Genomic DNA, 122,784 nt, shown 5'->3' with positions numbered 1-122,784 from the left:
CAGCCAGCATTGCCTTCTCAACCCTTTGTGTCTAGACAGAAATGGGCAGAGGAGAGAAGAGCAGGGAAATTGGGAAAGTGCAAACAAGAGTTCAAAAGATGACTCAGTTGTCATAGCATGTACCATGTTGAAGCAATGGCTTGGGCAAAACTACATGGTGAATCAGTGGTGGAAGTGGGCGTTGAACCCGAGTCTTGGGGCACAAACTCCACTGTCCAGTCTGCTCAGGAATCTGGAGCTGAAATCTGGAAATGTTTTATCTTTCCTGCTGCTTACCTCCCCTTCCCTTAAAAAGATATGAACAAACTGCCAGCATCTTGCTTGGAGCACTTTAAAAAGCCAACAAATGCAGTGTTTAGTGTGTGCAAAGAATTCAGGTTAGAGGTGCTGAGGCAGATAGGCTTGAAACTGCAATGGAGAGGGCATATTTGCATAGCATCAATTTAGTCATTCTCATCTCAGTGTAGCTCAAAGCAGATAGCAGTCTGATAAGACAGTGAACATGATCAGCATCTTCATCTTGTCCATCCTCCTCAGACAAAACCCAATCATACCATCTGAGACTTCTGACAAAGAAATCAAAGAAACAGAGGGCTCCAGTTCTGCCTTGGGCATACAGAGCCTTGAAAAGGCTCCAGCTGATAACAACATAGAATTTGTCAGAGCCACTTCCTCCTCAGGAACTGTGAAGGGCTAGGTTTTTCAGACAAGTTTCTGCCCCTGCCATGCACACATTAGAAGTTTAGAGCTAAGAGCCCGGAGGCTTTTTTCCAAGTCTGGATATGGAATTCATGATCCAGATGACATCAGTCATTCTGGGCTTTACAAAAGGGATCTCTCTTCTCTGCAGAGGAGGACAGAGACTTATTTCTAAATAATGAATAATAAAACATGATGAAATAGTTAACTAATCTTTTGCTACAGCCTTGTTCTTATGAGCTAAGAGGACCATCCAGTTGCAGAAAGCTTTGGTAAAGTGCGTTTCTTAAGTTCTCCAGCTCAGCATCCAGGTTTTATTTTTGCTTCTTGATGGAGGAGCCCTCAAAGTACAGTACATAACAGCCAGGGGGTTCTTGGAAGGAGATAGGAAAACAGACCCCACCCAAACTAATGCTGCTAAGCATCTAATATCTTATCTTAACAGCACTCATCACATTTTATGTTAGGGTCACTTGTTCTGGTTGCTGGCCACACCTGCATTTATCTTGTTCAATCTCCAGCTCCTCTGGAAAGCCTTTTTGGGAGGGGGTAGAGGGTAGAAGGGAACTTTGCCTTAAAGAACCAGGGTCATCCTCAGAGTAGTTAAATGCTGCACTAACTATCCTGTCACTTCACAACCTGGTGAGTGCAGAGGGAGACTGCATGTACAGACTAGACTGTATGCATTTCTGCTTGCCCTGTTACCTGCTTTATTGAGAAAAACCTAGGAAGGGGAAAACCATTACTGAATTAGACAGCAATGTTGCATGGACATAATCATCTGCTGTGAGTAACCGTGACCTGTCTGCAAAAGCTTTATTTAAAGGGGACCATGGCTTTATTTGGAAATTCAAGTTGAAAGGAGATTTAGTCATTCTGCTTCATTTGGACTGAGATTTAGGCACAATGAGGACAAAAATGGTGCCAGTTTTGCTGTCTTTTCAGTGCTGAGCTGGAAACTACTTTCCTGTTGTCAGCAGAGAGCTTAGTATTGGTAAGGAGAAGAGGGCAGAGGCTGAGCTATCCATGCTTGGCTCCCTGAAATAAAACTCCAGGGATGCAGAAGAAAGAGGCCTATGATTTAATCCTTTTCACTAGCCTTAGCTCTTATTTAGATAGTATTCACTGTACCTTGCCTGGTAGCCTCTTGGATTATAAGACATGTTTTGGTATTGGAATTGACCTCTCCTTTTCTGTCTGTCTTTGGAGATGTAACTAATCATACCATGCATGAGCCTGACTCCCACCCAGGTGAAATCCCACCTCTTATCCAAAATTCTGCCAACCAGCTGGTGATGTTGCTGGTTGAAAAGTTCAAAGGCACCATGAGAAAGCTTGAATTATTGATGCCACTTTCCTTCCATATGCCTGTAATCATCTGCTGTTTGGGCACAGCCCAGCCAGAATTGATGTTAGTCTCCACAGCTGGGCAGGCTTGCAAGGACGCTGGAACAGACTCCAGGCTGCATGGAAACAAGGCACAGGAGCGTGAATATGTTACCATATACATGAATATGACCTATGATACATGGAACTGAGAAGCTTGCTGGAATCAGGACGCACAGCGTAGGTATGTTGAAAAAGTTACTGTGCAGAGTGATAAAGAAGGAGCTTGAGCAATTTGTATATGTGAATGAAAATAGAAACTGTTAAGAATTAAGTTCCAAATATTTCCCTTTAATGACTGTACTTTTTTCTCTGAGTTGGAAGAAACCACTGTGTTCAGGGAAGATGAGACTCACTTCTCCACTGGTCTTAAAATAACAGCATGATCTGTCTGCTCTTCTCTTTGTCTGTAGGTGCATGCTGTGTTTCTTAATAGCACTGAGGTTCTCCTTTCTGTGATATAAAGTATTCTTATTTCTTCTAAAAAGGAAGAACAAAATTGAATTGTTCTTTTTCCTGTAGTGATTTAGATGAAGTTGATGTAGTGAGAGGAGTTGAAAAACTGATGAGCAGGATCTTTCACCTGCTCCAGTGTGTCCAGGAAGCAGATGGTCCAGGGCAATTAATCAAAGCAGGTCTGATGTCAAAGGAATTGTTTATATAAGCAGTGATTCATCTTACTATTCCCAGTAATAACAGTGGTGTTACAAAACAATCTGCTCTAAAACCCTGTCTCAGAAGAATTGTGAACTCTAGTTTTTCACATTCTAACTTAGATTCAGAGTCTGGGGTCCTGTCTTTACAATGAGTCAAAGTGAAGTCCTGTGTCTAAGCTCCCTACAAAATTGGGCACTGTTCCTGGTCTTCCTCATCCAAGTATTGCTGTGGTTTTGTTCTGCAGAAGGCTTTAGCTTTCCAGACACATTACTATATAGCAGTAGTGCATAAATGCAGACTTTGAAATTTTTCTTTTTTCTACTGCATTTGGCATTGTAGAGAAGTAGTATCAACTTTAAGCCCCCAGGAGGATAGAATATTAACAACTATTCTGTACTGGGGATTTAGGGTCTAATTCAGCTACCATTAATCTCAGTAACAAAAGTCTTGTTGCAGGATTTAGAGATCTAGGCCACTAGTATTGGTGAACTAAGCGGGGAGGAGGGGATTGAAATAAGGTGACCAGACACCTACATATTATAGAGAGTACTGTTTAAAGAGAGGAATAAAAGAGGAGGCTTTGATGTTAAGAGATAAACTCTGTACTACGCAACATACGTATCCAAGATGTTTTGAATAGTGTCAACTCTAGACCAGAGCAAAAAAGCAAGTTCAGAGGGAACACTAAAGACACTGATTGTTGAGGAACCCTAAACTGTATGTCACAGTGCTTTCAGGGCAGCAACTTTCTGCAGAGTGTCATTGCAACTGGGGAAAATGGAGATAGTTTTTTCCAGTTGCAGAAGATTTTTCTGTCATGCAGAAGAGTAGAAAATCGGTATTACACAAAAGAACATTTGCAATAAACCCATGTGCTTTTCATATGCCTAGTGTGCTTTTTTTAGAGCATCAGCCCTCCTGGACTGTGTAAATCTCAAATACGGTTTTGCTGCCCTCCTTGGGGTGATTGAGGTGAGGCAAGCTTTGATTCACTGAGTTGTTCTTTGCTAGTTTGTTCCCAGAGCACTGGAATGTATTTTTTAATGGCCTTTTTTTTTTTTTTTTTTTTTTTTTTTAAACTTGTAAGGATGCTTGAACATGTTTTAGTCTGCAAACATGTCATAAGGTATTCTGGAGAGTGGATGGATTTCCATCCAGCAGAGTAGGCTGCCTTCTTGAGGTATTGAATGTTAAAAATTCTCATTCCTTGTCATACTTTATAGTAGCGTCGAAGATTTAAAGCTTTATGCTGAATTGCAATCTTGACTGTGTACTCTTCCCCCATGCCCCTACCCTAGGGCAAGAAGAGGCCTGTGGATGGAAGCAAGCTTCAACAAAGCTTGTCCAGAACTCTTTTGGGCTCGCAGTGTGTGTACAATAACCAGCAAGGGTTAACTTTTCATTATGGGGAAGAAAACATTTGTACCATATAGTATAGCTAATCCTTCCAGCTCAATCCCATCTCTTGAGAATTCCCCACCAGCCCTTGTGTGTCTTTGCAGTTCCCATTGCTGTGGGGTATGGCTGTTGGAGCTTGTATGCTGCAACCATGATCACTGAGATACAGGGTTCAGAGCTGTAAGACAGGTAAGTATGTTGCCAGCATCCCATAATAGTCCAACATCTGACTGAAGGCTTCCAGACACTGTGTTTCAGCCTTTAAATAAATAAGTGAACACTTTGGGAGTTATGATGATGGTAGAAATTAGTAACAAAATCTTGACTGCTAGATCATCTGCTATCTATTGAGAGAAATTGATGGGTGAAAGCTTCTCATCTGCCTATAGAGAATCTATGGAGTTGGTTGAAAAACAAAGAGAGAGAGAAAGAAGGAACAAAGGGAGAGAAGAATTTTTACAGAGAAAGAGGTGAAAGAAAAAAATATGAAATGAAATTTCCCTGTGTCCTGGTTTGTTCCTCGCCCATCACTGGCTAATGCAATATCTAAGATAGTTACAAATGCTCCTAACAGGAGGCTTTTTACCTTTTTTCCTATGGAAAGATGCTGCATACTGTTTGGTTTCCTTGCTATAAGATTTTTTTTCCTTAGTCCCATTCTCCTCTTCTATTCACCTCCAAGTTTTCCTTTCTCCTGTCCATCATTTCCTTTGAGTTATGCCTTTACTGTTTTCTGGTTTGGACCTTTGCCTTGAAGTGTTTAGCGACTGGGGAATCAAAACCAGGCTCTGCCATTAGCACTTCATTCAGACAAATGGGTAGAAGTGGAGTCTGGAGCCCAAGTGGTATTTTGGTCTGTCTGAAGCAGCAAGAGTTTGACTCATAAAATAAAGGATCTTTATGACTGGAAAGGATAGAAGTGATATTTTCCAGCAGGCTGAAAGGTCAGGACTAATCCTTTGGGCACTTTTGCATCCTTTATTTCCTGCTTATGATTAGAGGAAAGGTAAAGAGATAAGCAGTGATGATTAGCACTTAGAATACTGGACATTTCCTAGACTGTCAGCTAATAGCAGTGCACTCAGGAGGAGATGTGTGGCAATGCCATTACATGCATTTGCCTCTGACTTCTTGCTTAGTTTAGCCAGATCCTGGAAGGCATTGAACACTTGTTCATGGAACAGAGCATTCAAATCCAGCCCCATCATGCTAAAAGAAAAGATGGCATCAGGCAATTTCATGCACAGGTCTGTATTAAGAGTTTTCTTTGGCGTACAAACACTTGCCAGGATTTATGCAGAGTGTTTTTGCAGTAAACTTATGTATCAACAAAAATCCTGATGAAGAATCAGTTATATTGATTTGAAAATCTTTTTGCTGTGGGCAACTAATGTACACTAGCCTTAAAAAAAAAAAAAAAAAAAGAGAGAGAGAGAGAAAAGGCAATCTTCTGTCAGTATTTTATGTCTTCAGAAGCAATTCTGAAGTGTAGACTTATGTTATAAACTAACCTGCTTAGTTTCAACTGCCTTTTCCTGCAGACATTATCAGTTTACATAATTGGATTATTGTTGTTGTCCACTCTATTATATTTATTTTTCTACCACTTTATTGCTTCTCTCTTTTTCCCATTCCTCATTAATTCCCTTATTTATTTAGCCTTCTCTCCAATAGGATTGCAAGAGAGCTGTTCAGGGACAGACATGATTTGCTACGAGAGGTGGTTTCCAATAAATTTTGCTATTTGGGCTAAACCGTTTTCATGACAGGTCAAATCTTGAGTACGATCTGTTCATTAATGTCATTCTCTTGCACTGCAGAAAATTTAAAATGTTTTCCCCTGGAAAACCAGATGCTATTTAACTGTAGTTAGTATATATATTTAAATTTACCGAGTACTTATTTGCTTGTTAAGAGACAAGTGCTGAAATAAAAGGGAGAAGAATAATAAACAAACACAAAATGTGGCTTATATTTTTGCATCCTTTCTACCTAATTTCGTATCAGCTCAGCTTGTACAGATTCTAGACCTGCAGTATCAATTCAGCTTGTATATTTGAGTCAATTTTTGTTGTGATTAACTATCAGTTGTGGTCTTTTCACTTCTACTCAGCAATATAGCATCTACCCAGTATTGTGTATTTTCAACCTGCAAGCCAGTGTTATTTATATAGGTCCAAATGTGATTCTAGATACGTAGGAAACTGAGTTAACTATTTACTGTTCATTCATTTGATGTAGATCATTAGATGTGTTCCTCTGTATCACAAAGAAGGTTATTGGAGAAGCAAAACCTGAAATAATATAATCATTATTTCTTAAACTACAGTGTGGCCAAACCTTTGTTAACTGGGGAAAACCAAGTACATTTGTTCAGTTGCCTGTAATGACTGGCCTCTGGCAAGAGTCCTAATAAAAAAATAAAATAAGAATGATGCATGACAAAATAAAACAGAGATTAACCTGGAACAGGACAGTTGGTTTGGCACTCCTCAGCTGCACAGGTATGGTTCTGCAAATGTTTGTTTGGCTCTACAGAAATGAGGTAAATTGCCACTTAGGAGGATCTAGCCTCTCTTTGTAGCTTATTTCACAGCAAAATGCACAATGTTTCCTTTCACAGGTGAATTGAGATAAGCCCTCACGTACTCCTAAACACTGGAGAAATGCCTCCTTCCCGATCTAAGACTCAGCACAGGAAGGCTGGAAAAGAGAAATTGTTGAATTGTGAGAAAAAGGCAAGCTCCCCAGGAAATTCAAAGATCCACTGTGAGAGACAGTGGGAAGGTAAGAGTAAAGGCCAGCTGAAGGGCAAAGAGTCATTGCCCGAACAAGATGACACCCTTGAAGAGGACCCCTTAAAAAGCCAGAGGCTGGTGAGGCTTCAGGGAAGCAAAGAAAATGGCCACAAAAAGTTATTCCGGGGGAAAAGAGCCTACAAGAGAAATGATAAAAGAGAATCTGGTTTGGGGAGAAAACACGGAGAACAATTAGTGTTCAAGGTGGAGGGGAAAAAAGGAAAGGCCTGCAAGAAACAGGAAATGACATCAGAACAAGAAAGTGAGGACAGTAGTGATAAGGAGGAAAAGACCACCACAAGCAGCAAGAAACACAGTTTTAAAAAGAAGTGTGGAAAGCATCCTGCTGTTAGTGAAAAAGTCACAGAGTCAGAGTCTGTAAAGTCAATTGCAATTCAAAGAGTTGAAGGCTCTTTTCAGAAACATGACTTGCTGCAGAAGGCACGCAATGCCAGGCGTAGGGAAAAGCACAGTGAGAATCATGGCTTTAAGAAAGCTTCTGAGCAGAAGTCAGGTTCTCAATCCCAAGGTAATATGGCACCAGGAAAAGGTGAGAGAACTGGGAAAAAGCAAGTTGGAAAACATACTAAGTTTATTGTCACCAAAAGTGCAGAAGAAAATATTCTGGAAACCTCAGATAACTCCTGTTCTGACTCCAGCAATGGAGGCCATTGGACCCAAAAAAGTACAAAAGAGACTGTAGTGGACAGCACTGCAAACAGTGAAGAGAAGAGCAGTGCTTCAGAGGAAGACGGTGTCAGTGAGAAAGAAGCCATGCTGGAAGATCCTTCTGTGGCTGAAGGAAAAGACTACAAGGAACTGCTTGATCAAAGCAATGAAGCATCTAATGAAACTGAAAGGGAGCAGGTGACCACAGATGGAAGGAAAGAATCTGAGGATGAAGGCACTGACTTTGCAGGATTGGAGGCAAAGGAGAAAATGAAGAAGCAAGATGACATGCCAAGACAACCAAAATCTATTCTAGCTGAGAGCAGTGAGGAAGATGATAATGTAAGCATTTCAGGATTCCAACTTAAAAATCTTAAGAACAGAGAAAATGGCAATAATGGAGGAGGACAGGTAAATATATTAGAAAATGACGAAGTTCAAGATATATCAAAAGATGCAAATGATAATTCTGACAGCAATGGGGACAACAGTACTGAAAAGAGCATTGACAAAGGAAAAGAAAATGCAACAAAACAACCACTGAGTAGTGCTGTGAAAACAAAACTCCATGCTCGCCTTGGCGAAGTACTTCAAGGAACTGGACAGGAAGAGAAGGTGAATGATGAAGGCATCGCACTGGAAGATAGCCCTTTGCTCTCCAAGCAGCAGATGACATTGAAAGACAAACCCAGCAGGTGTGAGATTACAGAACAAGGTAAAGTGGTAGGACATATACAGAGGGACAGTTCATCAGACTGCAACAAGCAGGAGTTAGCAGCAATGATGCTTACAAAGAAATGCTCTTCTCAATCTCAAATCCTTCTCAATCTGAAAAACAAACATAAAAATGCTGAGACCAAACTATTAACAAGCTGTAAACCAAATCCTGTCCAGATGGCTTTGGAAACCAATTCTGACCTGAAAAATGTTGAAAGCATCTGTTCAAAACCCACAACTCTAGAAACCCACAGTATACCAAAAAAACCCAACATAGCTCAGAGTTTTGGAGAGAAAAGATTAAATCTTTCAAATATTTCAAGTTGCTCCACTATTACAAAAAAATCATCTGATAAGCAGCTCCTTGGCAAGAAGAAAAAGGTTGGAAAAGTTATTGGAAAAGTTAAACTGAGTTCAGGCCACACTTTAGAGGCAAAAAAAGAGAAAACAGAAGAAGTGATTGCAGATGCACCTTCTGAAAAAGAAAATGTGCATGATGGGAAAGGATCCAAGTACTTGCATACGCATTCTGCTTTTAGAAAAGTCACCAGCTGGCTTGGTCAAAAACCTGCCAAGAAAGCAAGCCTGAAAGCTCGTCTTCTGAGCGTGGCACGTGCAATTGGTATTTCAAGATGGCTCTTGAAGAAATTTGGGAAGAGGAAGAGGAGCAGGAAACCTTTTGGATTCAGAAGTAGAGTGGCAATCCGGATTGTAAGCACTGCTGGGTGGGTTGGTCGATCAGGTAAAGCCTTCCCTGGTGCAGCCAGAGAGCTGGGGAGGGCTGAGTTGGGTGACAAAGAATCTTCTCCTCCATTAGTGGAGGGGAAGGATGGTCCTAAAATGGCAGAGGAAGTGGGGCAGATTGATTTGCCTTCTGGTCATTCCACTCTTCATGGAACCAGTTCCTTTCCGTACTTACTTAGCTTGGATGAGGAGAACAATGCTACTGATGCCAAGTTTGCTATAGTATTCCCCAGAGTTCACAGCATGGTTAAGACAAAGAGCTCCTTATCCAGGGGTTATTCCCTAGAGAAACTCAGATGTCTATCAGACAGAAAATCTGTGATGCCTGTGCAACAGGGTTGCAGATTCAAATGTCACCTTCCCAGACCTTTGATGGATCAAAGCCCTCAGAGAAACAGTGACCAGGGCTTCCTTTCACATCAAGAAGAGGATCCAATACATACATCAGATTATTCCAGTGAGGTAGATGTCAAAGAGGGTTCAGGTGTCCTCGAGACTACAGGATCCATAGTCACACCTTGTATTCACTGGTCTCAGCAGCAGGCTCAGGAATGTGATCCTGCAGCATGGCTGAACTCTGAATTGCTGCTGCCACGACTAACCATTGAGAACCTAAGCAAATGGGCCATCTACAAGGACCCACACCTGGCCAATAGCCATGTGATGAAGGTCTGCAAGGATCAGTGGGAGGCAGAAGACATCACTGACAGTATACTAGAGACGGAATTCATGCAGAAACAGGTACAGGTGTGGTCTCCAGTGTTGGAATGAAGCTGAACTGCTCCTGATTTTCAGTAATGTATCTGTGCATTTCAGGTGTACGTGTGTGAAGACCATTGTGTAGAAGTTGAGGAGACTGAAGATCTAACCAGACTGGAGTATGTGTTGTCAATGGTATTCTGCAGCTAATTCAAGGTCACAGGGGCTTGCTTGTTATCCTTTGAAACTACTGTTGGCTCAACAACAGAAAGCACATTATTGATCCTTGACTACCATTTGAGAAAATAGCCTTAATTTGAGCATATCATAGCTGAGTAACTGATGCTCCTCAGTAAAGCTAAGTAAAAGATTGAATTGCATTATTTAAGTTATGGACCTACACTGAATCACGTGCGGAGGAGCACAGCTGCAGAGGGAACTCCTGACTGTTGTGTATAGCATGTCCCCAAGCTCTGCTGCACAGAGTGCACACTGAATCTCTGCAGTCATGCAGCAGAGAGAGCAGCTCATCTTAGTTAGCAGACTTTTACAGATGCAACCAGGGAACTCTACCTCTCCTTTTAAATGGTTCCCAGTCCTGAAATGGGTTCTAAAAACCCCAAATATATTTTATGGGTAGGGGAAACAAGGTTTAGAGGCTGATGTGACTTTTGTGGTGTTGCAGAGGGACAGAACTGGGAGTTTGACATACCATTCTTGTTACATGAAGTGAGTGGTAAGTCAGGAAGACTTTCAGGATGAGAGGCACATTTCTGTGCTATTTGTCTACTGACACTGGTACCTGGCTTTAGTGACTCCCGTCGCCTTCAGCTATGGCAAACTGAGGCCCTACATCTTTAACAGTTTTTAAATCATGGGTTCACTGCTGCTGTTGAAAGAGAAGCACCTAACACTGCTTCTCACACATTGTCCTGCACCCTCTACCCTTGCCATCCTGTTGAGATAATAACTGTAAAGGCTGTGTGCAAGGAGGTGTGAGCACACAGAGATGGACAGGCTGGACATTCTGAGCTTTGGCTGCTCTATTCTCTGGTATGTTTAATCCTAGACATGTTGGAACCATGCGAAGGCAGTGAATAGTTTCAGATCCCAGCCTCCTACAAAATCCTTGGGAAGGCAGAAAGGTTAATATTAACACATGCAAGTGAAGCTTATGGCTGACAAGTCCTTTCCTCTGTTTGTAGGGAAGTCTGTGAGAGCTCAGTTCTGCTGTGTCTGAAGAAAAGGTTCCATCGCAATCTTATTTATGTATGGGTAGTGTTTTGTTTTGTTTTTTCTTCAGTGCTTATTCATTTTGACCTTTAAGAGAAAATAATTTATTTTATTCCATCAAGCTTTAATAATGCATCAAGTAGCTCAAGAGCTCACTCATTACAGGGAACAGTGATAAGAAGGATACTCACACTGCTTTTGCTCAGAAAATGGGTAGCATGAAATATTTGCGGTAAAATCTGAAAGTCCCAGAGTTTCTTTCTAATTTTGTTATTTGTTGTCAACCCATGAGTATACTTGGGTTCAGTTTTAGCCTCAGCTACTCCTAGTGGAATCCTCCTGTCTTAACAAAGCAGTTCTGACTAAAAATTGTGGATCTTGAGAAGAAACATCAGAGTTTCTGCAAACATTTCACAGTGTTGCAGTCCAGAGCTAGTTTTGGACGGCTAATTGTTCTCTTTTTCACTTACCGGCTCAGGTGTTCAAAACCTGTGCCTGTACTTTCCCATGAAGCTTGAAGAATAGACAGTGACCAGTGAAGATGACCATGGACTAGTGAGTACCCACTTGTCCAAAATATTAATGGCAGAGCTTTGAAAATGACCACTGAAAAATTATGCTATGCCCTGTATAAGCTGGCAGTATAGTCAGAATAGACAGTATTCCTTTAAAGGTAGTTTTAATCTTTGTATTAATCTATGTGTTCTGATGTATTCCTTATTCAGAAAATTCTAAGAAGCCACTAGCTTTTTTCCCCCTTTCTTATTTTTGTCCTAGACTTACATTGGGCACATTTTGATTTCTGTGAATCCTTTCAAAGACCTCAGTATCTACTCTGAAGATGTGGCTATCCAGTACCACCAAGGGACTCTCTCAAAAAATGCCCCGTATGTTTCTCTTTCTCAAATAACTCCCCAAACTCTGTTCCATTTGTGCTCCAGAAACTATCTGATTTCCCTCCAGTTGTCTGACAGATCAGGAAGTGAACAATCCATGTGGCAAAGTGGCAGTTGCTTGGACCTGTAATGCTACAGAGCTAAACTCTTCAGGTCGATTTTCTTAAGTATTGCTTGAAGCTCCTGAATTCAATGCCTGCTGGGACTGTTAGATGTGCCAATACAGGAGTTCTGGCAGTGTGTGCTCCCCACTGCTAACGCTGGTACAGCCCCACCAGAGCTAGCAATGTAGGCAGGTTCCTCTAGCGTAGGTAATACTGCTGGTGTCCCTTACATTAAACACCGTGGCAGAGCGTTACTGAGGTTAGGCTGAAGAGGTCTTGGAGGAACCTGAACTTTGCAATAGCTTGTAACAGTGATATTAATGTGATGTCAGCAAAGAACAAAGCTCTGATTTCCCTGCTTCCTCACATTTCTCAGACCAAAATACTGGCCAATCTCTAAAATAGATCACTGATGAGTAACCTTTTGGTGCTGTATTTGTGAGGTCAGTTAACCGAGGTTTTCTTTCTGTACATCTAGACACATCTTTGCCATAGCAGAAATGGCCTACACGCTATCCCAGTCATCAGAGCAAGACCAGTGTGTCATCATCAGGTAGGAAATAAGGGTACTTGTTCAAAGGCTTGTTCATTTATTTATGTATGACTTTTATCTTTATATTTCACTGTCCATGAGTTTATCATTCTGGCTCTTGTGTGAAGGCTGTCAGTAGAGAACATGAATAAGATGGATTTTTATTTCACTCTGTACAAATACAGTTTGAATCTAGCATCACATCAGTTTGGAGGAGTAGGCCTATTTTGTCAAATTGTCTCAAAGTTTCAAACAATATGTGACAGATCTTCATTTGTTGTAAATCAGTACAGCTCCACTTATTTACTGTAACGGGTCCTCTGATATGTCTAAATTAGGTAATTCTGTTTTGATGCCAGCTTCCTTACCTCTTGTTCCTCCAGTGGACACAGTGGATCAGGTAAAACAGAAGCTGCCAAAGCAATTGTGCAATACCTGACCATGCTGTACCAGAGAACAGACAGCCACAGGATCAGGCAGGTAAGAGGCACTGAGGTTGGCTTTATGCTGTGATGGTCAGGCAAGAAGTAGAAGCCAAAGATAGGGTAAAGAAGCCATATTATTTATGTTATTTCTTTGTTCCTGTTTAACTGACCTGGACTTTGGATGGCTTGTGGTTCAAGGTGAAGCTTCCATAAAGACAGGAGGACAGCTGATGTATTTGTTGTTCTGTATTTTAGTATCTGGGAGCCCTGATGCTGTATAGAGTGCTGTATCTGTTTGAACAGAGAGGTGATACCTGCCTTAGAGACCTTGTAGCAATGTCTGGGAGGTGAATCTGAACAAACACAGAGCAGAAGTGAAAGATCATAGCAGTGAAGGTAAAGAGCTCATAGAGCGACTCACCAATGGCAACTCACCAAGATAAATTTAAGAAGAGAGTCTTTAGCCAGGCAAGAATTATTTCAGTGAAGTCCCATTTTTCTTGGATTTTCAAGCTAACAGTTACTTAAGTCCTTTTGGGGTTTTAAAACCCATGATTGCTGCTGAAGTATTCTCTCCCTCTTTTCTTCAAGCCCTGCAATGTCCTACCCATCCTGGAGAGTTTTGGGAATGCCAGAACCATCCTGAATGACAACTCAAGCCGTTTTGGAAAGCTTCTGAATGTCCACCTGCGACAGTGAGTTAAAGGAACATCTTGGATTGCTCTCCTTCCCAGCTGTCAAGGGGTGCTTGGGTGAGAAAAGGTCTAGCAGTGCCTAAAGCTCATGCAATAGCCCTTCCTCTCCTACATTCTTGTTATCATCAGGATAGGCAGAGGGTGAGTTCACACCCCTATTTTGCTTTTTGGTTTCCTCCACAAAAGAATAGAACTTCACCTCTCAAGACGGGTGATAAATTAAGAACATAAGAATGGCTGAACTTGTTTATACCAAGGAACTATCTAATACAATGTTGTGTCTCCAACACTGGCCACAAGCATTCACTGAGGCAACAGTAAGAACAGGCCAAATACGTATAATGCTTTTCTCTAACACTCTGTTAGCTCTTAACCATTTGCAGCAGCTCAGGAGTTTTTCTGAGACTCTTGTGGTTTTCCAGTTTCCTCTTGGATTCATATAAGCTTCATGCCTCTGCAATAGTATTTGGCAGGTGGTCTACAGCTCTAACCAGTTCCGTGAAAAATACCTTTTTTGTTTTGATCCTGCCTCCTTTCTAACTTCTGTTTTTTTGGTGTTGTTTTGTTTGTTTGGGTTTGTTTACTGTTGCCAAGCACTGAGCTGATATTTTCATGGAACTGTCTATCGTAACCCCAAGGTCTCAGTCCTAAGCAGTAATGGTTAACTTGGAGCCTGTCAGTTTATGCGTGACGCTGGGATTGTTTCAGCCTGTATGCATCACTTTACGTTTATCTACAGTGAATTTCGTGTGCCATTTTCTTGCTCATTCCGTATTGTGAGGTCTGTCTGCTTTTATTCACAGTTGGCCTTCATCCTCACTGCCTTGAATAATTTCATAAAATCAGGAAGTTTTGTCACATTGCTGTTCAGCTCCTCTTTTAGGTCACTCATAAAACCTTGAGCAATGCTCACAGGTCAGAGGACAGACATTTTGTGGAACTCTAGTGGTTGCCTCCCACTGTTAAGAGGATTAGCCATTTACTCCTACGCACATCAGGACCTTCCATCTTATGCTGTGGTTTCTTGGTTTCCTTAAAACTCTCACAACTTTGTCAACACCTTTTTGAAATTCATGTAGACTATCCCTCAGATCATTCTTATCTGCAAAATTGTCATCCCCTTCAAATGACTCCAGGGGATTCATGAGGCAGGATCTCCTTTTACAGAAGCCATATTGACTCTTCTCAAATCATTGTATATATTCAGGTGCCCACTAACCCAGCCCTTTGTTACACACCTGCCTAATCTGCATGGGGGACAAAACAGGCTTAAAGGCCTATAGATCCTTGCACGCAGCTTAACTCCAGGCTGCTGGCTGCATGGTCCACTATGGCTGTAGTAGCTGGACATCCTGGTTTTGTTCCAGGATCACTTTGTGCAAGATACAATTAAATTGCAAAACAAAAAAGTGGTCCCTGTCCCCACAGGCTATCAACATGACATATGAAATGGGTGGGTAAGGTCAGATGGGGGAGTGATAATGCAACAGCAATCAGATATGGCTGAAGGGAAGGGGCATGGCATGTTCCCTGGACTGTTTTCAGGACATGTTCTGTGAGGATCATTCAAGTCCAAGCTCCTTTGTACTCCGGAGGCTGTTCAGAACCCAAACTTGAATCTGTGTGTCTTATAGCTGCTTTCTCTGTAACAGTCTGATACAAAACACTAGTGCTGGAAAGCTTCAAAATTCAGACCAAGTTGGTCAGGTCATATCCTTGTTTCCAAGCAACAATTCCCTCTGCTAAATCCTCAGAGAAATGGATCTACAGAAAACCCGTCACTAGCTTCTGACAGGATCTGTTATTGTCTTATGCTCAGTGGCGTCGTGGTGGGAACATCCATCTCCCAGTACCTGCTGGAGAAGTCTCGTGTGGTATTTCAGGTGAGGACCAATGAGATCCTCCCTCCTAGAGGGATCCCTCTCTCCATTATTTGTATTTAATCTTAAATTTACTGTTAAATAACAGGGATGGGAATAAGTATGAGAATTCTCTCCCATTTCTTCTGTTAGGAAGAAATACATTCCCTCTGTGTAGCACAAGGTGATCATTTATTTGGCTAAAATAGGAGGTCGCTCTGTCTCAAACAGGTTGAATTAAGCCACTTATTAGGGATTACTGGAAGTTAAATATTTCCTCAACTATTTTTTTCTTAATATCTGGAGTGTGGAAAAGGTTAGATATTAGAGCTGTGTGAAACAGACTGCTCTCAGATGGAATACTCTTAAGGTGTCAGTGAGAAATCCTGGAAACTGAAGCTTCTGGCCTCATCTTGCTGACCTGAGAGTTTCAGTGTCCTGCTCTTTGAGTGTTTGGTTCGTGGCAGCATGCATTCTGCAGGGTTTTGGAACTGGATATGAGTCAACTCTGTGAACTGTGTCCCCTGTCAGGCCCATGGTGAGAGGAACTACCATGTGTTTTATGAGCTACTGGCTGGGCTGCCTGTGGAGCAGAAAGAGGAGTTGTACTTGCAAGAGGCAGAGTCTTACTTTTACCTGAATCAGGTGAGTGAGGTGAGGATGCTCTGCAGCAACCGATAGCGTGAAACGGCCAAGACATCTCTTCTGTTTGCTTAGTAAGGCACCTGATAACTTTGTTTCCCTCCTGATGTGTCCCTCACCAGACTATGCTAAAGACTGCTCTGTTCCTTCTCACACCTGACCTATGAAGGACTGCCTTTGTCTCCTATGTGAGCCCCTTCTGCTCCTAAAGCAAGCCTTTCAAAAAAGAAGTCATCGCGTAGGCCTATGGCTCCACCCTGTGGTGAAGATATCCTTTTCTCGTTGCCTTTCCTTGGATTTGCAATTTATTTTGGGACTGAAAAGAGCAGGGGATATTTCTTTCTACCTTCGGCAAAACACTTGCTTCATTGACTGAGTCAGTGCGTGGGAATTTTAAACCGCTGAAATGTACTGCTGATTACAATCTATTTAAATTGGAAAATTGTTTGCCAGACTTATGGCAAGTCATCACCTTGGAGCATGGTTTCTTTTATTTAAGGATGTTTTCCGTACTCAAGGAATTCACAGCAATAGCAAGATATCTCTACCATTTCAGCTGTGTGGGTCAGCTTTCCCAGGTGGGCAAACTCTTTACAGCAGCTGAGGTCATGTGAGGAATGCTTGAGGAATGATTGCTGTCAGCTTTCCTTCAGGCAAGGAATGGACAAGTACTATTAATGACTCGAGGATGGAGGGCAATTAAGGGCCCATCCCTTAACGGGGTGACGTTCCTAGTTGGCAAAGGATCTGCATTGTAAACTAAACTCTTCAAGGTGGTAGCTAACAGGAGTGTCTCAGCCTGCTGCAGAGAAGAAAAGGGAAAAAGATCAGATCATGTGTAAAGAAGTTAGCAGAGATTGACAAAAATCTCTCTTGGATCTTGGTCCTAGCAAGAAGAAGCCCAAGGGCTGCCTGGACCTCATTCTTTTCCTCATCTGAATCTGGCGATCATATGGAAACTTTTGTCAAATAATGCCCTTGTACACAAACAGGTTCTACAGACCTCCTTGAACCAGGATTCCTGTGAACTTTAGGGTCACAGGCAGTTGTTAGGAGTGTCCTCTTGCAGAGAAAAGCACAAGAAGAAGGTATGATATGCTCATGTTGTAGTGAAGTTATGTGGCAGAGGTGAGTGAGACTATAATCCAGGATGGATCTGTAGGTGCACAGAAATCCATTTTCTTTGATACATTGGGTGCTGGTACCATTTGGGGTAGCAACTCTGACATTACTGACCTTGGAGTAAATTCTGTCACTCTTTTCTTCTCTCAAGCTGCACTCCAGCAGTTAGCAAGGGGTAGCTGGGGTTCCTCTATTGGAACCTTAATAAAAACTTAGCATGTGTGAGCAAAAGAGATCTTACTCTCAAAAACTCCAGAGAGAAAAGAGACTGGTCTGTCATGAATGCTGAGCTTCCACTAGTGGTGTCTTTGGTCTTTTTATTTCAGATTCCTCCAGTCCTTAAAACATTGAACTACTTCTCTGAAGACTGCTGCTGGTAGCTTAGCTCCAGCCTGGGGCAAAAGGGGCTGACCACTGTTATCTGTCCCTGTTCTCTCAGGGCAGAGCCTGTGACATCCTGGGGAAGGAGGACAGTCGGGACTTTCTGGTCTTGGCGCAAGCTCTGGAGGGAATCAGCCTCTCGGAGGATCAGCTGACCTCCACCTGGGCTGTCCTGGCCGCCATTCTGCAACTGGGGAATATCTGCTTTACCTCCTACGAGGTACACTGATCCTTGGCAGCCTGGGAATGGGCTATTTGTGCTGAACATTGCTGTTATCCCATGTAATGGGACTGGGGACATTATTCTTGACGGAAGATGATATCCTTTGAAGACTATTCTGTTCTTATGATATTAGGCTTTAGGCTGACCTAGGCAAGGACAGAAGATGGGAATCAAAGGTCATTAGAGCTTGGGTGGCTCTTTGAGGAGCAAAAATGAACCTAGATGCTGCTGTTTTGGCCAGGCTGTGACCAGCTATGTGCAGCTGAGGTGCTGTTGAGAACATTAATGCTAGTGGAACCTAGTATCCTATTCACAGTTGAATCTCTTGTTCTCCATTATTTAGAAAGAATGCTACGAACACGCAGCCATTGCCAGTGACACCGAGATTCAGATTGTGGCCAATTTGTTGCGTGTCTCAGCAGATTTCCTGCAAAGGGCTGTCACTCACCGTGTCACTGTGAGTACCTTTTTGGCGATTTCTCATTCATCCTGAAGCATGGAATACCCTAGCCCAGCACTCTGTCAGCAGAGGGTCCAAAATCTGGGAGGTAATAGCAGGAGTAAAATGGTTGCTGTGCTGGATCAGTAATGGGGATGGGCTGAACCCCTCAAGGCACCTCTCTAAAGATGGAAGAACTCACATTGAGGAGGGCTTTTTTCCGACACGAGGTGGCTTCAAGCCTAACGCTTTGGCCAGCTGACTCCCACCCTGAAATGTGGCAGCAAAATTCTGATTTTACTTTTTCCTTTCAGACTTGGGTAAATTCTCATGCCAAATAGAAAAAAATCCATTTATTAACCAAGCTGACTTCCTTGTGGATTTAAAAAAATGTTTATTTGTGAGATAATAACAGTAAATTCTAGCTCTTTATGTATCCAGGTGACTTCTTATGATCGGATCTTCACCCCTCTGTCTGTAGAAGGAGCCATCGATGCCAGGTGACTTCTGCTGTTGTTTGCATTGGTGAGATGCACCCAAGGGTGCTATCTTTGCTGTAACTTTGCTTTACTTTCCTCTCCTATTCAGGGACTCCATTGCCAAGACTCTGTATTACCTGCTTTTTGAGTGGCTGCTGTTGAGAATCAATGAGTGGTTGGCTCCCTGGGAATCAGACTGTGCTGTAGGCATTGTGGACATACATGGTTTTGAGGTTGCTTTTCCTATTCTTTTGAAATTTTCTGGGCTGAAAGTGCATGTGCTGATTCTCCTCAGACCCTGCTTTTCTGTTGTTCCCAATCTGAGTAGGGGCAAGTCCAGGATCCAGTGAAGTTTCTGAAGAGATTCTCCCTGATCCACTAGGCTTTGGATCTGGTCAGGGATAGGAGAAGTGCTGATAATTTTGTAAGCAAAGGCCCTGCAAGGTGTTACTTTTTGAAATTGGGGTTAGGGTAGCATCTAGAGTGCTGGGTCAGGAATGGCAGGTATACACCCATGCGTCTGCACCAATTTGCTCCTGGGGCTTCTCAGACTTGCAGTAAGTAAATAACAGGCAGAGCAGGGGCTTAGAGTGATATGTGCTCATCAAGGCCTCTGAGTTTTATACTTAGGATTTCTGTTCAAATCTGTGTGTTCTGATGAATGTTGAAAACAATGGAGCATATACAGGTGGGGGGGTGCATCCAAGAGTATATATCATCTTTGTGCTCCTTCACAGCTTGTCTTGCCTCTTGCTGTTCAGCCTAGTCAATAAACCAGGCTAAGAGCTTGTAAACCAGACATAAGATGATTTGAATTTCTCCGGATCATTCACACTTACTGATCAGAACAAGTTGGCTGAACCAGCAGCTCAGATCACACCATCTGGTGCTGTGCATTATTTGCAAGAAGACGCAGCCTCCTGGGAGGCTGTGGTTTGGAACTGATGATGCCTTTTTGTCTTTGCAGGATCTAGGGGTGAACAGCTTAGAGCAACTCTGCATTAACTTTGCCAATGAGCATCTCCAGCATTTTTTCAGCCAGACTGTCATTGCCCAGGAAGAGGTAAATGGAACTCACACCAGCAAGTGAAAGGCAGTACATGTGGAATGAGCTGAGGCAGCCTCAGCTGGAGAGTACCCTTTAGTGGGGAAGCAGGAAGCTGAATGGACCTGGCCCTCTTAAGCAGTACTCATGGAATCCTAGTCCAAAGAGCTGGCTATTTAATATCTTTTACTAATTCTGTAGTAAATGAAGGGAAGGGAAGTTTGTTAGTGCCTTGCACCCTTTTAGAGATTTTATAAGTGAGCTGGTCATGATCAAGGACCCCAGACCTCAGCTGATACTTCTAAAGCCTGGTTGGTAGATTCATTATGGCATTTCATGTACCACTCATGTCCTCCTTGAGATGAAAGTGTATTTATATCAGACTTGTTGTCTTTTACAGTTCACTATCATTCTGCTTAGCAGCCTTCCTCTTTTAAATTAGGAAAATCATTAGTGGCTTTAGAAGAAGTTTCGTAAGGCAAAACCAGATAATTCAAGGCAAGTTTCTAACAGCAGTGAAACACTAGCTTCCTGATGAATAAACCAAATCCCTGTATTAACTCTCTCCATTTGTTCTTGTTTGCATGGCTGGATTTGACTGGTTGGTCTTTAACAGGAGGAATATAGCCAAGAGCAGTTAGTTTGGATTCCTATTTCCAAGATGTACAGTGAGTCATGCCTAGATTTCATTGCTGCAAAACCCCATGGCATCTTGTGTATCCTGGATGACCAGACTTCACTGACTCAGGTAAGAAGCTCTTAACCTCTTATGTGATCCTTTCCACAGGACGGTTACGGCAAGGCAGTTACACAGATCAAACACGGAGACTGTGTTTGCACCAGATGTTTTTACCTTTGTTTTAAAAGTGGCTTTTTGGCTTACTGAATATGTTGCAACAGCAGGAAACATGTTTGTCGTCCCTTTTACAGGCCACTGACCACACTTTCCTCCAGAAGTGTCATTACCATCATGGAAACAGCCCTTGGTACACCAAGCCCAAGCTGCCTTTGCCAGTCTTCACGGTGAAGCACTATGCAGGCCCTGTCACCTATCAGGTGAGCTGGCAGGGGGCTCTGAGCAGCTGGATCAATAGGACGGCTGGGAAGCGTGCTGTGGATGTCCTGATGGAACTGCTCTGAGTGCTGTCAACAAAACCAAACCCTCTTTGTAACTGCACATCCCTCTAGAGCATCAGTTTATCAGAAACAAGGAGATTCTTATTAGGAGAGGCAACTAAGCTGCCTCTGGGCAGAAACAAAATAGGTAATGGCCTCAGCTACACAACAGCCCACCTTGCTTGTCTCAGAGCCCTGGAAATCCAGGAAAGCTGTTGCCACTGAAAGAAATGGAGAGGTCAAAGCCTGCTGAGCAATGTGAAGGGGAAAAGGAGCAATCCCTCCTAAAAGTGGAAGTCATTGTTTCCTCCACTCCTGGTGGCAGCAGGAACAGCAAGATTCATTCTCTAGGGCTTTACCCTTGTTCTACTTCTCCAGCTGCCTGCCCCAAGTAGAGGTGTGTGTAAGAGGGGTGTTTGCCCGTCTGGTTGGTGGTCTGAACAGTGCATTAAATCAGACTTTGCCTCTGCAGGTGCACAAGTTTCTTAATAAAAACCGTGACCATCTGCGTCCAGAGGTGTTGGATATCTTCTCTCAGAGCCGTCTCAAGGTACTGTAGTGGTTCAAGATGAAGAGATCTATTGCAGACACCTAACGAGCCACTCATTGCTTTCATGTGAGAAGCACAAAGATCTTGGTCAGGTGTCAGGAGAACCAGGAGGAACCATGAGGAGTTTTGTTCTACTGAAGGACACTTGGGAATTGAGCAGGTTGTCTTTGCCCACAATTGATGCATTTATAAATGCGTAGGCTGTCAGAGGATGCAGCTGGGTTCCCGGCACTGCTAGGGGCAAGGGAGAATGTCCCTCAGTTTCAGAGAGAAGAGATTGTTTTTACATGTAGTTGAGGGAGCTTTGGTCATTTCTTTGTTTTTGCAGGTGGTGTCTCACATTTTCCAGAAGGCTAAAGCTGCCTATAGTCAGCAAAGGGAGCTGGGGGTCAGAAGCAAAGGGCTCAAGCCTCAGGCCTCCACACTGGTGTCCAAATTCCAGCAGTCTTTGCAGGACCTCACAGCCAAGCTGAGAAGGTACGAGGTGCTGTTATGGTGCCATCCCTACACTGGGCTGATTTCACACCCTTCTGGGTGCAGCAGTCTTCCCAGGTCAGCAGAGAGAGGAGGATGATCAAAGATTCTTCCTCCTGTTTTGCAGGAGCCATGCCTTCTTCATCCGGTGCATCACCCCTAATCCCAAAAAGGTAGGGCAGCACCCTGAGCTCCTTATGGAGTCCCTCAGTTCCTTGAAGTCCAGTCCTTTCCAGCAGCTCTCCTTTTGCAGTTGGGGTTTGGACTACTTTGCTTCATTTGACAGCTTGAAACTTTTCTTCCCCTTTTCTCTGTCTCTCACCCTTTTCTGTGGCTGTCTGAGGTGACCACAGGCTGGAGGATAAAAAGCCAGTGTAAGTTGGACACCAAAGGATGTGTTGGGTTTTGTGTTCCATTGTCTATAGACCATGGCAAAATCTAACCCAAGGACAGGACAATAGAAGGAGACCCTTTCTAAGCTCTCCACCCTCTGTATCCTTTCTTTTTTTCTTTATTTCTTGTTTTACATTTTTCTTCTGCCTTATATTCACAGCTGTCAAATATCTTTGATGTGGAGTATGTCACTTGTCAGCTGCGGCATTCTGGGATACTGGAGGCCATCCACATTAGAAAGGAGGGATACCCAGTCCGTCTTCCATTCCAGAACTTCCTCGCCAGGTACAGTAGTGTACTGGCTTGGGATTCCCCAGCCACTCAAAGCCTGGATGAACTTGTCAGCACGTTGTGATTTGTTCTCCTCTGAGGACTACAGTTACAGCCCTGGCTTCCATCATATCAACAATTCCTCTCCCAGGTATGGCCTCCTGGCTGGACGAGGGCATGACTGCTTGGAGGAGAGAGAAGGCTGTGCAGCAGTGCTGTCTAGTGTGGTGGGGAACCCCTCAGATCTCTATCAGATTGGAGTAACAAAGGTGATGCCTATATTGAATCCCATCTTAATCACACAGGCCTAGCCATCTCTTCACTGGCTGTCAATGGACAGAGAGCAGCTTGGCGCTCTGCCCAAAGGAGGAGAACATTGCATGCCTTCACTTCCCTTTTGCTTTGCCTCTTGTCTCAAGTATGAAGGAGGGATTTCTAGCATTTCAGATAAAGAACAGGAGACTCTGGCTCCAGGCTGTAGTAGTAGCATGGCCAACTCCTTTGTCTACCCAGCATTCCTTGACAGAAATCTGGGTTTCTGCTTTTCCTGCCTACTAACCTTCATCACTACCTCATTCCCTGTCTTCCACAAATGCATCCATCTCTGTCACTTGCACCTGCACCTCCTGCCCTCCCCAATTAAGGGAGTGCAGTTTCCTTATTAGAGAGCCTTAAAGGCTACAAAGAGATAAAGCAGCAGCTTTTATTATCAACTCTTAAAGAAACTGGCTGCTTTCCTTGTGGGTCAGCAGCTATCCCCTTTGCTCAGGTCTTTCTGAAGGAGGCGGCCAGGCAGCTTCTGGAGAGACGATGGAAGCAGAGGCAGAGTTGGGCCATTGTTACCCTGCAAAGGAACTTCCGATGCCTCCTTCGCCGCAGACGCCTCCGTGTCCTCCAGGAGAAAGTCACAATCATTCAGGCTCACTTCCGAGGCTACCAGGCAAGGTCAGGAGTCAAAGGTCAGGCAAGGTACAGCCCTTTGTCCTTGCCTAGGACAGCAAGGTGGGGATGTGCCTGACCAAGACCCTCCTCATGTTGGCTCCTGGCCTGCTCTGCCAGGGGGAATCCTTTTACTGGAATGGTGGAGGAGGGACTTCCCAGCCTGGTTCCCAACACTGAGTGGAGGTTTCAGGGGAAATACAGTTGCTGTCAAAACTATTATAGTAACTTGCCTGTGCTAAGGCTGATGTTGTGATAGCTAGAGTAAAGGATGTAGGGAAAACATCTAAGACAGGACCAGGTTTAACACAGTAAGACCAAATCAGGGCTGGCCGATTGTATTAATGTTCTTTTTGGCCCATACCCTCGAACTGAGTTCACCGTCTGCCTAAATTTTGTTGATGTTTCCCTTGTTAGCAATTCTTCTCTTTTTACATCCCTCTAGGAAGCATTATAGGAGGCTGAAGAAGACTTTGGTGCAATTTAATACCATGATTTTAATCTCCAGACCTTTGATTCAAAGGAGGAAGCACTACCAGGTAACAACACTCTTCTCAGGACCAGGTATACTGCAGGAGCTATTTCTGCCCTAGCTAGAGAGAGCTGGTGACTGGGTGAGGCCAGGGCAGGGTTGGCTTTAGAAGGTTTGTTGGAAATGATCCAGTGAGGAGTCCTTCATTCTCTGGCTGACATAAAGGTAGTCGAAAGAAGGAACCACAGAGACTGGAGCCTTCTTTCCCTATATGAAGTTCAGAATTGGCAAAGGTATGATTTGTATGTCTGTGTACGTGAGCTTCTCCAGGTTGCCCCACTCAGGATGTGAGCTTATGCCATCTGTGGCCTTCAGAGTTTCTGTTCTGCTCAACCTATAAGGAGTCATTCATCTTGCTCTTTTAGTTGTCCAGTTCAATTTCCAGTGTTTTCTCAGATGTTGACTGAAATATAAGATTTTTTCACAGTTCACAGTGATACTTCCCTGACCCCTTACAGCTCCTTCAGGTTGCTGAAGTCCTTGGCCTTTTGGAAATCAGCTGGGCCCATAGTTGGGGTGAGAACAGGACAGCAATGTTTTGAGGAGATGGAAAATTGTGTGTGGGAGAGAGACGTGGTTCCATCAAATGAGTTGAATGTATTTTGCACAAGCTATTAAAAAGAAAATTGAAAATGGGAAACCAGACCACTCGTCCTTAGGGTAGCAACTAACATCCCTCTAGCTGTCAGCTTCAGGAGAGAGAGACACAGTACAGCTGGCATGACTAGCAAAGGATGGGGCAGAGGGTTAAGGTCAGAGTTGTTGGAAGACTGCTCAGGTTCCTTCTGCCATGCCATGCCATGCCCAGAACAGTGCATGTTTCTGTTCCTTTCCCTGCCCCTTTCTACCTGGACAGGATCCAGCTTTTCTTTCTCCCAGGTAACCACAACAGCACAGCTCTTTTGAATCTGTTTCTGTTCCTCTAGTGTTTGATTGCTGAGGTCTCTGTACATGCAGTAGAAACAATAAAGGTCTCAAAGTTCACCTGCTGCAAAGTTCCTCCTTTCCCCCCGCCCCACAGCCCTGCCCTTTGGACTTTAGCATGCCTACTGTCTTTCTCAGCCCAGCCCTCATAATCTCCCATCTAGTCACACCATTCTGCAACACAGACAAAAGGAGAGAGAGAGAGAGACCCTCCTTTTCCATCTCAGAGTGGGAGTCAGGTGAGTGGTGAGGCTGGGGGACAATAGAACGGATGGGAAAGGGCAGAGCTGCAAGGGAGTTTGGTTTTTGGTATCCCACCCCCTCTAAAGGGGTCCCTCTCTGTGGACAAGTTCATCCGTCCATGTTCAGGCTGCGTTATCATGTTCTTTGATGCTGGAGGAGGCAGGTGAAAATTTCTGACAGCTTCTGTGTGTGTTTCTCCTGAGACACATCAAATGCCAGGCAAGGGAGGCCAGGTGTGACAGGAATGCTGGTGGTGAAAGCTCTTGGTGTTGAATTGTGTTGTGCATGGCAGGTGGTGTTTCAGCAAAGCGAAGGGCTTTGCCTGGGCGTCTCCTCCTTAATGCATTGTGTTGAGTCCCAAGAAGGCTCCACAGCTGTTCTGTCATTTTATCTGCTGGAGCAGAACACCAGCTCCTGCCTACCCATGGCATCTGCCCCCAGAAGTAGCTGGAAGGGACTTCATATATATCTTTTCCCACCCCCCATCCCCCTTTCATCTCCTAACAGGAGTTAGAGGAAAGGAAACGAAGGAGGAGGTCCCTGGCCAGTGGTGACACGGAGGACAGTTCAAACCAAGGAATGGTAAGTTGTCAAACAGTCTGGGAGAGTCTGAGATAAAACAAGACAGGCTCTCAGGGTGTTCCCCCTCCTCTATGCCTCCTCAGCCCAGGTTTGCTGGGGAACAGCAAAACATCTGGAGAGGGTACAGACCCCACACATATGCTGGAAACCTAGCAGCAAGAATGCAGTTTAGCCTGGTATAGAGAGCCTTCTAATACATAACCATCTCACTAGTTCAGTGTTTCCCAGTCTCTGGGCATAGGCATCATAAAGTGGTCCTGAGGCAGAGTACTGTATATGTTCACAGCGCTGGCCCTGTTCTTTGGAGCTGGGAGGAAGACTATTTTTGATAATCATGTTCTGTTGTGATGAGTGGGAATGAGACAGTTCTGCACAAATATATTTGTGGAAGATGTTGTAGAGGAAGGGAGGTATTAAAGGCTTCGTAACACATTAGCTACACAGTCTACAGGGTATTTAACCTGTATCAACTACTATAAGTAATGCTGCTAACAGATGTCATTATTTGTATGTTTAGATGGGGCATATATTTTCTATGATGTGTGTAGTGAGGAAATCTGAATGGACATCATCCACAATTTTGCACAGATTTGTCATTAACAACAACAGGAATACTTAGCGCTAGGTACTCTCACGATATCACCTGCTTCCTCAGGTGTGGGTTCAGGACTGTGGAATTTCACAGTCCACTTCCCAAATACACCACTGAAAAGCTAGATTTAAAGTCAAGTATCTTATTATGAGCAAAATCAAACTGATCAAAAAAGCTGTGAATTTATCTGTAAGCATTGCCAAGAGTCTATGTGGAGAGAGATGTCAGAATAGTATGCTGGTGAGTAGAGGCTTTAGTATGCAGATCTTAAAAAAAACAAAAAACAAAAACCACAAAAAAAACCCCAACAAAAAACAAACCCCAAAAGCTCGTGCTTTGTGCCTTTGGCTTGGTTTCATAGTGCCTTAATCTGAGTAGTCCTGTCTGAAATACCCTGAACTGACATTATGTGCAGACATTGATGCTGATACACTGTGTTGCATTGGCCCATTTACTTCCTACCTTGCACAAATGCATGCATCATACAAGGTGCAAACCAGTGAAAAATCAAGGCTCTTGGCCAGACTCTTATCTGAATTACCCAGGTACAGATCTGAGCTTCCTTAGCAATCTCCAAAACAGTGGTGTGCATGAAAGATCAGAATCAGATCTCTTTGTTTATGCTGTAGCACTCTTGGATACTGAAAAATAAAAATGACTGAAAAAGGAGCAGGAGGAAATGGCCCTTACCCTTCAACTGCAGTCTCTTCTGTGCAATATGCCAAACCTGTTAGTAATGAGAGATGAGTCAAAGTCAACTTTCCTGTCACTTCCCCTGTGACAGCTGATTGTTTTTTTAGGAATTACTCATCTTTCCCTCCTTTGCTGACCCATGTCATATACCTGTGTTAATATGATACTTCCCTATTTGTAGGACTCAATCCTTGCTCTGGCTAGCTTTTCAAAGGTAATTTTCCCCACTCTCAACAGAACAGCTCAGGGTTTCAGTGCTGGTACCCCAGTGACTGACTGCTTGCTCTCTCCACAGGATGTGGGACTGCTGGAGATCCCGGCAGAGCTTGCTGCCCTCCTGCAGTTAGCTGAAGGTGAGAAATCCTCCCTTCTTCCCTCACTTTCCTGCGCTGTTTTACTGTTTATTTCCTTGTTTTCTAGCAGTTTAAGTATGTGCTTGTTCTACCTGCTGTCTGTCACCGGGGTTGTATTTGATTTATTATTATTGCAATGTAAATATGATAAGGGCAAGCAGTATCATGTATATTGTTTCCCAACATGACAGGGCGGACAAGTGACGGGCCAGAGGGCAGAACACCAGATTAAAATTCAGTGTCTTTGTTACCTTTTCAGCTCTTCTTTTGAACTGTGCTGATAGAACTGATGACAGTGATGGTGCAAACCTTTTTGGTCAAAGCTATGTGACAGCAAACTGTGTAATGAGCCCAGGTCTCTTGCAGAACTGCATATCTGGGGTGTGAGAATTTAAACCCATCTTTTTTCTGCTCAAAAATCTTCAAGGAAATTTAAGGTGAAGAAGTCAAAACTACAATTTTGGCACTTTCAAAGAAATATTTTTTTGTTTTCATTAAAAATTACTTCTTCAAAAGTAATTACCACTTTTAAAATGGAAATGGATAGAAACAATGTAACAACTCAAGGATGCAACAATGTAGCAATTAAAGCAACCGTTTTGCTTGGGATGGAAACTTTTTTGTTTTGTTTTCAAATCACCAAAATACCACTAACTGAAACAATTTCCCAAGTTGTTGACCTGATCTTGACATTAAATTATTTGCAATTTTGTTTCCTCTGTAACTCTCTGTACAATGTATATATCTAAATTGCAAATAGGTTGAGGCAGGATTTGCCTCTTTATGTTGGTATAGCACATAACAAAATGACAGCTGTGTCTTTGGCCTTCTGTACAGCACAGTAAAAGATACAATCAGGCAGAACAGTTTTGTGAATTGAAGCAGACTGTGCTGGATTCCCAAATACCTCATACTTCATGGCATACTCCTCCACGGACTATCAGCTGATCTAGTGAGCAATGCTACCTAGAGGAGCTCAGGGGACGAACCACACTGAAACTGCTTAAAATGAAAGCTGATGGGATGTAAAGAGGGAGGAGGAGGAGAGCATCAGGGGACGTATTGGTTTGGAGATAGAGGAATGCACAGAAGCTGTACTGCATTGAGAAATCTCTTAATTTAGGAAGATTTTTGGTCTTATATTATCTATGATAAATCCTTCATCCAGTGCTTCATCACAAAGACCTCTCATTTACTCGTTGACTGAACAGTTGTCAGCGGTATCTCTGGATAGGCTCAATGTGTCCTGCCTTGTAAACTCTGCATGACAGAATTGAAATTCCAGATGCTGGGTGTTATCCAGGGCTAAGAGTCCAAAAGATCAGAGTTGTAAAAGCTCTCTCCTGAAGTTCAGCCTTGTGGTCTCAAGGAAGTGAGGATGTGCCTGCTTGGGGGTTTGGGGCAGCAGGGGTGGAGTGGGTGTTCCTGGAGCCAGGGGGCTGGTACAGGTGCTCAGGCAAGGTTAGATGCCTGTTAGCCATGTGTTGCCCTGTGAGTCGGATGTGTTCTGGCTGCCTTTCCAACTGCTACAACACAAGACCTCTGTCTTTTGCAGGTCAGTACCGAGCACAGGACAACCAGATAACTGAGGCATTGTCTCCAGAAGTCAAGGTCAAAGATGACCTTTCCCTCCCACCCACGATCAACAGCTATCCTTTCTCCTCCTTCATTAAGTCACACTTCCAGGTGGGAACTCTTTTTATATCTCTTTGTTGCTTCCCCACTGGGGAGACACACTAGTTCTAGTAACACCAGGAACAAACTTTGTTTCTGTCCTTTTGTTTCTTTGTAGAAGACAGATTTCCCTGCCCCTGGTCAGCCTCTACAGCACCCCTTAACCCGTCTGGATGCTGAATACCAGGAGAGCGCGCTTGAGGTCAACAAACTGGTAAGAGATGTCTTTCTTGGTCAGGGCCTTGTTGAAGAACATATGGGCATAAGACGATGTCTTTATTCCTTTGTACAACAAGATGCTAGTGGTGGCTACTGTTATTACAATACAAGGTGTGTTAGGAGAGCAGAATAAATTGATCCTTCTAGGCAATTGGAGCAGTCTGGCAGAGATCACATGCAGCCCCTTATGGTTGCAGTGTTCTTGGTGAGGCATAGACCAGCCATAGACCAATGGGATCAAAGTGAATTGCCTGGTGATGTAGCCTCAGAATTTGGCAGGACATGTAGGAATTAGACTGCTAAGGGTTAGTTTTCCAATATTGCAGATTCAGTAGCAATGGCAGCATAAGGGAGATCTGTTATCTTAAGTACTTATTATTGTATGTCAGTCATAAAAAACTGTAATAAATCCCAGATCTTTTCCATGATGTGGTTTATAGTAAATATTTTGATTGTATCCCAGGCATACAGTTGCATCAGTACACAACAGGGGACAGTGAACTGTTATATAAAAGCTGGAAAAAGGCAGGGACTTCCTCATCAAGAAAAGTACACCTGGAACGACACCCAAATTCTGTAGTGTTTGCCTAAGGGGGATGGTGTTATTTCATCTCTGTGGATGTGAGACACATTTCTTCTTAAAAATGGTAACATTGACTCTCTGAAAACAGAATGAAACTTCAGATAATTTCTAAGTAGATCTAGTAATCCTTTTGATAATTACATGCAATTAAAATAAGTCCATTAGGAAAGGTGATACCTAAAACCAGTTTCTTTTGTCTCAGTGTTCCCAATTATAGAAAAGCATAAGCTTCAATAAAATCTCATGAATAGGATTGTGTTTAAGCAGGCTACTATTATTTTTCCTGAAGATCAAAGATAATTTTTCTCCATTGATGATAATAATAATAATAATAAAGGCTATTTCTTTGGCAAAGGCTGTAATACATAGTGATTACTGAATCATTGCTTAAGTGAGTTGGTTGAGATACCACTTCTCGTACTACTTGGTATAATATTAACTACACCAAAGTCTTTTTAACATTCAGTCGTTAGTGCTTCCTTGTGTTTGGCTCTCTGAGCTTTCCACAAAGATCAGTTAAGCATCAATTTCTTTTACAAATTTTTACAGCTAGGCAGCCTGTGGGCTCAGACACAGTGACAAACAGCCTATGGTAACTTGCTTGTGTATCTGAGCTCTGTCCAAAGAAGGAGAAGTATTTTGCGCAAGAACAAATTCTGAGTCAGAGGCATAACTAAGAGGAGACTGAAGTCATCCTGACTTTTACTCAGGGTCCAGTCTTTATGAACACTGCCTCCCAAATTCCCCAGAACTTAGGTGGTGCACAAAGCCTGAGTTCAGATCCCAGTCTCAGTGTTGACTACTTTTCTTAGGCTCACAAATACTCTGGTGTCTACAACCCAGGCTGTCACCTTAAACACAGTTTGGGACAGAGAGTTACAGCTAGACCTCTCTCTCTTTTTTCCCCTGGATGCTTCTAGATTTTGCGGTTCATTGGTGACAAGAATCTCCATGGCTGGCAGGAGGTACTTCTGGGCAACTACATTGCTGGGAGAGGTTTGAATAATGTGGCTCTGCGCAATGAAATCTTCAGTCAGGTGGTTGCCCAGACATGGAAGAACCCAGACACTGAGCATAGCCAGCGAGCTTGGGTCCTGATGGCAAATTTGCTGAGCTGCTTTGCCCCTTCACCAGCACTGGAAAAGCCATTGCTGAAGTAAGGAGGAGAAAAGACTTCGCGACACTTTCATTAAGGTTAAGAGAGATAAGCAGTGTGCTAAAGGCAGTTGCCTTTTCCTAGGTTTGTGTCAGACCATGGCATGGAGGGCTACAATGCTGTTTGCCAGCGCAAGATCTTGACAGCAGCACAGCACACAGAGGTAGACTCTACCTTCTCTCGGGCCTACCCTCCCACTCAGCTGGAGTGGACTGCAAACCAGAGGAGAGGGAAGATGGTGCTGGATGTTCATACCTTTAATGGTAACTCATGCTTCTTGCCCTTCTGCTATCTTCTAGTCCCTAAGGACTTTTCCAGTGCAGAAATCAGCATTCAGAAAGTACTGCCCTCAGCTTAGTAAAGAGGGATCAGAACACCAATTGCTTCTGGCTGGTACAACTATGGGGGATACAAGCATCTGAATTTAGACACAAAGCTCCCAAAATCTGGGCCTGATGAGACTTGCTACTCAGGCTGAAGGATGAGATTCTTATGGGTTTGGGCCCATTTCAACAGCGGGCTGTTCTGGTTATGCATGTCTATGGGTCTAGATTTCCTGTTATCCATTACTGCATAGCCCATGCAGCGGTAACTGCTGCCTTTGTTACAGGGACTTTCTGCCTTTCTTCCTTATCAAATATTGACTTATGCTGCCTCTTGAGTACTCAGAAGCTTTGCAAATTGAATGCAGAACATCCCTGCTCTGGTTCCTTGATGAGTGGAGTGGTGGCCCAAGAGAACCAGGACATTGTGAGAGTTTTCAGCTGTCAGGTTGGAAATACCAATCTGTGCCATCAAAGTTATTTTGGATGTAAATGTGTTCATGTGGAGCCCTCCATGTGCTTTCAGTTGTCCTCTGCCTGCCCTTCAAGAGTGTGTAAGACTTTCCAGCTGGGCTCTGCCTGTGTACTGTGTTACTTTGGATCCTGCCAGGGAGGCTGTGTATTCTGACTTTCTTTTCTGTGCTAGAGGAGAAGATCTCAGCTGAGGTGGAGTCCTGGATGACTGGGGAACAGTATGCAGGCTGGCTCCTGAGTGCAAGGTACTGCCAAGAGGATGGGAGAAGATCTGGGGATGTGAAAGAGGCTGTCACTAGTTCTAAAGTTCAGACTGGTCAGGGCTGCAAGCTAGAATTTATGTGGTCAGATGTGGAACAGCCACTCCTCCACTCCTTACCCACTCTGGCTCATGCTCTCTCCTTCACCCTTCCATCTGTGTGCATGAACTGCGGGCCTCTTTAGGAACAGAGGAATCAGTGGTGTGATCCATCAGAGCAGTTTTGGAGAAAAGATGAAAGAAAAAAAAGAAAAGGACAAATCTTTAGTGATTCTAGTTTTCTCCTGACCCTGGGCACTTAATAGTTGATTCACACCCTAAATCATAAGGACTTAAGCCAGGATAGACAAGGCAAGAAGAAACTAAATGCAATGTTTTCCTTTCTCTCTCTTTCCCCTGCCTACCTGGACACCTTTTGTCTCCTTCCTTTTCCTGTTACCAGGGGCTGTGATAAGAAGTCTCGAGGGTGGTCTATCTCCATGTTTACTGGAAACACATGGCAGGACCTGCTGGGATGTGACTTTGTGCTGGACCTCATTGGAGAGATGGAGGAGGCCAGCAACCTCAGCAGCTCCTGTCAGTCCTCAACTGAGTACCCCATCACTTCTGAAAGGGAGAGAAGCTTCCTCCAGAACTCTGACCTGGATTTGTAAGTTGCCTAATCCTCCTGCCCCACCACTTGTGGCCCTGTCACCCAGGGGCTCATATCTCTCTCTCTCCATATTCTGTGCTGTTGTCATCTCATTTTCCTCTTCAGTAGGATCCCTCCTGCTCCAGGCATCCGGGCCCCTGCCTTCCCACCACCTAGTCTGCCTCCAGAATACAATCATCTCCGTCAAGGTTAGCTCTTGCCCAGAAGTGTGGATGGCACTGGGAAGGGCCAGATGGGCCCCAGCCAGGGAATCAGAGCAGAGGGGGAGACAGGTGATTCTTCTTGATGTAGAGCAAGGAAGGGCCCCACTCAAAAACATGACTGTCTAACAGTGACTGGAAACAGGGGAATGTTCCTTATCTGCCTTGTTACCAGACTTCTCTCTGCTCTTAGATCCAAGATTCAGAGATGACCTGAGGACCCCTGTAGGCTTGGATCACTATGTGGATGATCTCTTCAGCACTGTGCTGCATCAAGGCTCCAGAGTACCAGTAAGTCCCTTGATGTTCCCTATTACTTTCTCTCTGCAGCTCTTCTGTCCCTGTGACTCCCTCAAGCATGCCTCTGCCTGTTTACTCTGCCTCTGCTCAGCTCAGATATGCCTTTAGATGGCTCTCCCTCCACGACGTCTATCTCTCTGAGCTCAGATAACTCGGTTTTCTCTTGATGCAGGATATGGAGAACAGGGAGAGTCTGAATGGACGCATGAAAGGAGGTGGGAAGATTGGACCCACACAGAGAGGAATCTTTCCTTCCACAGGTCTGTAAGGGGATGGGGTCAGCTGGGAACACCTGTGGGGCTACATAAGCTTCAGTGAGCATAAGTCAGGGAGTCCCTTAAATACTAATTATTGCATGGGCTCAACTGATTCATGAAGAGCATTGGTCTTTAGTGAAGGTTATCAGAAGTTGCACTCCTCACTCCCAGGTGCTGGGAGACAGATGCTTTGGGGAAGGTGCTAGATAAGGTACCACCTTTGTTCTGCTTTTAATTTCTCTCTCAAGTTGGTCTTGGGGTTAAGGCAACAGGTAGCTTGCTTCTGACTCAGGCTACCTCTTCCCTAGGCCCCAATACTCCTAAGTCCTGTATTCACCTTCTATTCACCTTGTGCTTTCACAAAATAGTTCCTGCTTTTCTCAGAGGGGGGTTTTAATCTTTATTATTGCTTCCTTACAGACTTTCCCATCATATCTAGCTATTCCTTGGGTTAGTAAGTATGAACCCTGCAGAGGTTCTGGTTTGTGTGTTTGGTTTCTTTACTTTTCCTCATTTCTGTGGAGCTAAGACTCAGGTATTTTCAGCAGAGTGGAGTCAAACACCAATATATTAATGGCACTGAGAAATCTGCATGTGTAGGAACACACTCATCTGTTTCAGAAAGGTGGGGAATGTCCTGTTCAGATCATGACTGAGACCAGGACTACTTTTGGCTATTGTAGAGGCTCTGGGGCATCACAAGCCCTATTACAGATCACTAGCCTGAGGCCAGTTTGTCACTCATGTGGCTACTTATATCAGTGAGGGATGTGAAGATCTCTCCATGGCATCCCTGTGCCATTCTCACTGGCAAGGACATCATGATTCAGCAGACCTGTGCTGTGTGCTGACTCACTTCTAGCTGAGACTGATCTCCATGCCCCTTGCTCTGCTGGCTTTTCCCTCAGTGGGATTTCCATTTTGTGGCCTCATGTGGGACTTGACTTCTGGGAGTCACTTGTCCCCACAGTTCCTTCATATGATACACAATGCCACCCAGGCCGGGGGTCATTGTTCATTCACCCTTGCTACCTGCTGCAAAGAGACCAATATGGATGTGGCAGTCCCAGAAATCTTTGCCCATCCCTCAAGAGAAACTCTTCTCTGTAATCATACACAGGCAGGAGTTATTTATATGCCGAGTCATGAAGGATGGTGGTGTCCTAAGCTACACTGCAGAAGCAGGGTCTGGATTCTGCTTTTGTAAAGTCTGGCAGGCCATGCATTTCTATTTGGTTTCCTTTTTCCACCTGAGTTTTGCAGTGTCCTGCTGTGTGTGAAGAGCTAAACCATTCACATGTCCCTATGGTTGGTGCATGTGGAGAGAACCAGAGGTACCCAGCCTATATGATGTGTTCTGTGGGGACTGATCACGGCTTTCTGATCTGTGATTTCCCCCAAAGCACTGTGCATGTGGCCTTTTGCCTCTAGGCTTCTCTGGAATGACTCAAGCACCAGTTTACCAGCCCATGCCTTCGATGATGGGAATGCCAGCAGCCATGCCTATGATGCCAGCGGCTGGTGGGATTGCACCTATGCCAGGTAATAACACAGTATTTCAGTAACTATACAGAGGAAGAGGATGGAAGGGCGGGTGTTGTAATGGAGCCTGCGCATTTGAATGTCAGGGTGCACAGTGAACACTCAGCCTGCACTGATCTCAGGCGTTGTGGGGAACGATTGATTGCCTGTGGGTGTTTGCAGCCATGTGTGTCTTCCACAGCCATGGTTATGCCCCAGCCTTTGGTTCCAGCTGTAGATCCCAATCAGTTAGCAGCACAACAGCAAGCCTTTATCAACCAGCAAGCAATGCTCATGGTGAGTGGAAGGGACTGGCTGGGAGGGGCCCAGGGACTGGGGAAGAACAACGCACTGGTGTACATGCTGTGAAGAGGTTAGCCGTGCTCCCCTCCTGCCTTAGGCCTGCTCTGTAACTCTCTGTGCTTGTGTGCTGGGGGTTAGCTATATAAAGTTGGGATTATTTAAGACTGCAAAACTGGGAACCCCCTTTTTGCCCCTTTGTGTACATGGGAACACTGAGGCACCATAGGTGAGTGAGTAACAGGGACAAAAGCAGGCCTCGAGAAGCCTCAGCTATAATTCCCATGTGTTTTTAAGCTGGGATTTGCTACAGATGCAGATCTGTACAAAGTACATGGAGGCCTCAGGCTATCTCACTGGTAGCTGAGTCTTTGGGGCATTGTTAGGAGCTCTGCATACTTGGCCAGGTGGGAGCAGACTCCCTGGGCATGCCTCATCCATAACACTGGGAAACTTGCAGTGGGCTGTGTAGATGTTCTGTGATTACCAGTGAAAGAATGGGACAGCCTGAGTGATGGCTGGTGTTTTTGTGTAGCCTAGAGCTCACGGGCATTGCAATTCCTTCCTCCAGGCCCAGCAGATGACCCTTCAAGCCATGAGCATTTCCCAGCAGCAGCAGCAGCAGCAGCAGCAGCAGCAGCAGTGGCAACAGTCTCTTGAGAAGTCAAGACCAAGAGTCTCAAGTCCACCACAAGCCCAAGCCCAGGCTCCAGCCTCAGCCCCACTCCCAGCTACTTCCCCAAAGCCCAAGAAGCCTCCTAGCAGCCAGAATGCTCCACCACCACCAAAGGCTCCAGAACCGCCAGCTAAGGCAGAAAAAACGGTATAAGAAACAAACAGTGGTGGTGAATTTTGTTTGAATTTCATTTGCTCTGCTTCCCTTCCAGTGTGGCAGTGGTTTGGCAGAGAGGAGAGCAGAGACCTATGCTTACCTATGACACTGAGGCCTTTCAAACTCTGCTTGCCGAGTCTTTAAGACACAGGATGAAACCTTGATGGTGTTAGCTCTGTGGAAGTTTGGCTGCAGTGTTGGACAATTAATTCCCAGCTGATCTGAATTTTTCCATAGGAAAATTCATCACTCTGAATTCTTTATCTTCCAGCAAGCTGTCTTCAGCCTCTAACGTACTCCTCCTTCTCTGAACTTGGTTTATGTTTCCTTGGGTCAGAGACTGATCTCTTTGGACACTCCCAGATGGGGAGAAGTTCTAGATGAGAACTTGCCAAGGGAAGATCACTTCTGAACATAAGGGAACTACAGAGGTATTTGCTGGCTAGTTCTATCTTGTGAACTGTTTGTAGGTTTATGACTACATGGAAGACCAGTCCTCCAACAGTGAAGACGATGACTATCCTCGGGAAACTTTCCAGCAGAAGAGACAATATTTTCAGAAGATGGGTGAGTGTCTACCACTTTGGCATCTACCACTTTCTGCAGCCTCCCTGGCATAACAAGGTGTTCTTGTCTCCTGTCTGGAACCCAGTTAATCCCTGCAGGAGCTGCTGGTGCTGTATAGCAGGAGTTTTGGGTGCCTGCTCAGCTGGCTACAGCTCAGATTGTGAGGTGTTGTGTTGCCAGTTTTCTAGAAATCTTTGAGTTTGTGACTGCCACACTCTCCTTTGCCTCTAGAAAGCGTAGGCTGCTGCTGACTGATGCAAGGGTGGGAACCATGCCACTAGTGTTTGGTTTTGGCTGTGGGTTTGAGTAACTCAGGCTCCCCTTTCTATGCAGGAGAGCAACAGATCCGAGTGAAAAAAGTCAGGCCTCCTTCCAAAACCTGGACCCCTCCAGCAAATCCAGAGCCAGAGCAAGAGGAGGAGAAAGAAGAGGAGAAGAGGAAAGAAGAGGAGAAAGAGAAGAGGAAAGAAGAGAAGCCCAGCCCTAAATCAGAGGCAGGTAAGATGCTGTGCAGTGGATACCCAGGCAAGCTGACAAGCAGGAACTTTCCAGGAGCATCAGGCCAGGATATAACCAGAGCAGGGAAGGATCTGGCTCTAACCAGAGGAGGGAAGGATCTGGCTCTTCCAGGAGCCTGAACTGGGAGGAGAGGGAGAGGAGAGGAAGTCCTGTGCTTTGGGAAGTGAGATCCCAAAGCAAGGCAGTGAAGGCCTTGGGCAATCAGCCTAGGGGTGAAAGACAGCAAGCTTCAAATGAGATAAAGGGATTTCCTCTGTGTCTTTGTTGGTCTGTTGATTAAAGCTGTCATCCCCAATAGCTCCTGCTCCCCCTGTGCCACCTCCTGAGCCAAAGCCAAAACAGCAGACACCAAAAGCGAAGAGGGAACCACCTGTAGTGAAGCCTTCAGGCCCCGAGTCACGGCCTGCACCCAGCCGTGAGATCCGCAACATCATCAAAATGTACCAAAGCAGGCCAGCCCCCGAGCCCCAGCCTATTGAGCCTGTCAGGTGAGACAGTGCGGTCCACCCAGGTGGGCAGGCAGGAGAAGAGCGGGACTATACCCCAGCACTGACACATGGCTCCATTGTGGCCACAACCCCTTTGCAGCTCCTGTAACTGTGTTCCCCATTTCCTTACAGGAGACTGTCCAAGCCATTTATCAAGAAGAATGACCCCAAAAATGAGGCTCTGGCCAAGCTGGGAATGATGAACCTCCCATCTCCCAAATCAGTGAGTTTTTTGCTATCTGGTCACCTAAGAGCTTAGCAGAGAGGGCCTGTATATCCATTCTCCAGCAGGTTGGGAGCTACCTGGTAGTGCAGTAACAGCCAGGTGATTTCTTGTTGGGTTACTAGAGGAGCTTCAATTTCAAATACTTAATTCTTTGCACCTGGGTTTGCTTGATCTTCATCTGTTTGTAGATCATGCACTGATTTAAAGGTCCTGCTATCCCTGGATCTTGCTTCTAGAGTTGGACTGCTGTTCTAGGGATGATTTATAACAGCAGTGTCAGGACAGAGCACAGTAATGCAGAGAATGACTGGGTCAAATGGTTTTGCTGTCTTGCAGCCATCCCCCTTGCCACCAGAGAAGAGAACACCTCCACCTCTTAAGCCCAAGCCAGGCTCAGCTTCCAGCTCTATCAAGGAGAAGCAGTTGCCTCTCCTGTCCGTCTTCAGCCAGGAGACTACCCCACCAGGTTCCCAGGCCCCTCCTGCTCCCCCTCCTCCCCCACCAATGCCTTCGCCTCTCCTGCCTGGGAACCAAGGCTGCCAGGAATCCACAGGGAAGGGTGAGTATTGACTTCACCCAAGTGGGATTTGGTAGTGGGGGGCGGGGAAGAGATGGGGTCAGAATCAGCCCAGTGGTCCAGGAGAGTTACAGCATGTGTTCTGTCATCAGCCAGCTGGCCAAAGAGTGAGTGAGCTCTGTGAAATCAGAGAGACTGTCATAGTTCCACTCTGGCCCAGCACTCAGCATGGCACTTCCCAGCTCTGACTCTTCCCTTTCTTCCCAGTGCAGGATGTCAGGCACAAATGATGGAGGAGGGGGCTGGGTTTCTCTGAAAAATGCAGCTAAAACCAGAAAGGACCTTTGGGCTACAGCTTTATCAAGGTCCAGTCCATAATATGTTTTATTGCCTACCTGAAGCATAATTACTTTATCAAAGCTGCAATTCAATGGATAGACTTTAGACCAGGGAGGAATGGGAAGCTGAGTGTTTTACCTTCTGGAGCCTCTGGAGGGTCCTTAGAGACAGGCTGAGGAATGAGGGAATGTTTCTCAGGGGGAGAATGAGAACCTGGGAGACCTTGGACATTTGCCACGTAAAGAGTGTCTGGATGCTGCCCACCTAAAAAATAGCATAGCTAATGCTTCTCAGCAGTAGTTTGGAAGTGTTATTCAGTCTTAGGTTTTGCCTCTGAATTTCATGGGGGGCCTGGAGCTGTAGTTAATTTTATACTTTGCTGCTATTTTGGACATGTGTACCAATGTATTTCAAGCTGTTTAAAACTCTCATAGCATCACATTTTATAACATCCAAGGAACAGTCAGCCAAATACATTACTGAAGGGCTCCATCCTGCAGCAGCTTCCCTGGTATAAAAGAATTTCCCTGTTTCATTCCCCCTCTCTTAAAAAATGTTTCTTTAGGAAGTCCTGTGAAAGTAAATTGAAGTAACTGGATTAGCCTGAAAAATCCCTAAATGCTTTTGAATAGGGATATAGAAACAGCTGAACTGTGGGATCTACTACATTTCTTGTCTATGAACTCTGAAGTTTTGAAAGTTGGGAGTGCTTAAATGAAGACATTCCTACCTCATAAAGCAATGCCTTTGAATGATTGCCTTCAAACTAAGCCTGTGTTTCATAGATCTCCTGCAGAGAGAAAATCCAGTGCAAGTACTGGGTACTTGCGCCAGAACCTTGCAATCTGCAAGCTCAAGGGAGAACTTTTATGTCCCTTTGAAACCTTTAGCAGCCTTTTTATAATGACATAAAGTGAAACTTGTGTCTTCAACCTTAAGCACAGGAGTGGTATTTTGCCTGGGATACTGTGTGCTTCCTATCTCTGGAGTATTTATATTAAGAGCACTGAACTTTGTGGCTAATACAGCAAGTACAAATGCTATCAGAAATGCTGGTACTCACATGATGACTGGTGCATTCACATTAGCTGATCACTGACCTTCAAGAGGGTTCCTGACAGTAATCTCCAGTCAGGCATGTGGCACTGTCCCCTCTTCTTGGTAGGTCTTTGGCAGGTGGAAAGGTCACCCTGTATTCAGCAAATCCCATCTTCACTGCTCTTTCTCTCTGCATAGACTCTACTGTAACAGTAGCTGAAGATGAAGGTATCAAGACCCAGCTGTACAAGCTCACTGCCAGTGTCAGCTTTTCCTATGTCAAGCCTGCCTGGAAAATCTTCCTGCGCAAAGAGGTACAGCTCATTAGCTGAGGGCTGGCTATAGGGTGAAGGAACTTATCCCACATTTGGTTAAAATTATTTTTGTCATAGGCACCTGGTGTGATATAAGAGCAGAGACAGATCTGGGAGGAGGTCCCATGACACAGAGCCAGGGGATCATCTCACAAGGGATGTGGGCCCTACTCTGCCTTACTGACTCTGGTGTCTCCATTTCCCTACCTGTCCTTTCCTTCCTCTGTAAAGCACTGAGAAATTTACAGATAAAGACAATTTGTTGTTACCTGGTGCTTTCCTGTTAAAATAGTACAAATGTGTTTAAAATCAAATATTGGAGAGTACACTGAACTGACCATGGTTCATCCCTGGTCTCACCACTTTTGGTCCTTTGCTCCTGGTCCTTCTGTTCACATTCACAGTGTCTTTTCCCTGCCTGTCCTTGGAGATGGCCTCACCCCTCTCTGGTGGTAGGGCATACGGATTACAAAACATCCCTGGGGAGCTATTTCTGCAATATCTGTAACATTGTTATTGTTTTTATCCTCCTCTTGCAGGTGTTTTACCCCAAAGAAAATTTCAGTAACCCTTATTGTCTGAACTTGCTGTGTGAACAGGTATGTAGTGGTGTATAACTCAAGGCCTGTTGTCTCTATGTTTGGGGACAAAACACTCCATAATTACATTGCATAAGTTGCCTTCACTTCTGCATCCCTAGCGGTGTTAGTCTCTTCTCCAGGACCATCCAGTCAATCCCCTGCAAACTCCTCTCTGATACTCAGTCTAACAGCCTCAGATGCTCCAACACAATCAGATGTGGCCTCTTCAATGGAAGCCTCTGTTTCCTTCCTCTGCAGATCATGCGTGACACCTTCTCCGATTCCTGCCTTCGGATCTCCAGGGAGGAGAAGCGCAAGATGAAAGACCTGCTGAGTAATTAACAGCCCCATCATCCCTTCCTCCCTGCGCCCATCCCAGCTTTTGGTTTGAAATGAGAAACCGGCCTCCAAGCTCTTTCAGGCAGGACTTAGGGCAGAGGAGAGATGTTTGTCACGGCAGCAAGAAAGCACGTTTGTGTGTGCTGTGTAGAGCAGTGTAGGAGTGTTTGTTTACTCCAAATGGCCAGAAAATGGCCCTGAAGTTTCTTTGAGTAAAAAAAAACTTAATTCTGGTATGTTTATTGTGCGGAGAGGAAACTGAGGCCCAAGGATAGGATTCTGAGTTATTTAAAAATCCAACTGTTGTCTTTCACAGGAGCTACATGAAATCTACTAGTAGTAGACTGGTGTGTGGAAGTCTGTGGTATCCTTTTGTCTCTGCAGCTGTTTGCTGCACTGTAATCACTGAGGGGGACTGGTGGGAATGAGTCCCTGGGCAGAGGGAGACTTGGCCATCTTTGTCTTACTAAGAAAGTATCTGCTTTGTATCCCTGCTAGCGGAGTTCCGGGTTGGCAACAACGTCCAGTCCATTCAGGAGGATGGGATAAAGAAAAGGATTATATTGGCTGCTCGGGATAACTGGGCTAACTATTTCTCCCGCCTTTTCCCAGTTCATGTGAGTCTTAATCTTCTCACCAGACCCTGGGCTTGCTTTAGCTGCGTGGCTCTAGTTCACCAAGGATCTTTTTCTGTCCTGGCTGTCTCTCCCCCTGCCTGGCCCCTCATTATTCTGTGCCTTCTGTACTTTTCTCCTTACTTGTATGTTTGCATCACTCTGATGCCCTAATAATTTCCCTGTTTGTGCAGGCTGCCTACTTGGCAGCTGTCACTTGAGTCCTTGTCCCCATAGTTCTCCCATTTGCCTCTCTGCACCCTCAGAGTCCTGCTCCTCTGTCTTCCTTTACTTGCTCTCTCCATTTTCTAAGCTTCTGTGAAAATGTTGCTGGATTTGACACTTCTGTCTGCCCAGAGCCTCCTTCATGGTACATGTGGTAGCATCTTCTTCCCCTGCTGCATCTTATCCAGGTAGGATGGAGCCTTTGATGCTCTCCCCTGCACTTCCCTTACAGGGTGAAAATGGAAGTGATGTCCAGATCCTGGGTGTTTCTCACCGAGGCATGAGGCTGCTGAAGGTGGTGAAAGCAGCTGGCTATAATCCTGAGCACCTGAAGATTCTTCACAGCTACAGGTGAGCAAAAGGGCATTGGTTGCTGCAGGATGATAATTTGTCCCTTGCAGGATGCTTTCAGAGCGTTAGGAGGCAATGGGGGGAGCTGAAAATTCCCTGGTTGTGCTGTGCTCTCTAGGAAAATTCCCTAGGTTGTGCTGTGCTCTGTCCTAGGCCAGTTGTGACTCACTGACCCTCCTTCTAATGAATTTGGCTTTTCCCTTTCCTTCCTACATTGTCCTTTGCTTACAATAAGTGAGTGCTAGGTGTGAGGCAGCTCCATGCCTGTCATCACAAGGGAGGTCCTCAGAGTGATACAGTGAAAGCCATGAGGAGCCTATGGTGCTATTACTGTTGTAATCCAGTGCTGGTGAAAGGCCACCCTCTGGAGCATGTTGAGGCCTGTCTGCATTCTCAGTCCTTGGAATGAGCTCCCATCCCCGTGATCTGCATCCCTGTATCTGGCAGAAGGAGCCTGAGCATGCTGGCTGTGTTCTCAGCTTTGCAGATGTGCTGTCAGTGGAACTGAAGGGCAGAAATGCCCTGGAGTTCTCTCTGAAGACAGAGCAGCTCTTCCTGCACTCTCCGAAGGCTCCGTGCATCAAGGCCATGGTGGAACTCTTCATCCAGGAGCTGAGGCAGGTGAGGGAGTGGCTGTAGTGCAGTAGGGAACATGGGCCTAAGAGGGTCCGTGGTCTGACATGGTCTGAGTCCTTCACATCCTGGGGATGAGATTTGACCTCCCCATCACTTTTTCCCCAGGATACCAACTACGTCATTGCTCTGCGCAGCTACATCACGGATGACAAGAGCCTTCTTAGCTTCAAGAAGGGTGACCTCATTGAGTTACTGCCCATGCAAGGCGTGGAGCCAGGTGAGGGGGTTTGTCGAGATTGGCAGGAAAGGTGGGGACTGGGTTCAAGGGCCTGCTGGACCTGTGGTGCCCAGAAGCTCTACATGCTGCTGTTGAGTAAAGCAGAGGAAAGCAGACTGTTAATGGATGGCATAGTCAGCCTTCAGCTCTGCCATTCTCTGACCACAACCCATCATGTTCTTGTTGCCATAGTTATAGGGGATGTCATCTTCGGATGCAGGAAACCCTGGTCAGTCTGGTGCTCTCCTTTGCCAGTAGGATGCCTCAATGCTCATTTCTCTTCGTAGCTGCCATGGTTCCTGACTCTTTCTCCCCTGTTTCTGCAGGCTGGCAGTTCGGCTCCACTGGTGGCCGCTGTGGTATTTTTCCCATTAACCTGGTGCAATTGGCTGCAGCCCCTGATTACCTCAGCACTGGCATGGACAGACGTGGAGGGCTGCGGAAGAGCATGAAAGCCTCCCCAGAGAGCAGGAACACCAGCAGGGAGGTGAATTGTCCTTGGGGAACTGCTAGGGGACATGGCCAGGTTCTGTGGGAGCTACCAGGGTGGGTCTGTGGCCCTGGTAGTGTCTGATCCCCAAGGCTAGAGGGAAGATGGTGACTGCTTAATCCTTGCAGATGGAGACACTCAAACACAATCATAGTGAGGGGGGGAGGCACCACACACAGATGAGGCTTTCCCAGGTCTGGCTGGTGAAGAGAATACACTCTGCAGTTGCTCAGTTGACCTTTCAGGGTGGATTTGGTGTCTGTCCCTGCAGAGTTCTGTTCCCAGCCTGATATCAGAACCTGACAGCATCTTGTCAGTCCCTGCTGGTGATCATTATACCATGATGGACTTCGCCACAGCCTACTTCCGAGAGGCTCAGTCTGTGTGAGTAGGCTGTGGTCCTTCCTGAACAGGCATACACAGGACCTGTGTAGTCTGACCTATACCAAGCCATTTTTGGGGATATTTCTTAGATCGCATGTTCTCTCTTGTCTGTCTAGGCAGGGACTGAAGCGGATGTCTGCTGAAAAGAAGAATGCAGCTAACCTGGTCCAGCACACCAAGGTGAGTCCAGTCTCTCCCCATAGCTACAGCCAGAATCCCAGCTCCAGCATTGCCTCTAGCTTTGTCCCCACATGGCAAAAACACAGAGGGCAGATCCTTGGCTGCAGTCTCTGGAGAAGTGTTAGATGTCCTCAACTCTTCAGTGCTGCCTGCAAGATACTGGGAGCTTGTGTCTTTTGGGAAGCCTGCAGCACAGCTCTGTGCGATCTGCCTCCCCAGCTTACCCTTGTATTCTGGCCCTGCAGGTCCCAATCCAGGAGTCTTTGCTCTGGTACTCTGACAGTGAGCTGAATGAGCTTGCTACAAAGAACTTCAAGAGTAAGTACTTCCCTAGGACACAACACGCAGAGGCTGGAGCGTGGCCTTGGTGGCCACATATAGGCATGATGGGACCCAGAGCAGGAATGAAAACTCTTTGAGGAGGGCCTCTCCTAAGGCACTTCTGCAGTTAATAACCACCTGTGGCCTTGCTGAAAGTGTCTAGCAAAATGCACTTTGCTTTGAGTGCAAAGCATCTAAGAACACACACTGCCTGTGCTGATGCCCCAACCAGTACACACATCCAATGCAAGCCTAGTAATAGCCTGTGGAGCAGAAAAGCTTTCAGGATATTTTCTAGCCTACTACCTTCCCCATGGCAGGATCACCTCTGCTTAGATCTAAATGCTAGCCTTTGCTTTGCAGCTTTGATGCAGTTCATGGGAGATCAATCAAAACTCAAGAACCAGAATGAGGTTGAATGCATCTATGAAATCCTTCAGGTTTGTGACCTTCTCCTGGGCAAGCTGCTGAAGCATCAGTGGGAATGAAGGCCCAAGACCTTGCTGGGAGGGGAGAGAGCAGGGAGACCCGTAATGCAACTTCCTATGTAAGAAAAGGAGCTGAAACAGAGAGGCTGATTAAAAAACATAGAGGGGAGGGGTTGCATGTAAATGGTTTCCCTGGACATCACTGTCTGGATGAGAGCACAACCTGTGTCTTCTTATTTGGGCCTAGATTGCACTAGAGACCAGAGGCTGCAAAGTCCAAGTTTTAAGTCACATTGGCAGAGCTCTGAAGCTGGGAGAGGAAGGGCACACAGTTGGCCTGTGGCCTCTCTGATGCTCTCATCCCCTCTCTGATGTTGTCTTCTCCTCTGTGAGCAGCTGTGCAAGGAGAAGGAGAGTTTGCATGATGAGGTCTACTGCCAGGTCATCAAACAGGTCACCCAGAACCCTAACCAGTGAGTACCAGCACTGTCAGCTCCTGTGCGTGCGCAGCAGGAGGAGAACTGTCTGTCTTGCTGCATAGACAGCAGGGCTGGGGAGAGGCTGCTCACCAATGATGTACCGTCCCCAGCTGCTCAATTGCTGGGGCTTTTGCTGAGCACTCAGGAAATTTTGCCAGTCATTGAATTTGGTTTTTTTACTTCAATGGATGTTCATCCTTGTATCTCTGGCTGCTGATATATCTGGGCACTGATAAACAAACATTCCTGGTAGCTCCCGGTAGTAGTGATGCTCAGAGCCCTGATTTCCACTTCACAGCCCTGGGGAATTGGTACAACACCTAGGACTGGCTTGACTCCACACTGTCCTGCAATATGCCAGCAGTGGCATCAGAGTGGCCTTGACTGTTCACTTTCTTTGTTTTCCGTTAGAATATCTGAATCAATCCTTTCCTCAGCATAAGAAATCTCTGACCAAGGGCCACCACCTCATTTTCTGCCACTGGCCATAGGTGTTCAGAAGGGCAGAGGTTCACTGTGAGCTGCTTGGAGCAGGAATTGTCTTGTTCCAAGGTGCCCATAGTTTTTTTCTGTCTCGCAGGGAGAGTGTGCTGCGTGGTTGGTTGCTCCTAAACCTGCTAACTGGGTACTTCCTCCCTTCTAACATTCTGATGCCCTATGCCACCAAGTTTCTGCAGCTAGCCAGCAGTGATCCATCCAGCACCCACCAAGGTATGACTGTTTCTGTGTCCTATAAAATAAATGGCTCCCCCCTTGTTACTAAGGCCCAGTGGTCAAGGAAAGAAGACAGGGTCCAGGTGGGGACATGGTCCAATGGGAAATTCTCCCTTATCCTGTTAGGCAAGAGAATGTGGGAGCTGAGCCTACAGGCAAAAGTCTGCTTTGTATCTCTAGTCCTTCTGTTTGCAGAGGTCATTTCCCACTGCATCTTCACTCAGGCAAGGAGAAATTGTGTCTCTGAGGCTTAGCTTAGCCTTGTGGCTTAGGCCCAGTTTGACAGCTAGACCTTGGGGGGAAAGGCAGGCTGTGGTCTTCCAGAGTCATCAGCTGTGAGGTATTTGGGTTGGAATTCTGCCAGAGAAGAGGGTTCTAGTTCTCCCATCCTGTCATTCCTCTGGACTCCCACTGCCCTGGACACTGTCTGGGACCAACCCTTCGTGATTTGGATATGTCCTGGCAGAGTGGGAGATGAGGTCAAGTCTCTTTCCTCTCCTAGCAGCGGCCTTGAGTTGAATTCAACACAGCCAGGATGACCCAACACCATAGGAGACAATGCAAAGTCCTCTGTTTGGCTCAGCACATGAAGTTTTTTCCTTTTCCTGCAGATATAGCCAAGATCTGTCAGAGCAACCTGCGGAAAAATGTCATGTATGGGGGCCGTCGCCACCTTCCTTTCCCTGTGGAGACAGAGGCATTGCTGGTATTGAGGGGCAGAGGAGTGGGGATGCTGGGAAGAGAGGGAGGGCAGAGGCTTTGCCAGGAGGTGCCATGTGCAGTGTTGCAGGGGTGGTTAGTGTTCTGAGAGAGGAAACGAGCATGTGTCTGTAAGGGAATTGGGAAATGCAATGCCATGGAGTAGGCAGGGATATGGGCAGGGAAGAGGCAGGTACTATGGGAAAGTAGTGGAATGTGAAGAGGAGGAGGAAGGAAGAAGGAGGAAGAATTGTGGAGCTGATGGGATCCTGTATGTCTTGCTGCCTAAAGACTGTTCTTTGCAGAAGGGGCGCAGTACCCGCCAGCTAGTGATCCTGATGCCTGGAGGCGTAGAATACCTCACCAGGATAAAGACATTCACTGTGAGTTTTCTGCTTTGAATTTCTTCATTGATTTGGGCTCTGAGCCACACCAGGGAACTCCCTTATTTGTCAAAACCTTGGACTTGATCTGTGTTTCCCACAGTGCTGTGACAGTTTCCCACTCACTTCCTAGGAATCCTTGTAGCAGCGTATCTCTGCAGGGCCTGCACAACACTGGCATGCCTCACCCAGCTTCTGCTTTGCGCAATGGCCAGAGCCATACTGCTGTCCTCTAACAAGCCCAGTGTGTCTAACTGCTCTGGGGCTGCTTTGGGCTTGTGTGGCCAGGGTACTTATTTGCTTCTTTCTTCACTTCAGGTGGCCAAGGAGCTCTTGCAGGAGATCTGTGAGCAGATGGGGGCAGGCGAACAGGAAGAGATACAGGAATTCGTTCTTTTTGCCATCAGGAGTGACAGCAATAATATCGGCAAGTAGAGACTAGCATCTAGATTCTTTCTTAAAGCAGTTTCTCCAACAGGGAGTACCATGACTATTGTTTCGAATAGTTCCCCCACCCTTGCTGGCTCTGGGGATGTTCCTCTTTAGCAGTTTCCCTCTGTTACTAGGGTTGAGGATTGTGCCTTCTCAGGGGTTGTGTTGCTTGTTCCTGAGAGGTGTGTGTCTGTGTGGGTCCATGTCCCTTTGGAATGGTGGATGCTGGGAGCTGTAAGGGCAGGGTGGCAGAGGTGTGCAGGAAGGCTCCTGTCCCAGGCTGTGGAGCCCAGCCCACTGTCTGAGCACCAAGAGTGATGACCCTCTCTCTGCGTAAACATATAGATAAAATGGTGAGGCCAATAAAATCAGAAGATTATCTTCATGATTACCTGCTGGAGGACAAGTTGGTCACTGTGACTTTACGCAGGCTCATCTGGAGGACACCTCTGCACTTTGAGAACAAAATTTATACTGATGTCCATTATGGACAGGTAAGCAACAAGGACAGTGTGTGCACCAGGAACCTCCCTAGCAGGGGCAGAGTTAGTGTACAGGCCAATGGGAACATCCCAAGGGGGTTCAAGATGCGGGAGGGCTTTGGCTGATGGCTTTGTTTGCTGGTTTTGGGAAGGACTAATAACTGAAGCTATGGATGCATGGAAGGCAGCGCACGTATGGCCCTAGCCTATGAGCTGTACTGTTCCAGACATGGATTGTGCAGTTTTGCATGCTCTTCCTGAGCCCAGAAAGCCTTTGCTTTCTTGTTATCAGCTTGAGCTGGATATGTAATCTATCAGCAAGGCAAGGTGTGAGTCTCTGCAGCCTGGCCCTGGCCAGATCTGCATGTACCTTGTGCAAGGTTTAACAAAGGCCTCTTCGCTTTGCTGTTTCTCAGATGCTGTGGGATTACCTGAATGGGAAGATACTGCTAAGCCGTAGTAAAGATATGGAGATGCAGGTGGGCATTTTGGCAATGTTCCAGCACTGGGCCAAAACACAGCAGCAGAACTCTGCTCCCTCCAGGTATGTCTGTCTCATGGTGGGTCTCTATCTCTAACGGCTGTTGGCACCACAGGGGTTAGAGGTAGGTGCCTGAAAGTACGCTCTGGATAATTAAGGAATAGACAGTTCTGGAGAACGTGAGCTACTAATTAATGTCACTTAGTGATTGACTCCTGCCCGTAATCAAGAAAGTTGACCTCCTGTTCACACTCTTAATGCTGACTGTCTCTGGCCCACATTTCCTTTTGTGACTCCTCCAGAGCTGAGGGTCATGAGGGTGCCATAGACATTTCTTTTGACAGCCATGTGTTTGTAATACCAAGAACAAAGTGCATAGGCTTATAGTTGGGATGAATGCTCCTTTGTTCTTTCTCACAAGTGCCAGAGTTTTCAGCCCTGGGCACCTGAAATCTGTAGTGGAATGCCTAATGGGAATGAAAATGTCCCTGGGTACTGGAAAGTTTCTGTCCTGCAGCTCTGAGCTGTATTTTCACACCCCGTCCTTCCCATATCCTTATGCACTTTGACTCAGAGTGGAGGTGATGTCTCCATCAGATCCCCTGACACCACCAGCAGCAGTGCGTAACCCTGCTGGGCGTGGGGCACTCTGCTCTGTGTAGTGCTTTGGAGGCGCAGGAGCATGACAGAGTTAGGGCAAGGTGGTTTTCAGCTGAGACTGCCTGTGAAAAAAACACCCCATGGCTTTACTTCCATGCTACAGTCCTTGCTTGAAGAGCTCCTGTTGTCTCCGGAAAGGAGGGATTTCTCTCAGCGCACTAGTCACTGCACAGCTGCCTTCTCTGTGGAAAATGGTGTCTGTCTCTGATGTTTCCTTCCATGTTATTCAATTCAGATACAACCTGTTGTGCTCTTCCTCTCTCCTTCCACCCTTGCCCTCAGCCATGTGATTGAAAATTGTTGCCAGATCCCCTCCTTCCTCTTAATCCTCCTAGTTAATCTTTCACTTTTTAGCTGGGCAGGGGGTGAGTTACTATCTGCTTGTTGGCACAGGGAAGAGCTGAAGGAGTACACGCCAAAGACCCTGCAGTCCTACATCAGTCCCCAGGCTCTGGAGAACCATGTTGGCATGCTGCTGAGAACCAGACAGCCCCTCCAGCCAGTGGATGCAAAAATCCAGTTCATGGGTGAGGAGACATCCCGATCTGCTTGAGTAGTCTATCCTGAGCAGGATGGAAGCTCCTCTGAATTCACTTTTGGGACAGTTTATGAGGTTGGCGAGTATCCTTGGAGCCCGGAATTGGCCGTGACATATGACTCCCCAACAGCCTCCCCCTGCAGATTGGCACTTGTTCCCAAACATGGTGATCATAGTAGAAGTCCCACCTCTTTTGCAGAAGTCTGCAGTAGATTTTTCAGAGCTCTGTACAAGTTGTGTTTTAATTGATATTCTGGCTGCATGTCTGTTTTCTGGTTGGAAAAAAAAACCAGGACATCTATTCAGGTTGCTGAGAATTGAGTATCAGCAGCCTGGGAGGGAGAAGTTGTCAATCTTACTTTTTAATGTAGAAAAGCTTGGGAACACATGTAGCTTTTCACTACCTTAAGTTGGTGCGGTAGATTGCTGGCTGGAAGCTTCTGCCTAAAAGCCACCTTTTGCTTTCTTACAGAGCATGTGATGAAATTCCCTTTCTTTGGCTACAACATCTACTTTGTTGAGAGAATCAGCGATGACACAATCCCTGTGCCCTGTTTCTTTGGCGTGAATAATGAAGAGATCATAGTGGTGGATGGCACCACCCTGGTATGCCAGACAATTACTCCCTAGAGTCCAGAGCCCTGATGTCTGTCAGAGGTTAACTTTGACTTTTAGAAGAATTTGTGCAGGAAGAGACTGTATTTACCTGCATCACAGCCACTCTAATAACAGCCCTAGCCCAAAGCAAGTGACAAGAGTGGTAGAACAGTTAGTACTGGCATGTGCTCTTTTCTAAGTCCAGTGATCGTGCTAACAAGCATGATCCACAATAAAACTAACAGTAGGTCACATTCCTGTTTGTCCCAATCTTGCAGCAGTTCTAGGGACATGCTGGCAGCAGGCGCCTGCCCTGTACTCTCTACATGCTGCCCTGTGCCCCAGTCCTTGTCTCAGCTTTCAATAGGCTCTTGTGGTGAATCCTCCTTGGTGAGAATCAGATGGAGTTGTAAGGACTGCACCATAGAGTGTTTTGTGGCTTTTCTCCTTACGCAGGCGGTCTCCTGCATCATTCCATTGAAAGAGCTGCAGAAGATGCAAACCCTGCGGCCTGTCTCTGACGGTGGGCTTCCCGGCATAGAACTGAACTATGGCTCGGCTGCCAACCCCAAGACTATGTGGCTTGAACTGTCACAGGTGAGATCAGCCCAGACCTACAGCTTCCTCTTGGCGATTCAGAAATTGCCTTCCACTACCTAGCTGAGCCTCTGCTAAGAGGCAGTTCTACTGCTCTCATCTGTCCCAGAGGTGGATGGGGACACTGCATTTCCCAGGCCCCAAAGTGCAGCTTTGTCCCAGCACCTACCTCATATTTAATTATGGAAAGTGATTTATGGCAATACTTAATTATGAGAAGAAGCCATTTCTGGGGCAGAGAATGACTGATACTGATTTGTGTTTTGACAGGCTAAAGAAATGTATCACACGATTGTTGTCATCCTGGATAAAACAGAGCACCACTAAAACCTAAAAGGAGGAGAATGACCAAGCAAAACAGCACTGTTTTCCTTTCACTGAGCTTGTTCAGTGATCCCTGTCCTGTCTTCTGGAGAGGACTCTTCCAAAAGACATCCATGACCTCAGACAGCTGCTTTGTAAGACTACCACCACAGTGTTTGTTGATGGACCGGACCAGACCAAAATATTACCCTTGTGACTTGCTGTTCAGTCCCCAAGTACTCTTCCTCAAAGCAATACATGCACTGGCTAAACAAACCACACAACCCTTTCCACACCATTGCTTTTTCATAGCCTGTTCCAACTCAGAGCTGCTGAACAGATGCAAGCGCTTGCCTTCAAGCTATGCAGTGTGGCACTATTCTTTTCTTGTTTGAATTAATTAACATGAGGAAAGACTGATGCTTGCTAGAGATTTGTGTATCACAATGCAAAGCTGAGGCTATGAAATGACTGCACTGCCTGCTGGTGTTTTCCACAGGCCAGCTTTTTTTCTCTATTGATATACAAGAGGCCCTGTAGCAGGATTTGTGACTCAGGAGCTTGTAGAAAACATCTTAATTGCAAAGCAGATCAGTGTTAATATACAATTAACACATATGCTGGCGCACAGATTGAGCTGCAATGGTAAGAAAGTTTATTAATTAATTTCTTACTGACATAATTATATGCATATGTTTCCCTCTACTACGAAGTCAGTCATGTCCTGTCCATGCAGCTGTCATACTTAACTGATGGCTCCGTGCCTGTGGAGAAAGCGTATTCAAATGGGACTTGTATTATAGTAGAGTGGCCTGGGTTGTACAAAAATGCTTAATTTATTTTTATTCCTACAGCTATCCTACTGAACTGAAACACATCTGCACTTTAGGAGATTGCAATAAAATAATCACATAGAGGTATTTTATGACATGACAGATATTGGTTTACATCTAACATGGGAAGAGCGGCCTCCAGGTAACTGGCAAAGCCTGAGGAAATGGTTGCCACTGTTGGCTGGGAATATGGTAGATCTGAAGGTGCTCAGTGCAAGCCATGATGCACAGCTAGCTGCTTGCATCTTCCCCTTCAGGAACTTCTCTTTGCTTGCTGTGGCCTGTGAGGTCTTAGCTGAAGCATGTTACATTCTCCCCCTTCAGCAGTACTACAGTGACATCAAAGAAAGAAAGAGAGAAGAGCTCTGAAGATGAACTTACCCTTATTCCCCTTCTCCTTCTCTGCGCTTTTGCTGCCTTACATAGAAGCAAAACTCATCTGGTAAGGAATACCCACATTGTGACAAAGCACTTTGTCATGCAACCCCATGCCTTAATGCTCTTTCTGGAGCCCCCTGATTTAGAAGACAAACAAAGCATTTCTGAGAAGTTTACCCAGAGAGCAGCTGAACTCTATAAGCACTGAACTCTGGAGACATAGTACCCCCACTTAAGTGTCTGATGAAACAGGATTTTTAATGGGAAGGTAAAATAGAAGCCAGCAGGCAACAGCTGAAAAATACTTCTGTTGTGTAAAAAGCTTCTCGTAAAGCCCTTTGTCCTTCAGTGAGCAGAGCAAGCTGAAGATGAAAGTGACTCTCCAAGCATTTCTCCTAGCTGGAGAAGTCCTGCAGCTATAAGGGGTTGGAGGTGTCTGCTGGTACATGCTTCCCATCCATCCCATCCCAGACATGCATTTATTAGCTGTCTGTTTAGATAAGAAATGAGCTTTCATGTCTATGTTCACAGTGATGGAGTCTTAATGTATCTTATACCAGCCTGTATGACTAATTGGTAAGACAAAGCTTTCAAGAAGAGTCCACAGCAGCTATAACATTGTTTTATTGTCAGTTCCACACATACCCTTCAGTACATTTTAAAAAAAAAAAAAAAACATCTGTTGAGTACAGTGATCCAAAAGCTTGCTTGATGGCCCCTCAGGCTGCAGATTCCTCTAGCAGCACTAGTGTCTGAGGCCACCAGCCTCTGTAGGCATGGAACAAAGGCAGAACCAAACAAGAACCCAACAAAAACCCAACAGAAAGGACCTGTGCCTGGAAATCAGGTTATTTCAAGCCCACTGATACCTTAAGGTTCAGGTCCTTATATAAATATAGCAGCAGAGGCACCACAGCGTCAATTTGAAGGGCCACAGCAGTGCCTTAACTAGTTGCAACAGCAGCATTGCCCTCTGTATTGCCAACTGCGGGTGAGGCACAGGGAGCAAATATGGCTTTAGGGGTAACAAGCAAATACCGGAAAAGTGTCAGCAACCTTGGTGCCACTATTGAAGAGGTTAATACTGAAAGAGCGTCACCACTTAAGTTAAAGGGCAGGGAGAACTAGACAAAGTTAAAAAAAAAAGTTAAGATTAAAAGAAAAAGAATCCAAGTTTCTCTACCTTCAGAAAGTAGGCATTGCCTGCATGGTAAAAACAAAACGCTCCCCTCCTGCCCTTCAAGGGAAAACATTCCATCCAGGAACTCAACCATCAAGTTCATCATTGGCAGCCCTGAGCAAAGCACGTGAACTTGTAGCGTAAGGCTTCTATTGGTAACACTAAAATAAGAACTAAGAGATGAGGGAGCAAGGGGAGGAAGCCATCTAGGAAGCAAGATGCCATCCCATAGCAGAGTCCCAGCTAAGCCCTTCCCAGACAGCTGCAGGGAGTAGAGGTTGGAGACACTGCAGAACATCTGAGGCAGCAGCCCCTAACCTACACAGCAGATGCAGACTTCACACCTCTTGCCAAAAGGTACCAGAGGGCTTCAGTGCCCTGGCTACTGGAGAAACTCTCCATAAGTTCACAGAAACTGGTTCCTGGAAGTGCACGTCACTAAGGACAGAAGTAAGCAAAAATGCAGTTGGAAAAGCAAGCTCACTTCTGCAGTTTCACAAAACCGTCCATGGCTGAGTTCTTCAAGATTCCCTGGTCCCACTTCTGGAGGAAAGAAAATAGCCGACACGATGCAAGGATCAGCTCTTTGAGCTCTGCAGCTCCTGCCAGTCTGTCTCGCTCTCACACCTGACCCTTGTTTTGAAAAACTCCTTGATGAGCCTCTGTGCTTCCTCTTTCACTGCAAGAGAGGAAGCACCACCTTTGAGATGATACTTAAGAATCTGCCCCCTGTAAAGACATCAATCCATTTAGCATCAAAAGAACCCAAGATTCTTGGTGCTCTCTCCAGCTGCCAACTCACCTGTCTTGCAGGCAGGGTTCTGCTCTTCAGCCAGTAAGTGAGACAGGTGCCGCGCAAACCCCTTAAACAGATTCTGCAGAATTGGGGAAGATAAAGAGCAGAAAGCAGACATCAGTTACCTCACCAGACTGTTCCCACATTTGTCTTGCCCTTAGCACAGGCTGGCTCTAGCACAAACCATTCAGATTGAGACTACAGGAGCATTGCAAACCTGCAAATACATCTGACCCTGCAGTGCTGGAGAAGCACATGCACACACACACTGCCTTACATCAAGTAAACTACACCAGAATTGCACCTGTTCTGTTGCTGATCCACAGGCAGGAGTTCTTACAAACTTACTGGAGTTTAGTGTAAAAACATGAACAATCAAACAAGTGTGGAACCAACATGATACCACTCTAAATCACACACAAACGCTTCCTTGGGAGAGGTGAGTTGCTGCGCCTGGAGTCACTAAAACAGCACATACCAAGATGTGATATGGAAATGAAATGTGGTATCCAGATCATCTTCCCCTTCTTAGAGCCCCAGATCACCAGGGAGATACATTCACCTTCTGCTAGAGAGGGTCTTGAGCTGTGCCCTACCTTGGAAGCAAACTTGCCACCTTTGTAGAATGGGGTCAAATATTTGACAACGATGTCTGCTGTCTCTTTGAGGGACATGCCTTTGGTCACCGGCTGTATGGTCTTGCTGGTTCCTTCTTTATCACACTGTGACAAGTTTGGATCAAAGGTCACCTTCTTCTTTGTCAGACCAACACTTTTGCTTTCTGGCTGGGACAGAATAGAAGATTTTGCCACTGTCCGTAACCGCTTTGTTGCAGGACTTTCCATATCCTGGAGACAGGACAGAAGAAAACCAAAACCACCAATTCCTGTGGCAGCATTACACTTCCAAGCAGCCACTACCTTCTGAGAACAGGAATATTTGCAGCATCCTGCAGGCTCTCCCTATAGTGAATACCATGCAAGAACCCATGCAACCCATTTTGCTGTGCAGACATAGTACTCTGTTTCCCACACAAAGGGCTTTGAGAAAAACCTGTTAAGACTACCACATTTAGAATTACCCTATGCTCTTATTAGGGCAGCTAATTGCTATATTATTTTTTATATATATATAAAATATATTATTGCCCCATCCTATACAGCAAAAACTGACAGGAAAAGATTTCCCAGGATGTCTGCTGAGAATACACCCCTCAGGAAAAATCAACCACTTCAGGAGTGCCACACTCCTGTTCAATTTGAAAGAGCAAGAAGAAAACTGCACTGCTATAGAGACAGCTACCGGGCAGTCTCAGGTGCCAAATGCAGAACCAGAGGCTGAATGGCAAGGAAGGCTGTGAGCACGGTTTGCTCCTGAGTGGTTCTGTGCATCACCGGCCTGTGGTTGTTCCTCTAACTTGAGAAAGCAGCTTGCTAATTATAGTTAGTTACAGAGCTAGAGGGGGTGGAGAGACTCATTCCAGGCAAGTCATCAGCAACGGGTACAGTCACATGTGTTGCAGAGAAGAGAAAACAAAGCGGAGTGGAGGGAAAGCTTTCCGCTGCAGTCTGAGTTGCTGCACAGGCCCAGCAGGCGGCAGGAGGACACCAGGAGTGCAATGCAACTCTAGTTCTCCTCTCTGCTGCCATTGCACCTGGGCCCTCCCCAGATAAATAACGCTATCAGGTGAAGTTCAGACTGGGAGCATCACTCTCAGAGAGAAACTTGGCACAAGATCAGCAGAAGAAATAAGAGGAAATTAACATCCGTTAAAGTCTTACCTCATCTGATCCTGGTCGCTTCCCACACTCACCTTCCCCAACAACAGTTAGCTCAGTTTCTGTGACATTTTCAGCAACACTAGTAGGAAGAGTGGAGAGGAGGCAAATTTTAATCATTCCATAGTGAAGATATTACTGCATTCACTGTCAGTGGCCACGAAACTCTCCATGATAAAGCAAGAGTCTCCCTCACCAGCCTAGAGATCTAACATGGATTCCCAGTTTCCAGGGCAAGGCTGGTGGGGCTCTGCAGGTCATTAACAGGGCAACACAGGGAACAGAGAGGCAAAAATGTTACCTGGATTTCACATCGATTTCTTCCTGAAGGAGCTCAGATTCAGCAGCCTGCTGGGTCTTAAAGTCCTCCTCTCCCTCAGTCAGCGTTATTTCTGTTTCTCTCAGCTCTACAGTCTTTGCCTGGGAGTGTCCAGTCACATCTTCTCCAGAAACATCTTTGTTTTCCCGAGGTATTGATTTCTCTTGACACATGCTTTGAGAAGAAACCTGAGGTAGTGTGCTTACAGAACAGCCATCTTCCTTTGCTGAGCTGCAACTTTTGGCTTTAGACCCACCTTTGGGGAGGGAAAAGAATTTGGAAATATCCTGTGATTCTTTTTTGGCCGCTTCTGCAAGCATTTGTTGCTTCTTGCTAGGTTTGGACTTCTTGGTAGGGCTATCCCAAAGGGCAGCTTTTGTGTCTGGGCTGGGTTGCTGTCCCTTCTTTTCAGGAAGGGGTACTTCTCCCCCAGCGCTCTCACACATTGCTTTGGTTGCTATTTCTTTCTTCTGGAGATCAGGGTTTCTGGTGCCCACTTCCAGACTGCAGTTGCTGTTGTCTTGCCCATTTGGACAATCTACTTTTATGACAGGCTTTGCATCACTCTCCTCCTGGATCTTCAGCAGTTCTGAAGCTGTCTGGAATGAGCTAGATTTCTTTGGAAATCCGGCTCCCACACGCTTAGGTTTGAACTAGGGAGAAAGGAAGAAGTAGTAGTTTTGGATGTGTGAGCATTAAAGAAACCCTGTGTGCAGAACTCTGGAAGGAGCTAAGCTTCTGTACACAAACACCAGTGTGTACAGCAGTAAGCTGGGGAAGGCTCTAAAATTGACTCATTATCATAACCATCAACTGAGACACCAGGGAAATGGGTTAGGTTAAAGTCACAGGCCTGCAGTAAGGAAACGGACAGCATCCTTGGTTAGAGCAAGATGAGAAAATCTTATTTGATGTATGGCCTGCACATAAATTGTATTCATTAGTAGGAACCAGCATGACTAGTTGATCTCACTCCAAAATCAAAGGACAGACAGGGAAAGCAAAACCAATTGAAATATACAGCTATGGCCCCACAAAGAGCTTAAAATAAAAATTATAAGAAAGCTGATAGACAGAACACACCATTCCCTCCTTGTCTATCCCATCTGTACTCACTCACCGAGTAAACCTGGGATGCAGGGAGGAAGTCCTCTTCTGCTGGAGACCCAGATTTTGTTTCCAAGCTGCTGTTGCGACCGGTTCTGGACCCAAAGACTGAGAACAACTCTCCTTGCTTTGAGGCTTTATTGATTTCTGCTACCTGAAAAGGGAACAGAAATATTCTGTAGTGGCCAGAAATCTATGCATGTTGCCTTTGTACATACAAAAAGGCATAGTGGCAAAGCAAATGTCTCTCCAGGGGAGAGACACCTATCTCAAGAACAGAAACATCTTCAAAGAGAGTTATGGCAACCATCTAACCTAAACCAAGGCTTGTCTATCAGTGACAGTCTGAGAAACTCCCCATTTCCTTTATTGACAGACCTAGGGGATATCTGGATAAGCTTGCACTGGTATGTACATTTCCAAAGCCTGTAAAGCCAACAAAGATGTGAAATCAACACGATTCTGGGCCCTCCTGGAAACAAAAATCAAGAAGAAAGATTTGGAAGACATCCAAGGTAAAGCAGAGCTTCTCCTTCATCTTTCCCACACAAACTCTACCCTATTTCCCCTCAAACTGAGGCCACACCATGTTCAAGGGAACAACAGCAGACATATGGCCCTACCTTCTTTAGCACAGTTGCCTTGTATGAGTTAGCCATTTTACTGGTTCGGAAAGCTTCATACTCCAGGTCCACAGCACAGGCATGAGGGTCTGACCTGTAACACAGGCTGCGGTGATTTCTGGCAAGACACACTTCTGTATTTGCAAAGGGAACACTAATGCTTAAGCATCTCCCAGAAAGTACAAAATTCACTCTCCCTGGTGCAAGAATAAGCGATAACTTCCAATTAAGTTCTAAGGCATGCATGGGGAATTGCTGGAGAATGGAAAGGGTGGTGAAAGCAGTTTTAAATCCAAGTTTTCTTGTCCAGTTGCTCAGTTTGAGAAGTACACTATCCCCACCTTGTGGGACAGGGAAGAATTGCGACTCCTAGGATCAAGCTGATTTAGCAGACTCGTTTAGCAGGAATCCTCTTACCTGATCCTGAACATCACTACAAGAACGATGCCGTTAAGTGAAAACTACATCCTTGGACCAAATAACTTCCTGAGTTCCCTGAGAGTGGTAATTTTGTTCAGGAAAGAGCAAGCCCTGTGTTAAATGACTCAATATGCTACCCCTTGTCTCTCGTCTAATCTCATACCCTTTGTCTCCTGCTGCTGGAACATTTTGATTGATGCTCAAAGCTTCTTCCAGCATCTTCAAGCAGTGTTCCCGTCCCTAGGAAACAGTGGATACTCAGACATGCTCTACAGAAGTCATACTGCCCCTTGGACTTCCATCCCTGAAGGAGTAAGGGCAGGGCAGGCAGAATCTTGGTTGTTCTTTGCAAGTCAACAAGACTGAATGTTAACCAGCCCCTCTTACCTTCACTGTGAGCTTAGAGATTCTCCTGCTGAAGGCATCCTTCAAGGGGCAGTCTGCACCTACCACAGAAGAGACATTTGGAAAAAGGTGTCATAGCAGGGCTGGGGCTGATGGAGAACGTCTCAACTGTCACTGCCTGGCATGCTCCTCCCTGCATAGTCACCCTTTTTACCTGGAGAAGCTACAAACTCCGAAAGAGCAGGCAGAAGCCAAAGTGAGATTTTTCTCTCTGGATGAGAACATCTACTTTGCTAGTTTATGACTAACAGCTTTCCAAAACCTCCCCTACTTCAGGAAACCCTTTCTCAAGGAATCTCAGCTCTTAGGAAACTCAACTGTTTTCTGCTCCCCACAATACCAACCAAAATAAAAAGAGGCTGAATAGAGTTAACATGACCTACCAGGTATTCTTTTACAATAGCGTAAGAACTGTGTTGCTAGCCAGGGCCCCAAGTAGCACAGTTATAAATGGCGAAGTTTTTCAGCAGTTTCCTTATAGCCCAATTACATACTGCTGCATAACGACTGCAGAAATAGCCTACGAAGTCAGGTTAGACAGTGTTTTCCTTCTCTCTTGCTTATTTGGAAAAGTTGTTCAGAAAGATGCATTCCACATCTTCACCCCAACCAAAGCTAAGCTCTGATACACCTCCTGCAGCCAAGCTTTCACGGCCAAAAGCCTAACCCCTGTGCCTAGGGACTGATACCTCCAGTGTTGATGCTATATAAATTACACGCAGCTGCAAAATACAAGACTTTCTTCTCGCAAAGAAAACCCACTATAAATCAAAGAAGATATTTACTTGGAGGAACAAAATCTTCCTTTTCTGGTTCTTTGCCCTGGAAGAAAACAAAGATCAATCAAATATTTCCAGTCCTGCAACCCACATGCAGGTCTAGAAGCACAAAAGACATATTTTATACCCCTGCTCCAGGGAAAATTAACGCTGAAGTTACAAAAGTACTATAAAGGCACCAAAATAGGGGAAAGAAGACAAAGAATGAGAATCAAAGCCAAAAGTTCACCTTTGCTAAACAAATACGCAAGAGAAGCTGAATGGGGAAATCTGGTTTTACAAATATCAAAGGTATTAAAACCAACAGGATCCTCTTGGTGAGCACCGCAGAGAAATCAGTACATGAATAAGCCACGTTTCTTCATATTACAGGACTGACCCAGAAAATGGAGAACACAGCAAAAGCAGAGGTACAAAAAGTAAAGAACAGAACAAGCAACAAGCAAGAGATGCAATAATTTACTTTCACTAGTGCCAGGAAGACTTTGTGTAAGACAAGCTCACAGCAAACAATCTGTGAATCTCTTCCAAGGGTATCAAACTCACTTTGCGCAGACTCATCTGCTTTTTGTAGAAGTTGTTCCACTCCCGTTTCCGACTCTCTTCACTGGCTTCATCCCCATTCCCACTGCTTTCTTCATCATACCTGGATAAGGCAGGAAAACAAGAGGAACAAACATTTCTGTAGCTGCAGCATTAACTGGGGGACAGGCTGTGGGAAGCCTAGGTCATCCCAGCACTTACATATGATGATGTATTTCACATCCTTTCTGAACAAGTCTTAGCTTTTAGTTTCACTACCATCCCTTAACCTGGACAGTAGTGAGTATCCTCCAAAAATTCATGGGATTTGTTAATCCTATGAACTAGTAAGCAGTAGCATGAACTAGTAGCACATAACTAGTCCTCTGAGAATAGAGGGCTCCATTTCAGCTCTGCCAGCTTCTCCCATGGAGTTGAGTTGTCACTGCCTTGTGTCATGTGCCCCATCTGTCAGTCATTACTGCCCTTGGAGCAGAGATGGCAGAAAGGGAAAAGCATCCATCCCTCACCCTCAGTTGTTCACAGACTGTTGTATTAAATGAAATCCCCATCAGTAATAAACTGAAATGCAGCAGCTGATTCTCACCAGAGTAGCCCAAGAGTTTACTGTCACAGCTGTCACAGACAAAACTTAAAGGCATCACAGATCAGAGCTTTAAGTCCGTTGACTATTACAACTTCCAAGGCAAAGCTACAACCAAGTCAAGGAGAGGCTCCATAAATCAAGTGGCAAACAGTGGGCTGTACAACAGCACTGGCCGTGTCTTCTCAGGTCCTGAGATCAAACACGGGCTTAGGCCACAAGTATACCAGTTTGCTGCGACTCAGCTGAAGAACAAAGCTACCAGTCTCAAGCTGTTTAAGGTAAAGCTGGGCCAGCAAACACCACTGCACATCCTGGCAGAGCTTCATGGGCAGCGCAGGCAGCAAAACTTGCATCCTGGCAGAGCTGCAAAATCGCCGCATCTCAGCCAGAGAACAAGGAGGAAGACAAGTTGTCATCTCCACACTACCAAGCATTTTACAGAATTAATTATGTTTCCCACTGCACATGTTCCTTTTGCTGTCAGCCTGATAGGGAGACACTAAAATTTAGCAATCTGCAGAAGCAGCTGACACTGGCACTTCATTTCATCCTCTGTGATGACCAAGTCCTGCCAGTGGCCCTCCAGCCTGCTGGCCCACAGACAGCCATGCTAAGTCAGGAATGAACTCTGGATCGTGTCATACCCTGCTGTCACGTTGGTTTCAATTTAAACATTTTTGATCCTTGTGACTGTGAACGGGCTGAGCCCACTTACTGCTTTCAAAAAATTTCAGGCTAGCTTCTTGAACCAATTACATTCTGCAGGGCAATTCTTAGGTCAGTCAAAACAGCTTTTGGCTCTCTGGGACATGAATGTGAACAAGGCTGCCAAAGCGTGTGGAAAATGAAATTCCAGCTCCTGCTGCCAGGAAGTTACAGGAAAATACCACCACACAGAAACATGTGCTGAAAATAGGAGTGGCTGGGCCTGCAGCTGGGAGATGCTCTCTTCCTTCTGATACTTCTATGCGCTAAGTTTGAGCTACCAAGCACAGACCTGCTAAAACCTCTGCAACCTCTTCTCCCGCCTTCATACAGCTCTGGGTCGTAGCTATCCCAGGAGGAACCTGTGGGCCCAATGCAGGTTTTGCTCCAGCTGCTGGTGCAGCGCTCCAGTGACTCCAGTTGTCTTTTCACTGCCCCTGGGTTCTTGCAGTAATCGCAGCACTTGTTACAAGGTGGGGTGACATCGCCAAAGTACTTCGCTATTGCAGCATGGCGACATCTAGGAAACAAAAGGGAAAGTGATCTGGTAATTATTTTTATTGACAAGATCTCCATCCTCCAAATGCAAGGTGTCTTTTAATAAAGACGTAAGTCTTTGTTTGCAGAGAACCCCTATTCCAGCTGGAATCACAGGGATTAAGCCCTGGAGCAGAACTGGGTTTCTGTTTCTGGCACCCTGTTTAAGGTCTCTCTGCCTCCGCTTCCCTACATGTAAAACAAAGCATGGCATTAATCTCTTCTGCTAAATGCTTTCAGATCTTTGAGATCTGCAACAGGCACAGTGGATGAAATATGCAGTTCTTAATTCTGCATCATTGGCCAAATACATTCCATGTCCAAACAGAATGGCTCTAGGATAAATACACAAAGAAGCCCTGTGGATCCCCACACCTCAGGGTTCAGAGTATCTCTGTATATTTCACGGTCGAGAGCTTCTAATTTTATTGTTTGTGGTTTGAAGGTGAACAAATCTACATTTGAAGAAACAGGAATGTAAATTAAGTCACAGAAATAGAGCAGACCGAGGTCACGAGGGAGCACTATTCAGATAATACAGCCTGGGACCCAATCTGCTAACACATGCTTTGGATCAGCAGCCAAATTTCTACTAGGATCCTACATCCATGAAAACGAGTCCATTTGCTCATAGAGTATTGCACAATCAGGTCTACCAGCCTTAGCAAACTAGCCATGTGAAGATGATTAGATTCTTCCAGGAATCTCCAAAAGATTTCTGGCAGACATCAGTGCTTTTGGGTATGTAAAAAAAAAAAAAAAAAAAAAAAAAATTTTGGTGACAGAGACACGCTCGTTAGTAATACAGGCAGGAAGTAATTTCTCTTTTAGAACATTCCCTGACTTAAACCAGTGAAGACACTGATTTTGCTAGAGAAAGAAGAACCAGGCAGTTTCTTAAAAAAAAAAAAAAAAAAAAAAAAGTAAGTGGGCAGAGGTGGCCAGTTGTCTCTCAATCAAAACACTGATAGTAGATACACAGAAACACTTATCAGGCATTTAGAGATCAAATCCTGCAGCCAAGCAGCATCAAGGGTTATTTTAGAAGAAAGTTATTTTACTGCAAGGAAGAACAAAGTGGAGATTTTTCTTCTCTAGCAAGGAGCGCCCTATTTGGCTTACTAACTTCATCTGCAAAAAGTGGGTCACAGAGGCGAAAACTAAGAGAGTGAGCACTTCATTTGTTCTTATTACAAACCCTTTAAGGCATGTCTGAACTTGCCAGAGATCTAACAAATCTTCTTAACTTGTATGCATGCGTGTGCGTGTTTGGGGGGAACATAACTGTATGTCTACCAAAGCATCACAAACCCTGCAAGGGTCTACAGCAGCAGCTGGCTGGCTCATTCCCACGGCCTGAGAGGTTAATTTTTCAAGAGAAGAGCGAGTGAAGCAGCAAAGCAGCAGGTTACAGACTACTGTCGCCAGAGCAATGAAATGTGTGTGCTGAAGCGCGAAGGGCCTGGCGCTGCTCAGGTAAGGAGGGCTGCAACAGGGTGACACTGCACTGCATGGTCTGGGGCACTGAAAGCTTAGAGAGGGCTACTACAAAGCTGTCTTTATATCCCCCTGCAGAGCCGCACTGACTCACTCTCGTCTTGCGCTCAATGAGCTCTTTTCACATGGTGGGGAAGGGTGGGGGGACCGGGATGGGGACAACACATTCGATCCCCTTGTCCTGCCTTTCCAAAAGAACTACTGGCGCTGCCTGTCCTGCCAATGCAACGTGACTATAGAAATGCCAGCGAGCTGCAAGTCAGCTTTTTGTTTCCCCAAAAGAAAACAGGCAGGCATTCTCATTAGTCTGTGTCTCTTTCTCTCACATGCACTGATCTGTATTAGAGTTAACCGAGGCATACAGTAATGGTCAAGCCCTCTCCTCACTCCTACAGCGTAGTCACCAGGCTTACACTGGGGAGGGACATCCATACACACCTCTGTCCCTCAATGCAAACAAGAGAGATGCCCCAAGGGAAGGCTTTGGTGGAAGCAGAGATCAGCTCTGAAGTTGCTGGAATTGACAGGTTTGGTTCTAACTCATCAGGCTTGTAAAGCCAAGCCCCTTCCACCCATCCTCCTGCAACTGCCTCTATCTTCCCGCAGAATTACTCAACTCGGGGCCACAGCCCCACTTTAACCAATGGTGCTCATGAGTTGGGTCATAACGGACATTCAGCTGCAGAACTAAGATTGCAGTGCTATAATTAAAGTCAAAAGGACAAAAACAGAGTTACAAATAGGGATGCTGGGGAGAACCACTGGATTAATGCTTAACCGCATATAAGAGGTCCTGAAACATAGTTGGTTATGCATTAACATGTGATGAGAAAACTTCCCGAGTCACATGAGCACCTGACTAATGCCCACGAGATGGAGAGCTGATTTACATAAATTAATAGCAGTTTGCATTATTACGCATCTTAAAATTATTTCATCTTTTAAATATGCAATTGTATTATTTGCCTCCCCCACCCTTCAACAGGAGTATGTATGAGCTGACCATTGGTCTTTAAAACATCTAAACAAAATCATTATTTCATTTGAGACATCCTACCCTGATTTGACATCATGGAATAGGATGAAGAGCAAATAACAATCAAGTTTATTAACGTGTTTTTGTCTGTGGCAATACTTTTCAGGAAAGTGCTAAACTGACCACACGGCTGCCTGCACCATGCCTCCTTTTGCTACTCCTTGCTTTTGTACACCAGGTAAAACAGGAGCCCTATTCCTGCAATTAGTAGAAGCAGATGGACAGTCAGAGAAGCAGCAAAGTCACGTATCCCAAAATATGCCAGAAAAAAGCATTCCCTCATATGAACCAAAGAAGGGTACACAGTCTCATCAGAAGAGCTCCCTGAAAAAAACCAGCCCAGCAAGTCTCGGAATAAAGCCAAGAAATTAAAGCATTAAAAAAGACAAAAATCATATGAGGACAAATTAGTTACTGAATCAAATCAGTTGCTGAACAAGAGCTATTTAACAAGCTTTATCAAATAGAAAAGCAAATTATGAGGTTGATGAGAAATAATCATTTTGCACCTGTCTGAAGGACTGTATCCTTTGTAATATCATCTGAACCTCAACAGCCCTCTGAGACAAGACAGTGGGTGTCAGCTGTTACCAGAATACAAGCAGCAAAAACCATGAGTAAATTACTTGGCCAAGGGCACAGAGCAAATTCACCACCCCAGCATCATCCCTGCTCCCCTGTCAGTGGCAGACTGGGCTGCACTGTCCTTCCAATTTCTTGCTCTGCCCCTTCAAAGAACACAAGAGAAAAGCTCTTTCCCCCGGGAGTCGGAAGGAAACTGGGCGGCATAAAGAAAGTTAATTGTTTTAACACACACCCAAACTATCACAAGGAGAGAATCAATTCAAGTCTCACTCCAGAAAAAAAGCTGTAATTAAAAGGAAAAAAAGAAAAAAGAAAAGATCTTGCAAGGAGGAGATGCACAGAGAAAGCGAGCAACAAGTGCTGGCACTTGGGCGCTCCGGGGAGTTTGCACCAGTGGCTGGTTCAGCTTGCGGTAGCTCCTCACCGCCAGCCCTCCCTCTCTGGCATACATGTAACACGAAACTTCGTATCTCCAGGACAACCAATAACAAAAAAAAGGCAGAGACAACAGCTGGCTGTCAGCAGCAGAAGAGAGGAGCCGAACGAGGAGCGAGACACAAGCCAGGATGAGGGGAGAGATGACGTGAAAGTTCAAGAAGACAGAGAGAAAAACAAGAGGAGCAGAAGAGTTCGTCGCGCGGCTGGGGTAAGGCTGAGCTATTGCTGGTGTTCGGTCAACCGTACCACCTTAACGTTCAGCTAGTTAGCAAGTAGCTGCAGCTTTTGTAGCTCTCTGTAGGGTGAACTGCAGAATCAGCCATTGAGCAGAGCTTGCTAGCCTGAATTTGTTTGCAAGGGACACTCAGGAGCAAAGGTGGTGAGAGAAAAGCTTTTAATAGGATTGCAGAAAGCTGCGCTGCAGCCGTACTGCAAACAAAAGGATCCAGCCTACAGTCTTGCGTTGCTTTGACAGAGCAGGAGTAAGCAACTTCTTTGCTGATTAGAAAGGCTGGCTGCTCATTTTTCTGTTGCTGTTACAGAATGTGACCTTAGCTGATAAGCACATCTAGCACAGGACATTCACCGCATTGATGACCTGATATATTAATACAATGTGATATAGACCGACAAGAGAGCCGGTCTCGTCCTCTGTACGAGTAGTGTATGTGCCATTAGCGAGTAGCTGCCAGCACAGGCAAGCGCACGTGAAACCAAGTGGGTGCCAGCCACAGCGCTTCTCCAGAGCTCCTCACAGCTGGAGCTAAGTTTTATCCCCCAAATCGTGAAGCAGAGAACTTAGAAAACAAACCCTGGTCGGGGAAGTAGCATACTGTGCAAGTTAAGCATCTGTGTCCAATAGAAATAAATGGAAAGATTTTACACAGCTTCTAACAAGAGCATTTAAAAAAAAAAATCAGTTAGTGTATCAGAGACAGATGCTGGTTTACTATTGAAAACAGCATGAAAAAACCACTGCTCTGAAAGAGAATACATGCATACACATACATGGGCCATGGTTTATAGTAACAAAACTGTCAGGTCTGAATGCAGTGAGAAGGGAAAGAAGAAGAAAAGGATCCTCCCCCCCCCCCCCAATACATGAAATTAAATTATAGAATCATAGAATCATTTAGGTTGGAAAAGACCTTTAAGACTCATAGAGTCCAAGCCTTGGTGTTACAGAGAGAGGTGTCCCACAAGCTGTGTTCCCATCTCTGTGTTGCTGCTGGGTTTGGGAAGGGGGGCTGGCAAGGAGACTGACCAGATAAGCCCCTGTTTTCTGCCACCTGAAGCAGATTACTCTGTTTGGAAGCTCTTGCAGCTCCTAGCACTGAGCTGAGACCCCTTGCCTCTTCCAGGAGGTGCATGGGCAGTCAGCTGTTTGCAAACAGGTAGGGAGAGAGGCAGAAAGCCAATTCTCACAGAAGGATGTCTTCCCGATCCTACACATGCCTGTAGGGAGGAATGTTAAGGATCAGGTATTTCCACTTCTCTCCATTCCCATTAATGTGGAAGGGAAGGCAGGTTTTTCTGACCTACGTGTTGTACAAACACCAAATTGGAACTACCTGTGTGAGATCTAGTAGTTAAGACCCACACGCCTCCAGTCTAGCCCTAGGTTCAAAGGGGATGGAGGGAAGTTTCCACCCAGCTAATGAAGGGTCTCTGTAGGTTGTTTGTTGCAGTTAAGATGGTTTCTCAAATAAAGTACAAGAAAAACAAAGTTTATGGAAAAAAAAAAAAAGGAAGGAGGGAGGAGTGAGGGGAGAAGGGCAGAGGAGGGAGGGAGGGAGAGAAACACGCCAAGCTTTCCTTGCCAAAAGAAAATCTTAACGGCTCTGGCTGGGGGCTTGTCCAGCCACAGCCGTGTTGTACATGTTCGGGGGGGGGGCGGGAATAAGCAATATGAAACACATGTCTGGATAAAAGAAACAGGACATGGCTTGTGTTACAGCTGTCATAGTGCACAGGCCTCAGCCCAACTGCAATGCAAGAGCGGTTATGGGAGTGGAGGTACAAAATACACCAAGTTTGATAGAGCAGATCCCTTCCGTAACACAAACCCTGACCAGCGCAGCCTGCAGCAGGCCAGAGAGCAGAGCTGCACGCGGGATGGCAGGGACTGTCAGAGACCAGAGGAGAGCGGGGTGAGGAGACAGCACCCACCCCTTGCCTCCATGCAGGCTCTCACCACTATGCCACACAACCACAGCTGATACAGTTCAAAACTGCTTCTTCTGTGGAAACAGCTGTTGTAGCCTTCAGTTTTGAGTTCCTACACCCAAGTGGCATCTTTACTAGGATTAAACCAGCATATTTCAAAAAACTCAAAAATGCATGTCATTTCTGAGACCTGTAGGTCTGAGACCAGTCAGGGACAGGACACAGAGGTGGCTGAAAGACAGAGAAGGTGTTTCCAACACTCTTAGAGGGCTCCAGCTACCTTACCTCAAACACCAAACTACTGATAGGTCCCAGTATGTTTGTGAAGTAACTATTTACAAGGCTTTCCCAGGCACACAGCTACCTCTCTGGGAAGTGGTTATTTTGCTAATATTAGAATAGACTTTCAGGCTAGATTCAAGCTTCAGCAACCCTAAAAAAAGTTCTCTTGTAGACGAGCTACAGGTTTATTTTTAAAATTGACCTTTTCCTTTCACTGGATGGCTCTGTGCTTTGGTTTCCCCACTTCTTAAAAATGGGACTAGTAGTGAGGAATTATCTCATGGGGTTTTGTGGACTTGTTTGTGGGATGGACTGGAAAAAAACCAGCGTGTTCTGTAGAGGTGTAGAGACTCTCAGCTCAGTGCCCCAGTGGGTACCTCAACTTCTCTAACTGCTACTGCAGGGAATTCAGTGCCTTTTTATATTAATCTAATATTAGGTTGTAGGGAAGGGAAGGAACATTTACAGTGCTGCCTCAAAACCAATCTCCAAATAGTGGTGGAGATGACAGGGTATTCTAGCCAAATGGCTACCCAGTCAGGGCAGCTTTATAATCTGCAAGAATGTGTGGCCTTCTTTTCCAGACCAGCTGACAACGTCAAAGCTTTTCTCCCATGACATTGAGCTGCAATTTACCAGTTTGGGTGTGTGCTGTTAAAAAGCTGAATTCTCTTGATACTGGAAACTATTTTCATCTGTTTGGGAATGAATTATATGTCTATCTGGCTCCATTCACTCCTGTTTTAGGAAAAAAGGGCTTGTCTGTGAACTGTAGATAAGATTCACATAGCTGGTCAACTACAGCCATGGCAGCAAACATTGCATTAACAATGATGAGGGAAAACCACGCACCGATAATATGACTACATTTCTATAGCCCTTTTCATCTCAGAAGTACATTAGAAATTTAGAACAATAAACAATCTTGCAGGAATTATTACATGTTCTGCCAACATGCATCTAAACTGTAACAACACCTAGCAGCTGAGCACTGTTTTAGGGCAGGAAGCGCTACAGACCTTATCCATATGGAATCAGAAGCACATTTCAGGAACCAAGAACAAAGCTGGTAAGCTTAGGAACTGGCCAAGACTTCATGTTTTTCAGAAAGTGGCCAGATACAGTCAGAGTTTACTTTAAAGTTTTAGACCGGAATAAAAAGCGTCCCCTCCTCTTCAGCTGCTCAGCACTCCCCTTCCACGAGGCTGAGATTGCCTTCTAAGATTTCCTACCAAATAAGCTGCCACAATCCATACAGGCTTCCCACTCCTGTACTGGTCCAATTTCAACCAACTTACTTGACTTGCCTGTGTAAGAACACCACAAAATATTTGCTTCTCCCACAGACATAGTCTTGGGAAAAAGACAACGTTGCAATGAGAATGTTGCCCTGACTTTCTGCTTGCTTCGGCACATCAGGGAGGTCCTACTTTGTAAGGTCTCTGGCGCACTGCTGATATGGGCAATGGGCACAGCGGAGGACATCAAACTCACCTGCACTGGGACTTGCTGCATTAGAACTTGAGGCATTGGCAGCTTCAGGGCACCATCAACAGATTCACCCCTCCAAAGCTTCGTCTCCATTTTTAGATTACTATAGCAACAAACCCACAGAAGCAAAGATTCTCAGAGGGACTACAGTAAAACCAATGGATCAAGGTCATGACAAGAGAAATAAAACCTGGTGGAGCATGGCTGGGTAAGGAGCAACCAAGAGTGGAAGCCGTGCTTTCATCTACTTTCATCCTAAATGGGCTCAGTGACTGAAGTGTAACAAGCAGTTAGCAAGCAAAGGTCATTTCATTTTGTAACTGAAACAAAACCAAGGACTTACTGTCTTTCTATGTAAAGATTTCAGAGCACATTAGAGACTTAGACACACAACAATTAGCAGCCAAACCTCTGATGGTGGTTACATGTTCTGCTGCTTTGCAGAGATGAAGTCACCTAACAGAGGGATGGGATGACTTATCCAGAGTCACACAACCAGTAAGCATTAGTGGCAGGCCAGGAAGACTGCCTGCATTTTCTAACTTCCAGTCCTGGGGCTAAACCACAAACTCAAATTCATGTTCTTTGCACTGAAATAGGCTGCTCAAATGCCACCACAGTTATGAGTAAACAAGTGCCTCATTCCTCAGCAGTAAATTTTAAACTCACCCACCCTACGGTTCAACTTTTGATGCACCTGTGCAGACACACAGGTAAGATGCAGCTTTCCAAAACAAAGACAGACCAAAAAGCCCTGATCAATTTACATCAATTCTAAAATACTTACAGCAACTTGACTAGCTTAAGGCAGACAGAGGGATGTGGGACCCCAACCTACACGGTCATCCCAAAGCTCTTTTTCCTGCTTGAAGCCTGGAAGCTACCACACACAGCCAGATCACAGTACAAAGAAACCCTGACCGAGGCTTTTGTCTTGAACGTCTAGATTGAGGCCTTTTAATGGCTTTATTCTCAAAAGGGCTGAGCAGCCAACTTGAGTGCTTCAGTATGGCATAAGTCCATTAAAACAGCTCAGAAAGATAATTTCAGTGCTATTATGGCAATTTTCACAGCTTTATTCAGTGGGCACAGCAAGATGAATCTACATTAAAAACAAGTATTAGCACTTTCTGGAAATCTAAATCTACAAAAGCCCTCAACGTAGGACATGCTGCTTTGGTTTTAAAGGGTCAGCTAATCCTTGCAGTTGAGCAGCACACCTGCAGATGTCAGACATCCCCCTGCATTACTACTGTGCTCTCTTTTCAACCAAGGTTAACAACTCATGGCAGATTCGGTCCTTTCTTCCCCTCAAAAAACAAACCTAAATTAAAAAATCTGTTTTATTCCCTCCCCTGCCACACCTTGTAACATAGAGGAGGGCAGAAAGATTGGAATATCTAGTTCCACTGACAACACTGGATAGATGAGTTATTTTTTTAAAAAATGGCCAGCAGAGGAAAAAGTCAAAACCATGAATTTCAGGCTGCCATCCCAGCAGGAACGTCCAAACTGCCTGTCACAAGACATCAGCATTGTGTTCACTTTCTTGTCTACGTGAGTTTCTCATCTTGCCTCTCTTCACCCTATTTTCACTTCATATGATCTCTAGCTACAGCTATGGAGCAAAAGTTCATCATATTAGTCTGACAATGCATTATGAAGACTATGTTGCACTGTGGTCATTCAGGATTTCTTTCATAACGAGTTCCATCAGCTTTGCTGCCCTAACAGCCATGTCTCTTCTGCTCTGGAGGGTTCCCATCCTCAGTGGATGTGGTTTTGAGGAAGGACAATGAGCAAGGAGAGATTCCCAATTGAGAAAAACACCAGCAGACAGTTATGTTTGCTCCAAACCCCACAGAATCTGTGAGGTACCAACTTGGGTGGCTGTTCTAGGCTCCAGTCTTAGAAAGTAAACTGTCAGTTAAGACCTACAACCTTAAGTTTCAAATCTCCCAAGACTCGCCCATTTTAATAATAATCATTACAGTTACTGCTTCAACCAAATATCCTGCACCACCTGACCTTTACTACTGTTTGTAACTGGGAGCTTACTTGGACACAATATAATTAAAAAAAAAAAAAAAAAGGAATTCATTCTTACAGCTCCACTCTGAAATTTGTAAGTAATGTCATCACTGTTGTGTTGTACATAAGAAAGATAAGGCAGATGCATAAGACAACTTAAGTCACACAGCACTATCCTTACCCTTATGCTAATCTCTAGGGTAAGATCTTGGTTCTGCTGAAATCTACTGGAAAAAGATCACAATCAAAACTAGTCCTGACCGAAGACTTGACATCACAAGTAGAATGAAAGATACAAAAGTCCGCAAATATAACTAGCTTTCTTGGGGGGTGGTTACTTTTTTTTTTTTTTAAAGAAGCAATTTATTCTTCACCCTTTTGCTACGCTCCACAAGCAGAAATCCCAAAGCAGTGAGAGCCCTTGGAACCAGCGTGCAGTCAGAAGTGCAGTCGAGCAGAAAAACATTTGCCTCCTCATGGGTAGGCTGGAGACTGCACCACCGACATCAAACTTTGTCCGTGAAGAAGTTCAAACCAAGGTAAACAAGCAACATTCCTTGCAAGTTTTAGAATAAAAACTCCTTCACTTAGCTCCAGATCAGGTATCACGGGCAGAGGAATGCCCATTACTGAGATGACAAGCTCTTATAATTTTAGGCTAGGCACTTTGCTAATCCATGAGGAGTTCTACAATCCTAATCAGTAATTTTACACTGTATACCCAAACTTCAGAAGCCTAGGTCTTATACTTGCTGCTTCTGGTGCAGCCCAAAGCATGGTACGAAAGGTACAGCAGATTCCTTGCTAGGAGAGCTTCTGGGCAGGCAGAAACACTCCCGAAGGGAACAAACATTTTCAGAATGTTAGAGCCAGAAATACTTTTTTTTTTTTTAAACTAAGTTTTTCTTCTAGAGCCAAGAGCAGAAAACACAAATCACTTCACCTCTGCCTGCACTGCCATCTCTTGGAATGGAAACAAAACTGGAACCTTGCTGACAGATTCCCACAGCACCGTGCAAAGGATAAAGCAGCCATTTCTGGAGCAGCTCACTTGGGGTACAGCAATCATCCGGAAACAACTATTTAACCCTAGTCTCAAAAGTGACCTTTTGAGGTCAAAAGGCCACAGCTATGCCTCCCTGCTAAGTTGCACAGAGATCTTTCTGTAGCTGTAGATTTTCCGTCCACCCACAACCCCAGGAAACCAGCTGGTTCCGATTTTTATTCTTTAGCTTGGATTTAGAAGAACAAAGAAAACCCTTTTTGAATTGCATAAACATACAGAATGTAATTTAACTTGGCACTGTAGTATTTAAGCCCAGCATGCAAAGAAACAGCCAAGGTCTCTCTGTCCTCAGTGTGTTTAGAAAAACTGAACTCCAAGCATCCATTTGTTTGAGTAACCAAACCAGATGCGCAGTAATGAACTAGCTGGCTTGTTCTGGAAGTACTGTCTTGGTCACTTGGCTTTGTGTTATCATCAAGACTAGGATACTAAACTGCAATGTTCAAGTCCTATAAAACAGCGTTGACTATTACAACACACACAAGCTAGTACATTCTGATATAATAATGACATGAGTCCATCCATCCAAGCGTTCACCTGTCCAAACACTTGTTTTAAGCAAAACTATGGATATTTCTCAACAATATCCTATTCCAGTTACTGACAAAAGCAAAATTTGAACTTCCATAGCTCTCATGCAAGCTTGCTTGTTGCAATGCCTTCCAAAATTTTGCTCACCAGGGAAGAGAACAGCAAATACCGATGGCAAAACTGAGGCACCTAACTTTGACTACACCAACAATATTTTCAGTAACAATAGTTCCTGATGATCATTCTTTCTGAGAATAAAGAAGGCGTAAGATTACTCAGTAGGGCAGGAGGGATTAGCTCCACAAGGGAAGTATCTCCCTGACAGATCCAGGGGCTTTTGCTTTGCTCACCACCAGCAGGGATGGGTGGACACCCACTGTTCAATTCATATATTGCTCAATTAGAACAGACTGTAGCTTAAAAGAAAGCAAGCTACATTTAGTTACCATGTAAAACTTGCAGTCATCTCTATGAACTTGAAAAGCATCCAGCTGTCTCCACTGAACACAGACTTTACCTCTTAATATCACTAATCAGTAAAACTGGTTGATAAAACATTATTAATGGTATTGTAGTGAGGTGTTGAAGTAAGCGCCTTAGTTTTTGAAGAAAATTTCTGTAGCTTAAAGCACAAGAAGTATTCAAAGGGGTCTACTTTGTGTTACTCAGTGAAAACAACTGAAAACAATGAGCCTCTGGAGTTCAGCATTTGGAATTCAAGTTGAGTTAGAATTGCATTTTTTTCCTAGAAGGACAAGTTAGCACAACTGGAAAAAAAATAAATTACTTTCATTGGGTGAAAGCCAAGGGCAGGCACCATCCAGTTCTAACTCTATGCCTACTGAAAGAAGTGTTCTTTTAGAAGAAACACTGTTTTTTCCTTTGCTCAACAGCGCAGCTGACAAAAGCACCCTCAAAGCCAGATTTTGAAATTAAAACAGCGCCAGAACACACAGACATTTAATAGTCCTCCACCTTAGCTACTGGGAACAAGGACTGAGACCAGATAAACTTGTTTTCCTTGTGATCACCAGCTCTATAAGAAGGCTGGCAGCTTCCTAGCATTAGTCAGTGAAAACGTTTATTCTCTGTTTGGTTCTTCTACAGCATAAAGCCTGGAGAGGTTGAGCCAGAATGTCTTCTGAAGGCTTTCTGAAGGAAATGCAAACCATTGGTGAGAAGTTTCTCCTTAAACTCCAGAAACTGCCCAAGGCTGACCCAGTGGAGATTGTGTCCTTTTGTGTGGTTCTTCTGTTTATCGGTGAGTTTATCGGTGGAGGTAAAGGGGTGTCAGAATGTGTCTTCTCTTCTACAGGGGCAGCTTGCTCCACAATCTTTGTTGGTGGGTTGGTGTTGTTGGCAGTTGTTTTCCAGGCTGTGCTCTGAGGCCCAATTTAATTTCTAGGTAATTTTTTAATACTCTGTGTGTATCTCTACATGCATGCAGAGCATGACAGGCAACAGTATAGCTTTCCCCAAAGCTCTCATATTTAAGCATTAGTTTAAACTGCAGTATTTTAACCAGCCCAGAGCTGCTACAATGTTTTGATGCATAGGAGATAGTTTATGACAAATGGTATTAGGGCATCTCACTGCCACAGAAGACAGTGGAAGTCTGAGACTCTGAGTGTCATTCCAGTGCTTAGATCTGTGGAAGCCAGTATGCTTCACATCAGCCTATTTAATCTTCTCTGGTAATGGCAAGATCCCTCCTGCTGCTCCATGTGGGGATGGCATGGAAGGAATAACAAAGAGCTGCTTGATAAAGGGGGACGAAGTTTGTTTAGACAATGGGAAAACAAGCAGGAAGGGAAGAAGGCCCTGCCCCTCAAAGAGGTACACTTTGCTCCCAGCCAAAAGGAAGGGTGTGTATCCAGCCTGGACACTCCTCCCTGGGCTGGTATTCAGAAAGACACACCTGCTGCTTTATTTTTTTCATACCTACAGCTGGTTCCCCACAGGTCCAGTAACCTGGCAGCCCAGGTCCAGACTTTTAAGGAACACACGCACACACACGTGCACATTCACGTACTCTGACGTGTTTTGCAGGACTAAACGTCATCCTTTTTCATTCCAGATAAACTCCCAACACCAACCATTATGCCTAGTGTAGAATAACAGTAAGTTAGCCTAGTGCTTTGCAAAACAAACCCTGTGTTTGAAGTATCTATTTTCTCAAGCTAAATACAGAAGAAAGAATAAAGCCAACCCAGTCATGAATATCTACCCTCATTAAAGGGTACACTGCATGCACTCTTCAGAAATGCAACTGCTAGCTTGACTAACCAAGTTCTCTCAAGTTGCTCCTGACACAACTATGGGGAGAGCTGGATGTCCATCCTTTGCAGGCAGACAGCTCTACTTAGTTACTGCATGTCACCTCTGAAACAACAGTGCACTAGGCAAACACATGCCCCCACATGGTTTGCTACATAGCTCCTAAGATCATGAAATATCTGGTAATGATTGTCCAGATTAAATGGATAGCTAATAGAAAGGAGCAGGAACTTAGGAGCGAGGTGGTAATCCACAAGAAACCAGGTTTTGATCAATCTGCTGCTCACCAAACAACGTGGAGGAGACATAGGGTAACTCTCCAGTGATTGCTCCTATGTCATGAAGCAATATCCTTTGCTTCTCTTTCCAGTTACTGTTCTGCTCCTCATGATCATTGCCTGCAGTTGCTGCTGCTATAGCTGCTGTAGCTGCGATGGACGTCCTGACCACAGACGTAGGAAGATCCAGGTCCGCCCAGTTGCCCATTCATAAAGTGCAACAAGAGGTGACACAACATACTATCAAGGATATGCATGGACATCATGATTCAGTCCTATGGGAATGACTTTCTACACTAGCTCACTGAAAATGGCAATAACAACATTAATTAATATGACTCAGAGGACCAGAAATCACAGCATGGAATTCCTTCTTTTTGTGACAGCCACTACTGGGCTCCGTGGTGTGACTAGAAAGGTAATGCTACTTTACCATCACCGTCTCCCTCCTTTGGGGTGGGGTGGAGGTGCATGGACACACACTGCTGAGAAAACAGACACGCTTTCCCGATGACAGCCCTGCAGCTGGGCCAGCCAAGGATTCCCTTTGTGAGCATGGAGCCACAGACCAAAGCAGAGAACACGTACACTGCCACGTGCTAGGCAGCGCCTACTCTCTTCACAAGTGGCTAATCCAGAAGGATGGTGCTGGGTGCTAGCAAGACCCACTGACATCACTGGGAGGTCCACATGCTCAATACGTCTTGGACCAAGCCCAAACCTGCTCTCTCAAAAACCACCTGCAACAGGCACGTTTAGCTGAGATGTCTGCTGAAAACAACAAATCGTGGATCTTCTGATCCAGATGTGCCAGCTGAGGCTCTGAGTACAGCTGGTAACAAACACTCCCTGCTTTATTTCATCAGTGTTACAATGACGGGAAATTGCCAAAGAGAGAAATCAGGTCATGTGCAATACACTTTCTAAATGGAAAGATGAAGGCAAAAGGGAATAACTAATGCTACAACTTAATTTGACCATTCTGCTGTTAACCGTGCTCCCTCTCCACCCCCTGTATGGTTCTGTGCTTCTGCTTATTGCAGGTGAATGGTTGTTACAGAACATGAGAGTTGCAGGAGATGAACAATCCTTATCCTTACTTGAGGGACCTGTGTGTCTGACTCCCTGCACTGTGTGCAGTTTATTTTAGTGGACATAAAAATTATGCCTAAGGTATGATTATTAGCATACGCAAAGGCATTTCAGAGGACTGACAGTATGGTAACCATCACCTCAGGGTACACATGCAGCAGGTGACAGCAGGCATTGTGACAAAGCAGAGCCAAGAAGGGGCTGTATGGGTGAAGATAACAAGTGCAAATAAATCCCTTTTCTATGCTTCAGCTACTGTGTACGTTTGGTTTACATTTTGGTGAAATTCAGAAAGGGACTGATGTACGTACAAGGCTATGGTGCAAGCCACGACTTTCATAACAGGGGCAACCAAACGGAAGACCCATCATGCTGCACCTAACTGTAAGTCACTGGTCTGTCTTTCAGCCCCAAATGTGAAACCAACCACCTTTATGAGAAGGTATAAAAAGTTACATGCATATAGATAAGTCATTTTCTACCCTTGTATTCCAACTGCTAAGTGTAGAGGAGTTAAAGGGATTACACATATATATACACCAGAGCCAACATCTAGCTAGAGAGAAAAGAAACATCAAGTTTAAGTGGGCCTTTAAATATTCTTCACACTTCAGAAGGGACAAAATGAAAATGTTATAAAGAAATCATTTTGTCTGCTGCCTCACCCAAACTAGTAAAAAGCACATTACATAAGTAGCTTCTTGTGTATTTAATTCACTTTAATTTTTGCAGAGAAACTCGATGTAGGTATTTTCCATTTTTGTACTGCTGCACATTGGAATATATCTGCAGCCAGTGACCAGAGAATAGTGTAAAAATTAAGAAAAAGCCAAAAATCCTCAAACTACCAATGTTACTTTTAAATTAATAAAAAGAAAAACTGCCTAGCAGAAGATGAGGATGTTCCTTAAAAAGTAAATATTTGAGCCCAACTTGACAACTGCCAACAGAAGACTGCACTAGTATGAGCTCCTGCATGCACAGTTACACTAAGATTAACAAAGCACTGACTTTTGTTACACTGTCCCAAACCTTTCACTCCCAACCAATATGTCAGGGTAGGATAAGGTCAAGCGTGGCATCAGTTTAATCAATATTCAGAGATGCGTCGCACTAACCTCTCTGTCAGATATGTCTTTGCTAATTTCACTTACAAACAAGTGGCAATCAAGGGGACATAGGAAGTCTCAAAACCTCTCTTTTGCAGGGGACAGATGCCACAGATGTTTCTGTATCTAGAGTTAAGTCACGAGACCTGTGAAAGAACAGAGCTTACTTTATTTCCTAGCCTGTGCTAGACAGTGCCAGCTACAGGAATTAACAGAATCCCATTGAGAAACGTTTCAGCAGCATGGAACCAGTCTGTGCTAACAGTCAGGAGGAAGCACAGCGGGCTGGAAACATACCACCGACTGACAGGTCACTGTCACTGGGATCAAGCTGCCAGGCCTTATCTCAACAGGAAAAGCTACAAATACATGTTTCCCAGTGGTGTTACGAGTTAAACCACTGACAGATACCAGGCAGGGGGACAAGAAAAAATGCTCCTGTCTTATCTCTGCCATTCTAAGTTCCTGAATTAGAAGCAGAGAATAAACACAGCACTGTTAAAAAAAGAGGAGAGAAAATTAAGCAAGTGTCTAAAGAATTCAGGTGGCTTTTTGGAGCAGAGGAGCGGCCACCATGTAGAGGAGGGGTCCCTGGACTGATTTTTACATACTTGCCTGGACCTCACAGGCCTAACGTTCTGTTTATATGATTTTACTCAGCTGGACTATTCCTATACTTGGCATTTAGATATTGCCAATTGCTTGGCTGGGCTGGGTGGGGTCTGCCGCATTCTTGAATCCAACGGATCAGGTTGGCCTGAAAGATGCCCAGCAAATCGCCAGCTTCCTGCAGCTCTTCAATTTCTGTTGACTAGAAACACACCAATCTCTGGGTCCCTGCTTACCACTCACTCAAGCTTTTGTGGTTTTGGCTTCAATCATTGCCCACATAAAGGGACCTGGAACGCCCTAAGAACTAGTGAGGATGGGTCCTCTCTGTTTCAAAAAGCAGAGGGAGATTCAGAAAAGCACAGACTAAAGCGAGACTGCTTTGAACACGGCAACTTCTGTACACGTTGTGAAAGCCTGAGTGAGCCTAGAAGGAATTGCAGTTACTTCAGTCCTGATGATATAAGTGTTGAAATAGTTTATTTCCCTGAGGAACCTAAAAGAGACAGTGAGGCCAGCCTCTCCAGAAGTGGTTGAGGTTTTACTGACGGCTTAATGGAATAGCGTCTATTCTGTAACATCATCCCTCTAGTTTCAAAGTGATTTGCTTGGCTCATGAAAAACAAGGTTTTTTACACACACGCAGCCTCACACACCACACTCTCCTCCTCCCCTCCCATATCTCTCCAGCACCATCCCTCTGGTCTTCTTCACTTAGGGAAGCGACAGGGAGTCAGTTTTATTGCAGTTAACAGCAGTGCAAAGCTCTGTAATGAGCTTATCCACCTAAACTGTCACAATGAAGTTTGGACTGGAGGGCAGCCTTGTTCACAGTCTCATTTTAGACATGGCAGTCTCCTAACAGAGCTTTCAATACAGATCCAGGAAACCAAGCCCTCTTCTCTCCACCACAACCTGCAGCCTTCCCCAGTAGAGGACACAGTGGGCCTTTACAAACACTGGAACAGGTGCATGAGTGGATAAAGTCATGGAGACAAAGAAATGTCTGAGCAACAGCTGAACTGGGTCTTTTTACCTAGGCTCAAGGCCTTTGATTAGATTAGACACACCTTTGCAGGAAAGTCAGCTGTTAATCATTTACTGCAGTACAGGCAACTTCCATGCTAGCTCTACAAGTCTCCAGCTACAGCAAGGGGGTCCCTCAACACTAGCCAAGATCTCTTGGAGTGGGTGCAGAGGAAGCACCAGAAGAAACGCCTACTAGAAACACAACAGCTTCAGGTATTTATAAAATTGCATGCAGCTCTCCTATTTCTGGAGATTAACTGTGGTTATCAGTGAGACAGGAACTTTCTAGGGTATACAGTCATGCAGGGTTTCTGTCTTTGGGTCTACTGAACTGGTATCTAGGCTGCCTCCTTTTTAAAGGCAAAGGAAGCTATCCAGAACAGCTTTCATGTCCTGTACACCTGTTGGTGGGACACTGAGCATGGTGGTCTGCCATCATTCAGAAAACAAAGCGTGAACTGAATATATTAGCCTGCTGAGAAAGAAAAACTTCAGCAAACTGAAGCGTGAGCTTGTGCTCCTAGTCAAATGTGACTTGCTGGGGATGAAACACACTTCATATGACTAATCCTCTTCCTTACAATATTAAGGATAGAGAGGTAAGGGGCAGCAAGTCAAACAAATTTTCAAAAATAACAAAGATCTCTTCCTGTATTACGTCTGCACAGTCATATTTAAGAGAAAGTGTGAGAAATAATCCATCCTTTCCCTTGACAAGCAAGGAAGCTTTAGTAAAACCACAAGATGCTCGCAAAGAGATGCTGGATGTTCTTTAGAAAGCCGATAGCCAAGTCATTATGCAAAGTATCAGTGCACAGAACCCACTGAGATCTTAGTTTAAATTATTGCTGAACCTAAGTACTTCATGGGAGGAAGACTTGTGTGTCTATTTCAGAGTAACAAAGTATTACTAGAGCGAACTGTTAACAGGAGGCTTTTTTTTTCATAACTAGACTATTCTTGTCACTCTCATAGGGCTTAGTTGTACATGACAATCTTTACTTATTGTTGGTTGGGTTTTTTGGTTGGGTTTTAAATAAGTCTTCATTTAATCTCCAGTGCAATCTCAGAGTTTAAGTGTCCAACTCCTTTTTAGAGATCCTTCCAATGGTACCAAGCAAGTTCTCCCAATGAATACTTGTCTTTCATGTATAGGCTGTACGGTTGACAGAGACAAAGGGTTCATACTGAACATGCTGGGAGAGACAATATATTATTATAAATATTGATCAACTATGATTAAAATAAATCTTAACTGCCAAAATCTTATAAAACCAGAAGCTTTCCTCTTTACATCTCTGTAGATCTGATTGTGAAACTGGCCTCAGTTATCTTTCTTCTGGTTTATGCTCCCATTTCTGTGAAGGATGACTCTCCCTTTTGGAAAAGGGATGCCTGCAGGCACAGACAGCATGCATGCTTACACTGATTTCGAGACTGTGGCTCAGCATAGAGAGGATATACCAACATCTGATATTGTTCTTGTCTACCTCCAGCAGGGTGGAAGCCAGCATGTCATTAGTAGAAGAGGGATCCTCAGTTCTGGAAGACCTAAAGAGACTGATTGCAACAAGTGACTGGGCTCTTGGAGGGCTAGTGGTGATTGGCATCTTCTGTCTTGTTTTTATTGCTCTCCTTTTATTTGCTGCCATCTTTGGGTGCTGCTCATCTCCAAGGCACAAATAGAGTGGTGCATAAACAGCAAAGATGAGATACAGTACTTGGAGCCCTACAGCTAAGCAAGAATCAGCCCAGCTACAAACTGATTGTGCTGCTCATTGAGAAGCTTTCTAATCTTTTCTCCCTGGTTCGTTATTTCTCCCCATGCAACTTTCCTGCATCAAGAGCAATGCACCAATGCCAGCAAGTTGTTCTGCAAGTCCACAGCAAAGTCAATACTTAAGGCTATCAGTATTCAGGAACTGTGTGACTAGCCAAATACCAAAGTCAACTCATCTCTGCCTGATTTTCATCTTTGAAGCACAACCACCGGTTAAAGGTGGCAAATGGTCAGCCACCACCTAAAACTGATAAAGCTGTCTTCCGCTGCTGCAGTTACATGATTTTTTTTTTTTCCATCTTGCAAATGGGCAACAGGAAATTCTGACCAGCAAAAGCTTTGTCTAAACCTACTCTCTAAAAGCAGCTTATAACATTGTTCTCCTGTCATGCTCGGACACTAGCCTAAATATACTATGCAAAAACTTGCTTGCCAGTATACAAGTCTGTCTTTATTTGTTCTTATTTAGAACCATGCAAGGTCAGAGTTTCAGGTTTGCTTTCACTGTTTGGATAGTGAATAGAACTGTATTAATTCAAAGTGCAATGTGGCATTCCTTTATATAGCATCTTAGTCTCCTGTACAGTTATGAGCAGAGAAGCCAGTCAGTGGTGCTGGCTCTGGGATGCAAACAGCATGTTATACAGGAGAAAGAATGTACCAAGCTGGGGGAGGGAAGAAAAAGTATGGGATATGTGTGATTTCTGGAAGGAAATTTGACTGACCTAATTAGAAATCTCCCTCTTATGTACCCAGTGAAATCCTATTTCCATTACTATTCATCTGAGCAAAGGAGAATTATTTCTCTCTGTCCTTGCTCAGTTACTGCCTCACTGCTGCAGTGCAACTCCAGAGAAGGTCCTCACTTCAGATAGCAGTCAGGCTCTTTACAGCATGCATGACGTGTGAGATGCTGTAAGTTGGTTACATGGAGCCTCACTCATACCCTCACTGGGACACCCCCTGGAATATCCTGTGACTGCTTCTGGCTTGTGCAAGGTTAGTTCAGTGATCCCAGTCCAGTTCTTACGGTACTGGGGTCCATTCCAAGCAATGACTGTCATGACTAACTACTGATAACCAGCTTAGGAATCAAGGAGAAATGGATACCAAGACAACGTTCCTGAGGTGAGCATCTAACCAGGTAAATACAGCTGCGTCTCAGATTATACAAAACCCAGACATAAACAGCCATCTGGCCACTCTTGCTGTGAGCTGGTAACACACACCTGGAGAAGCAGAGCTGCTCAGCCAAGTAAGTGGATTAAACTCTTACAGCAAGGAGCCTACTAGTAGCTACTTCTCAGAATCACCTTGACTTCAGGCAAAGAAGTGTTCCTTCAGGTGCCCCAGGACTCAATGTTGTGCCATACTTCAGTACAAGCAAGACTTTCCTAGAGCAACCCCATAAAAGCAGAATTTGTTTACCAAACATGACCAGGAGGAGAACATGCTCACCAAGGCATCAGAAAAGAAGCATGTGTTACATTCATGTTAAAAGTTCTGCCCTAGACACAGGTGAAAAATGAAACAAAGTGCAAACTTGAAAGCAATACACAGGTTGACCATTTCCAGTTAGTAAACACATACTGCTCTTGTACTAGCAAAATTATAGCTTTGATGTCTTATCCAGCATAGAATAACAATTAGTACAATTACAGCTTACAAGTCATGAACTAAACCTGAACAATGCACGTTGCAGTTGCTAGTCTGTGTTTAGATTGGGCATGTCCATAATTCAGGCCCATTTCTGAAACATTCTAAGCACCATCAGCTCCTAAGGTCAATGAGAATCATGGATACCTCAGACTTTGCAGAGTGGAGCCCCTGAGATTTAGAGAGACATTAAATCTAAATGCTTCTATCTCATGCTGATTAGGCTGTCTGTCTGCCTCCTTAGAAGCGAGACGATGTAGAAAGGAGGAAAGAGTCAAAACAAAGGCAAATATAACTAAGTCAACCCATCAAAGATAGAACATAGCCAGAGGACTTACAGTGTAACATCACTATGTCACTTGGTCAGGCTCCAAGACCAACATCTCTGTTAACTCAGAGGTGGGAGTTAGAGAGAGATGTCTCAGGGACACCTTCCTCAGTCCAGACAGCAAAATATCAGATGATTCATTCAGGATTTTCTTTTTCCTGGACATGCAAGATCTCAGCCATAACACTGCCTCAGGAGGGATAGGGCACGGTTTCCCCAACATTAAACAGTGTACTCACCCCAGCTCCTCACAGAAGTTCACAATGGCATCAAAAGCTGTCATCACAGCTTTGTCAGATTCTTTTAAGGTGCCTTTTTTTTCCTGAAAGTAGATGGAGACAATAACTATAGTCTTCAATTTAAATATAATCAGATAAAGTAACTCTACTGATGACCAAATCCAACCCTTCTGATCAATACGGCAAACAGGTACAGACACCACGCTGTCTGCTCCACACTTCACCCATGTCTCTCTAATAGAGCCAGAGTTTGGTCTGGCAGTCATTTCCCTTCTGCTATCCCTTGAAACAGGGTGACAGACAGCTCTGGACCCAGAAAAACTCATTTCATCTTTGCATATTCAGAGGTCACTGCAGGCGAGAGGCAAATCAGATCAGAGCAAAAGCAGCCTATCTAGGCAGGTGGATACTATTCTGCAGATCTTACTTGGATGTTAGAGAGCTCCTTCTTAATCAGGAAGCTGACTTGATCCCGGTCATTCCTCGAGTAATAAAGGCGGCAGCAGGATGGCTTCCCATCTCTCCCAGCTCTGCCAGATTCTTGGTAATATCCAGCCATTGACTTAGCAATATTCCAATGGGCAACAAATCTGCATGCGATAAGACAAGAGGAAACACAAGGCTGCAGGTTTCTCAGATCACTGCATACATGATTGTGGTGTTTGTGGACATCAACAACAGTAAAAAATAGGGCAGCAAAAGCATAAAAGACAGAGGATTTAGCAGAGCAAGGTATTTTGCATGCAGAAATTTAAGTCCTCTTAACACAGGAGACACAAGGAAAGCAGCAGAGCTATAAGAAAACAAATGCACCTGAACTACATATGAGCAGGATGTCACTCCAAATGGATGGAAAAGAATGAGCACATGAATATCCCAAACGTGTATACAACTGCACAGCTATGAAGAGTGAGAACAAGGACATTGATTTAAGGAGTTTGGGAGATTTTGCCATAAAACACAGCATTAATAAAAAAGTCCTATTTATTTTGTGGAACACAATTTGACCATTACAGAACACGATTTGAAATACTCAATTTAAGAGAGACACTCCTTTTCCAACAAAGTCTGCATGGGGAATTCTCTCTCATCAAGTTCACTTGTAGATTAGGGCACCCTTCTCAGCCAGCAAATATGACTAGGAATCATGACTAAACTGTATGTAATCGCTGAAGGAAGGTTTTCAATACACCACTGCAAGACTGCTTTAAACCTGATTGTACCTGAATATTCAGCAATTCAGCTTATACCTGTGTTGAGAAGATTTTACAGTACTCTAACACTGCCAACGTTTTAAATACCAGTCTGCCTCAAAACCAGCACGTCCCAGAGGTATGATGCATATGGGTGTGGCAAAAGATTAAATGACAAAAGCAAGCAAACATATTTCTTCAAACACAAACACTCCAGGAACTGGCCAGGCAGGAAGCATCAGAGCCCGACACATTTATTGCCCATCAGGAAGCTTACTGAAGAAACTGGTAAATAATCTCAAGCAAAACTGAATTAGCAGTGAAGAGAGGAATAGATTTCATTGGAAGAAGAGACACCACCTCTGTTTTCCCTTTTGTCCAGAACAGTCACCTCCAAAACTCGTCGGACCTGATCTACTTGATAACGTATGCATGAATACTTAGAACTCCGCCAACATAGAGCGAAGGCTAAGCAGCAGTGCCTTGTTGCCTGAGCTTGAGTATAATGTCCTTTAAACTATTAAAAAACATCCAGTAAAGAGTCATTTTAACTCCATTCCTTGGAAACTAACCAGATTACAAGCACGTTTCAACTACATTTCACTCATTCAGCCCTATGCATTTCAGCTACTCTTTGCCCTTTTTAATGACCACTCTCCTGAACAGGGCAGAGAGGTTTCAGCAAGTCATTAATTCACGCTGCTATCCTAGAAGACTTCTCATTTCTCTGTTGGGTAACTTGCATCAAGCAGTAAAATAATCTGTCATTGCTACGGGATCCTGTTATCTGTCAGCACAGTGACACTGAAAGAAGAATCAGGTCTGTTTGGAGTGTGGTGTGAGCTGCACCAGAGTTATCCCTCTACTAAGTGATCATAGCTCACAATACTCACTCAGCACAGCTATATTGTGGTGCAGGAGTTCTAACAACACAGAGCAATTATGGTGACAGTTAGAAGTCCCAGAGGAACAGCAACTGAAAACTTGTGCAAAGTTTCTATCCTTGGACTAGGGCTGCATTTTCTATATGGTTATCGCTATTTGTGAACTGCTATTTTTTTCCCCATTGCATTGCAAAAGGAGATCTCTAAAAAAAGCTGGCTCGGACTATTTTAATAGAGGGTGTATGAATTATTTTAGGTGCAGATTTTTTTCCCCACTGCTTTTTAACAGCAACTATTGCACTAAGAGAAGTGAAAGGGACAGCTGCGATTGCATTGAGATGGCTCTTTTTGACACCCTGGAGGGTGTGGCAAAAGCAAACATTCCTCCAGTTTCCTTCGTTTTGAAGATGACTGGCAAAGAGGAGCTCTGGTGCCTTGTTTTTAATTTCTTTACAAACCCCTTCCAGGTTTGTTTTTGTTGCTTCTACAATAAAAAAACTTCCGGCTCTGTTTTTGTGGGTTTTAGTAAGTGTTTATCAGGCATTTGAGTCAGATGTACCATGTAACAGAGAGACTGAGGCTTTCCCTTCCCACTGCTCAGGTTTCAGTCTCTGGTGGCGCACAACACAGCCTCACACACCTGACATTTGCTTTGTCTACTCCCATTCCAAAACTGATGGTTGCAACAATAACAGGGATCTTCTCCTCCATCCATTCGTTCTGGACTGAAGTCCTTTCAGCTGCCTTGAGTCCTGGGGAAGGGAAAAACAGGGAAGGAAACAACAACAAAAAGTAAAAAAAAAAAAGAAAAAAGAAAAAAAAAAGAAAAAAAAAAGAAAGAAACAAGGATTTTCTTCCTGCTCCATTTCCGCACTGTGAGCCACCCCCCTCACTAAAACTGACTGATGTACACACTCCTCTCTGCCCACATTTAAACTGCCCTGTGATCAAGAGGAAGTGAGCAGCAGCTGTTTCTATTCCAAAGAGAAAAATTCAGATCCCTCCTGGGATAAAAGCAGTTGTTATATTTAGGCCATGCAAGATCCAACAAACCCAACGCTTCTGCAGTGAAGGGAATGCCGTTCTGTTGTAGGCCCCACACTTACCTCACAGAACTGACATGTGAGTATCAGACACATTGCAGACCATGCCTAGACAGCTGTTTTCTAGGTAGCCCCAACCCAGGTCTTAAAGGTGGTACAGTTCAGTTCTACCAGCTACCGAGAGATGCAGCTTCCAGTACCTGCATGATAGGCCTTGGCTTTCACTCCTCGGTAGCTCAATTCAATAGCCAGCTGGTCACACACATCCCTCATCCTGCAGTACACAATGCCACAACCGGAGTACACCTGGGCAGACAGGAGAGAAAGGCCATGACACTGTCTGAAGCCAATCAACAAAGCTGCAGTCATCAGTACGGAGGAGACAGGAGGGAGGCCTAAAGCTCATCTCTTCTACAAGCTGATTCCCCAGCAGCTGAAAGATACTGTTGCAGCACAAAAGTAAATCAAATATAAAGAGAGTTTCCTTACAAGTCCTAAAAGGTCTAAAATTGACCAAACATGGTCCCCCAACTCTCTCCCAGTAGACACAAGGCAAGAAGCAGTCTCCCTCCACCTTGCAGATAAACTCAGGTGCAGAGGCTGTAACTGAGTTGCTGAGAATTATTTCAGGAATTAGTGTTACAGCAGGAAATTCAATACAACACTTCAAACACTTTGCCAGACTAGAAAAGCAGAACACCATTGAACATACGATGATCGCCTGGGACATGACAAACCAAGACAGAAATGCTAGTCGCATATTCCTAACCCATTTTCTTTTAGACCAACCCCTTTCTGGTGACATCTCTGAAAGGAATGCAGCCTTCATATTCTATCTCTTTTAGAGGAACTGAAAAACGTACATGAGCACCTTCCTTCCAGGGACCTCCTCTTTCCCTGCCACAGACCTGTCTGGGCCATACCAACCACTGGTCAGTGCCCATTAAGGTAGATTTTGTTCAGTTTAGCCTTCTTCCCCAAATGTAAAACCTACCCCAGTGGTGTTCTTCACTTCAAGCGCCTTCAGACAGAAATCCTTCAAATTGGTGTATGGATCAGTCAAGAGGTCTTTGAACTGCACGTCATAGAACAAGTTAGATCTGAAGCAAGGAGTCTTAAATGTGGAAAGTGGCTGCTTTAGCTTAAGCGCTGCCACGATATCCTCCTGGACCTGCTTGGTGGCAGTGGCCGTCAAGGCAACACACGGCGTATTGGGTATGCGAGTGCGCAAGGTGCCCAGCCGTAGGTAGTCAGGTCGGAAATCATGTCCCCACTGGGAAACACAGTGCGCTTCATCGATTATCAGGTAGGACAAGAGGTTTCGGGACACCAGAGAGTTCAGCGTAGGTTGGAAGGAAGAGGCGGCTGCCATCTCTGGGGTGATGTACAGGAGCTTTACTTGGGGCTTCTCACTTGCTAAGTCAGCCAGGATGGTCTTCTTTTCCTGGGCAGACAGCTTGGAGTTCAGAGAGCAGGCTTTGATCTTCAGAGCCAGCAAGTGATCCACTTGATCCTAGAGTAAATACAAAATTAAAATTAAATGAAAAGCAAATGGAATTAAAGAAAGTCAACATCACTAGAAAAGACTGCTAGGGAGGATCCAGGTGAGGCCCCAACTTCCACCTCCAGGACTGAGTCTCAGGACAACATACACCTACAGTCAGGGTATTTAGAACTTCAACTCCAGATGCCTTTATCTTCAACTGTGAGCATATCTGTCCAGCTCTAACATCCAACTGCGTTTTTGTGCACTCATTCACTTTAAGACAGTTTTTTTGCTGCTAGGGAACACCAGCAGGGATCTGTGCAGAATAACTCATCATAGCCACAGTGAGCTGAAACAAGCCACCAACGCGTCTCAGGATTTACACTATCAAGTTGTCACAGATGGAAAATGAATACTACCACCCTACAATAACAGAATAGCTAAAGGATGTTATAAACACAGCTGAGAAGGGATGAAATACATGGATCATGTGAATCATCAGTGCAACAAAACAGTCTGGATGAGCATCATGCCATGAAAAACAAGAAAACATGCCATCGCATCCAGATACACCCACATGAACACTGGACATACAAATTCAACTCCCTGTCCTTACACTGACCTGTTCGTTTGCACCTGACTAGCACACAACATTTCAGAAGATATGACTAGTCCTGAACAATGGATTATCTCATTATTTCACTCAATAACTGGTTTCAGTGATTGATTTAATATCCACTGTTTTCTGTTCACAAAGTCAGCTCTCAGCCTTCCCTATAATAAACTACACAGACTAATCTCTTGAAGTTTGGCTACACTGAAAGACATCATGATCGTTTCAGGCAGAGCCACCTCACCTCAGGGCTTGGTGAGAAAAGCTCAGAAGGTTCACTCCAGCTCTGTTCCGTAAGACTCACTGAGCCCATCTCAATCTATTTGTCACTCTGACACACTCTGCTTCACCTGCAAATCTTAAAAGTAACTTTTTTAACCTCCATTTCACTGACAAAATATTGCCTGTGCTGGAGCTTAATTACAAATCCTCTCACTTGGAACAAATTCACTATTTATAACACCTTTCTGAGATGTATCACCAAGCCTGCTCTTAATGCTTAAAATGTTTTACATTAAGACTGTTAAAAAAAATACCACAGAAACCAAAACAGCAGCCTACAACACCACATATCATGCAACGTTAATCAGATGCTTTACAGAAGCCTAAGCAATGCTACAGCTGCTCTTACAGGGAGGTGTTTCTCCCAACAGGTGATGAAACATTAGAAAAGGCAAAATAGAAAAAAAAAAAAAGTCTCACAGATGAAAGTGCTCAAGGAGCAGCTCCGCTAAACCAGCTTCCTCCCATGACAGAAAGACTGACTGCAACAAAAAGACATTTTGATGCAGAACAAATTATGCCTTCAAAGGCAACTTCATAATTCCTCGAGTTATTACTTTATAGGTAAAATGGCAGTTTTCTTCTGGGGAAAGATCCAGTTTGGTACATTTGAGGTACTCTGATGCTTCCATATAGCACGCTGGAGGTAAAAGACAACTGGAGAAAATGGAGAAAGGTTCAGCTATAAAAATCACCAGGTTATTATTAAAGAAGAAAAACCTCCTTTTAGAGAACTGCATAGTATCATACCAGAGTTACTCTGCTCTGCAGCTAAGCTGCAGTCTCTTCACCCATCACCAGGGTATGGAAAACACACCAAGACATCAAGATGAGAATCCAGAGACAGGCCAACAGCAGAGACTCGTGGACAGAAAGACAAGAGGCAGCTGTGCCTCCAGCGTCTCCCGACCCCCTTCACTGCCTGCTTTTCCACAGCTAACAGGAGACAGTTACCTGAATCAGTGCAATCAGAGGTGAAATGACAATGGTGATGCCCACTGCCAGAACTGCAGGAAGCTGGTAGCACAAGGATTTCCCTGCCCCTGTGGGCATGCATACAAAGACATCCTTCTCGCCTGCAAAGACAACAGAAGAAAGCTCAAGGCTACTGAGTGGTGGCGAGTTCCCAGGGCTCTGTCCGGAGGGGTGGGCACAACGGCTTGTAATCTGTGAGAAACAGCATCCGTGTGCCCATACTGTGCAGCATAACAACAAAAGACACTTCATTTTAGGTTCTAAGAGCATAGCAATACTTTGCGTGCCTGCAATGGTTTCCTTCAAAGAATCTCAGATTGCTTTGTAAACACTTAGAAACAACTTACAAAAGTACCAGAAGATACACAGAAACCAAGATAAAGAGAAGTTAAACAAGTTATTCATGCTCATTCTCTTCCAGACAAGCTGCTTTCACTCATTTTGCAGACCTCCAGTTACCAAATTACCAGCCCCATGAGAAATCTTTACCACATCCTCTTAAAGCTCATCCCAGAAAGGTACCTCATAAGAAATAAGGGTTGGAAACCTCAACCACGTAGATAATATCATGCAGTTAGTAACTCTCACTGCGCTAAGCAAGTCAGGGAGATGCCAGTACATGCAATGTTAATTTGTTAATGTAATGTGCTCTGCTGACAGAACATCGCTTTTGGCCAGTTTGTTGTCAACAGCATGTCTGCACAGCTCCTGGTGACAGAGGAAAGTTGTAACTATACCCCAAGTTCTGAGTTTGACACTGTTCCGATTCGCATTGTGAGACCTGCTGGGGAAGCCGACGGTTGGCAGCTTGTGTGTGTGAGCTGCCTGTCCAACCAGCAGCGGTGTGTTGGTGGATACATTAACACCAGCAAAATCTTGTTTCTGATAATGGCCACATGATTCAGAGAACAGATACAAACTACGCCAGGAAATCAAGTCTTCTACTGGTATCGTCTCTGTCTAACATCGTCAACAGCAAGGACAGGTTTACTCTGAAAATGTATAAATGTAAGCAGTTTTGATCTCATCTGACCATAAACATGCTGGCAGATGCCTCCAGTGGAGATACCAGTGAGACTGTACTTTAAGGTTTCCTATTTTCTGGTTGATGCAACAGTGGGGTTACAAAACAAACGGGAAGGAGAACCAGCAGGACAAAGCCATGCTCAGAGAGCTTGCGTGCAGCGCATACTCCTGCTCCTACACCATGAAATGATCTCAGAGCAGAGGAGGCCCAGGAGGGCTCGGTGGGCCAGGTTGTCCTGCCTAGTCCAGGTGATGCGCATCCTCAAAACAGGTGCGATACCAACTTCTGCAGCACCACCCTCACAGGAAGATGGAAAACCAGGCGTGTTTCACATCTTTCCGACATTGAGCCTCACCTCTTGCCACACTCATGGTCGCGCTTTCCTGCAGGGAAGTCTTGAAGGACTCAAACCCGAAGACCTTTCGCAGTGTTTTCCGGACCCTGCCCTCCAGGCCCAGGGGAGCCTCGCCACTCATCTTAGAGAAGCTGTGAACAGCGACAGGAACCGATGCTCAACCTGAACGCTGCACCCTTGTCTGGCCAAGGCCTGTCCCGTCTCCTTGCCACCTGCGTGACCTCCCCTGGGGTTCCCTGCCAGACTCCCCCCTTTTTTTACCCCCCCAAGGATGCTACCCAGGCTCTCTCACTGGAGGGAACCCCAATATCGTTTATTCTGGGACAGGCCCCCGCTGAGGCCTCCCCGTGGGGCGGGGCCGGGCACAGCTGGGGGCTGAGGGGGCCATAGCGGGGGGAACCCCGCTGCCCCCCAAATCTGCTCGCACCCCGACATGGGGGGTGGGGAAGAGGCGGGATCCCTCCCCCTCACACCCCCCTCTCCAGACGAGCCCCCTCTCTCCTTCCGCCCCCTCATGTCTCTCCACCCACACCCCGCCGCCGACCACGACCATACCCCCCTCACCCCGACCCCCACCCTCTCGCACTTGGTCAGGGTCCGGCAGGTGCTGTTACGGCGCGGCGCGATGACGTCAGAAGCAGCGCTTAAAGGGCCATCCTTAAATAAACAGGCCGCGCACGTTTTATCCCTCCTCTCTCTCCCCCGTAGAAACCCTGCTCCGCCTCGCTGAGGGGTTTTCTCCTCTCGCCGTGCGCGGGTGCTGGAGCTCTCCCCGTTTAACGAGAGCCCACTTAAGGCGGAAGAAGGGCACCGTTGCTATGGCGACTGCGCTGTCGCGTCATCTCCGCGCGCCGGAAGTCCGCGGGGGGGGGGGAGGCGGAAGATGGCGGCGGCGAAGCGGAGCGTTCTTTCCTCGTTGGCGGTTTATGCCGAGGATTCAGACCCGGAGTCGGACAGCGAGGCTGGGACAGCGGGAAGCGATGGGGGAGCGGCTACGGGTGAGGGCAGGGAGGGGGCCGGGACGGGCGGCGGGCCGCCGCCAGCCGCCGCCTTCCCATCTGTGAGGGGAAGGCCCCGCTCGTTGCCGCCTCCCCTTTTCTCATGGTTTCGTTTTCCCCTTCCCCTTTAGGAGAGAAAGGAGGTCTGGTCTCGGTTGGGTACGGAGATGACGACTTCACTCGCCTGGATGGGGACGAGGACGGTTATGAAGAGGAGGATGATGAGAACAGCAGGCAGTCAGTAAGTACCTCTCTGCTCCGAGAGCTTGCCCTGAGCCCTTTCACATGCTGTGGAGGCTTTTCTCTCTCTAAGGAAAGCCCCTGACCGGCAACCCAAGTTGGAACCCGGAATATCTGACTCCTGCTGTGGGTTTCAGCACTTTCCAAATACTTCTATTCACTTTGTTTTCAAGCAGAAAGCATTTGCCTTGAAATCCATCAGCAGCTTGGCGCAGCTTGTGTTGCTCGTTACTTACTGTGTTGATGCCGTTTGACTCTGATGGGAAGTAGGCTGGTACAAGTCAACAGCCACATTAGATGGAAATTATTCTTTAAGTATAGTTGATGTATATGAGAACCTTGTAGGAGGAACATGCTGTTGCATGGTCAGCTGAAGGATTAAAAATAATAAAGTTCTGTGAGGTCTTAAATTATTTTTTTGTGTATAACTCGACCTACTCGCTACATCAGTTACCTTGATGTAACCTTGTCCTGTCGTGAGTGGCTTTTGTTTGTCATGGCATGTGTATAACATCACCTAAATACCGAGATAACTGATGTATTGTGACACAGGGCATGTAGCTCACTGCCTGTGAGTGCAGCTGTAATACACAAAAGGATATGTAGTTCTGTCATGTGTCTGTAAGAGCAAAATGATAAGTCTTTTTCAGGGAGCAGTTTCTTGTCTCTTTCTCATCAACTTTTTGCTTACCGCCACACTAAGAATACGTTATCTTGTCCCTGTTCTAGTGTTTTGGCTACTCAGCAGAGAAAAGAAATATGGTTATGTTACTATAACCTTTCCTCATTGAAGTCTACTTTGTGTGTTTTACATCAGTCTCTTATGAGACCCTCACTGTTTCTGCCATCTGTTTCCCAAGTAGCAGGCAAGAAATTTGTCTGTCTTTTGTTCTTGCTTTTGATTTTGTTCTGTTGCTAGCTGGAGAAGGCGCAAGCAATAGCATCCAGGGTCTGCTCTGGCCTTTGGCTAAGCAAAGTAATGATGCTTCTTTACTGCACTAGTGATTCTTCTTTTTATAGCCAAAACTTCTGGGCCCTCCTTCAGTAAGATCTCTTTAGTTAGAAGAAAGCAATAGGTGTTATCCAGATGCTTCTCAAGATCAGCTGTGCTTAGTTTGCATTGACAAACGGGCAGGTAAATGGAGTAGCCTTTATCGGATGCACAATTTTCAGTGCAGGTTGCAGCTATCCGTCACCTGGGAGGTACAAGCTGCCGTTCAAGTAATGGTGATCGATCGAGTCACTCTGGTGTTCAGCCAGTAGATCTGGAATATGTTTGTGGTTACTGTACAGATGTGTGCAGGTTACACAGGGTGCCTTCTCTCCAGTCTTGTTGCAGGAGAGCAGTGCTTGGTTTTTTGCATTAAGTATTCTTTGACCAGAATCAAGAGCTTTCTTGATTTTGCTTGTGCTAGTAGCTCATATTGGTTATGAGTTGTTTTTAGAAAGCAGTGTGAGTTGGACTCAGGTTGTCTTGGGCTTTTATCTAAACAACTCTGTCTATAACACGAATGATTCAACCCTTTGTTGCTTTGTTGAAAATGACTTTTATCTTTATAATATAGGTGGGACTGTGGAGGGGAGAGGAATCTCGTTTGTGATAAACACCAAGTTACTTGGTACTATGGTTCTTTTTTAGTTACAAACTTACTGTTATTCAGACTGAATTATTGGTGTATGTGCATCTTTCAGAAAGGTAAGCTGGAGAGTAGCAGAAGTGAAGGAGATGATATCTCACTTCTGTGGGATAGGCATGTTAATTCAGGCAAATAAAACTTACTGACATTATTGTGTGGTTGATCTCTAGCTTGCCTTTTCAGAATCTGCATTTGTGCTAATAATCTGAGGTGAGCATCTCATTGTAAATTCTTCCTTTCAGTTGCATGTAATCATCTCACTTTTTGTTTTTCTTTTTTGAAGCTGAAACACCAGGTTCTTGTTTTGGGGCCAAAGATGAAATTTGTGGTGAAGTTTGGAGGAAAAAACATTCTGCTGAGTTGTGTGAAAATGAAAAACGTTTTCTGCTCCTCAAGCTTGTTTTGAACGCAGAGTGTGTGTTTATGTGTAGACACATAGGTAACTCTAGGATCCCAGTGAAGTAGCTCATAGGGCAGTGGGACAGCAGGCTTACCTATCAGTTGGGACCAAAGCTGGAGTGCTTCTCACATGGCGTAGAGTTTTACACAGGGCTGAGTTCAGTATTTTAAGCTCTCACACAGCAGAAATTTGCCCAGTTCTTTAGCTTTTCTCAGTAGAAATAAAAACTAAATGGAGTCTGTGACCTAAATCAGTGAAATTTGTCAGTGATTCCCTTCTGTGCAAGTTCACGTCCTCTGCAAACAAGGCTATGAGAGCGCTCCACAAATAAGAAAGATGTGGTGCCTGCTGGCATCACCAGATCCTTGGAACTTGGTGCTTGGCCAGACCCTGACCAAGCCTGCACGTTTGGTTGGATGGCAGGCCAGCTGTGTGTCCTCTGTGTGTTGCTGGTGTATGCTTGGGACTATAACAGATCTTGCAAATGCTGCTTTTTCTGTGACTACTGCTAAACAGGGGCAAGTGCAAAAAGCCCATGTGCCAACTGGAAGAGACAGAATTATCAAATGACAAATGCTTTTTTTTTTCCCCAGTTCTGTTGCTTCTTATTATCTAGTTCTGAGCATTCAGGAGCCGCATGAGTTTTGCAGGGGACATCTGCTACTCTACTGAGTGATGCTTTTGCCTAAAAAAACCCAAAACCCAAACAAACGCTTCTTTCCCTGACTGTAGGACTTGTTTTCTGGTCATGAGTGGGTGGGGCAAAACTACCTTCTGCGGAAAGGGTCTTGGACTACTGCTGGGCTGCTGAATGCGAGCCCTTTGCTGTAAGTGCAGTTACTTGCCAAGCCTGCTCTTTAAGCTTAATCCTGTAAATTCTTGTCTTGTAGGAAGATGACGATTCAGAGACTGAAAAACCTGAGGCTGGTGACCTAAAGGTATTTGAAAGTGTGGTGTGGTGGTGGGGGGGAAGTTTAGTACAAGAAGAATAAGTCTTAACAGCATGGCTTGGTGTTTGTTTGTGATCTTCCGTAGCTAGTTTCATACTTTCCTTTTTGTAGATGTAACATGTTTATTTTACTTTAGTTCTGGGTTCTGCCAAAGGTAGTTAACAAGTTAGGCTACAGGCTGAGTCACGATCAAGATCTGCGTTCATGAACTTAGTCATCTTGTGCATTAGATCTGAGGTAGGTTTTCTGATAGCATCTCACCTATTTTGCAGTGATCTTGGACATGTAGTATTCAGTACAGAATTCCCTTACCACCAGTGTTAGTTGGAATACTTTCTTCATTTAGAACAGCTTGCTTAATAAATGGTCTTATGCTCCTAGAGGTCATGAAATGTGTCAAAATCAATTCAGTTGTCTCTAGCTCTCTTTCTGTCCTTCTGAATGAAGCAGTTTTGTAAAGGTTTTGTTTAAAATTTAAAAAGTGAAATAAGACCCCCAGATGATAGCTATCATAAATAGTTGAAGTCGTCTTTATCTCGGGATTACATCTTGTTTCTGCTGAACAACAGGTGTTTAGCAGCACATAGGAACATACATCAGGCTAAAAGCTGGAAGACAGACAAAAAACCAAATCCATTTGAAACTTTTAGAGTTTTTTCAAATTGTTATGCTAGTTCAGTCCCCCATGCAATATAAGCAGTCTTGTGGGATACTGAGCGAATGACGATTGCAAGGGCCTTTTTCTCATCCAGTAGTTTCTGCAAGGATGCAGACAATTTCTGAGCTCTGCTAAGGAAACCAGAAGATTGCTGCAAACTGAAATTCTGTAGAACATGTGGATTAGCATAGGGTTTTGATAGGACAGGGTGAAGGCAAACAAATGTGTTTAGCTATTCTGCTTAAATTAGTTCTACAGCAGCACTTTCTTCCAGTTTCCACAATATTTTTATGGGTTTATAGTGATATACAGTTGAAAATCTTGGCAGCTGCATTGCAGCTGGTAAAGTCTCTTGCATCAGTGTGTGAAATATCAGTAGTGCCTTTGTCATACAGGTAGGAGGCACTTGAAAATGGAATGTATTGTCTCCTTTCCTTGTTGCAAGAAAAATAAATTACTTTTTTTTTTTGGAAGAGAGGAAAAGATAATATCTCAGTTTTATCCTTTTTCTACTTCTAAATTTTTGCCATTGTGGCTGGTAAAGTTCTGTAAAAACTGCTGAATTCAAATGTGTACTGTGAAGAATAGACTTAAAAGATAAATTTGGTGGTGCATCACCACAGTCTCTGTAGCAGGATCCTGTTGTAACTATATGCATTTCTGTCACCTCTGAAAGGGCTTCAGGGCAATGGAGAGAAGATCTGGCCAAGAGAGAAGGAACAAAATCAGACTATAGTAGCTCTTGTCTAAGTAATGATGCATTACAGAAATCTTACCACTGAATTGTGTGGCTACTGCTTTAATATGTTGCTGATATTTCATGTTGGTTTGTTTAAAAAACATCTTGATTTCAGTGAGTTCTATGTACTACTGTCTAGGTGCATTTTGCCCCTCTGAAGAAGAGCTACATATGGCCACGGAGTGGTGTTTCAGCTTCAGTGAGGAAGCAAAGAAACACTGAATATATTAAAAGCATGTGGTATCTTGGGTACACTCTGCAAGAACTGAAAATGTAAATGAAAGTTAAACTTTAAAAAAAAAAAAAAAATTTAAAAGGTAAAATGTAATTCCTGCCATCCTAGCATGGCATGAAAAGTGGGGATTTGAAAAGAATAGCAGGGAGGCAAATCTGAACTTCAGCAGTTTCAGACTTCCATGTCGTCCTTAATAGATTTCTTCATATGTAAGTGAAAAAGGGAACAGCTGCTTCTTTTTTGGGTTTTTTTGGATTTTAGCTAAATAGCCAGCTGGGCACTTGAGGGAGAGGTGGAAGCACACCTTTGCTACACAGCATACAGCAAGGCAGCCCAGCGCTGTGCTGGTAATGGAGCAGGTGTGTTGCTGTACGGTGTTCTGTGGGGCACCGATGGAGTTGCACTAGCCGTGCTGTTAAGAAGTTTGCCTGGGATGGGGAGAGATGGAATATCACTGTAAAAGGAATTTTACTTGGAGTAGTTGCAAATGTTTCCTGTTCCCCTGTTCCACCAAGTGGCAGTGTTCTCCTCATTCTTCCTCATTGCTTTGAGCTTGCAATATCTATGACAACTAATAAGAGTTGTGGTTACGGTAAATCCAAAGTGCGGCAAAAAGTGAAGCACTGGATCATAACTTGCTAATACTTTTGGATAACTTTATTTTGTTTGGTCCCAGCTGAGTGCTGTACTTGTGGTTGCTCCATCAATTTTATTGTAAGACATCACAGACCTGGAAACGTATTTAAATAGATATCACAGGTTCTTTATATATAGCTAGGGCGTTTCCACGGTCTGAATCTGACTGTACTCAGAAGGTAAATCCTTTAAAATGCATGAATGAGGTAAACCCGTTGCTACTCATCAGTTAATCATAGTCTTTTCAAACCCTGAATATACATTCAGCGTTTTTTTTTTAGCGTTTGCCTCTTTGTATGTATGATGAATGAACTACTTTGAGATTATGTCTTGAATAATTGACCAGGACACTTGAGTCAGGTTGTGTGGAGGAATTCTCTTGTTGCTGGTGTGTCCCGTGATTTGGATAGCACCAGACACAAAACCTCCAGAAGGTTCAGTTGGTGTCAGTTGTGGGTATAGCCTGGGGAAACTGAAAGTGGGGAATGATGTAAAAACTCTGGTAAAGTGATGGTGGGGAGAGTGGAATTTGGAGCCTGCCTCAAATAGCCCCGATGGGGAGATGTTTTTCTGCCCCACTCTGTGTTTTTTATATTTATCTCGGGTTTTTGTCTTGATTCCAGGGAGTATGCCTTTGTTGATCTTGATCAACCATCTGAAGGCATTCGTCCAGAGCAGATTCTGGCCCATGGGATTCTCTGTTACTGGGCATCTGTGAATCATTCCCAAGCACCGTGTGCTTGCAGCAGAAAGCATAATCCTGTTTAAGTAGCAAAGTCAGATACCTTGCATCCTGTGACTGCACTTTGAAGTGCTTCAGGGACTCATGGAAAATGGGAGATTCAAATCTAGGTAAAACTAATTGCACTTCCAAATTTCACTCTGGGAGGATGTGCTCAGGCTCTGGAATAGGACATATTTGTGACCAAAAATCACTTTGGGGTCCCTGATTTTAAGTGAGCAGTCACCAATTGTAAACAAGCAACTGTCTTGAAAGCACTTCAGAAAGCAAGCCTCCTGCTTAAAAGGGAAAAGAAATGGTCAACAGAAGCTTTTGACGAAGGCGTGGTGTTAAAGATGGAATCCCACAGCCTGGACAGGTTCTTTATGTCTTTTCCTCAGCTAATGGAATGGTGGGTACGAAACAAAGGCCATTGTGGAAATGGGTGTGAAATTTGGTGTTCTGGCGGTGGTTTGGAATGACGAGGGTTAACGGGCTGTGCAGTGAGTGCAAGTTGCTTGGGCTCTTGCCAGCAGCTGGCTTCAGTTACAGCCTTGATGCAGTAACAAGATACATGCCTTCAGAGCTCACTAACTGGATCAGCCCTGCAGGAAGAAGGAAAATGAACCTTAAATGAAATATTGACCTTGTGCTCCAAGTCGCACCTGAGGGGTTCTGTACTTCATATTCTAGGGCTGGATAAATAACAGGTTGCAAGCATTGATCAAGGACAGAGTCCAGCCCTGCAGCTTGGCTTGCTGGAGTTTTCACAGGGGGAAATCATTAACTCTTGAGCCTTGATTGTGGTATCAGGACTAGCTAGTGCAGGAAGCTGATAAATATTACCACTCCCTTGGCAAGTGAATGCCTGACACATGGTAACAGTTTTTCAAAGCAGGTGGCTACTTTGATGTTCTCCTTTTCTGGTTTTGTTTTGAGGGTCCCCTCTGCATCCTTGTGGCATTGGCCACACCTCCATACAAACTGGGATCTAGCAGAAGGGTGTCAAATTTTCAGAGGAATATTATGTTTCTAAGCATGTCTAAGTACCACCTCTTGACAATCATCAACTCTTTATTATGTTTAGCTTTTGTTGAACCAGCATACCTGTAAAGTAATTTTACTGTGTTATGAAGCACAGGTGTGTATTAATACTTAGAGGCTTTTGATTGCAATGTTTTTTTTATCTGGCTTGCCCATTAACCTGTTTGTTTAAATACCAAAATTATCTTGATTTAAAGTAAAAGCGGTAAGTGCTAAGAACCAGCAAATGGGTGTTTGTGCAGTAATGTAATCCCTGTAATTAACTCTTATTTTGATAAGGCACATTAATTTTTCTGAATTCAAGATACATTCATCAAGCATATTCTGAAAAGATGCCTGAATTTACTCAGTAGAACCGTTCTGCTCTGAAGAAGGGGAAGAAGTGTATTTGGGAAAAGTTGTGTTATTAAAGCACTGCTGTTTCATTTAGGTATTCCACGGCAAGCTGTATAAAAGGAGCTTGCAGTAATAAGCTTTAGAAAATAATTAGAACCTTTTACTTTGGTGGTGGCAAATTATGAATGTTGCTTAGGAGATACCAGCCCTTGATGCTTTCAGTTGTTGAGAGGTAGTCTTAAAAATTCTACTTAGAATATGTTAAAGGTCTCATAACTGAAGAACACATATGAAAACTGCTATTCCACCCAAAACCAGTGCGCTCTGCAATGGCTGAAGTGGCTCTGTATTAGTCTTGTGCTGGTTGGATCTCATAGGATGTAACTGGTTTCTAAGTGTGTTGTAGAAAGGCGCTCCCAATGTCTCATCAGAAACAAAAAAAGATTCATTATGGGTTCCCCCCCCTTGGCTTTTTGATACTCTCTGGGTTAGTATTGGCCTCTGATGGGCAGAACCGGCAAAAGAGCAGCAGTATTTTAAAAATGGCATTGTGTTATGCATGGCTGTGCTGCATACCTCTTTGTAAACACTTTAAAAGCATGAACTGTGTGGTTTCCAGGGCTAGAGTGATTTGTTTCCCACTCGTTCCTTTGCCTGTGAGTGCAGCCTAAAGGTGCCAGTGATGAGCACTGCAATCTCGGATTCATCTTTTTCTGTGTTCTAGCTTCCTTTTAATATAATTGTGTAAAAATACTGTCTGTGCTTCCAACTCTCTGTATTTTTCCCTCGTTTTAGGTTTGGCATGCTGTTTTCCAGTGCTCTGGCAAGGGAACTAGAGTTTGGCAGTTCAGCAGTCAGCATTACATGCAGAAAGCCTTTAGGAGGAGCAGAGCTAACTCAGCTTCTAACACTGTCCTCTGCACTGTTAAGTGAGGGCTCAGACATTAAAACAGCTGATAACTGGTTCCCATTTTTAACTAGGTGTTTGACCTTAGTTATTGCCAGAGAATATCAGTGGTGGTTAAACAGTTTTGCGTGCAAGAGACAAAACAGCATTCGGCATCTTTGATTATTTTGCCCCTTGCCTCATGTACTTCTGCGTCTCTAGCTCTGCGTCAGAGGGAGATAGATCACGGTGTTGTTGGTCTCTGAAGCTGGCTTACCTGCTTTAGAGCTGCTGGCTTCAATCCAGCTCTTGAGCTGTTTGGAAGATGAGACATGTCCACGGACATGCTTGTTTCTTCCTCCCCGCCAGGCATGCATGCTGCGGCAGACTCTTCACTCCCTGCAGTACTAAATACCACAGATTATTGACACAGGTGTGGCTTGCCTTTCTCCAAGGGAAGAGACAGGCTTTTTCTGTTTGTCTTTAAACTTGAAGAAAAGTCCTTTCTGGAGCTGCTTCCCCTTGCATATTTCACCTGATAAAGGTCTATGTTCTTCAAGTCCAGTTCTGTTGTTGCAATTATTTCTGTCTGCTGTACTGAAATAGGCTGTTCTGAATTTGCATGTTGGTGCGTGTCAGAGTGAGATTTTGAACAGTCAGCACAGATGGAGGATTGCCTCAAATACCAACAAATATCTGAAAATAGCTTCTTCCAGCTTCCCCATTCTGGGTGCAGAAGGACTAGAATCTGCAAAAACTCCGTGGGATCCATTCATGGAGGAGCACGTATCCCAGTGAGGATACTTGCTTTTACGCCTTGCCTCTACTCCAAACCATGAAGAAATTTTAGTACTAGGCACTGGGGAAGAAAGCTTGTGCAAGAAGTTAATTTTGTCAGCTCTCCTGAGCCTTTCCTTTGCTGCTGTGAGGCTTAAGATGTCTCACAGCCCAGCTTTACCTTCTACTTGATTCTGCACAGCAAAATCTGTAAAAGAATAAAATCATCAGAGTAGCTTGACACCTCAAGCCCTGTCTTGTGGTGCTGATATTTTACTTCTGAATTCCTGTTTCACTGTAGGAAGCAAGTGACTTGAGAGCAGAATTTATGGGCTCTGCAGACCATGGTGGCTTCAGACAGAGACTGCTGGGAGCTGTGCTACCGGCTGCGCTTAGAGTGTGGCAGCTGTTAACTGCTGGTGCACTCCCATGGGCTGTGCAATCCTTGCATGGGCTGTTTTGCACACTTACACCACTGTGCCCTGGTTGGTGTGCTGTGGAGAGGCTGTACTCTGTGGTTCTGTAAAGCACGTGCACAGGGTGGTCTGCAAATACTCGACTTGGAGAGCCCTTCACAGCAGAGGCGGAGAAGGAGAGAAAGGAGGCAACCAACTGAAGCGGGTGGCTTCATAAGGCAGATGTTATTAACTGTACCTCTGCTTGGAAAGCAAGAGTTCTGGCACACAGGTCCTTGACTGGAAATTACTTCTAACAAATAATCTTTGTCAAATATTGAGATAACATATGTCAGGTGAACGGAATGAAGTTTCAAAGAAGCTATTTAAAGGCTTTTATGCTATGAATGCTTCCCTTCTAAAGCATTTTCTCACTGAAATGTTTTGCCGGATCTTGGTTGGGGTTTTTTGTTGGTTTTTTTTTCAATGAAATGAAGGTGGATTTTTAGACTTAATTTAGCTTAAAAAGTAAAAGGCAGTGTCAGCTACACATGTTCTTTGTTTTGATTAGATGCTTAAGGAATGTCTTAGGAGTTGACTCTTTCCCGACTTGTTCTTCCTCCCCTTTTTGTCTGTGACAGTAGTATCTCAAAATAGGTAGATTTGTACACACTGTACATAAGTGTCACCAAAGGTTGGATGTGTTGGTTTTTTCCTATGGGTGGCTTATTTCTGAGCTGCTGTGCTTCTCTTAGTATCTAGATCAAGGTTCCTACAGTTATTTCTTAGTTAAATTTCTTATCCCGTGCTGGGCACTTTGCCTGGAGTTATGTATCAGAGCTGGCAAACAGGATATGGCTGTAGGAAATGGGCTTGTTTCAAGCTTTCTCTTGGGATTCTCCCCTCTCACAATACAAGAAAAAAACTAGAGGAGGAGGAATAAAAGCACTGTACTTCTGTTCTCCTCCTTTCTCTTCCCCAGACTCTGAATACACCTGACACGTGCTCTGTTTGCTGCCCTCGGTCTGGTAGTACACCAATATTAGGCAGACCTGGTGAGCAAGAAATGAAATAGTTCTTGTCATGCGCTTTTAATATTGAATGAGAAGTTTCTGGTGTTCTTTTCCCATAAACACTTCAGATGTTTGTAGGAAAGCAAGAACATAATTGCTAGCATGTTCCTTTAAAAAAGAAAAGAAGCAAAAGAAAAAAGGATGTGATCCAGGGTTTGGAGAGGTCTTTCTCTTGCCACCTCCATATAGACATTTCATCCGCTTGCTCTTGCAAAGTTGTCTTCACTATCATAACTGTTCTAACAATTTATGTTAAGTTACAGAGTTTCTTTCCATCATACTCAGCCGAATGAGGCTGCTGATGTGTTAGGACTACAGGAGATGGTCTGAATTGCAGAGAGGAGGAAAAATTACAAAAGCTTATTGCTGGCACTTGCTCAGATAAGAGAAATCCACTGTAAGAACTATTGCAGCAGCAGCAGGTCCGCTGACTACTAGTGGAAGGACTGCACTGAAAAATTCTCTACATTAATATTTTCAAACTAATCCACTAGCATGACAACAGTGTGACTGGTCTATATGTTTTGTGGCTGTCAGTTTAAATTAGTGTTAAATTTCTGTATAGGCAAGCAATTGGGTGAAATAGTTGGGGAGAGAAGAAACCCTGCAATGCAAGAGCATTCTCTCTGGGGGGAAAAAAAGAGAAAATGTTGTTGAGGGGTACTGTGGAAGCTTCCTAGCTACTCTTTTTTTTAATACTAACTAGAAGTCAGCGGAAAAATGAAGCTGTGTAGTTAAGTTGGCTGCAAGTCTGGGAATGCAATTGAGCAGTGCCAAATCTGACATCAACTTCTCCACTTCTTACAATTTGCATTTTCTTTAAAGCAGTCAGTTTCTGGTTTTGTATCTTTTTCTGCCTCCCTGTTGAACCATTTCTTTTTCTAGTTTGAAGTACACCTGCACTAACATATGCAATTGCTTCTATGAGAAATTGATGGCTGATTTTGTACCTTTTGGTGACAGTTAATGCCAACAGTTATGTTCAATGTGAGCTTTGTACTGGATTTATGGATCTTATTTCAGGAAGGATTTAGTGATCATTGTTGTAAGTCAGTCCATTCTTTCCGTTAAATAAAGCTGTTCTGGGCAAGCCTTTCCAAACTTGAATTCATCATCTCAGATTCATATTGTTTTTGCTTCCTTCCTTTAATCTCAGTTCTACACTGTGAGGATTGTGTTTGGATGTTTTTATTTTCCATGGAACCTGAGCAGAGACTGTTTTTATGTAACTGAATGAAAATACAACTGAAAAGATGGTCTATATTTCACTTCAGCAAGGTGAAATCTTAGGCCAAAATGCAACACTTCCCTTATGCATGTACACGCACACCTTCAGCTTGCTGCTGCTCTTTAACTTATGGTACATGAAAACTCAACCATTAAGCTGGGTTCGTGTCAGTCAGGCTCTTGCAGGCAGTGTTGTCTTGCCCAGGGCTTGAAGAAAACATTTGTCTTTAAGTAGAAAAAATGGAAAACCTTTTCCTGAATGTACACAGGAATAGTAACAGAATAACTGTTTTCTGCTCTCTGTGAACTGACATGCAGAATTGCTCTTATAAGCACAGAAATTGTGACTTATGTTAGTGGTCCAGTTCGATGTTAAAAAGTGGTTTGGTTTTTTTCTTGGTTTTTTTTTTTAAATACTTTGTCTGTGCCTGTAGCAGTTAGCGCTCTTTAGAGGATGCTCTTTGTTAGTCTCCAGATCAGGGGAAAGGAGTCTGCATTCTGCTTGTCTTGCTGCCTTTCGGTCCTCTTCCAACTTGGCTCTGAACCACCACAGCATCCCTTGACTCCTTTCAGTGGGTCTGTTGGAGCAAGGCCGTCTGGCTTTAGGCCCTTAAACAGTTGATCTTGTGAGATCTAGGCTGCAAAGTAGATAGCAGCCAGAAAATCAACTTGCTGAGTGCATGAGTGGAATAAAGTACATTACTATTTTTTTTTTAACTCTAGCCATTCTTAGAGGTCATCATGCAATACTAGATGGGATAAAATGATTAGAGAAAACTAATGAACACAGGACACTTGGGGTTTTTGCCTGAGTTTTGTATTTCCGTAAAGGTAGAGGGAATTTTCAGCATAACTGTTGTGTCCAGGCTGACTGTGCAAGCAGTGAGGGACTGGCTGCGAAAGTAAATTCAGAGATGCTCCCGTACAGCCTTTCAAAGGTCGGGCTTGTGAAAACTGTGCAGTATTGGAAGGTGCCACTAGTGAAGTCTTACCCTTGTTATTCTTCAGTAATCAGGGTCCAAATGGAAATGAACCCAATAAATGCCTGTAGCTCTACGATACTTGAAGGCTCTAATAGCTTTCATATATTTATTCTGATAGAGAGATTTGACGTAAAATCCCCTCTGTTTGGAACCACTCACCTGCTTGATTTTGTGCTCTTCATGTGAGATACTGATACATGGCATGGTGGGTATTGATGATGAGTGATCTACAAAAAGATCATCTTTTCCTGAATGGATTTAGGTAAATTCTCTACTTAAAATTCAGTTATCTTCAATTTTCCCATTGATTAAATGTGTTTGAATTCCTTTAGAAATCTCTTGTCCATGTGTAAATATTTGTTCCATTTCACAATGAAAAGAGCAACCATGAAGTATTTATTGTACCACATTACTCGGTGATTCTCGATCTCATTCAACTCTATATTGGATTAGATCTGCAGAAAATATGGTGGGGTTTTGTTGGGGTTTTTTGGGGTTTTGTTTTTTTTAATGCTGTCTTTTCTAATTAGTTCATGGTATTCAATGTGTCCCAGACTTAAATTAGCCTAAGGGAATGTAAGACAGTTCTTGTTGGGTGATTACTCTACTGAAGGTTTTTAGACTGTCCTTAAGTTCTGGATCTTCAGTAGATAGTTGGAGGTTTGAACAAGACTTCTTAAATCTTGCATCTGCTAAACTGTAGATCTTTGGTCAAGTTGTTGATACTTGCCTCGCCATAGTATTAGACAGTAAACTGAGCAAATATGAACAAGCGCTGTAGGAGGAGTCGGTCGTCCCTTTGTTTTCTGAAGGCATTTAAGAGGCTTGAAAGTAGTCCGACTTAATGAAAAGCTGTGTTGATGTCTTCAGCTTGTTAATGATGGAGCAGTGGGTGTAGGTACGCAGTAATTCTTCAGTAAGCAAAATTCATATCCTCTGGGCAGTGAGGTGTGGCTATAATATGTTGGTGAACTTGTTTTCTTTTGCTTGGTGTAGCTCTGGGGTTTCTGGTGCCTTGGCTATGGCCTGAGGATGTGGAGACTAGACTTGCTAGAGCGGCTGTGGTGAAACGGGTGTGGGCGATCAGGCCAGGTAAATACACAGAGGCAGCCTGATAGGACTGGCCTTACTTAGTCTGTTTTAAATGGGGCAGACTTGTGCTATACCTCTAGGATTAAAGCATACAAATTAAAGAACAAACTTAACTTCTAGTGAAAGTAAACTTTCTGATGATTCTGTGAATTCATAAAACATACTACTTAGCGCATCTGATATTTTAGAGATATTTGTCTAATGTAAGGTACGTAACAGGAGAGGTTTATTAGTTCAGAGGTTTATTAGTTTGTGTTTCCTGAGAATTGTGTGCTTATGCTTGGGGCTGGCTCCAAACAGCTACAGGAGACTCGAAAATGGGCTTCTGAATACTTCAGAAATACAGCAAATACCCTTGCAACCACATTAACTGGCCAAATAAGAGGGCAGCCTTCTTGAGGGCATTTAGTACATGTCTAAAGCACCTGAATTTGGCTGTGCCACTGGGTTGCTTAGGTGTCTGCTTGGCAATATCGGTCTTTTAGGGGATTTTTTTTTTTTTCCCCGTCTTGCCTTTGTGTTCTTGGATGGTGAGAGGACAAGTGGGCAGAAGATGGGAGGGATTATTGAATAATAAATACAGTGCTGCGTAAGAGGAAGGATCAAGAGGTGCTCAGGGATGTAGCCCATCTCTTCCTCTTCCCTCTCAGTCCACTTAAAACTTTGAAAAAGATAAGAGTGCAGGATGTAATTCAGTCAAGGTTGGAATAAAAGCAGTTCCCTCCTTTCACTTCAACAAACATTTGCTTGCTGTCTCAAAGCAAGGTGAGAAATACTTTTAATTACACATAGAGCAAGTTCTCTCCCTAAAGGGAATAAAGCAGCTCTCTGCTGCCTGGACATATGTTTCCCTTGTATCTGTAGTTCTATGAACTCCTCCAGCCCGCGTGCAACACTTTCATGCTAATCTGAATTTGTTCTCACAACCTGTTCATTACCGCAGCCTTGCCCCTACTTCTCTGGTGGCAAACTGATGCTCACCGTCTTAATGCCATGTCGATGTGGTTGAGACTTGCCATGGTAACGCTACGTCTGCGTAGGTTTGTGGAGAACACAGCCTAGATTCCCTGGATTCCTATCCAGTGCTCTCATGAAAGAGAACTCCTCTTGGCAGAAGTTTTCTGCTTTGAAATGTCATGCTTGTATTTTTTTTTTTCCTGCTTGTGCTGTTCTTTCTGAAGACCCCGGGAGAAGAGGTGTTAATGCACTACACCAAGTGCGTTACCTTAGAGGGGCTCTGAGCTGGACTGTAGCATGACAGCTCCAAAGGGGCCTGGGGCCTCGCCAGCTGGCCAGCAAGAAGATGCATGTTCCTTTGTGTACTACTTTTTTTTTTTTCTAAAATAGCTTTAGTCTTGTATCTTTGTGATCCCAGTGTACTTCTGGAGAAACAGTGCTTTTTTTTCTTTTTTTTTTTCTTCATGAATGGCTATAACAAGTGCCTTGTAGCAGTTAGTGCCATGCAAAGAATTTGTTTTTCTGCTTTCAGAGGGCTTTGGCTTCTCTGGAAATAGGTGAGCTTTCACAGTGAATTTGTCGCAGCCTGTTCCCAGATCTGGCTTGGTGACCTTGCTGCTTTCTCCTCACCTTATGCATCTCTCACCTGGTTGGAAATGCAGTAAAAGAGAGGGTTCAGAGAGCGGTTACTAAGCAGCAAGGAGGCAGCGTTAAGTCTGTGTCAGGTTGAATGAATAGATTCAGTGTTTGGAGGCACTGAGGAATTTTGGACGTACAGTCCAGTGAGTCACAAAAGGTCTTTGGGAGGGAGGCGGGGGGAGAGGGCAATGTTGGGATACAGCTGATGCTGTTTCAGAAACTTTATTTGTGCTGAACTTGATATCACTTGTGGCTTTTGTGGTGTGTCCTGGAAGCACCAAAATATTTGAATGCTAGTCTCAATATGGTGAAAGCATATTTAAGAGTGTCCTATCCTACATAACACCTCCTGCTCAGCAGACTCTGGTGCAAACATCTGCTGCGCTCCCACAGCTGAAGCGGCCTTAACTTATATTAATATAACTAAGGAGGGATTAGCTGTGTTGAGAAGATCTCAGAACATCAGAAGCCAGTGGAGGTTGCCTTTGAGTTTTTCGTAGAGCAGATCAGCTATATCACTCCTGGAAAGTAGCAGCCAAGAGAGAATTGACAGTGGGAGCATTCTTCCAAAATGGGAATACAGGATCTGCCTGGATCACCACCACACTCTCTGGTGTTTTGGTCCGTAGAGGGTTTATCAGGCAAAGCCCTGAGTGACACAATTACAGAAGTGGGTTCTGTTACCACACACAGCTGGCAAACCTCCACAGAGCCCTGGGTGTCTGCGGAGAGGCCGATCAGATGCTGCTGTGAAGTCGCTGTGCTCTGCCGCTCGCTCTGGGAGCATTTCAGCTGTTTTCACGTTACCCTGGGGAATGCATCCTGCTGACCCTGCTTACAGGACTGCAAGTTGCACAGGCCTGCGGTAGGCATTCCCAGGGCTTAAGTAGTTTTCTGTGGGCTGGATTTGGCTTCTATTTAGCTAGCTATGCTCTAAAACATTGACTCTTGGCTGGTGCCAAGGGCCAGTCACCAAAAATGAAGAATCTGTGGTTTGATCTGTTTTGAGGAAAGGCTTCAAGGACAGCAGATTTTGTGGAATGCAAAAAGAGCCAAGTATCCAGGACTCATAGAAACAAAGCCTGAATTCTTTCATTAAATTTAGCTTTTGAAAGGAAACAGAGCATCCTGTTAGGCTTTGACTTTCCATGGTACAAACGTTGCTCTATTATCTAATAACTCAAGTTTCATTCTTATTTTTTATTCTTTTGTCCCAGAAGTAATGTGTAAATTTTTAAAGAAATGGACATTATAGCTTTTTAGATTGGAAGCATACCTTGACTAAAATCTGTTTCTTCCCCCTTCCTCTCAGGAATTCTCAGAACTGGAGAAGAGAGATCCTCAGGAGCTAGTTGGTAAGTTCACTCAGTAATATTTATTCACATGTGTTTTCAAACTAGACCTTCTAGGCTCCCTTTTTTTTTTTTTTTTTAAAAAAAGTATATTCACTCTGTCCTGACAATGCTGTAGTTTGAATTATTGCCTGTAATGTTTTATCTCAGTGGAGTATTTTCAGTGAAGTCGTCTTTTGGGAGAAATGTACCATGCCTAAAAATATGAAAATATTTTCATATATTATGTATCTAAGACATATATGTGAAGGGCAGTGTTGGTGGTTTTTTTAGATGAGTTTAAAAACAATAAAGCAGTAGCTTTGTCAAGACACCTCTGTGAGAACCAGTATAACCAGGACTGATGACAGCATGCTTTGTTCTGTGGCTTCAAAAACTTACCTAAAATATCCCCACTTAAATGCAATCTATGTAGCAGTTTATAGCTGCTGTACTGACATAGCATATTCTATGTTTTCTAATGGTTCCTGAAACTTACTTGATTTTTGTGACATCTCACTTCTTGCCCCATTATTAGATTTGGAAAGTCCAGGCTCATCAGCTTGAAATAGTATCCTCTGCTTGGTCTTTGTGGTGCTGTACAGAAAATGTATTTTATGTTGAAGTTCTGACTTCCTTGAACTAACCCTTTGTTTCTGAGGTTACTAGTACAGTTGTGAGGTAATGTGTAATAATACCATTAAAAAAAAAATCCACGAGTTTAGAAGTTGTTTCATTATCCGTCAAGTCAGCTTGTCAAGGCTCAAGCATATTTCAGCAATAAAGTGTGATAAACACAAAATAAGACAGTAAACACTAGAATGCTAATCTGTCATTCCTACAACAGCCAGCCCTCTGAAGTGTTGGACTTAAGTCCTTTCCAATTGGCCCACCTGGACTTCGCACCAACCCAACTGTTATTCTGAATTTTCAGCCTTTAGAGGGCAAAACTGCTTTAGCCAGTCTCATCACAGAATGCAACAGAGATCTTTCTCCAAAGTACTGATCTGCTCCAAAACGCACACTGGAAACATGGATGAGACAACAGCATTTAGGGTAAAAAAACTAAAGAATATCTGAAAACCAGCTGCCCTTCTACTCCCTACTTTATGTATGAGTGAAGCTCTCCACGTGGAAAGCAATGTAGTAGCAAGTCTCTTCTTAGTTAAGGTATAAGGCTCAATTTTGTTAGTCTCCTTTTCCCCCAGTGACTGCCCCATCCACAGGAGATTGAACCTTCTAATCTCATTTGTCTCACGATAGCCCAGACTTGCACGCAGGCTTAAACGCTGCACAGAGGGCACTTATTGCAGCATCACACGCTTGTGAGTGGACGGTGTTGGTGAACCTGAGACCTGGATTAAGGTTTGCAATGTATGTTTAATATTCTTTCCCAATAGTAGCACACGCAGAGTGGTATGTAGGTCAGCTTTGTGTGGAACCAGGTTATTAGAGGGCAGCATACTTGCCATGCTTGATTCTGTAGGTCTCTTCCATTGGTCCGTATCTTTCTTATCTGGTTGAAAAGGAACTGATGCAAGAGCCTTATGGTTGGTGTGTTGTGAGAACCACTCCCTTCCTGGAAACTTGGACTTTTAGGTTTAGAATTCTTGAATGGAGAAAGGTACAGGATTTTCTGACACAAAGCAAGTAACTTCTCCAATCTGGACATCGACAGTGTTGTCTAGTATCAGTATGTGGAAGTTGAAGTCTTCCTTAGACAGATTTCCACAACTGCATTTTTGCATTGAAAGCTTGTGGGCCTGCCCTTCTCAGAAGATAACCTTACGTTGTTCAGTGTCACCTTTATTAAAGTCTGTGGTTATGTAGTTGCTTAAGTATAGCATAAATGTAGGCTCCTGCCAAAAGTAATGTTTCTGTTGTACCTCCCCCGGACACATGCTAATGTTTGTGTGCCTTGAGCTGATCTGGGAGTTGGAGCCAACTGAGATCCACCGTCATGGCTCTTTTTTTCTTCTTTTTTCCCCTGTGAGGCTTCCAGCTGGATCCATTCCCTGATCTGCTTAGTGCATGCTAGGTGAGCACTAGAGTTGGCACAAAGAAAACAGTAGGGATGAGCAGCTGGGGAGGGCATGGTTGCCCTGACTTACGCTGAAGTAGTGATCACATAATCAAAGCCTGAAAGAATGGGAGGGGAGGTTTCCAGCAGTAACTGCTCTATGGTTAAGGAGGAGGTACATGTGAGACTTATTTTGATAGATTTCTGCATCAGTGTTGTCCTTTTGAGGTGGCTTTTTTTTTTTTTGATACTGCACTGAGCAGTACGTGGTGCTGGCAGGACACTGTATTTGCTGTTCCCTGCGGCCTTGCAAAATAATACTTTTAGGATGCATTTTTTTGCCCTGGACTTCTTTGCAGCATGGTTGTTTACCTTTTGGACTGTAAGAAATGTTCTCTCCAGCCCTTAAGATATCTGAGCACAAAGTCAGTGTTCATAAGAGCAGAAAATATGGCTGAGTTGCAGGTCTCTCTGCATTTCTCAGCCCACAGAGCAGAAAGGGAACTAGTGTCCTTCCATGGATGGGTGAGTCACTGGCATGTTGTTGCCTCCAGTTCTTCCCTCTGATTTGGCTGTTCTGGTGCCAGGAAATCAGAAACCCACACACCCTGGTTTATGCCAAGCAGACTTGATTAATGCCAAAGAATGTGGGTTTAGAGACCAGGCACCACCGGTTTGTATGTCTCCAGGGGAAAGCCATGCCCCTCTGGTTACCCTTTCTAGGTCTTTTTTTTTCTTTCTTATTTTTGTGTGTGTGCATAGTGTGACCTTTATAGACAAACTGGCACCTGATACTGCCTGTAATCCCTTGCGGCTGCTTAAGATGCAGCATGTAAGTGAATCTCAAAAGGGACGCGAGTTCTTAACCCTACCTGGGGAGCAGTGGTGTTCACTGAGAGCGCTGAGGCAAGATGCTTTACAAGACCTCAGATGATCCACACTCCAGTCTGTCCAGGTACAGCCAGCTCTTTATTCCTATGCTCTCTATTCTTTTGGTTTTCTCTGCACTAGGCAAATATGCTTACCTGTCTGTAGGAAACAAAGCTCCTGTGTGCCCTCCATCCCTGTCTCCAGCGTAGCTTTGGCCTGTGAGCAGTCATTTCCTCCTGGAAGGAACGGAGCACACAGTTTGCGCTGTGGCACTGTCTCTCCTGCTGTGCAGTATATCTTTGTACTGTTAGATGGGTTATTTGACCAGTATATCCATCTGAAACTGAAGCAGATTAAATGTAACATTTCCATTTAATCATCTGCCTCACCAAGACCTGGCAAGCAAATACCCTCCATTGACTGCTGAGATACCAAATCCTTGCTAGGTACACCCTGATACTTGGCTGTGCTTTGGCCTCCTACTCTGAGCCCAGGAGCAGCTGAACATCTCTGCCTTGCCATAGTGCATGAGCTGGCTGTGCAAAAAGCTACAAGCACCTATTGCTTGTGCTGATGAAATTTTTCACTTTTAGGTCAGCTTGTGGAAGGAGAACGTATAGACTAAGCACCAGTGGCCGTGTCCTTCAGCAGCAGGATGCTTGAGTGGCAGACCTGGCAGTGCATTGGCTCATACTTTCTTGAACCACCACCTGAGTCATGGGATCTGCTTTATGGCCTTAGTTCGTTACCTGGATTGTGAGTCTGGTTAGGGGAAGATATTTACTTACTGTGAACCTGAATCTGGGTGTGCCCATAGTGATTAATTGTGCCACCAGCCAACTTCCTGAGGTCCCCACATGGAGATCCTCCAGGCTGTGAGCCAGCAAATCACAGGCCCAATTAGAGTCTGCAGCCAGTGTCAGTACTTATGACTCATGTAAAAGCAAAACTTTTGATCTTGGCAGAAATAACAGGATGCACAAAGCAGTTGGATGTATCCTGTGAGGACACACCTTGTTGTTAGCTGTCCGTCTGCATTTACCACTCTATAGGCAGTAGAAAGCTGTGCTTGGGATTTTGAAACCCCAAAATCTTTTATATCGGAGCCTGTGGCCATATTCCAGGATTACCTGAATAATAATTCCAGCTGCTCCTTTCTCTAGGGAAAGACTTGGTGGGAAGAGGCTGTGGAATCTACCATTCTGCTATCTGTTTGGGGAGGAAGTTTGAGGCCTCAAGGGCATGGATAATTTGCACATCCTTACTGTAAAATAAGCCTGAAGGGGTTAAACTCATCCTTGTCTTCCTAATGATGTGGCATCTCAGTCTGGCTGTGATGTGATGAAATAACTGAGTAATAACGAATGCTTGTCTGCACTCAGTTTGTGAGGTGTAACAGGGTGCACGTAGCCTCACTGCTGACTCGGTCTTCAGCTGCGTACAGCTATGGTGGGATTGCAGTAGACAAAAATGTCTTAGTTCCAATTCCCTATAGGCTCTTAAGAGATGCCTTCCCCCATCAGTATGGTGTTGATAAATGATCGTTTTCACATGGCTCAAACAAATGAGCACCAAAACATGAAAAGTCATGGGCCAAAATATATTGTCTTATTGGGAGCTCTTGTTCCTCCTCCAGTGTAACTTCTGTTTCAAAGGAGCTTTGAATTGATGGCTTTGTGACTTCTTTGATGGCTAGACAGAGTTCTTGCCCGGAGTTCCTGAGTTTCTATTAGCCCACAATTCCCCTCGCCATAAATGTTTTGTCTCTCTGCAGCTCTTCTGGTCATCTGCAAAGATAAAGAGCTTATGGGATGTCTAGCTTGGAGCTAGGCTTGATTTATTTTATTATTTTTTAGGTCCTTTCTTTGCCTTCTGAAGTCTGGATTTGATGGCTTTTCTTTTTAAATGTTTCTGCTGATGCTGTGAATCTCTTAAGCCATTAATCAGCTTTCACCTTTTCCAGAGAGTCTAGTGTGCTGTCTATTATGAACACTTCTGTCTATTTGCTACTGTCTCTCAGGGTTCCTGAAACTCTAATTAAACTAGAGGCTTCCCCATCCCACCAGTAGCTGTAACCTATAACAAATGCCTGCCTTATTGTCAGGGAGCTCCAGTTTGCCTGCCTTTCTGTAGGGGCTCTGGCAAGCTTTCCTTCCTCCATAGAGGCACCCTCTTAGTAAATGCCAAAGGACACTTTTTGTTCATTACTAGCAACTGCTGAAGAATTTAACCCTCAGCAACATCTTGATCAAATAGAATGAGTGGTCACCTGCCAGCTTTGCATCTCCAAAGGATATTGTCCTTAGTGCTTTACGTTTTTACAAAAGAAATAGAAACTGTAGTAGCGCTGAACATGTGTAGTGTTGATTATCTGTAACCTCAGGTCTGATGCTCTGTGCTGGAAGGCAGGAGAGCACGCTGTGTTCAAATGCTGGTGTCTGTCCTTTGGGCCCTTCTGGGCTTTAGTCAAAGGAGCTGAACTTGAGTGTGCTGGAACTGCAGTTCAGGCAGTTTTTACTGAAGAATATTTAATTGAGGAGCAGCAAATGTGAATGGCTTGCTTGGTAGGACTTCTGTGCAGGTGTCAGGTCTCTTTTATGCACTACACACTATGATTCTGGGATGTGTTCCCTGTACAAATTATGGTTGAAAACAATCCCAGCTGCTTAAGTGTGGCACAAATCTCTGCTCCAAGATTTGGCTAGAAAACCGCCTGGGTTTCCCATAACTGGAAAGTAGCAAGTAATAGGGGGGGAAGCATGGTAGTTTCTTTGGCTGATAACTCTGTAAAGTAATCTCTACAGGGCAGTCAGGTACTCTAATAGTATATCCCAACACAAACAGCTATAGAAATCTGGCAATCTGTACTGGTCTGTTTTCAGTCCTGCTGAACAAGTTGTTCTTTCTAGCAATAGCCTGACTCCGTAAGCAAAGATCAAAGTGCCTGTTAAGGAAATGTTAACTTTAAGATGAAATGTAATTTCTTGTGGTTAACTCCTGACAGCCTTAGGGAGGGTTGTTCCCTTCTTGAACCATTTTGGTTCATGTAGGTACTTCTTGAAATAAGTGGGACCCAAAGTGATTACCTCCCCAAACATGGCAATGACCCATGCTGCTTTAGATTGATTCTGTGATTCTCCACATACCCAGTCTGATTCTCTCTCTGAGAGTATCCTGCACAAGTTTTGTCAGAGACTGCAAGTTATCTGAACTGTTCAGAGCAGGACTTTAAAGTGCATATGGAAGACGTGGAATAGCAGAGGGCTTGGTATGTGGTGCACAGTGCAAGGGTTTAGAGATACATTCCACAAGCCAACCTTTGTTCCTCTGAAGATCCTATGCCTTTGAGGATCTTGTCAACAATTGCAGCTGGAGTGGGAAGTAGCATAGCTTTTCACACTTTCATTCTGGGGTGAAGAGACCCCTGAAAATAAAGCTTTAAATATGGGTGTGGCACAGAGCCACAGTATAAAGTAGATACCGATAATAATACCAATAGATACCAATAAAGCAAAAATCCCATCCCCCTTCTAATGATCTAACCTTTAGGTTAGTGGCTTCTTGCTCAGCACTTTGAAAACACAAGTACCAGTTGACAGCATTCCCCTCTTACCTCTACCCATCAGCTCTCAGTGATGGAGTAGCACTAGCAAGGACATAAAACAAGTTTAATGACTTGCATGGTTTAAATTCCCTTTAGTATTGCCAGAACTCATGCCCAGTTTGCTCTCTACAGCTTCTTTTTCAGAGAGAGTACGGAACATGTCTCCAGATGAGATCAAAATCCCTCCTGAGCCTCCTGGCAGATGTTCTAACCACTTGCAGGTTGGTATAAGTCCACTTTATTTTTTTTAAAAGGTTTGCAGTTCAGTAGGGAGGGGGGGATATTTGGGAACTTTGCTCAGTATTTTTGCACAAGTCTAAAATCCAACATTAAAGCTGGGTTATTACCACACTGAGTTTATGAATGCACTGTATTAATGCTTTATTAGACTTTACAGCAATTCTAGTTTAGGAATCTTAAAGTAGCTTAAAGCTGTTTTCCAGTCCCTATGGGTCACTTAGGCTTTAAAATGGCTCTTGATCCCACCAGTGACACAGAAGCAACGTTTACTGTGAAGGCTGCTATCCTCTTACCTCAGCAAATTCAGCTCCATAGGAAAGAACAAATCATTGTTGTTTTTTTTTTTTTTATGCGGGCCTGAGAATCCCCTAACTGGAATAGTTGAGGCAGCAATGACTGGATTCCTTTTCCACCTACATATCTCTAGATGTAAACATTTAGAGGGAAGGCTAGTAACTTAGAGGCAGCAAAAGAAAACAAACGCATGTTTTCTCTGGTGCACACCCAAGTAATTGCAGCAACCAGCTTTGCAATAACCTTCTGCTCTGTTCTCCTCCTCCTGATGGAGAGTAAATGAAAGAGCAGGGGCTGCTATTTCCTACCACTCATTTGAGTTTTAACTGAAGTTATCTGCCCAGGAGAAAGAGAAGTAAAAAATCACTTCTGGAATACTCTAAGCTACTAATGTGCAATGGTGATTCAGAATGACTCACCATCCTGATCACGCTTTCTTCTTCTCCGCACAGTGTACCTGGGCACACCCATTCCTCCTCATGTGCTGTAGGAGGATTTTACTGTTCTGCCATCAATGAATGAGAGTGCATTAGATCCAAGGAATGCACAGAGCTTGAGAGAGTAGACAGAATAAAGCAGATTTCCTTCCCCTTTGACTGCAGTTTACTTATGTTAAATCAAAGGAGAACTTGTCCTCTGTTAGCAGGTCAAACCACATCTTAGAGCACTTTGAGCGAGGAGATGGGATTGTTCTTTAGAGATGCAAAATATTCTAGGTTTTTCACTGGTGATTTGCTTTTTCCTTTTCTCAGATTCTTCCTCTAATAAATTGTATCTTGAGCTCTGACAAAGGGAGTATTTCGCTTTACAAAGTTGACTGAGTGGTTCCCCATCTGTGGACTATGTGAACCATAGTGCTACCTCCATGGGGAGGGGACAAAAAGGAACACCTATTCAATCATTTCTGTTCCTCAAATTCACCTTTTCGCAGTTGTTCCTTCAAACCTTACAATGTCTGTGCCAGATGTGGAGATCGTGTAATTTCTTCTTGCTAATTTTGTGAGGACCTGATGAAAATTTATCTTACAAAGTGTGTTTTACTGCCTCAAATGCAAATATTTAATAGTGAAGCCTTCAGAAAGTGCAAAGATCGATTCCCTTACCTATCCAGACGGTTCACGAAGAAACTTTCAGACCTTAATGGAGGAAGTGTCTGTACTAATCAGTCTGCCTGGCCTTAGGGGAGAGGTGGAATCCTTGCTCCATGCAAGGAGGTCACTGGTTCAGTTGGCTTGTTTCCACATGTGCACTTTGATAGTCAGCTGGTGTGCTCCTCCTTTTCATACTGGCTCACCCTGTAATTTTTTTTCCCTTAGGATAAAATTCAAAAGCTATATGAAAGGAAGATAAAAGAGGGCATGGATATGAACTACATCATTCAGAGGAAAAAGGAGTTTCGTAACCCCAGGTAAGCCACCATCTTTTCCTGTGTGACCAAAGCACCACAGAACAAATTCTTAGAATTTTCCTCTTTGGAGTTGTAGCAGAAGCAGGATCCTGAGCTTACAAAAATGAGAGAGACATAATTTGATTGTAACTGAAACAGTAAAACTCTTCTTTGTGTTCTGTGAAGCAACAGCTAGAGTTGGTGTGTCGCTTAGATTTTAAACGTACAGGCTTTGGATGAAGTATTTTAGAAGATGTGTCTGTTCTGAGAGTTGGGAGATTAATTTGGGAGAAGTGGGAAATAATGTGGTAAACAGCATGCTGCATCCATCATAGCAAGGGTAGCTTCCCAGGTTCTGATTTTACTCTTGCAGTGTGAAGAGATGACAACCTCTTTCTACTAACAAATCTGAAACACTTCCATTTACTTCTAGCTCACTGGCTCTGTTCTGAACTCTTGTCTTTGCAGCATCTATGAAAAGCTGATCCAGTTTTGTTCAATTGATGAACTTGGTACAAATTATCCAAAGGTGAGGTGCAATACTTTTGACTGGCAGAGGAGCGGGTAAAAGATAATATAGGGGTGTAAGGTCTTACCTCAGGTTTTTTTTGAGCCTGCTTGTTTAGAGGTCCCTTAAAGGGAAATTTAGTCTGATCCTCTGCATTGAAGTCAGCATGTTTATGTGGTACTGAGCCTCAGTGCCTCCAACTTTGCTGTAATGATTCTGAACAAAAAATGCTGCAGTGTGTAGATATACATCTAACTCCTTGGAGGGGGGAATAGAAGCTGAGCAGCAGAAAAATGCATGACTTATCCCAGTGTCCTTTTGGCTTCAAAGCTGTTTTTTCATTCACAATAGAATGTGATCCTATAAAAGGTCTGATGTGATCTTTGTCACTGGAATATGAGAAGAAATCAGTAATGAATATCCTCAGCGAACAGAAATACGTAAAGCGTTATTGAATTGGGTTTTGCGCATATGTGGAAATAGCCCTAATCTGACTTCTTTTTCTTCTTTAGGACATGTTTGATCCTCATGGCTGGTCAGAAGATTCATATTATGAGGCATTAGGTAATTCCAGGAAGTTTTAGGGGTTTGGGGATTTTTTTGTCCTCTTTGTGTTTTGTAGTTAATTAACTGCACTAGAGTCTTCACTTCCTTTATAAATGAGAAATCATCACATGCTGCTCTTTAACTACTTCATTCTGGCTGGATGTGCCTGAATGTTATTGATGCTTCATCAGTCTGGAAAGTCTTTTCATTTAAATTGGTTCTTCCATGTTTTCATCTCTTAAAACATCTCTTTAGTGCAGTGATGCTTTGATTAACGAGCAGCAGTTGGTTTCATGGCAGTTTAATTTTCTATACACAATTTGAAGTTTTTGATTGTTTATGATGGCAAGTGTGTGAGTGAGATAGAATTATGGAAATTTTTTTACTGTTCCTAGTGCTTCTTGTAACTTCTGATCTTTCTCAGCTAAAGCCCAGAAGATTGAAATGGACAAATTGGAGAAGGCCAAGAAGGAACGCACAAAGGTAGCTATTCAAAACCAAAAGAGTGAGATGCAGGGGTTTTGTTTGTTTCCAGCTGAATTTAATTTTGTTGCTTTGCTGTTTCTTATGAACTGTGCTCTATGCTATTACTGTTTATTTTTCCCTGGTTCTGACCTTTTTTCTTGCATGTCTTTTTTTCTAAGCAGCACAGATCAAGCTGTTTAGCCTTCCTTATAGGTCCGTTTCTTTAGGTTGTTTATTCCACTGGATTTCCTTCTGTTCTGTCAGTATTTTTAAACCAGAGCTCTTAAAATTGTATTTGGTAAGCCAGATACGGGCAAGATAAAGCATAAATAACAGCTTTTTTTTCTTAATCTGTGGCATTTTCCCTGGTGGCATAGCCTAGTTATAGCTTAATTTCCTCACCATATCTCATTGTGAGACAATATCTGCTTTCTGTTCTCTTTGATATTATCCTCTTGCATCTCATTTCCCAAAATGTTGGGCCTATTTTAACTTTAACTGGGAGTGTATTGGCTTGTTGCAAAATGTATGTTCTTCTGTACTCCCAAAAAGAACACAGACAGATTTTGGAAGACTTTATTCCTGTCCTTCAGTGGTGTTGCCTTTAAGCTAATGGCTGGCATTAGAAAACTGTCTGATGTTAGAGATTGCCATCTAACCTTGCAGAAGGCTCCTTCCATATTCAGTATGTGGAGGATTTTTTTTTTCTTGCAGTGCATGCTGTGTCTTGCTAGTTGGTTTGTTTTTTGCACAGTAACCCAGGTATCTGATTACATCCTGGCCCTTATCTGCAGTTTTGAAAATATGAAGCTGCATGCTGTTGTAGCTCTTGTTGCTAGGTTTCCTGCCATGATGCAGTCATGGTAAATTGTGCAGGCAGGGACTTGTCTTGCATGTTTCTTAAAGTAAAAAGGACAGGAAACTTCTAAACTGTAAGGATACATCCTGGTCATTAAAGAATGTATTCATTCTGAGGCATATCAAGTTTTAAAAAACCCAACAAAACCTTACACACTTTTATTGTATCTGACTTAGGATTCCTGCAACCCAGCTCCTTAGTGATGGTGACTTCAGTAAGTTTTGGCCTGAGGTCTGCATCTTTCTTCCTGCATGACAGTCAGCTCGGAGGCCAATGACATTAAAGCTGTTCTTTAAAAGCATAGAGAAGCAATGTGGGTTAAAAAAAAGACTATGTATGTTAACATTTTGTTTTCATCTTCTCGTCTCTCCTGTGTGTCTCCCTTCCCAGATTGAATTTGTGACTGGCACTAAAAAGGGTACAACAACAAGCGCTGCTTCTACAACAACCACAACAGCCAGTACCACTGTGGGAGGTAAAGAACAGTTGTGATTGTACCTATTAAGCTGCAGTAATGCTGGGATTAGTCCTTCCTGGAAACCCCGGAGGCTCTTTATTGATTGTATATAATGCAAGAAAGTGTTCCTTCCAGGAATTGATGGAGTAGCTTTTCTCTAGTCCCTGTATCCCATGGCTGTCAGGAATGAAAGCTTAGGAGATAGGTTGGTAGTGAAGAGGTTTATTAGTGGGTCAAGAAATCTCCTGATGTCCATGGTTGTAGGGTGTTCTTGGGGCTGATATATCTCAAGAGATTTGAAAAGACTAAAAATCATTCTCCTGCCTACAGCCTGCCTTTTAAACTGGGAGGAAGGGAGAAAAAACACTGGAGGCTGGTGAGTGTGTCCTGTGCCCATACCTGAGCAACTGAGATATGTATGCTCTGTTAAAATTAAATATGCTTTGGGGCAGGGAGTAAACTTGTCTCCCATTTGGCTGGAGTTCAGGTGTAGAGTTTTACTATGACTCTTGAGGTATAAAATTGTCTTTCCTCCTCAACATTTACTGCCAGTGTATGCTGAAATTAATGTGAGTTAAATTAAAGTTGCCTAGTCAAGCAGTGGCATATTAACAGTTGACAAGACAGGGTATAACAAAGGGATTGGTGACCTTTAACATAATGCTAATCCTTGTTTGCTCTATCTAATTAAATTCACAGATGCCCAGAAAAGGAAGAGCAAGTGGGACTCGGCCATCCCTGTAACAACGATAGCTCAGCCCACCATCCTCACCACTACTGCAACGCTGCCAGGTGTTGTCACAGTGACAACCAGCGCAAGTGGATCCAAAACTACAGTCATATCAGCTGTTGGCACCATTGTGAAAAAGGCAAAGCAGTGACTGGTGCGCCGGGCCTGGAAAGGGAGGGGTAGCTTTCTCCTTTGGTAAAAGATGACAAGATTCTTTGAAACAGACCACAGTTCCCTTTTGAAAGAATGGGGGCAGGAGCAGGCATGCCAGCTGTGTGCCCACAGGAATGGACCTCTGCCGAAAATGCCTTTGTCTTTTCTTGCTGTGGGAAGAACCAGTCTGTGTGTGTTGTGGTGGAGGAAGGTGGTATCTGGAGTCAGCTTGTAAAAGTTAGCTTCTTAAATTACTGCATTAGGTTCTTACCCTACTTGCAAGTCTGGTTTGGGGGGGGGGGAAAGGTAAGTAGTGAAGGAATATCAGTATTACCCTTGTGTATTCCAGGTCATGCTCAAAGGCTGCTAGCAGCTTCTGGTATGTACCTCCCTCACGTACGCTAACTCAATTTTAAGGGAATTAAAGCAGAGACAATTGGTCAGTGTCCATCTTCAGATGTGTAGCAGAGACTTGAAGCGATCTACGTCTATGAATGTTACAGTACTGATATCTGTACCTGTGTGCACATCTGTGCAGATCTTAGTGACCACGTTGTTAAATAGTTGAACTATTGAGGGAGACTGTGCTGAAATAGTCGTGTTACTGTCTTGCAGGGATGGAGATTTCTATGCAGACTCCATAAGTTGTAGAGGTTTGATTTGTGAACTCATTTGCAAAGATAACTCTTCCATTGCCATGGAGTGAGATTGGACAGCAGAGAAGCAGAGGAGAGCATCTGATCTTGATTGTGGTATTGTCCATCTTTGTATTAGATAGTGATGTACTGTGACATGCACACATGGCGGTTACTGCTTGCTCCACTGTTGTGAAAAAAGTATTTTCAGTTGAAAATTTTATTGTATAAATCTTCTTACCTGTGTAGCAAAAAATTATTATAAAAACAGAAAAGTCTTTAAAAAAACCCTGGTGTCGTTGA

General features: G+C 44.3%; 4 protein-coding genes across 16 annotated transcripts; 3 read left to right on the top strand and 1 right to left on the bottom strand.

The window, feature by feature from the left end:
• The first annotated feature begins 12,485 nt into the window (after positions 1-12,485).
• On the top strand, positions 12,486-52,250 carry MYO15B (myosin XVB). Its single transcript, XM_054846569.1, has 62 exons — positions 12,486-12,553; positions 12,916-13,012; positions 13,549-13,652; positions 15,472-15,535; positions 16,043-16,156; positions 17,715-17,876; positions 18,223-18,336; positions 18,760-18,818; positions 18,907-19,030; positions 19,765-19,860; positions 20,459-20,590; positions 20,773-20,898; positions 21,431-21,508; positions 21,837-21,985; positions 22,110-22,155; positions 22,536-22,660; positions 22,797-22,914; positions 23,415-23,614; positions 24,030-24,123; positions 25,791-25,865; positions 27,446-27,503; positions 29,059-29,189; positions 29,296-29,391; positions 30,900-31,135; positions 31,220-31,398; positions 32,105-32,177; positions 32,634-32,840; positions 32,952-33,031; positions 33,237-33,334; positions 33,516-33,603; positions 34,021-34,050; positions 35,032-35,142; positions 35,324-35,418; positions 35,993-36,244; positions 36,724-36,820; positions 37,154-37,318; positions 37,638-37,827; positions 37,960-38,050; positions 38,390-38,612; positions 40,146-40,261; positions 40,801-40,860; positions 41,101-41,176; positions 41,680-41,798; positions 42,253-42,371; positions 42,851-42,992; positions 43,113-43,224; positions 43,551-43,711; positions 43,986-44,098; positions 44,215-44,278; positions 44,524-44,596; positions 44,963-45,039; positions 45,424-45,500; positions 46,087-46,217; positions 46,832-46,926; positions 47,225-47,302; positions 47,621-47,729; positions 48,080-48,228; positions 48,633-48,760; positions 49,751-49,884; positions 50,368-50,501; positions 50,949-51,089; positions 51,360-52,250. Exons 1-62 carry the CDS (start codon positions 12,501-12,503, stop codon positions 51,414-51,416), a joined length of 7,095 nt encoding a protein of 2,364 aa, XP_054702544.1. The 5' UTR covers positions 12,486-12,500; the 3' UTR covers positions 51,417-52,250.
• A 960-nt stretch (positions 52,251-53,210) lies between these two features.
• RECQL5 (RecQ like helicase 5) lies at positions 53,211-92,560 on the bottom strand. Of its 8 annotated transcripts, none has more exons than XM_054846305.1 (20): positions 92,346-92,560; positions 91,760-91,890; positions 90,357-90,478; positions 88,016-88,534; positions 87,222-87,327; positions 86,619-86,730; positions 84,329-84,491; positions 83,902-83,984; positions 62,137-62,364; positions 60,557-60,656; positions 60,017-60,053; positions 59,214-59,272; positions 58,990-59,066; positions 58,407-58,500; positions 57,797-57,937; positions 56,659-57,329; positions 56,361-56,439; positions 55,176-55,427; positions 54,586-54,658; positions 53,211-54,483 (listed from the first exon to the last, which is right to left on the bottom strand). In XM_054846305.1, the coding sequence occupies exons 2-20, from the start codon at positions 91,878-91,880 to the stop codon at positions 54,362-54,364; spliced, it is 3,159 nt and encodes a 1,052-aa protein (XP_054702280.1). In that variant the 5' UTR covers positions 91,881-91,890; positions 92,346-92,560; the 3' UTR covers positions 53,211-54,361. The 8 variants fall into 8 exon arrangements, 7 of the variants coding, with proteins under 7 accessions (XP_054702280.1, XP_054702283.1, XP_054702278.1 ...); XM_054846308.1 differs by having other exon boundaries at positions 53,211-54,462; XM_054846303.1 differs by having other exon boundaries at positions 55,176-55,364; positions 92,346-92,470.
• On the top strand, positions 65,675-82,116 carry SMIM5 (small integral membrane protein 5). 5 transcript variants are annotated; one of them, XM_054846314.1, is made up of 7 exons: positions 65,675-66,145; positions 72,306-72,446; positions 72,820-72,963; positions 74,612-74,765; positions 76,152-76,477; positions 79,749-80,111; positions 81,395-82,116. In XM_054846314.1, exons 4-5 carry the CDS (start codon positions 74,639-74,641, stop codon positions 76,271-76,273), a joined length of 249 nt encoding a protein of 82 aa, XP_054702289.1. In that variant the 5' UTR covers positions 65,675-66,145; positions 72,306-72,446; positions 72,820-72,963; positions 74,612-74,638; the 3' UTR covers positions 76,274-76,477; positions 79,749-80,111; positions 81,395-82,116. The 5 variants fall into 5 exon arrangements, with proteins under 5 accessions (XP_054702289.1, XP_054702287.1, XP_054702291.1 ...); XM_054846312.1 differs by lacking the exon at positions 72,306-72,446; XM_054846316.1 differs by lacking the exons at positions 72,306-72,446; positions 79,749-80,111 and having other exon boundaries at positions 81,398-82,116.
• Positions 92,561-92,602: 42 nt separating the features above from the next.
• On the top strand, positions 92,603-122,285 carry SAP30BP (SAP30 binding protein). 2 transcript variants are annotated; one of them, XM_054846311.1, is made up of 11 exons: positions 92,603-92,757; positions 92,889-92,998; positions 95,925-95,972; positions 109,695-109,737; positions 116,340-116,428; positions 118,058-118,149; positions 118,597-118,657; positions 119,149-119,200; positions 119,607-119,665; positions 120,897-120,981; positions 121,663-122,285. In XM_054846311.1, the coding sequence occupies exons 1-11, from the start codon at positions 92,643-92,645 to the stop codon at positions 121,842-121,844; spliced, it is 936 nt and encodes a 311-aa protein (XP_054702286.1). In that variant the 5' UTR covers positions 92,603-92,642; the 3' UTR covers positions 121,845-122,285. The 2 variants fall into 2 exon arrangements, with proteins under 2 accessions (XP_054702286.1, XP_054702285.1); XM_054846310.1 differs by lacking the exon at positions 95,925-95,972 and having other exon boundaries at positions 92,623-92,757.
• Positions 122,286-122,784: the final 499 nt, after the last annotated feature.

The sequence above is a fragment of the Grus americana genome, chromosome 18 (assembly GCF_028858705.1).
Source record: "Grus americana isolate bGruAme1 chromosome 18, bGruAme1.mat, whole genome shotgun sequence".
Classification (NCBI taxonomy): Eukaryota; Metazoa; Chordata; class Aves; order Gruiformes; family Gruidae; genus Grus; species Grus americana.
This window is presented reverse-complemented; position numbering and strand designations above follow the sequence as displayed.

What these genes read in the sequence shown, in the direction of transcription:
- MYO15B (XM_054846569.1), top strand. Translation starts at nt 12,501, where the DNA reads ATGGCCTACACGCTATCCCAGTCATCAGAGCAAGACCAGTGTGTCATC. An exon ending in AAAGGAGGAAGCACTACCAG is followed by an intron (nt 24,124 to 25,790) that starts GTAACAACACTC and finishes ATCTCCTAACAG; the next exon opens with GAGTTAGAGGAAAGGAAACG. An exon ending in TCATTAAGTCACACTTCCAG is followed by an intron (nt 29,190 to 29,295) that starts GTGGGAACTCTT and finishes GTTTCTTTGTAG; the next exon opens with AAGACAGATTTCCCTGCCCC.
- SMIM5 (XM_054846316.1), top strand. Translation starts at nt 74,639, where the DNA reads ATGTCTTCTGAAGGCTTTCTGAAGGAAATGCAAACCATTGGTGAGAAG. An exon ending in TGTGGTTCTTCTGTTTATCG is followed by an intron (nt 74,766 to 76,151) that starts GTGAGTTTATCG and finishes TTCTCTTTCCAG; the next exon opens with TTACTGTTCTGCTCCTCATG.
- RECQL5 (XM_054846305.1), bottom strand. Translation starts at nt 91,880, where the DNA reads ATGAGTGGCGAGGCTCCCCTGGGCCTGGAGGGCAGGGTCCGGAAAACA. An exon ending in AGCAGATGAGTCTGCGCAAA is followed by an intron (nt 60,054 to 60,556) that starts GTGAGTTTGATA and finishes GTTTTCTTCCAG; the next exon opens with GGCAAAGAACCAGAAAAGGA. An exon ending in GAACCCTGCCTGCAAGACAG is followed by an intron (nt 54,484 to 54,585) that starts GTGAGTTGGCAG and finishes ATCATCTCAAAG; the next exon opens with GTGGTGCTTCCTCTCTTGCA.
- SAP30BP (XM_054846311.1), top strand. Translation starts at nt 92,643, where the DNA reads ATGGCGGCGGCGAAGCGGAGCGTTCTTTCCTCGTTGGCGGTTTATGCC. An exon ending in AAGGAGTTTCGTAACCCCAG is followed by an intron (nt 118,150 to 118,596) that starts GTAAGCCACCAT and finishes TTGTCTTTGCAG; the next exon opens with CATCTATGAAAAGCTGATCC. An exon ending in CCAAGAAGGAACGCACAAAG is followed by an intron (nt 119,666 to 120,896) that starts GTAGCTATTCAA and finishes CTCCCTTCCCAG; the next exon opens with ATTGAATTTGTGACTGGCAC.